Source organism: Synchiropus splendidus, chromosome 7, assembly GCF_027744825.2.
Source record: "Synchiropus splendidus isolate RoL2022-P1 chromosome 7, RoL_Sspl_1.0, whole genome shotgun sequence".
In the NCBI taxonomy this organism is placed as follows: domain Eukaryota; kingdom Metazoa; phylum Chordata; class Actinopteri; order Syngnathiformes; family Callionymidae; genus Synchiropus; species Synchiropus splendidus.
The window spans coordinates 10,595,044-10,739,222 of record NC_071340.1 but is presented as its reverse complement, the minus strand read 5'-3'; the positions used below and the strand labels follow the sequence as shown (position 1 = coordinate 10,739,222).

The following is a 144,179-nucleotide window of genomic DNA, read 5'->3' as shown; positions in this document are numbered from 1 at the left end:
GCGGATTAACGATCCTCCAACAGAATTTATGGCGACGCTCCTGTGGGGACCGTCTTTGTGCAGGCAGCAGGAAAATTCAATCAGAGCCGCGAGGAAAAGGAACAAGTCGAATGAAACGCCACTTTGCTTCCATTTCCATGTTTACCGCTGGTATTTTACCGCTGGAAACAAAGAGAGAGGCAGCCGGTGAAGAAGCTAGCTCGTTGTTAGTAGTAGTAGTGGGGTTTTTCATTTTTAAAGTGGGTGGAAATGTTTGTGGAAACGTTGTATTTTGAGGAGATGAAATGTAATCGTGCAATAAGTGATGGCGTCCAAGTGAAACAGGCGCTGTATCTTGGCAACATGGATGAATAGAGGAGACCCCGGGATTGGCTTTTGCGAGGCAGCATCGACTCATTACGCGTCCTCAGAACAACAAACATGTGATTTGCTGATCATTAAGGCTGTTATTCAAGGTAGCCTGAATAATGGAACACATTGTTAGTGGATTCATTCACAGCCAAACACCTACCTTCATTTGAAAACACAATTAATTTGAATTTCTTTTGTTGTCACCAACGCAGTTCACGAAACACCGTCTTTTCCGACATGATGAGAAAGCAAGCTATTATCAATATCAGCACTTTCTGTTTTTAAAATAATGTCCTCGTTGAGGAATCGTGATCAAAGGCACTTTTCCATCAACTCAAGTTATGTATTCATTCCCGATCCTCTGTCAGTCTGCAACAGCCATTTTAATGCAGAAGGACGGAAATGAAAACCTTGCAGTGGTTGCCACGACTTTTGTTTTTTGGAGCTATTTTAATATTTTAAATGTCGGAGACAAATACATGTGTGGCCCTCTCGCACAGGGAAGCGTTACGGGCACATTTTTAGTTCACATGGTTTGGTGTCAGTCAAAATTTATTCATAATAAAACACAGATCAAAGGAAAAGCCACTTACTGGTCCCAAGCTTCATGGATGCAGCACAAGAGGCGGATAGGTGTGGCTCACCATGGGAGATCAAGCTGAAATGGAGGAGGCCGACCTCATAAAAACGGACAGTTTTGTTACAAGAGGGGTGTAAACCATAGTAGAGCTCCGATAATATTGCGTATATTCTACTTCTAGCTATTTCTTCTGTCTCTAAATCGGTCGATTACATGGTGTTATTTGACGCATATTCCTGTATTTATATAGAAATATTTCTGCAGCGTCATTTTTAAAGGTCATGGTGTATATATGAACTTCATTGTGACCCATGCTGACAGTGGCTATCACCCGCCTGGTCAATGCCTGCTTTGGTAACTGCAACATGCAAAACTGTGATGTCGCCCACTTCTGAGGTAAGGCACCATAAGACACCTGATTGGAGAAAAAAGTGTCCTCTTGGTTGGTTGGAACAAAGACCTGCACCCACTGTGGCCCTTTGAGGTACAACTAATGATAACTTTCAAATAAATATCATGTAATATTTATGATACCATGAGAAAAAAAGGGCAATTATGGAAACAGGATTCTTCCTCAGATGTCAGAGTTCTAGTATCTCAGTTGAAGCACGAGTGAGTAGAGGAAAAAATACGTATCATCTGTTATGTGATCAATGTGAGCTGAGCTAAAAGGCAAAGATCTCTAGTAGATCAGGTAAATGAGTCTCTGTAGCAGGTAGTCAAGAATCAATATGACTTCCTACTGTAATGTTCAGGGTTTACCAGTCTAGTAGGCGTCTTCCAGAGTCTCAGTCTAAGTATTGTTTACAGTATCCCTGCACCAAAAATCTATTTTTTTGATAAAATATGTGTTTAAATTGGGCTATTCTTCTGTACTGAGTTTTATTTGAAGCCAAATGTAAAAATGACATGTAAAATTGTCAAACCTCTGTGATCTTATTGAGGAATCGCCACATTTTCATAAAATCAAACGTTGACCCACAGAAGCACCGTATGGTTCTCATGATGCAGCACGTGGAAGAATCTTTTATTCTTTTGAATTTATGAGCTGCTCACAGTGGAGCTTGGGTATCATACACTCAATATTTTATCCCCGACATGTGTCTCATGGTTGCTTCAAGTTGGAGTCGTTTGAAACAGACATGAGGCGTGCAGCAAAGTATTCCACATTATATTCATTCATCAAGCCAGTGTTTGCTGGTTTTCTTCCCTGGTCTCAGTGCTGGGGCTTATTTTCCCATGAAGCTCGCCGTGCGTCCAGAAAGGGACTGGATTTCATTGTCATCGTCTTCTAAAGCCAGGCTTTCACCGAGCTTGCTGTTTTCAAGGCATTGCTGCCATGTTTCGTTTGTCAGGAGACAATTGATTAAAGATGTGTTGATGCTTTCAGACATCACGGGGTGAAAAGACACAATAGCTGTGGCGTCATTAATGGAATACGAGCGCATGTTCCAAAATAACCCCGGTTGGAATGCTGAGATGGTTTGACTGCACTGGTGTTTGTCCCATAATATTTTGACCATTGCAAGCCGGTCCTGTAATGGAATCTGGTAGGGAAAGAAAGTCGGGATTTTTTTTTTTTTTTTTGAGTGACAAGCCTGTGAGTGTGTGTGTTTCTATCTACTTGAAGTCTCTACACTACAATAGACATCTGTTCGTGTATTAATGCCACCAGGGACATTATCTGCATTGATAGCAATCTCATTGGAACATCTGTCATGACAAGAAAAGCAGCCCCAAACTCAATAACGCTGTTGTCTTATACCCTCGAGAACGGATCAGCGCCATTGTTTGCCGAGATCCGAAGGGAAGTTTCTGATGTCTTAATTTGATTACTGTACTACTTTCTTGAGCGTAAACACGGAACCGGCAGCTGTCAAACCATCCTCTGAAACTTTGTGGAATTTATTTACTTTCCTTTTTTTGATAGTGCTGTAATAAATATTAATTCTGAGGGATTATTCAACTGTAAACGGCAAGACTCTCTGGTACTCCCAGAGACTTATCAAGTCAGAGTTTAGATCTTTCCAGGACAGTCGAAGTGGACCACAAAAAAAAAGACTTGCTCTTATCGACATGGGCTGCCAAAGCCTTACTCTACTCAACCCATGAAAGATGAGGCCTTGGTTGGTGGGTTGTTGAGACTGAGATTTGAGGTCATCACCAGTGAGCATGCAGATAAAAAGTACGCGTCTACTTTGAGGATGTCGATGGTGGTCCTTACAGCCTGAAAGAAGTTTGCGAGAGTGGTTCGAGACATGTATGAGACAGTGGTTCCTTTCTCATTTTCTGTGGTGATGGACAGACTGCTATGTGGATTGGATGCTTAATGCTGGTAACCATGACCTTTTACTTTTGAGGTGCTGAATTCATTATTTGGGTTCAGGGTGCTCCCTGCATCTTGCTGGGACACACTTGTCCCTTGTAAATGAGGTTCCCCAGGAATGATCCTTTTTACTGTTTGTTATTGAATCATTACATGATGTGTAAATGAGGAATAAACCAACATTCAATTCAGTCATTCATTACCATAATGGTGAGTTTTACATCAAGTGTTGACCTACTAGCCACAGAGATACTGCATGCACGAGCATAGCGATATAACAACAGTACAGCCATCTGGGTGGACAGAAGATGGCAAGAACGTCTGCAAAAGAAAAAAACACATTTTGCAGATTTAAACCACAGTGAGTACGATATGATCAATAACATCTGCAGCTTCATATGGAATTCCACTCTCATTTCATCAATAACATTCATAGTTTTAGCTAGACAAGGACATTACGTATCGCCAAAACAACTTCCTGCACAAAGGCAACGTTGACACAAAAGTTGACGCTACACTTGTTTTTTTTCTTCTTTTTTTTAATCCCAAATAGCAAAGAAGAACAAAACCTCTTGGTCCTTAAAGGTTAAAGTAAATAGTACTTGTAATGAGAACCCAGTGACGTCTCAATAATGGACAGCAAAACAAATAAGCAAATATTATTGTCCTGGAATTGTTTAAACAAAATACTGTTCCTATGAAGAATAAGAACATGCTGGAGTGTTGTGCATGGAAAGCAGCTGATGATGAACTTCCATCACCTTTGGAAGGTACTACAAGTCACCTGAGAGTTTGTCAGTCAAGTGTATATACACCCGAGTGCAACTGAATAAGGAATGCATGAGTGTGTTGCTTGAATGTGGAGATGTGCATGAGCGCACCACTGCCTGTATACCTCTGTGTGTTTGGATGTTTGTCTGCTGAGGGAGCTGGAGAAAGAGACAGGAGGAGAGAGGAGGTAAACTAGCGCTGCATGACGAGTATATGGGTGGCACGCAACATGGATATTCAGCATCCAGGAAGGCGATGAGGGCTTGCAAACATCTCCCTATGGAAGTTAACCCTGGGCATCCTAATACACTGTTTGGTTTGCTGCAGCCAAAACAGCAGCTGAAGATCACGCGCACTGGGTGTGTCCTTGCAAGGAATATAAATATAAACACATGGAGGAGCACTGGCACTAGGGACACTGACACTGAGTATCGGTGTACGGAGGAGAGTTTTGTGTTCCGTAATGCATAAAGTTGAAACTCAGTCTCAACTAGAATACACACGCAGAGTGGTTGAGGTGACTAGAGCTGAGGTTCTGTTCGCTACAAACACGTTTCACTGTCAAATTCTAATCACGCACTTGTTTTTTTTCTCACATCGCAAATACCATAAAGAGAACAAACGTCAACGCTGAGGAAGAAATACTGGATATGTGCATGATGCCTGGTGGAAACAGCAATCCCAGGAGTCAAGTTGATATGAATAGAAACTATGCGGTTGTTCTCTCTTGGCTCGGGATGCCGTTTGCTTTGTTTATTTTCCTGGGCCTAAGTTAAGACTTGAGTGACATATTTAATACATATCCTATGACGGTTCGTGCACATGAAAGAAAATAAGTCGAAAAAAAAAACAGATCACGATAAAAACATGCTGACATGTAGTTATCTAGAGAAATTAAGCATCTGATATCTGCCAGTTCACTCACAAGACATGACAGTGGGAGGGAAAGAAATGATTGATGTGAAGATGAAATGGCTCTTTCTGGGACTTCAGAGTGGCAATATTGGAAATAAATCGAGGGTGAAGCAGAGTGAGGACACAAAGCGCGCTCTGCTGTCTGAGAGAAAGAATCAGATGTAAACATTTTTTAAACAATTGACATCTTTTTGTGAAATGTAAAACTGAAATTTCCCTGGGAAAGGAGTCTTATCTTGAGGTAAAGCACTTTGATTTCTCCGCTCAAATACATTTCCAAACCCAGAACAACAGAAACATCCATTCATTCCAGTGATTCCCAAATGTGAAGGGGCGCTGGAGTGAATCCCAGCTACTCTGGGAGATGGGCAGGGGACACCCAGAACAGGTCACTGGTGCAACGTCGCATGTTTTTTGACTGTGAGGAAATCCATAGAGTCAAGAAGATTTATTGAACATTTGATAAGGAGAGGCCCACATGTGCTGCAGGGGCTGGTTCTTCATACTCTGTGCCACTTTCTGAGCATATCCGTCCTAGCAGTGACCCTTTAAGATTGTCATCGGATCGCTCTGTAAAAGTAGCTGGAAGATCAGGACCAGAAATCATTTGGTAAGCAGTTCTGGCATCTCAAGGCTTTATTTGGAAGTGAAATCATTATTTTGAAAAGTTGCATAGCCGGTGCGATAAAATAGACCCAAGCCAGAAGGCTAAGCTCCTTATTTTGGGCTCCAATATGAGTTCTCACCCTCAGCTGTGGCTGTGAACTTTGGGTCACACCAGAAGGAATTAGACTCTCAGGAGCTGCAGACTGTTGTCAGCATGTGAATGAGTTGTTTGGGCGGATGAGGAGTAATGTTGACATGTTAACACTGAAACATCTCTGGACCACTGAGATGTTGCTGAAGTGACCCCTGAGAGAGAAGCCTGGAACAGCTCTTTGCAACCCTTTATCTGATTGGATTCAGTGGGAGGGAGTTAGAAATGATCAAAACTGTGCGACAAACATGCAGCTCTGCCAAAGCAGGGAGGGAATCCTTGAAAAATAAATGGAAATCTTACACTTTTAATGCGCCATTGCCGACTCAAGGAGAGAACATATAGAGCTACAGAACAAGGACGCTGACCGGATTTTGTCTGACTGGCAAGGGCTGGTCCTCAGGGTTAGTTTAGGACAGTGTGGGTGAGATAGCTCCGACAGATCTGTTACTTAAGTGTCATGAAATCATTCACTTCTTCAGGAAGGTGTTCCAGATGAGTTCATTTCCCAAAAGCTTGGGAGACTTTCACTGGCACTCATCTGACTTCACTTGATTATTCGCCGACAATATCCCGTCATTCGTCACCTATGCAGTCACACAGGGAATTTAACACCCTCGCCTCTCCGTTTCTGATGATTCAGAAAGTGTAACTTTTTTAAACTCAGTGCCTGCAGATCGTCTTGTGATCCCTGTCTTCGGTGTAAGTTTCAAATGAAACTCAAAGCAAGTGTAAATCTTGGTCTAAATTCCTCCCAAGGACCAATTCATCCACATGAGCATTATTTCAACCTGTTGGGCGGATCTATCTCTTTTGACACACCGCTTGTGTCCAGACGAGTCTCGGGACACGGTAAGGCGAGTGGCACTACTTATGCCGGTCAATGATATCATTATTGAGCGGAGAAAATAGCTCTGTCAATGCACTCTCTCAGATTAGCTCCGCTCATCAATGACAGTATGGACTATCGACTGGAGGCATCGGAGCGCGAGTTTGGACCATTTGGACCATAAATGAGGAAAGGTGTCTGGGGCTCATTGATCTGTCCCTGCTCTGCTCCTCGGATGCTGTAAGAGAACAACAGACATGAGCAAACCAAACAACAATGAGGGTGAAACCCAGCTTCAGGTCTGAAAGAATGTTTTCTGTTCTGCAGTTTCCAGTTCCAAATGCCTCACTCTTCATCTGATCACCATCTCCTCAAAGAACATTCCGTGCCTTCAGCTGTCTGTGGAGTCTGGGAAGTCAAGAACTAATGATTTTAAACTCTTTCACTTTCTCCGGGTTTGATGAATGAGTCTTTGCAAAAGAGTGCTGATAGCAAAAATGACGTGCTTCCATGTGTGTGTCTGTCTGTCTAAGTGCTTGTGCATGCATGTGTGGTATGTTTACTTTTTGTTTCTATCAAATTCATTACAGTTTTGTTGTATTTTTTACATTTATTTTATGAAACCCATCTGAAATTGATTATGAAGAAGTTCAAGACAAAGTGTGATCTGTGCCACATGCCACATTTATCCAACATGAAAATGACAACATAAAAACACTCATCGTCTTGCGCTAAATTCCGATTCCTTTTATGCTTTTATGAATGATTTCCTTGAATTTTTTTATTTAAATGACGCTCTTTTAAAAAAAAATGGTACTTCTACTACGAAGTACTGTCTTGCAGATTGGTTCACTCAAAACATATTTTAATCTATTATTATGATTATTATTCATTGTTGCAGTAGTATTAATATTATCATTATTGGATTGTGTTCGACAAATGCTTTTACACCATGCTATAGTACATATTGTTTTTGTAAAATAAGATCATTTACGCAGGTATTTATTGATTTAAATGATATACCCGTAGTTACACTGTACATTAAATAAAACAGTCACATTTTTCTGCCCACATTTATTGATATAAAAATACAAATAACATTGCTTTTTGATATCTCCGTTTGCCTTATTTCTTCATTTTTATGACTGATTTAAATAAAGGATCTCATTTTTTCAAATGGTATTATTCAGCCAGAGTGAAGTTACTGGCAGAAGAGGCAGTGGAACCAGATGAGTTGAAGTATTGGATCAGGATCTGGCGTGGCGAGTGATGGACAGATATAAAAGAGGTGAAGAGGAGAGTGCAGGCAGGTTGGAATTTACTTTGACTTATATAGAGCTTTCCATGTTAATCCACAACACAAAGTCACCTATTCACCTGTCTCTACTGCCAAGAGCAGTCCAGGGTTAATGCCTTGCTCAGGGACACAATTACCCAAATACATCAGCAGCTAAAGGCTCAAGCTCTTGGTCACAAGCTGACCACTCTACCATCAGAGCTGTCTCACCCCCAGTGTCAAAGTTGTTCTGTGACAGAGAAGGAAGAAAGGGCAGCTCTACTGTAGTGATTCTTAACCATAGCCCTATGGTTAAGAATCACTGCAGTAGAGCTGCCCTTTCTTCCTCGGGGCCCATGGCTTTTATTATTTTACGCCACGAGACGCTCAGTTTTAATACATTAGCCACGTATGGTGGTGGTAGTGTGCCACTGAATTGACTTGACAGCTGCAAATCTGTGATAGTTAACAGCAATGGAGAAGTTTTTGAAAAGAAGAAATGATAAAGAAAGTGATGTTGACACCCCCCAACAGTAAAAACTGTTCATGAAAGCGCTCGTTGCTGTTGAAGCAGTTTTGAAAATGAATTAGAATATTTTATGTGATACTTTCATTTACACTTTATGTATATGTTCTTTGGAGTTAAAATAAAATATTATTTTTATTTTATGATATTTACTCATGGTTTCATCACATTTATTTTGTTCAGTTCTTCCAATTCTCTCAACACACATCATGTATTTTTCTTCTTTTTCTTTCTTAAATTTGATGAACATGACTTGCACCTGGTTCTGTGCTGGTTGAACTTTTCCAATATATTTGCAATGGTTTCATGTCATTTCACAAGGTTTTGGTTTGTTTACGTGTAAGTAGATTAATATGGTTGTTGACCGGACCCATTTGTTCTGGGAAAGGTGGGATCAAAAAGGTTAAGAACCCCTGCTCTATAGGACAGTGGTGAGACCAGCCATGGTGTTTAGGTTGGAGACAGTAGCGCTGACACAAAGACTAGAAGCAGAGTTAGGCGAGTCACAGAGTTGAACATTGAATAACTAGAAAGAACTAAGCCCAGACTTGTGGACAAGTAAGATAGGAAACACAACGAATGTAAGAAATGGCACAAAAGATTAAGAGGATAGGTGCGACGAGAGAGGATGATCAAGTGAAGATGGAGGAAAATGGCTGGGAAATAGACCTGGACTTAGACTTAGACTTTCTTTATTGTCATTGCACAAAAACATATCACTGTATTATGGCAACGAAATTTCGGTCGGAGGCTTCCGGTTTCCAAAAACAAAAACTACATGTCCAAAATAAATAAATATCAGATAAATACTAACAAAAAAAAGCACCTACAAAGACAGTTAAGGATGTGTAGAATTTAAAAAGTTCTGTTGATCCAGTATCAAGTTTGTTGGCACATCCAAAACCGTTACAGTGCCAGTCTGGATAATGGTGATGAGTCAAATGTCCGTTGTTGCTTCAGCGCTCAGGGAAAAGAGGAAGTTGGATTTGGACATGAACGCAGCTCTAATCACGGCAAAGCCTTAAATAAACAGCGTGGCTAATTCAGCTGGCACTGGTTCAACTGCTGCATACATCTAGTTAAAAACTGCACTTAATGTATAAAAAAGCAAAAGTTCCCTCTGGGCTGACGACGTCCATTTGGACCTGATTAGACGTTTTTGTCAATAATCCCAACAGTCTCCCACTATATTCAGTGTTTTACTTCCCGATCTGTCTCGGATTTAAACCACCTTTACTGCGTCGGTTTCACAGCGCGATCCGACTTGGCTTCCGCGCCCCTGCTCCGCAGCTTGAGTGCTACATCTGCTTAGTTGAGTTTTAAAATATTTATTGTTGCATTAAATATGTGCTTATGATATTTACAAAAAGGCTGCGATATTTCTTCTCCCCTGGCGTAAAATCAATGACTTCTAAATAAACCTGAGTGGCGTCTCAGCTCTGGCGGCGGCTCGCACAGGTCCGTGAGTGTTTAAAAGGCCTGATGGAGAGTCATTCATCTGGCTGTTTCAGACAACCACCGACATGCTGATGTGAAATAGCATCTCAATCGCTTGTTATTGACTGTTACAGTGCTTTAGCGTTTATTTTCAGAAGTGAAACTCGAGTTTGGATGTTCGCCAGACTGCTATTAGCCTTCTGGATGTTGAGTGTGTTTTTGCGCTGGTGTGTTCATCAAAAAAAAGGAGGGGGAGCAAAAACATAAATGTGTAATCTTTCTGCTTGACTACAGTCCAGCCGGCGGTCCGGTGCCCTCGACAGGCTGGACAGACCTGACTGGATCCGTTGAAGATATTATTAATGGCCAAGGCGACACCCATGCGTGCACACACACACGCACACACTTTTGTAATGCATAACTCAGTAGTAAGCCTCTTTCTGTGTTCTGTCACAAGAGATGAGGAGCAGAAAGCAGAACCGGGTGACTTTCTAATCCAAGCCGTATTTGTACTCCACCCTACTGATTCCTGCACTCCTAGCCCTCTTTCCATTTCTTCATGATTCCTCCTTACCCGTCCTTTTTATTCACATATCTGATCTTATCGGGCCTCAGAAACCGACTCGATTTCTCATCTCGCGTTTCATGCTCTGTTTTTTCATCGACTTGTCCTTCTCTCCTCCACATTCTATTCCATACCGTCGGTGATTGTCCTCTCATTTCCTTTAGTCTCATACCTTTCTCTGACATTCACTTTCCATCTGCTCAAGCTCATGACATGATAACAGCAAGCCAAAACAATTTTAAGGGAAGGTACAAAGAAGGTGGAAGCCCCACACAAAGTGGCTCCATTCATGCAACTCAATGGCACAACCCTCAACCTTTCCTCAGTTTCTCATTGTCAGACGTTTACCTTGGAGTGTTGTTCTCTCTTTTAAAAAACTTCCAGTCGTTTTGATCGGAGAAATGTTTGAGGTATTAGCGTTTCTCTAAAGGTTATTTTCCTTATTTCAGTGAGAAAATCTTTTGGCTTCCAAACATTTACAGCCAGTGTGAAAGGAAAAGTGCTTGACAGGGAGCCACAGGCAGTCAGTTGAGTCAGCACCCTGAGTTTTCCTGATCTGTCGATCTCATTCCTCGCTCAGTTACTTATCATAACAAGGCAGAATAGTATGATCTAGAAAAGAACTCTGAGAGTGCAGACCTCATTTCTTTTTAATTATACGCCCAGTTTTAATGTCCATTCTTGACAGCTCTTGAGATTGTTTTGCAGCTGCATTCACCAGGTGTTGGAGCATTCCGAGTCATAAAGGTAAAAGGGAACAATGTAGGATGAACCACAACAAATGGAAGTATGGAAGTTGTTTCATTGATTTGACTGTATGTTATATAACACAGTCATGCTTTTTACACTTGTTTTGAATGCGGCTCCGGCTCTCGTCCTCTTGACAGATCGCAGCTGTGAATCCATCAACAGTGCCCGGGATCCTACACCACCATATAGTAATAATGTTTGGTTTGATGCTGAAAACCACTGAAATGGGTTCAGAACGTTTTGTGGTGACGTGGATGTTTTGGAATGGAAACGGCAAAGGATCTGTTGACTATTGAGACTATTTTATGCTTGACTTGTTATAATTAAACACCGTTTCTCCCTTAAGTCCTGGACATGAGGCCACTGCAGCTTCATTAGCTCATGTGTCAGCTGAGTTAATATGACAGGAAAGTTTCTCAATTCATCAAGCAAAACTATTGCAGCCAAATGAAATGGGAAAATGCCATTAACAAACCCGCTACTATTTCCAGTACCAAGCCAATGCATGTTTTTATGTGATATGATTTTCCCTTGGCTGCCAGTGCGTTCTGCCTAATGAACTTATAAATGTTTTGGCATTTCTTGCGCAATATCCCCTATGATATTCACTGGACCTTGAAATTCTGCTTAAATTTGAGCAATTATTAACAAAGTATTCTTTCCAAACAACTGCAGCTATTCATGGTTGTTTTTTTTGTGTAAAACAACGCCGGGACAAATGAAAGAAGGATTTCTTCTCATTACTTTCTACTTGTGTGCCAGTCGGTTTGTCAGCCGCACCACCAACTCCCACAAAACTGCAGGACCATTTGCCGACATGGACCGAAGAAGCATGACTCTGCAGTGACTCCTGCTCTGCTCTCATGCTACTATTAACCTTGAAAGCTTCTGAGCAAAATGCAATCTGCTTCTTTTGAATATTAGATGATTGAAAGAGGATTTTTGAAATATCGAATGAAGATATTATACATTTTCATCTGAATCATCTCCTTTGACATCAATATGACACAGCAAGCTCTTTCAATACAAAGTTTTTCAGCGCTGGAGCCTCATGGCAGGAGGGTTGGGGGTTTGACTCATGCCAAATATATAAAAAAGAAAAAAACATGTATTCAATTGAAGATTGATTTTCACTGGTTACCTCCAGGTACTTTGGCTACTTCCTCCCACAAAAACATCAGACAAACAATCATAACCTCTCATTGTTTCCTTATGTGTGACGTCTCTGTACTTGGTATGTATAGCCAACACATCCTTACGCCCATGGCATATTATCTTGACGTCGGGAAAGTAGATTTTTTTTCATGCTATGGTGAAGCCAAAGCATTGAATGTTGACGCATTCAGCTTTCAGTGGCAGCACTGTTCCGCCTTCCGCTGCATATCCTGACGCCATGTGTATTATGTTGTCTAAAACAAAGACAGAGGTTAGGATTAGAGTTAACCATTTAGTTCTACTTATTATAACTGGTAAAGCCCTCAAATGACCGTGACCTTTTACTCACTGTAACTCCCAATTGCCTCCCTGAAGATGCACGCTCCACTGGCGTCAATCCAGTGCACTTGCAAATGTCAATATATTACTCCTTGAGAGTGACAATGGGTTGGGACAGCACCATATGTGATCATGAGCTTGACTGATGGTGCCGAAAAGTCAAGCTCATGATCACATATACCGAGTGGCATGGTGTTGTGTTGCATGAGCGGAACCATATGGAACGCCACCCTGTTGCACAGACATATACCCTAAGCTTTAGATTTTTTTATTTTTACATCCCTTAGGATTGCAAAGTATTGTATTGTATGCATTAAACACACTACTCTCAGTAGGTCATGAAATGGACGTTCACTGGAAATGATCTAGTTTTTTTTTTTAATAAACATTAAGTTTGCAGTTTCAGGGCCTCAAGTTTTAAATTGACACATGCTTGGTCCCTGTATGTAGGTTATACAGTATGTTTACTTCATACTGCAACAGCATGAACAGTTCCCTAAGTTCCCTAACCCAAGCTGAGATGAATTATCAAACTGTTTAAAAAATGTCCTGATAAGAAGCAGAAACTTCCAACCTTCTTTTAATCAAATGACCTTGCTTTTATAGGAACTGAATTTATGATCCTCATATTCTGATAAACCACAATGATGGTGTACTTCATAGCTCACCTCTGCAAAGAACCCTTTCAGATGGTCCTTTAATGAAGGCAGTAAATACACTTGTGTTTTCCAATAAAAGAATAGACGTTTATAGTCAACACCCACTGGGTCGAGGCTTCTAAAGAAGTCTGAGAAGCCCAGATGATGTCGTGACATTTGGCTCTTCTTCTCAGCCACGTCTTTAAACTGAATAACTGTTCCACAAACTAGCAAGACTGTGACGCTGCGTACACTTGAAGTAATGTAAAGGGTATTGTTTGATGAGTGGCGGGGAGGGATATGAAGAAGAAAACCATGGGCTTTAAATGTTGCTGTGATACCTTCAAGGTCCTTAAAGCCTCCATTTATTTACTATAAAACACCCATATCAGTTGATAAATCATCCTGTAATGGTGATGGCTTTATAAAAGTCTGTGCAATAACATTACACCGCCGTGCCAAAGTTGCCGCCACATTAAATCTCCTTTCTTGTCTTTTCCACATCGCCACACACCGATGGGAACTCCCCTGCTGCCTTTCATGATGGACGTCCATCAAACACCTCCATTGTGAGTCCCACTGCAGTCATTTGTCACCGCCAAGTCAAAGAGCTTGTATTAGCGTGAAACAGCAATATGCATCGATGGCAAGAGACGCATTACTCTTTGTCCCTTATCATTTTTAATATCATACTTTATGTCTTATTGATTTTTCATCTTGCTCCCTCCATTACAGCGTGTCGTACACACTTAGCCTCCCAAATACCACACAGAGACAACTTGTGAGCTCAGCTAAAGCGGCCGAAAGCACATCTCACTCCGACACATCTGGGATGGTCTTTAGAAGCCTTTAATGCTTCTTTTCCCGATGTCCTCTCTTCACAAGCTCACAAACTGGATGGGTTGACAGGGAAGAACCATAAATGTTTAATGAAGATCATGTCATAAACATGGCAGTTGACACAAATGTTCTGTTTGCATGGGTATTTTATTGTGAGTGAGCCAGTAGGAGGCTTTTACACATCACTCTGGTTGAAGGGGTGAGTTTTTTTTCTAGTTCATTTCAATAAAAACACTCCTCCAGTCGTTGCCCTGGGCTGTAAAATTCCTGCTTCTGACACTCCTCATCTCTTTCCCGCAAAGTGTCTCCAAATTCTCTCTCCAAACGCACAACCTCATAACTAACACGCCTCTGTTGTTTCAATCTTGCCCATCTGGTTCCAAAATTTGATCCACTTATGATCCCATCGCAACTCAGGCTGTTTGGTTGAGTTTTATTGCGCTGTACCCTTCACAGTCACAGGAACATGAATCATTCTCCGTGTCGTGTCGTTGGGTTTAACCTCTGCTACTCTGTTCCAATGCTGTACGACTGGAAATAAGCTCAGACAGCGACAATCGAGGGTTGCCATATAGTTGCTAACATGTGCTTGGTTTGTCTGTGTGAAAAGTTCCGCCCGGTTAGGTGGATAAGTGAATGGATTCAAGTGAAAGGGTGAGTTAAGTCACTAGTTGCTTAGCCTCAAGAAAAGGTTACCTTTGTAGTTGGGCATCTTCAAGTTGGAATGTGACAGATTTTTGGAGGGAGGATTACAGAAAAATATTGTTTGCACGAGAGAGGGTGTAGTGTTTGGATGACAGGTGGTGAATAGTGAATAGTATCTTTCCACATTTCACACTTTAACCAGTCTTGTCCTGGTCTCACCTATCCTCCTTGTGTCCCCTCCTCTGCTGGTACATTTAACCGCCACTGTTATCAGTAATGTATTGCGCCCAGCTGCCCGCCATAGTTGTATTTCAGTGGATTTAAAAAAAGGAACAAGTAGGTGTTTCTCATTTTGGTGAGATGTCTTCTGTGAAGACCAGTACGTGGGTGACTTCTGGATTCACGGTGACAGTCATGGTGAGTTTGGGGTTGGTAGTGGTGACTTAGGTTGGTTCCAGTGAGGATGGTTACATGGGTCTGAGTGTTTAGTTATTGATATGGTGAGTGGATAGTCCACCATTTTGCTTTTACCATGAGGGGTTGCCATCAGCGTCCTCTATAATCTCATTCTTCTTCATGATCTTCATGTCGTCCATCACACACATGAACCTCAATGGGCTTACCACCCTTGCTCCATCCTCTTGAACCCACCAATGAGCATTAGCTCATTGGTGGGTTACCCTCTCACCACTCAGACGCCATGTTCACACCATCATAAAAAGACATCCAAACACTTCTTATTATCAGAGAAGAAACCACCCCCTCACTACAACCAACCATCCCAACCATCCCAGCCACTGGAATATGTTCAAATACCTACTAGCCCTCTAGTTAACACCAATCAACTGACTATCTCACTGAAGCCTTGAAACCACCGTCTCTCTAGAAGGCCCTAAAACCCAACTGAAGATCTCATCATTTTCCCTCTAGGAGCCATCCTTTCCCTGACTACCACCGTGATTGTGACGGTTGGTTGTGGGTGATTTCTTGTCTGAAACTGATCAGGGTCACCATGAGTGAGGTCTGTTCATTGGCGAGTTCAAGAGGATGGAGCGAGGGGTACAAGCCTAACTACAGAATGGTGAGTGGTCCACGATAGTTTCACTTTCACCTGAATGAGCTATTCCATGAGTGCGTTCTTGAACCTCCAAAACAGTCAGCTGGAGATTAGACTATAAGAAAGCCAGTTGATCAAAGGATCGAAAAGTCACCCATGAATGAGATGGTAATTCTCTGAAGTGGGTTAAAGCTCATATTCTACTTCGCCTTGATGGCGATTTCTGTCTTCTACAGTGAAATAAAATCTCCCCGGTGCCCTCAGATATTGCGCAGTTTTCCTTCCTCTTCTGTCAGATCTCTGGACCTCAGCTGAATCAAACTACTCGCAGCTCCCCCTGCTCTCAGATGTCGAGGTAGCTCATCCTCAGACTCCTCCTCCACTCTGAAGGAATCATGCATTTGTATTCATTTAACCTAATGAGACTTCGCCATTCATCTCCCAGTGCACTTGTGCATCTAAATCACGGCGCCATCCATAACACCCAGATCGGTTTTGAACGTCGAGCGAATCAAAAATGTCAAATTCGGCTGAAGAGCTGACGCCAGATCGAGTTCTTTTCTCTGGAAAAAAAAAAGTGTTTGAAGTGAATCCACGCTGGTTTAATGGATGAGTGAGAAGAAGGAGACAAGAAAGCGTGTTCTATACGTGGCACAGCAGTGTTGATAAATTCGAAGCGCCTCGGGCTACTTGCTTCTTAAACAGATGTTAATCACTGTATCAGATGAGAGGCAGAGCCTTATGAGGTTTCATATGAGGAGAGACACACATTCACATGCAGATGTGTTGAGTGACGCGGCGGGGTTGGTCGGCTAATAACTGGGGATGTGATGCAATCTCCGTCATTATTAGGACGTTGAAAGACATGAGATACTGAGCCACACACAAGCTCACATAGAGTAGCGCCTGACGGAACAAATTAGCTTGACGCACAACCAACTCATATGCTATTTCAAACATGAAAACCACTTGTGATGAAAAAAAATGAACAGTTTAAACGTATAAACTTATAGACGTTTTCCTGTGTAAGACATTGAAATAAAATCGTAGTAATCGAGTCGTATCACACAAGATGTTGCCCCTGACAACAGGACGCACAAAGCGGAGAAATGGAATTGCGATGAGTCGTGCGAGCTTCCCGTCAGCGGCGAGTCAGCCTCCTCCACTTGAACCTATCTTGATCATCCTCCCTTATCACACCTCTCCGCTTCATTTTCTCCATTATCCCATCGATGAACCTCATTAGCTGTCTTCCTCCTCTCAGTTCACCTTGCTGACTACCTTCTCTGATGAAGTATTTTCTGCGAGATTATTGGTCAGATTGTTGTTGTTTGTAGCAGTGGTGGGTGTGCTAGCTTATGTTTAGGGTTACAACTACGTCAACACATTATTTACGTGAAACCGGACTTGATAGCGTTAGCGCTGTTAGTAGTGTCTCATATTAGCTTGGCGCTAGCTAACGTCATCGCTTCTTCAGATGAAGGTTCTCAAGACAAGGACGCCCCTGTAGTCTTCATATTAGTCCACAGTGGGACCACAAGGAGCTCAAAACCAACCCTACTTTGACATACAACATGCGAACAAGTGAATCATGCATTGCAATAATCATAATAATAAACCTGATGGAGCAAATGAAACGAAGTCTGGAACGTGCCAAAGGGTTATTATTAAAGGGACGCAGTCAGAGCAAATTTGCTCGACAACACGAGCAGTTGAGATCTGTGACAAAACACACAATTGAAAGCATCAAACATATGGGCAGGAGTACATGGAACTGTGTACGTTTGGATGGAGGGAGGGATTGTTTTTGGCTAAGAAATAATGAACAAAACGGCTGCAGATGGAGGAGGCAGATGGTTTCATTTGTGATGGGCAGCCCAGGGCTGCCACGGTGCTTGATGGGTAATGGATATTACTCCACGGAGCCCAAAGAACTTCCTGAGGATTGTGGCATAATGTCAGTCACATGCTGATGAAGGACCGGTATTACATGTGATCCTTTAGTTGTCCAGATTACGATTCAGGGAGAGCCATTTGATTCTGTCCTCTTTTTTTTTACCTGAACTGGGCAGCCTTCATATTCATGGCTTCAAGTGACCGATAAAAGTACCTCAGTGTAACATGTTTTTACTGTGAGTATAGCAAAACATCGTCTTTGTTTAACTGAGTTTGTGCTACCTGTTTCACCTCAAACCTTAAAGCAACTACAGCACAAACTGTTGCTTCTTCTTCATGTTCATCATGGGATCAAGAATCATCATCGCATTCAAATATTATTTCTGGACTTACTCTTGTCAACCTGGCTGAATTCACCTTTATGTTGAATCAACTCATTTAAACCAAAACTGAATAGGGGGACCTTTCACCTCAGCACGGGGAAGGAAGTCATTATTTCCATTTGACCCCGAGAGAAAATTGTGGTCATCTGGAGACCAAAGACGGCTTCAGTGAGTGGATATGTAATGCAATGAGTGATTTTACTGTTCACTAATAAAGTGAAAGTGTGGTAGAAGTCTAAACATCCATTAGAACATACATTTGCTATAGTTTGACAAGTAACAACACCAGCTTTGTCGGCGGGACACTGCTAATATATGTGGCCTACAAGAGCACTGCATACAAAATCAAATTCAGTCGTAAGTTAGAGCAGACTTAAGATGATCGCCTCTCAAGCATGTTGACATCATTTCAGTGTTCCGAGTGTTGCCATTCAGCAGGTTGTTTTTGATGAATAAACACTGCAGTTGATACAATCAATGGAAGATAGGAAAGTGGATGCATGCTCTACACTTTTATATTGGTTTAATTCTGTCTGTACAGTTCATATGTTGGCCATGGTTGACCATGGTCCCAACACTGACTTTGGGAAAATGGGCTTTTGCGTCCTATGCTGACGCGAAGGCGGTTTTCAGCGTTCAGCAGCATGTTGTGATGCCTCAGGATTTCAATTGTCCCGTGCGCTCGGTATACCCCAACAGTGCGTCACAAAAAAAAAAGAATAAAAAAAAGACAGAGGTTTTGGTTAGGTAAGTTATGGGACACGGCGCCTTTCATTCAAATTATAATAATGTCTCAATTTCTATTTTATGCTTCTTATGGCCAAGCATTTCACGGTGGCTTGGACTTGGACCGTCAGTAAGGAGGAGAGCCACGTAAAGGGTCATAAATGGCTACTGACATGAATCATAACTCAGTGATGAGAGATGCTTTGCACAATGCTACAACAGGAAGGAAAACATTCTTATTCCATTAAAATGCTGTCAACATGAAATGCTGAGATTGTCATTATAGGACGCACAACCGCACTTTCCCAACCTCAATATAATACTCCATGGTAGTGACTTTGATCCATCTTTTGGTATTTTCTCCAGATTTCGTGTCTTGGCTACGTTTGTGTGTGTCCCTGTTTGGTGACACACTCTTACTGTCAGTCTTTCATTTTCAGTCTGACTACTTTAGTGTGTTAGTAAACTGTATTTTTATTATTTTATTTTGTATTTTATTTACAGTATTTCTTATTCATTGTTCAAGTTTTTTCACTGCACACGCTTGGGATGCGTCCCTCTCTGACCATAACACTATATTTATTATCTGATAACTAGATAAAAGACATATATTAATTTATAAAGATAAATTATATAGATATGAATTTGTTAACTATAGACTATTTTAAGTGACAAGTCATACTTCTGTTTAATGAATTCAGAAGTGAAGTGTTGATAGAGTTTTGCCCCTTTCATGGTTATGTTAGACTCCCATTACATAAAAGCTTGTAACAATATATTAATAAATGCTGTCGTGACAATGTAACACTGAAATGAATTTACTGCAATTCAATTTTACCTAGACTACCTGTTGCAGTATGTTGTGCGATGTGTGACACGAATGGTGCTGGAGCTTTACGGTGGTGCACCATTGATACTTGACATGGCTGAGCAAAAATAATAGTGTTTGATGAGCCACAGAACAAGACAAACCCAGATGTTGGGCAGGTGCGAGTTGACAGATTATTCTGAATGAATTATGATATTTCAGGCAAAAACGGAGAGAAGCCCACAAAAGGAAGACATATAAACTCTATCTAAGAGCGATTTGTCCCAAGATGGGTTTGAAACCAGGCAACAGCAGAAAACACAACATCACACACACTGCATCTGAACTTGAGAGAATTCCACGTGGGCTTTTTGTTGTCTGAGTTTCTCGCTGTGAGGCACCAATGTCAAGAACCAATTAAATCCACCAACAAATATAAAGCGTGTCACTGTTTCCATGTGAATCATTCAAAGGCCTATTTTTATTTTTCCTGATGTAACGCTGAGAAAGTTTGGGCCACACCGTCGAAAACGGCCGATTATAATTCTGCCCAAACTGCAATTTGACGTTTGTGTGGGTTAAGAGTGATGGGAAAACTGCAACAATAACAGGAAACATAAGGAAATAACTGTACATGCCGGTGTGGGCCAAGACAAACAAGCAGGATTAGCACGCTGAGATAGACAGATAAATGGGAACACTGAGCAGACAGATGTGGACGAGATAAGGTCAGACGGATTAAATTGTCAAGGAAAAGTCAGGAAAGTTTGAGTGAGGAAATTGAATCAGAATGTCAATTGAACGGATTTTAACATCAGAATACCTAAATCCTTTAAACTGAAGGCGGAAATATGCAGCCCTGAGCGCAAGATGTCACCAAACTAATTCATCTCCTCGGTAAATGCCAGCAGAGGCCAAGAGGAAAAACTGAGGATGATTGTGCCGCCGGAGTGAGGTTATCGTCCTCCGCGTATCGGGGGATCGAAAAGCCACATCTGTTGGCCATTCACCCGCCGCATGTGTTCTAATCATGACATTCAGAGTCATTACCATTACGGAGCTTTGTGAACGTGTGAAGGGAAGACAGCCGGGTACCATTTTTTAACACTGCGCTCCGCATTCCACAAGTTGAAAGAGTGGAGAGTGACAGATCTTTGGAAGTGTCACCCAAAAAAATGTCTCATGATGCCCAGATAATCGGAAACAGAGGGAGGGAATGTCAATGGTGGAGTCTTTCTTAGTGTGCGTGACTGTGTGTCTGTCCGGATGAGATGTGCGGATTACATGTTGTAGAGCAAAGAGGAGGGCCAATAAATCAATACATGTTGTGTGAAAGACAAAGAACTAGAAGAATCTCTGGCAGCACTTCTGATATTAAGCTTTTGTTTGATTCAGTAATACAAAATATAAACCTGATACTTTTTGTCAAATATTATGAAAAACAATTACTGAAACAAAAGAAGCTAGAGGCCCTGAACTTTTTATTTTCTGCTCAAGGTTAGTGGATAATAAACCTTTGGTCCTTCTATTTTATCGGTTATTGGGCAGAATTTAAGTTAAATCAGCTGCTGACTCGGCAGCTTTTTGGACTCTTTTTTTTAGCAGTGCCAATCCCGTTTATTGGCGATTGAGTCATTGGCGTTTTTCCTTTGATCTTCCTGATGGCGCGGTCATCTCTTGAGGGCATCTTCCTTTTCCCAGAACTGACCCCTTTTATCTTCTTAAAAGACTAAATGATTTGCATATTTTAGTCTGAGTGACACTTATAAAGATGTTTTTCAGATTTTAAAGCCAATTCTTCATGTGCTATTTTTTCTATGCTCCTGTAACTGTAAATTCCACCTTTGTGAGATCAGTAAAGTCTATCTTATCTTATGTAAGAAAAATATCAAATGTTTCCTGCTGGATTTAGTGATTTTTGTTTGGAGCACTTTTTCACAACTGTGTTCTGGTGTCTAAACACAATCACTTAAACACTTTGTTAAGACAAGAGAAGACAAGACAAGATTGATTTTATTGATCTCACAAAGGATGTACAAGTTATGTACATCACACAATATCAGCTACACAGTGTTAACTACACAGTAGAGTTGTGCAGTCTGACGGCAGCGGGGATGAAGAACCTGTGGTAGCACTCCTTCCTGTACTGAGGGTGTCTCAGTGGTCGACTGAAGGAGCTGCTCTGCTCCTCTATTGCATTTCATTTTTTTTTTAACTTTTGTTAACTATATAACATTATGTGTATAAGAAGTTTAAAAAGCAATAACTGTAATGGTTCAAGACGCAGGTCGGGACCCAAGTGCAGTGACCAGTAACTTACAGGAGGCAAGGTGCGATGCAAGGTACAATATTTAATAATTCTCAATAATAAAACCAGAACAGAAAGTGCCACTGAACCAGGAGAAACAAAGCAAAGTCTAAATGTCCATAATCCAGAATAAGAGTCCAACAGAAAGCGTCAACAAACCGGGGGAATCAAACAAACTTGAATCTGTAAACGGAGACAAAAACACAATGAACAAAAATAGTAACTCACAGAACAAACCAGGAAACACGCGGAAACACAGGAAAGAACATAATACTCAGAAAAAGTAATCAAGAAAAGAAAACAAGCACGTTGAGAAAGAACAAACGAGGAGAGCCAATTTACCATGGGAACAAGAGGAGACGATCTGGCACACGTTGCTGGAGTCCAGGTGTTTTTATACACAGGTGATCAGAGGAAAAATAAACAAAATAAAAGCGGATCATGACAATAGCGGCACTGAAATAACCAGCAAACTAAAATAAAAATAATATTAGCGGCTCACAATGGCACCAGAAGCCTTCACCCTTGGGTCAAGCAACAGTCAGAGTCATACTGTTTTACAAATCAGTAAATGGATTTGCAAAACTGGGTCCATTCAATACCTCTGGTTGTTGGAGCTTCATTCAATTACAGCGACTGTTTGTCTACCAATTAGTAAATGACTCTAAATGGGTGGGCAGTAAAGTGAAGTGAGCAGTTCATTTCTGCTTTGTCAAGTAACAAGGACAAACATGTTAGCATGATGCCATGTCACTGAACCAAGGGGCCAAAATCTTCAACACGGTCACAGGCCGTATCTATAACCGGCACCATCTTAACAAGAGATGCAGTAAGAGGCTAAATCTATTTCCATGCTCCTCCCTTTACGTAAAATTCTCTTTCTACAACATTGTTTCTTCTGTTTATTTCTAACTTTCTGTATATTCGATGGCATTGATAGTCTCTGTTCCTAAACTTACCACACCCACTGAAATCTTCACAGGTCTCTATGCCCACATGAAATAGATATGTGGTGACTAGTTTCCAGACAACCATCTCATGAGCCATGTTAAATGATTTGGACCCCAGGCGTAGAGTTTCACACTCTGTTCCTACTTCAACAAGACTTTAGTTTTCACATTTTGCGTCCAGCAATCATGAATGAATTCCAACACAAGACAAAATTCAACTTGAAAATACTATTGACACAAGGTTAACAGAACACAATCTCCCACTGACAGTATCCTTGAAAAAAAAAAATAATAATAATCTGGATCCAAATGCCAATTGGGAACAAATTGGGAGAAAATAGTCCTTTCTTCAAATGTTTAAAAATCCCTGATGATAACCTGGATCACTCCCATTTCACATATCCTCCGAAAATTTCTTACAAATCCATCGATAACCTTTCAAGTACTGCTGAAAACAGACAGAGGTCATTACACAACAAATACAGTAGATGAAAATCTGTCTCTCACAGTTAAGTAGAATGAGGAATTTTCATTTAAATCTTCTGAACATATTTTGCACCTGTGTTACATTACATGTCCGATTTCTGGGTATGAAAAAAAAAGCTTTCTTTTTCGCCCATGGACGACCTAGCCATTTGACTTAATCCATATTGACTGCTCTTCCATGACCTCACTCCTTCAGGTCCAGCACCGAGGATTTACTCCTAGACAGCCAATCTAAACAACCTGATTTAACTTATTTTCCTCCGTTGGACTGTGTTCTCCGGCGAGAGAGAGGAAGTTGGCAGGTAGATTTAAAGAATGTTGCCAGGCAGCCTTTGTTTACGTGATTACAGCCCCTCCATGATCAGTCTTTGACATGATAAATGGGTCAAAGATGTAAAGTCAGAGATAAAGCAAATCCCCAGTGGCTCCCTGGTTGCCTCACAGTCAGACCATAAAACCCTTTTTCACAACGGATCATTCATTCCCAACATGTGAGCTGTTGCAGCAATTACACAAATTCATCTGAACAGCGTTGTGCGCACAAAGAGATGAGGCCTTGTAAAGTCGACTATTCTCCCACAGAAAAAAAAGAATTGTGTTTGGACGGCAAAGGGGAAATCATTTCACAAACTCTTCCCTGCCTGCAGCCAGACGCTCATCAGAATCTGTTTGTGTGGGAAACTATTTCATGTGTACATTCTCGGGGTGTTTGTGTTGGACGGTATGTATAGCTTGTACCACCAGCTGAGTCAATTTCTATCTCTTTGCTTAATGAATGGCTTGCCGTTGGCAACATCGTGTGCCGCTCGGATCTGTCTGTCTTCTCCCGCGGCTTGTAGCGTGTACACAAATGCGTTCCTCCAACACAAATACACAACAACAGGTGAGCAGATGCTTCAATTATGGGGAATAAAAAAGCAAACCCAGGCTGAGAAATCCTCCTGCTGGCGCAGTGAGGAAAACAACGTGCTGTCTGTTAATGGCCTGCGCAACTGGGGCTATCCTTTATAGATGAAGGTTTTTAAATAAATAACAATGGTACAAACTCAAGGCTTAAAAGAGTGTAAATTAGCCACCAAGCCCTAACCTCCAGCTTTAGCCTTCAACTGTAACGTCAACGTAATTACGCCCATGTTGAAAGACAAAATTGATGTCCAGTAGATGATTTTTTGTGCCGAAAGATATGTAAATTCAAGGAGCATTTGATTTCATTTACTGATTAAATTTCACATGAAATAATATGGTTAGAAAATGAAAAGACAAATCAATAAAACTGTGGAAATGTGAACTGTTAGAAAAAGAAAAATCTAGTTGATATTTGCTTGAAAAAATATTAAATAATTGTTATTATTATTATATAAATGTAGAAATATTTGAGGGCCATCAGCCCAAATAAAATAAAAAAATAAAAACATACAAATGGAAAAAAAACAAGAATGAAAAAAATCTGTGTATATATTCATATTCTTAGATTTTTTTCAGTCTTGATTTGTTGGCTTATATATATATATATAGGGGTGGGATTTGATTACAAAAATCGAACCCCACCCCTAATATAACTAGATTCAAAAATGAATCTAGTTCTCAATCTCAATTAATCGCAGTTTAATGGTATCAGAGTATTTGCCACAAGAAGACATATTTTTCAATTTGAATGGATTTGGTATATTTTTGAAACTAATGATGGACCCATCCATACATTTAAACAACAAAATATTGTATATTTTTCAGCAGTTTGACAGTAGCACAATAAATCAGGATGGTGGCTATATTCAAGTTTTTATATCACCTTATTCAAACTAAAGCTCTTTTAACGTCTTGAAAATATTTGGATAAGAATTTCAACTTTATAAGAATTTCAAGTACATTCAGAGTAGTAGAAACCCTGGACATTGTGTAGTGAAAAACATCCCTGAACAAAAGCAACATCGTAAAGTCCCACCACTAACACCACTAATACACCACTATATATATATATATATATATATATATATATATATATATATATATATATATATATATATATATATATATATATATATATATATATGCTCAATGAGTTTAACTGAATCGCAGTATCTCATGTGCAGATCATTGCATCGTCAGAACGATGATACCAGTCACGTGTGCTTGGATCGTGCTCTGTGGCAACAGAAACATCAAGCTCACACTGGAGGCAACGTGGCTCAGGTTGGAAACTGTTACATCTAATGGCATTTCCTCGCGCTGAAATCACATCCCCTCCCGTTCTTCCTTCACGGCGACACTCCCTCATTGTCCAGCAGTTTGCAATTTTTTTTCATTTTTTTTTTTTAGCCTGGCAAAACAATGCCATGGCCATCCAGCCCTCCTTAATCTGTCCTCTCCTATTCATGCACAGCCCTGAGATACGGATGAAGCCCTTTTGGGGTATTCGTGCGATTTGCCCTTGAACCAGGCAAGCACACATCTGACTCACCATGACTACAGAATCCTTTTCCCATGCAGCGTTATTGAGATGCGAATGTTTAATTTATGATGGGAGACTTTCAAAGGGGATCTGTTGTCTAAGAATCAAGCTTTGTCCATATATCTCATATATGTATTGCCTCACTCTCTGCCTCTGCTTCTTATCCCCTTTATCTTAGTGTGCTAGACTCATAAAGGGGGAACATTCACACGCACACATTCCTCTGCTCTGTGGAAAGTACGTGAGAGACGAAGCGCTCACGGACTCACAAAGCACCAAGAGGAAGATCTTCAGCTGATTCTGATTAATTCCAGAGCAACAACATTGAACGTGACATCTCATTGTTTCAGACCAGCTTATCTGAAATATTGCTCTATCTCGTCGTCTGGTCTGGAACGAACGATAAATCTTTTCATGTGACCAGGTTTTGGAGGGGCCAGCAAGGATAACAGAGAATTCATGAAAAATAAAGTCATAACACAAATGTATCCAATGGAAATTAGTGCTGTTCCCATGATGAAAATATATCTCTTAATAAAAGTCGGCCAAAAGCATTAGAGAAAAGCTTACAGGTGAAGGATGAGCTCTATCTGTCATGCTGCTGAGGTGCAAAGTTGAGATCGATACCAGTGAATCTGTCAGAATTTAGTTCCAGAAAGGTGCTTAATGATTCATTTCCCCAATGTTAGGTACTCTACGAGATGGATTCACTTTTTTTTAACTGACTTGTTTCCTGACCTTTGTAAAAAACGTTCATAGACTTAGTCAGCCAAAAGGCTGTCAAGGCCCATTTACGCTGCCTTAACCTACAAAACTGTACCCGTATGTTTATAACAATGTTACAGCCACTGATCACCTGCTTTCATGTGTTCTTTTTGTTGGTATTGCTGCTCTGCAAAATATCCACCAGGGGGAGCAGCTCAGAGTCAAAAGTTTATCACAACAACAAACCCTCTCTCTTGCAAAAAAGACCAAAACAAAGACAGCATTGTTGGAGGTGGTGGTCAGTGATTCTGTTAAATGTATAGCAGGACTGGGAATGTCCACCATTGTTATTTTCTCATTGCAGCTACGTTTTGGGTAGTAAGAGCAACACTGCCCCTACGGTTTCTGGTGGTACTGCTCCATTTATCCTTAAGCTTAATGGAGAATGACAGACAAAATGAACAGAAGGCTCCGTCCATATCCAGATCCGTATGTAACGTTGAGCATGAATGTGCCTTAATACTGTCTGTGTGTATTTCAGTGATTCATGTGGCATCATAAAAACTGATAGGTAAAGAATTTTTCATATTATAATGATCCTACAATCGTACTTTATCACGGTACAGGTGAACGGCACTGGTGTGAGTGCACCCTAAAGCAAATGTGGGAGCAGGATGTATTCCTTTGATGTTTTAGTGATGCATAAACAACACGTAAACAATAACAGAAAAGCATCTGATGATGAATATTTTCCAGTGACTGTCTGTTCTGGTTCAACCAGTGTTTTTTCAGATGCATTCCATCGGACTGGTTCACAACAAAATTGCAACATGTATTTTCCCCTCCCAAAAAAAAGTCTTAGAGGAAAAATGACAAAATTAGAGTCCACCCTGTAGGTGACGTAATACTCTTCCAAAAGAAAAGGGAGATGGAGGAGTGGCACTTATGCTTATGCTGAGCATACTAACCACACAAGATTAACACACACGGCAAAAGAATTCACACATTAGTGGATGTTGGCTGGGACTCATGCTGGTCCAATGACATTGTGGCGAGGAGGTGCTATGATGAAGACGCCAGCGTTTTCATATCTATGCACTTTTGTATCAAAAGTGATGTCTGTGATGACGTGGACAGGCTCTTACTTGGTTCTTTGCTTGGCTCTTTGCTTTCACAAAAAGAGAGGGATGTCCCGGATATGTTGACAATCCATTACTGGGCACTTATAGAAAGACAGCCACCCACTCCATGGCACAATTTAGAGTTGACCTCTGCACAAGTTTGCACAGTCGAAGTGGCATAAGAAAATCGTTCAACCTGATGCCTCCCTGCTGTGAATAACATTGTACTATGCTCCATCTATAGCATTATTATCGTTGCTCTGGGTGGAAATGGTGAACTCTGTTTAGGTTTCATAAAACCTCCAAGTGTCTCAGGACCTGACATTTGTTGGTGTCGGTCAAAATCTGTCTCTCTGCCTTGTGTTCCTGCCTCAACTGCGTCAGGTGGGCTCATGTCACGCCTCAGGCGAGGAAGTGTGGGGGAGAAAAACCAGTGAGATATTGCCACAGGTGAGGAAGTGAACATCCTTCATGGGTGGTAGACAGCGAGCAGATCGAGGCTTGCTGAAGCACATTTATCTCGGATAAAGATTCATCCGCTGCCTTTCATCACGGTGTTTCTTTGACTTGTGGGGTTGACTGACATGTGGGCCGGTCTGTTTCTTTTCACCACCATTCAGACATGACACATGCAAGAAAAATGGGACATGTATGGCTTTTAACCCAACATATATTTAGTGTAATGCTTGTTTCGTTCCTGCCTTCAGGCTTGCAAAAATCTATGGGGCTCTTTCTTGCTCGAACTTGCTGGCAACACAAGGAGCCTGTGAGAGGATATGCATCATCTGGACTTCGACAATGTTATGCTTCATGGTCTTTTAAATTGTTAGTGTCGTTTTTCTTCAGGATCACAAGAAAGGGGAGTCATAGAAGTAATTTAATGAGGTCTGTCTGAGACATTATCTTGTCGTCTGGATTCCTCAATGAAAATGATTAATATTCCATGGCCTTACAATGCAAGGGGAAGACAATCCATCAAAAAACAACAACTTATATTCCGCACTAAAAACGTTTCTTACACAGCGGTTTTACTGGTAGAGCCTAACTAAAGGCAAGCGAATCGATGAGTACTTCAAAGACATTTTAGGGGTAAAAGTCATTCAGAAAAAAAAAGGCAAGTACATTGAAAAAAAAAAAACAATTTCAACTATTGATTGATGCACTGGCACCCATCAGTGCAGAGGAAGACGTTTGATCAGTGACTTTTGACAAATGGTTCTGTGGTGTACTAAATACTGTTTCACCACAAAACTGCTGACCCGTCACTCTTTCTGTCCCTATGCCAATCGAAAATGAAGATGCGCACCTCCCCATCTTTCCAATGCCTCTGTCATGTCCGCACTGTGTTTGACTGTTTTGTCCTTGTCTATTCCGTGTTGTCTCATGCTTTTATTTTGGTTACTTCCAATTTTTCCTGTGTTTCGTCCCTCCATCTTTTCGAGCGGCACAGCTGGCGTGCATTTGATCATCAAGCCTCCCGCGACGCCAGCTTGTGCCGCCAGATGGTTGCTTCGCGTTCCTTCACGGTAAACTCGTCCAAGACTTAAACTCTCTCGTTCCATTCCCTAAAATTTTCTAAATCCTGTGCACGCTCGAATTCCATTTCAGCCGCTTCCTTAGTTCCTTAGTTTCTGTTTCTCTCCTCTCCTTCGCTATTCTACCCGCGTGTGAGCATTTTGCAAGTCTCACTTTTCATTTCTCATTGACGTAGTTATACCCTCGTGTGTGTGTTTTTGTTTATTGGGCATCGTGAGCTTACCTCCGAGTGCGTTTGTGTTCTCCTTGTTATTTAGGCTTGATTTGAATTCGCCTTCTTTCTGTTTCAGATTCTTCCCCACTCCCTATATGTAGTTCCCGATCCACATTCTGGTTCCGGCGCCTTTTGTTCTCATTACGTGTTTGTCTGTATATTATCTCGTCTTTATTGATCAAATTCTTAAATTCCTCTCGTCTCCTTCTGTCGACCAGCACACCTTGCACCTGGGTCCAAACCTCAGTAGCCATGACAGACTCTCAGCGACTTCTTTTGGTGAAAAAAGACTAGCGACAAATTTAGCAACTTTTTTGCCGTCGCTGTTTCAGCAAAAATTACGTTGAGGCCCTCATCCATCGAAAAGCACTTGTAGCGGTCAGTTTCACACTCAAGTCTGTAAGACCCCTATGCAGTCACAGGCGCTGTGTAAGGCACAGCTCCACATACAGCCAGTAAATTCTAGTGACATCAAGGGACTGCCAATAGTGATCTTCCATCCTGAGGATTTGGCAACGTTGCCCTCAAAACTCTTCAGTATTACTACTACGAGCCCAAAATACCCCCTAATTTGAATATGAATGGATGGAAAATAAAAGCAGATAGTTTGAAAAATCCTATTTCTCTGTTCAAATAGTATTAAGAAAGTTTAACCTCGCCTCCTGAGAAATGGGCTCCAGGGAACAAGCTACTATTTTTGAGCTGTACGTCTAAGTTGACTCTCTTCGAAGTAAACGTTGAAAACACTCAAAAAGCAGGTTAGATTATATGACAGTGACACCTCTCCAAAATGGATGGAGGTGGCGATGACTGAGTCAAGATAGCACTAATCTAACCTTTCCTTTCAGTCTCATCTCTCCCGCTGTAGGTGGTGCTCTGAATGCATGTCACATGGGGAGAACAAGTCTAACAATACCAACAAGCTCATCAGCGCATTATCAGTCACAGTGCTGAGCATCCTCTTTTGCACTTTCATGCCAGTCGCCCCACAGAGATGGTCTTGTTTGATGTTGCAAGGTAAGAAGACAAAGCACAGAAGAGTCGTGCTGCATTCTCTCCTGCGTCCCTGCAGGGTTTGTAATTACTGCTGCAGGAGTTGGCAGACGCAGCTACACTTGAATCATCTATATGAACTACTCTCATATACTTAAGTGTCGAGTGTCAGGTGAGAAAAACAAACAAATATTCAAGTGACACTTGAGTGTTTCATTAGACCTGGCTTTAGTGCTCAACTGCAAACCATTCATTGTGGGTGTGATATTTTTCCCATGAAAAATGTAATGTTTTTGTCAATTTTCTTGTAATGCAGTTATTGGATATTTGAAAAAATATTTCCCCCCCCACTTTTGACTTGTCCCATTTAAAATAAATTTGGATTCTATTTGGAACTATTAATCTTTATGTTTTTGTATTCAATTTCTGAAAGGAAATGTATTTTCTAGCCACAACAGACTCCTTTCCCTCTGAGTTTCGAGTCCTTCCTTCGCCCCCCCCATCTGATACAGCTCTTTCTTCATGCTAAAACATCCCAGTGGAGCTCAGACCTGCGTGGCCCCTCTGTCAGCGAATGTCAGTGCAAATTATGAAGAGCACTGTGTTCCCTAATAAGTAAACGCTGGGGCTGTTGGTTCTTTTTGTCGAGGTCTTGCAGCCTGTTCCACGACCCCCGAGCTCCATGGGGGTGCCATGTGAGGATAATAGTTACAATATCCGTAGCTATGGTGAAACATAGTGCTGACAGGTGGGTATTAGCCCAAGATGGGGGTTTCTTTGGATGTGAAATGTACGTGTGGAGCTTTATGAAGGCGCTGTTGAAGGGGTTAGTTTGCTTTGTTGGCTAGTTACAGTCGATAAAAATACAAGCTAGATAAGTCTATAAACAATATCTAAAATATTTGAACGTGACAACACAAACTATGGAAAGGCGATTGTTGCTGTGTTGAAACTATGGTTAGTGTGCGCTTCAGTTGGATGATGTTAGACCAGTCCGACTGTTTCCAGGCCTCGGATTGAAAAATATAATTCTCACTCAGTTTGAATCTTTTATTTGAAATCAGCAATAGGAGAGTGACACTGGCAGTTGGCAGGTGTACTAACAGAGAGAAAAAACTTCTTCATGTCAGGCTTCCAATTCAGAACAATCCATGCCTATTGATAGACCTAAGACAGGATTGTTTTTAGAATTAAATTTTGCTTGCTAACTTTGTACATCCAGTCAGCTGTATTTTACATTTCATCTCTGGCATACATTTTTCTACCTTTAAGCTCTGCCAGGATGAAGATAACGTTCCATTTGAACTTGAGTGATTTCTTGTCCATGTAGTCGACAAAATAATAAACAAAACAATAGAAAGAGAGAGACCTCCACATGCTTTTGTTTTGTTTAAATGGGCTACATTAGCTTTTTTCAGTATTTTGATTTTTCTCAGCATTTGAAACATTCTTGATAGCCATGAGATCAATTGGGCAGCAGGTGGCAGTAGCATGAGCCAGAGTAGAAGTTAATGCTGCTGCTCCGTCTGCAACACAGACGAACAACCCCCACCGACACGTATGCTGATGCAGAAGTTCAGCCTTTCACGTGGCATGTTGACGCATGGTCTGAAATAAAAGAGTGGGGCTTGGATGAGAATGTGTTTTGTAACTTCTGCGTCTATGAGCAGATGACAGATTTTCCTTCGTTTGAGCTGCCTGGTGAAGCACACATGGGAGGACTGTTTTTTGTGATTGTTTTTATTTTGTCACATGAAGATGAAAACTGAAAACGATAATCCCACCATGGCACACCGCACTCACATAGATTCTGTCCCAGCACAGATGGAGAAGCCGGTCCTCCAAGTCAGAAATCGAAGAAATTGAGTGACTACACGTGAGTTTTACTTCTGATGTTATGTTTTACGCTAGTGTTATTGTCATGACTGTCAAAACTTTCCCCTTTTCAAGTCAGAAGCGATCAGCTGTCCCCAAACGTGAAGATTTTTGCCATCAATATTAAGCATGTTTTCGGTGGCGATTATAGGAACAAAATTCACTCTCAACACACCCGAGACTTACGGAGCGAATAACCTATGTGTTAATATCAGGAGGTGTTTACCATCCTTGGTTGGGAAGGAGCAAAAGAGGGTTAAAAATAGCCAGATTATTGTTATGTATGTGGCCCCCAAAAGTCGCCAGGTAATGCCACTGATCCAACAGAGAGCGTTACACATCAACATACAATGTGAAGGCTGAGTCAACATCGGCCACACAACTTAACGGTCATCAATATATTTCGCCTCAGGGGTCAGAATGTGTTGCCTTGTACCATTATCAACATCACCTGACAATGTCACTGAAAGCTGTCTGCCTAGAAGACAGACAGAACCAATCGATCACATGTTGCCGGAATAAAATGATAAAGAATACTAAAGCTTGAAACATGCCTGTCTACGATGCAGGCATAACAAATAGGTTGTCAAAAATGCCACTGGGCTGTCGGCGGTTCTCTCCGGGGCAGTTGCATTACTGAGTATTCCTGGTGGGAGAAAATGATCTTAATTTGATCAGCGTCATAAGTCTCTTGCAAGCTTCATTCTCAGCTTATGTTTTATGTGGCGCATTACAAATGGGCTGATTAGAGAACTTACCATAATGGCGGCAGAATTATCAGGCTTAGCACACACTAATGCCATTGTAGGCTCATCGGTGAAGTAAACCCGGGCTCTTTAACGGCGGCCTCTCCCACAGAGCCACGAGAGGAGTGCGATCGAGAAAGTACATTTTTGAAAGGCGTATCAACTGCTTGGTTGAAATGACACTCTGATGCTGCCGCTTTGCTTTGAACAAGTCTGGCTGTTGGCTTTGTCCCGGGCCCATCAGTCTATATTTCCTTTTGATGGAAGAGCCATAAAGGGACAGTGGAACATCAATTTCTTCCCGGGACTTCAAAGATGGACTTGAGGTCCCACAGAGCTGGTTGCAGTTCAACACTGTAACCAGGAACATCAAAGGCTTTTTTTTTTTTACATTCATAACTATAATGAAATGTGGAGAGTACAGAAGAGGATTCAATAGTTCACTTTGCTCTCTCCTCCCTGCTTTTTGTCATGACTCTTTGGAAGTATTTTTAATAGTCCGCTTGAAAATTCAAGTCCTCAAGTAAGAGTCCTGCAGACAATGGGCCCATATTATCTGGACCACTGATGCTTTGTCTTTAATGTTGTTTCCTTGCATCTAAGCTCAATTCTTTTATAATGATGACTGCAGAATTTCTGCAGAGAGTCAGAAGTGCTCCAGCCTACATCGGCCATTGTTCCTCAATTAGTTTACAAGATGCTTTGCATTACTTAATAATAACACAGGAATACTTAAGGGTTACTCCAGAAAGAGGCTCATGAGCAACTTGCCGACATTTCTTTGGAACATTTGGAAGCGTTTACTAAACTATAACCACAAATTCCACTCAGCCAATCTAGGGTCCTATCTTAAACTGTACAAAGGGCAGGGTTTGACGCTGGTGGTTGAAAAGAGATTCTTCCTCTGGGTGTCGAGATTCAGATGTCAGAGTGCTTTGGCATTACCACAGAAGAGACTTCAACCTGACCTTGGTTAAGTACCATGGACAAAAGTTGCCATTCTTCTCATACAAAACAACACGTTCTCACGCCCAAGGCGTCTAATGTAGACTGTCACAGTTTTCACTCAGTGATGACTGTGAGCTTTAATCTCTACTATGACTTAGATGTCAATTGATATACATAACACCAAGTCCGGAATCATGCCATCCCATGACGCCATAACCCCATCCTCTGGTTGCAGAGGGTGTCCACAAGTATGTAGTTCAAATCAAAGCTTAAAACTGAACCTATTGCTCTTTAAACAGATACCGTATTTTCACGACTATAAGGCGCATATTAACGTCTTAGATTTTTTCCAAAATGTGTGGCCCCCCCTTGCGTCCAGTGCGCCCAATCTGTGTGCGGACGTGTTAGAGACCACCATGAGGCGGACGTGTTTGAGAACAGGGAGCGTTAAAGGGGGACTTGTGGGCGTGGACTGGGCGTGTATTGTGTATAAAACAACAGGTATGTGCTTAATGCAGAACATTGCTGTCTTAACAAACGTGAAAATGGCACAGAGACACGCATATGAAGCTCAGTTTAAGCTGAAGGCTATCAACTACGCCGAGGAACATGGGAATCGAGCCGCCGCGAGAGAATTTAAAATTAACGAGTCGATGGTTCGCAAGTGGAGGAAGCTGGAGAACGAGCTGCGACAGGTGAAGAAGACGCAGCTGAGTTTCCGCGGACACAAGCCAAGGTGGCCACAATTGGAGGAAAAACTCGAGCAATGGATCGTCGAGCAAAGAGCGAGCGGGAGGAGCATTTCGACGGTCACCATTCGACTCAGAGCGGTAAAGCTAGCGGAGGAAATGAAAATCGAACATTTCCGAGGAGGTCCGTCTTGGTGCTTCCGGTTCATGAAACGGTGCCACTTTTCCATCCGGACGAGGACTACGGTAGCGCAGCAATGCCCGGCGGATTATTGTGAAAAGCTGGCAAACTTCCGATCCTTCTGCAGCCGACACATCGCAGACAAGGGCATCCAGCCGAGTAACATCACCAACATGGACGAGGTGCCGCTCACTTTCGACATCCCAGTGAGTCACACGGTGGAGAAGAAGGGAACGAGCACGGTAGCGATACGCACAACGGGGTACGAAAAGGCTTCGTTTACCGTTGTGCTCGGCTGCCACGGTAACGGACAGAAACTGCCGCCGATGGTTATTTTCAAGCGGAAAACTTTGCCTAAACAGACGTTTCAGCAGGCGTCATTATTAAGGCAAACGAAAAGGGCTGGATGGACGAGGACATGATGAAGGAGTGGCTGAGGCAGGTGTATGTGAGGAGACCGGGTGGTTTTTTCCACACATCGCCGTCACTGCTGGTTTGTGACTCGATGCATGCCCATATCACCGCCGATGTGAAGAGACAAGTGAAGCAGATGAACGCGACGCTTGCTGTGATTCCGGGAGGTTTAACAAAGGAACTCCAGCCGCTGGACATCGGCGTGAACCGGCCGTTCAAAGTGAGGCTGCGGAGAGGAGCAGTGGATGACCGAAGGAGACCACAGCTTCACGAAGGGTGGAAGGCAGCGCCGGGCGAGTTACGCCACAGTGTGTGAATGGATTGTGGCTGCTTGGGCTAACGTGTCTGCTGGCACGGTGGTTCGAGCTTTCGCTAAAACCAGCATCATTTCCGGGGAGCCTCAGGACACAGACAGTGACTCTGACAGTGAGGAACGTGAACCTGCTGTGTGTGATTTAGCGCAGCTGTTCGATTCCGACACAGAGGATGAGGACTTTGATGGATTTTAATGACTACCTGAGGTAGTATTGTTGTAATTAATACCTTACTAGTACTTAAATAAAGCACAACCAAACTCAGTTTTGCTCCCGATCTATTTTTAAATACGCACGCTTGTTTGTGTGTGTGTGTTGTTGTCAGGCGGTAGTAGTACGTAGTAGTGGATGTGTATATAAAACCCGCGCCTTATCCTCGCGAGCGCCTTATCTGTGTGTTAAATACAGAAATGGCACACATAACTGTGCCGCATACGGTACATCCTTAACTTATACCAGAAGAGTAGTATTAGTGTCCTTTGATGCTAGTCCAGAAACCCATGATAATGACAGACGATGACCAGATTTAAGCAGTCACGTTCGCACATCTCTGAAAATGACAAGTTAGGAGTGAGCCACGCTTTGGCGTCAGTTGGCAGCAGGGGTCGGTTGTGGGACTCATCTGCTCTTTGGTTTTATTGCTTGTCCTCAATTTCGACCCTTCTCATCCTGGACATGGACTGTTTGTTCCTCTTCCCTCCGGCAGGAGGCTACGGTCCATCCAGACCAGAACCTCCCGTCACAGGAACAGCTTCTTTCCCTCGGCCGTCAGACTGTAGAATTCGTGAACAGCCTTGTTATTTTATTTAATTTTTTTTGTCAGCACTTTATTCCAAAACACTTTCCTAGTTGGTGGGCTCCCCACTGACCATGGCAATAAATTCGATTCTGTTTCTGATTCTGATTCTGAGAAAAAAGGCTGCCTTGTTTTCTTGACATTTTTGACACTGTACTCTACAAAACAGGAAATTGAACTAAAATTGAGGGGCTAAAACAAGTTGGTAAAATTGGGTGACGCAGCCGCTACTGTAGGTGTAGCTGGGAAAGGCAGATAGTCACCAAAGGGGTATCCATCCATCGATGGTCACTGCACTATTTCGAAGGATTATCGTCCGCACTAATGACCCACTGATGTTGTATATTTTCGCACACGAGCACATGAACTTTGTTATTATGTAACTTGGACCATTCAGGTCAGAACTGAGGAACCCACCCAGAAATTCACAACTCGCAACTCATGTCAGGTCAAACTAGACAATCGGCAGTCAGTCTTGGTCAGAGGCGCCATCAGATACTTGATAGTTGAACTGCTATCAAACGTGTGATAAAGACAAGATCCTGCATCACCCTGCTAGTCTTGTGGCACTGCCAACAATCGGTACTTGGATTAAAAGGCCTTGGCGGTGCCTGTTGCAACCTTTATTCCTCTTTGAATGGGAAGCCCTTGTCCTTAAATCCCTCTGTCTGCCACAGTGATGGCGTACTAATGGCAACATGAGTCCCCATCCTGTGTCCATCATTTGGATTCAGAGCGGGTCCTGTCCCAGCAGATACATCCGATTAGTCCATTCAATCGATTTGCGCTGGCTCGTCATGACTCCCTCAACCCAAGGTGTCTCTTCCATGACATGCTGTCTCCCTGTGATTTAGTTTGCCAACGCTCTAAGTGCATTGAGTGTGACAATAAAATCTTTAATCTAATATGCATCCTAAAGAGGGGAGGAGGTGGGGAGAGGGAAAAAAGGAGAGAGAGAGAAGGGCGGTAATATTCCTGATGAGCTCAGATGTAATGAGAGGGGTTTGTGTGGAGGATAAAAACAAGACTGGCTACAGCTACAAGTCAGGGTTTGCCTTCTGTAGCCAGAAGGATAAGGCTGTGATGCTATATACCGCGGGCTGTGGAGTACTTGGGTCTGTAGGAATTTAGAAATGTCCATGAAATCATCACATCTCCTCTCAGCAGGAATAAAATCATTTTTTCATTTTCATCACTTGTCTTCATCAGCTGCCTGAGTACAATAGTGTACAGTAAAGTCACATGGTTAAAAGCCATCGGAATTGGTTTAGCAGTATTCATGTGACTGCTTGGAAAGGTAGTAGTCGCTGCGACAGCATGGGACAGCAGCAAAGCCTGAGTGCAGACGAACACAGTGAGTCATCGGCTTCATCCTGACTTGGACCCAGAAAGCTTAACAGCTTTCATTTGCGCTGCCTTGGGCACATTATGGGCATCACTGGGAGGGACATGATATCACAGACCGCAGTCCAAGAAGGAGCTGAGGCAGTGCTGTCACTGCTGGCGCAGGCGCATCAGCCAGATGGACGGTGGAAGAGTACCAAAGGACATCCTTGATGTCACACTGTGATCTGGCAAAGTACCTACTGGCTGACCTCCACTTTGTTTTGACGGCACCTGTAAACAAGAATCGATCATCTTCATCCGCGTCACCTGAAGAGATGCAGCACAGCGCTGAACCTAGAAACTCTGCTTTCCCATGGAACTCAAGGAACCCAACGACATCAGGACAGCATCATATGCCCATCGCCTGCTCACAGCTTGGTCTGCATGACCTCCATGCTGAAGGAATTCCATCTGAAACTTCATTAGTTGTGAGTGGAAAACATACTGTAGTCAAAGTCAGAATCTTTGTGCATCAAAGCTTTGCGCATCAAAAAGAAAGACAACCAAGATAAAGCACCACAGTCAGCTGGTCGCGTATGATCATGCGCTTCACTGACAGTGTGCACTTGTTGGCCCTGTGATCAAAGAGCGTAACATCTAAATGAAGTAGGAGAGGAAATATTTGACTCCATTAAAACACCTATACGTCAACATGCAACACCAGAAGGCTGACTGGTGCGTCAACATTGGACAAAAAGTTGACTGACTTGATGACAGTCGATATGTGACTCCTTAGGATTGAGAATAGTAACCTGAAGATCTGGTTGTTGCACCGACTTGAGGACAGTGGATTTGCATGTAACCACATTTTTTTGTTTTTAGCTAGGTAATGCTACTTTCTACTGTGTATTGAAAATGTGCGCAAAACTGCACAAGGATTAATTAAAGATGTTGTTGGACTATAATTATTGTACATTATTATTATTATACAAAATAATTTATTTACTCAATATTTTTACATAATTTTTACAACAGATGCACTGATAACATTTTTTTTTACCCAAAATGAGATGTGCAAGTACTTGCATTTCACTACTCACAGATACGATGTTTGGTACATGAGTAATTTCACATAGTTACTTTAAGTATATATAATTTTTTCCATATATGTATATCATTATGTTGTTTTTCTGGTCCATTTTCACTGTAGTACAAAGCCAAATTTTACAGTATTGTAATAAACTGACATTTAAAAACTGCGTGCTGCTGTAAAGTGATATTGCTTTCATGGTGTCACCCAATGAGTTCGAGTACTCAAGCCTGGTATTGGACCGATACCTATATCGGTATTGGTGCATCTCTAACCAGGTTTTGGGACTGTAACTGACTTTCTGCTGACAATGTGTTTCTCAAGATACTGATGAACACATTGCTCTGTTGTTTTCTGGAAACATTATTAATAGAATGAAGAATAGATGAGTCTGTTTTGGTGGAGTTCCGATCTCCCACTTCCATTTGTTTGAGAGAGGAGCTGCTGCTTAAGCTCCATAATCCTCACGAAGTTCAGGAATGCTCCTGCCACCTACAGTCCAGTTTATCATACTGCGAGCAACAATATTTCATCAGTGTCTACTTCGCTAGCTACTTATTTAGATACAATAAATGTTGTTTTTCCCAGTCAACTATAAGTTAAAGATTCATCGATAACTTTGCTATACCATATTCTGAATTTAACAATGGACTGATGTACATGGACGTAAGGTCAAAGGACCTTCAGTCAATATCAACATCTTGGTCTATTATTTACTGTGAAATATGTCTCACATTGTGTTTTCTATCATTTATATTGAAAATATAAAAATTTCCAAGAATATTTTGTCATAATCTGACAACAATGAAACCCCCACGCATAGTTTTTTTTTTTTTTCTTCTGTTAAATTGACTCAAGTGGGATCACATTTGTACACTGTACATGGGATGAATAGAACACTCATCTAACAGAGGTGATTCATGTTCACTATGTACCACAGTCACTCTTAAGAAAATCTAATTATTGTCTTGAGACGCATTCACAGTTTTGTATTGTCACTCACATCAAACCCGTGTATTCTTTATTAGCAGTCGTACAAAAGACTGGATTTTGCTTTTCATCTCCGTAATTGCCCGTTGGCATGCCTGACCTGCCGTGTTGACACTCCGCCACATTCTCACATTTTTTAATGAGTCCGTGTTACGATGCAGGCTCCAATTGTTCTGTTGGCAAAAGAACAATAGCTCTGGAGTAGGTATGAGCGGCGCAGCCAGCCAGCCAGTCAGTCAGCCTTCCCATCTCAACTCGCCGTGACCCTGGCTGTGCGAGTGTACACATTAGTGCCTTGTGAGAAAAAGGAAAAATCTTCGGCTCCAAGCCAGTCACTTGTCATTTTTGGACCCAAGCGCGTCCATATATCACGCCGACACGACCAGTTATGCTGCATTAAAATGACATTAACAAGAATCATGACCAAAATAGAATCAGAAGATAAACCCTTGAAGGTTGGTTGTTTTTGGCATGAACTCCATAATTAAATCAGACTGAATTGTTTAAAAGCCAGGGCTTTTTTTGGTATATTAATGGTCCTCTAATGGGTCTGGAAATGAAATGCCCTAAGCACGTTTTCATGGCCATTTGGCTGCGGTGGCGAGCAGTCTATTTGTGATGTGACTCCATTTTGACTCTCCCCAAACATATCCATATTGTGTTGGGCAACACAAGTGTGTGTCAGTGTTGCCTTGTTGCAGAACATGATTCATTGTTCATTGACTCATCTGTATAATCCTTATTTTACCCAACAATGCGTTGGGTGTTTGGGCGTGTGTGCTATTATTTAAAGTGAAACCAACACAAATGTGGGACCTCGGGGTTCTCTCCTGTTCGCTCCTTCCTGGTTGTCATAAGGTTGTGGAGCCCCTGACAGGTCAGATTTGGATTTACACTATCCAGCAGCAGCGTCTCTTTTCATGGCCAAAGGGGAAATAAGAATACCCAACACAGATCAGCACAAACTGTCCTGAATTATGGACTGGGTGAAATTTTGTGGAGCCTTTGCGCTCAATTAACATGGCCAGTGCGTATATAAGGCGGGGTTTTGTTGGTGCTCTGGACGGGGCTCTAAAGGTGCACCTTAGCAGTGCCACGGTTTTTAACAGAACTTCACAACCAGAACAGAGTAAGCACCTGGCTCACATGTTGTCACTCCCGAGTGAATAAAGAAACTGCTAAGAAGATACTTTTTTTCCAACCCACCTTCTCTCTTAAGCGACGATATAGCTCCCTTGCTGAGCTCATAAACAGCATCCTCCTACCATCCTTATGATTATTATTATTATTGTTGTTGTTGTTATTATTATTGTTATTATTAATAATAATGATAACAATAATAATAATAATAATAGTGAACCGACATTGTCATCATTCCATTTGACAAACAACAATTCAATTTGAGTCATTTCCGCTCCTCCCTCAGGAGCATGTGGCGAGAGTCATAACAGTAAATAGCCCCTCATGAGAAGTAATCAACGCTGGACACACTGATAGAGATGGCGGGTCAAGTCGAGAAGGGAAGGCAAATGTTCTGTTTCTATGGCAGGGAAAATGAAAGCAGCCAGGGGTCCACTCCTCGTGTACCAGTCAGTCAAATAAGCTTGTTATTGAGTCTTGTTTTTACTGCGTCCGAGAGTGTGTCTTACAAGGGGAGATGGAGAGAAAAGAGAGTGATGAAACGCAGCAGGGGAGGAATGCAGTCATGGCTGTAAAGTGGGTGTGAAAACAGCCATGTTCGCTGACCTCCACGCTGACCTTTCCACCCCTCCTCCCCTGGTAGCTGATAGTGTGTTTGTGTGGGTAAGTGTGTGCAGCGATAGTTGTTAGTGAACGTTTAAACCAGTCAGACAGTGGGGGTCAAGAGGATTATCTTAAAATATGGGCTGGCCTCTCACCCCATCCTTCTTTCATCCATCGCCAGTGGCTCAGTGCTCTTTCCCTCTACCTGTAGTGCACAGAGACAGTCTGATGATTTACCTCAATAAAGAGAACAAAGAGTTCATTTTAGAACTTAATATTTCAATGGTTAGCGATGTTAAAATGATAAATGAAGCTCTGAACTGACTAAATTAATTCTAAATGAATAACTATTTTTCAAAGTTCTACCCAATTATAACCTTTTTAAGACAAAATTTTAATTATTTAATATCTTTTCTTTTTATTTTTCTCTTTTAATAATGCCTTTTTTGATGAAATCATCTGGTCAGAAATTTAGTGATTCATTTTTCCTCCCCTTTTGTAATCGGTACTAATGTTATTTATTTACAATATAACTGAAGTACTAATGTAACTGCAGATGTCTTATTTTAGGAAGGATGTAGGGGAAGACTTTGCTTGTCTAAGTGATGATCAGAGCTCGCAAACATTTGCTGTGTTGAGAAAAACTTCCAACAATACTTCTGAGTGGATACTTTACCCAGATGTTTGTGTGAGTCTTTTTTTGTGTCTTGTGTACAGTGAAGATGTCAACTTAAAGGGTAGAAAAGATGCACAATAATTCCATTTTGAACTGGTGATTTTCTTTTCATCGATCCAAAGAATTCAAAGTCATTTTTCAAAGTTTTGTATTAATGATTCCCTGGCCCCATAAAAACGCCATTTATACAAACAGGTGAGCACATTGGGCACTGTTTTACATCCTCATCATTCATACCACAGTTATGCCGTCCCCTCCTGAATTTAGGTCTGCTGTTCATTTTCTAAAGTTTCCATAAATCTCCCTGGTGCGCACTCGTCTGATTAAGGCGACGACAGGCAGTTCCGCAGGCGCACTCCGCCATGAATTTGTCGCTCGGCGGAGCCATCCATTCTGCCCGGTCACCGCTGCAGGGGGCGTCTGGCTGCTGGAGAGCAGCCTGGAATCCCCTGTTTGTCACCCAAAAAGGAGAGAGAGCCTCCACGCCTCGCTATTTGAACGCAGATGAAAGATGTGTGTGGAAGTCTGAAAGCTTTCCAAGTGTGCAGTGGTCAGTACCTAACAACAGCAAGCTCACTCATTGAGAATCTGATCAATTTTGGACACTGCCACCTTCCGATATATAATCTGAGCGCTAATATTATTGGTCGACAGCCAAAAAGTTGTGCTGTATTTTAACAATTACACTGTGTCCCTCAGCTAACTCTCAACAGCATTCAGCTGAGCCGATCCATAAAACCCACCTCAAACATGAGGACAAAGCAGTAGCTTCTTAGCTCAACAGCCCCTGGTCCAACCTCATTTTCACCTGTTTTGAAGGTGTTTGTGACCTGGGGCTCGATTCGTACCGAGTGAAGGAGACGTCTCTGTAAGTCATATTGTGTGAGACAGTGTCATGATGATCAAAATAGGTTCACCACTCTTTTTTTCTCAGACACAGGTCGTACTTCTGAGACCAAGAGTTGAGCTGCAGGGGTCAAGAAAGTGTGTTGAGTTGTCCTATTTATTTCAGTCTCAGAGGCAACAAGACAAGTGGAGCAACAACGGATTTCAACGGTAATCTGGCTCAGGTATGTATCACAGTGCCTCAGTTAGATGAAACTGCTGCAACACATGATCGGCTGTGACTCATAGGTTTCACAACCGAAGCAAACTGACACACTCTAATTTAGAAGTCTCACTAGTGATCCGAGTATGATATATACTGACTGTCTTCCCTGTCTGTCCGGTGTCGCCCCCCTGTCCCCCTCCAGTTTTACCTCACGGTAATTGAATTAACTCGGTTTTTTTTGCCCCCCTTTGAACGTGGGCGGGGTTTGTGTTTGTCCGAGCGACGCCCATTCAAATCATCTCAAGCCAATGGGACTGTACCCCGCGTCTCCGTAACCAAACCCACTCTGCTCAGTCCGGAGCTGCTCGCCTGTGCTCCCCGTTCGCTCCCCCGAGGGGTCCCGCTGTTTCCAAGTCAGATCCAGCAGACGACTTCACAGGACCCACATGGGTGTTCAGCTTCCTGCGCACGTCGCCATGGTTCCTTTATGAGGAGGACGCGGCGGGACATAAAGAGAGGCGCACGAGGAAGAGCGACACCGAGAAGGACTACTCCCCACCTCGGCTGTGACACCTCCGCCGAGAAGGGACGTTGTGATTCCGCTCGCCCCATCTCCGTTGCTTCTGCGCAATTTCTCTGCGGCTCAGTGATTGTTTTTGCCTGTAAAAGTTCCACGAAGAGCATGGACATCTGACGGTTACGCATCTGTGGACGTCCACTGAGAGAGGACTGCTGCGCTGCGCTGTCGGTGCTCTGATGGACCTTTGGCTCGCCACCTTTTTTTCTGTTCACTGATTCATCCGTTCAACACTCGCCGAGCAAGTGACCCGCAACTTCCCGGACAGTCGTTCTGAATGTGTGGCGCATCGACCCAGCATCCTCCAGCCCGCGGCCACATGTGAAGGGCAGCCGGCGGCACCTGTCCCGGTTCGAGCGCCCGAGTCCAACTCCAGCAAACCGAACGCCACCGAAGAGGAATACGAAGTTGGTTTGCTTTTGACCGTAGTGATGCTGCAAGTGGAAATGGTCCTGTTCGTCTGCCTGGTGCTGTGGATGTGTGTTTTTAGCCAGGAGCCCAGTTCCAAAGTGGTGGCGGACCGCTACGCCGTCTTCTGGAACCGAACCAACACCAAGTAAGAAGCCGCTTACCCGGCGGATCCGGTTGAAATTGTACTATTCCGTCTGCTTATTGACTGCGCAATATCACTCCTCGTCCTTCATCCGTTACCGAACCACTGTGCGTGGCTCCGCGTAAGAGACGAATGTCGAACCGTGTGCTCGAAATTTGACCTCACGAATGAACCCAAAAGCACAGGACTCACTCAACCCATATACACATTTATTTCTGGTCTTTTCTATTTTCTTTCTTGCTTTTTTTCTTTTAAAATAATCTCTCCGCTCATGTCTTAACTTGAAATACATGTCTTTGGAGTAAACTGTGAAACTGCAGTTTTGAACTAATAACTCACTCAAATGTTTGAAGAGGAATTAGTAATGTTCACTCTATAATAACATTTAATACAGAACCATTTCGGAATGAAACTGTTGCCACAAATGCGTAAATACACGCGTATATAATACTCACTACGTGGTTTTCAAGACATTCACTTTTATTTTTTTTTATTTTTTTACAACACACAAAACAAATGTTCTAAGGTTAAAATGACATTGTAAATAAACAGCAGAACTTAAGAAGAAAAAAAAAGCTGTAGATTTATTTTTACATTTCATAAGAAGGTCTGGACATGAGGAGTTAAAATGCAAACCTATCATAAAGTGTATTTAATTGTTTACCTAGGGAACACATAACTTTACAAAGACAAAGTCAACAGCAACCTTTGTGCTCAGTCAAGCATGTCTTAATATTGTATCACACTTGAAATAGCAATAACTTCCTGAGAGCAAAGATTAGGATCAGGATTTGCGCATGTCCACAGTCTTAAAAAAAAACAACAAACACCTGTAAGTTTAATTTTCTGGAGTATATATATATATATATATATATATATATATATATATATATATATATATACAGTGTGTTGAATTTCTCTTGACAATTGGAATTCTTTGGAACTCTTTTTGTGAGTGCGTTGGTATCAGATGGGACAGCAGAGAAGTTTGGAAACTTTCTGAACTGATCCCGCCAAACTTGGTGTTCAGCGCTCATGTTTGCGGAGGCTCTGGTTTTCACTAAAACTTTCCTAGCGAGTCAGACTGAGCAGCTTTGTCCTGGACTTTCATACGTCCAAACACTGTTTTAGCAACGATCTCTCACTCAACTGCCAACGCCACTTAGCATTAGCCGAGTCAAACTCTGACCTTGTTCTGCTGCACCAACCCATTAATAGAACTCAGTCAAGTCGCCGTGTTTAGATTTAAATTTGGGGAGTTAAGATCTGTGGCAGTTATTGGTGAGGGGCGCGACACGGGGCTGTTAATTTAGCGTAGATCCCCGGCTGGTGTGTCGTAGACCGTGACTGTCGTGATCTCAAACCGCTTTGTTTATTTACAGACCTAACAGTGGCAAATATCATTTCCAAGTCAGTCTCGCTGTTGATAGATTTTTTGTTTTTTTTTTTTCGAAGAGAAAGTTTTGACTAGACTGCTCGCTGGCTTGATATTTTCCAGATGTACCGACAAGTTAGTGTGCTAAGATAATTCAGGAAAGCAATACTGTTCATTTCCAGCTGCTGGTATTGACACAGAACTTTCTATTCTTTCTTATATTGCTCTTTGTGTTTGTTTCAGCGGTTGGCCTGAGGAGAAAACGAAACAGGTTTTTTCAGTAGTGCTACATATTCCAGTGACTCTCAGCACAGGCAGTGTGACTCTCACCCCTGCAGGGTTCAGGCGAGTCGCCAGGAAAGGGCAACATAACAGTTGAGGGAGTGATAGATAGCAACCAGGTCCTAATGATGACTCATTTAATTGATATTGAGTTTCTTTCGTGGCTCATGACAGCAGAGACGCTGGTGTGGCACTTTTCAAAGTGGCAGCGGTGAATCCGCCTTTGTCTCGGCGGCTCCCCGTCACAGCTCAGGCACGACTGCCGCACGAGTTTACAGTGTCAACGCCCCGTGAACAGAAAAAATAAACAACCAGGAGTCTTCAATTTTACGACTTTGTGGAGTCAAATCAACTCCAAACATGATTGGAATCATTTTTTTCACCCAAGTCCTTCTCATTTCCCTGTTCTGAATTTTAGCACTTTTCTGAGCAGGACTTTCTTAAAACGCAGCCTCGACTCCACAGAAAACACATAGTCACTCCAGATGAAAATATGTTTTTTTCATTTTTTTTCCCCCAACTACTGATACTTCAGATGACAAATATCAAATTCACACCAGAGAGTAAAAATGTAGTGTTTTTTACTGCTCTTTTGAAGATTTTTTTAAAATTTATTTATTAAAAGCTCACTCAGGCTTTCTTAAAAATACTTAAACATAAAAGTGTAGGCAAAATAGCATTTGCTTGGAGAATTAAAAAATACGTTTTAATGCCCAGAAAAGGCTCAATGACTAACAAAGGAATAACAATAGTTGTATTTTATTTTATTATTAATTTCATTTTAGTTTTTGACTTTTCAGCAGTGAAATACGAATATAGACAACATCTGTTTTTTTCCATGAACATTGAAGTCAGTTTTTAAGTGAAAGTTATCAACACTAATAATTTTTATTTCTGAATGTGAAAACATGAAAAAAAATGCTGAGCTGAATTGCAGGCTCTAAAAAGTTGTTTTTATGAATGATGAAATATTGAGACCATACAACTTATAGTTTTCAATCTATTAAATGTGTATATTTTTGGAGAGGACTTCAAACAATGCTTCATTACACATGAATGCATTGAAAAAAATAAAATGTCTGCGAAAAAATCTGTGCCTGTTATAGTATGTATTAAATGTTGAAAGGCACCTAAAACAATGTCAAGTGGTCAACCTCATTCCTCAGCCTTTACATTTTGAAAGACACTTTTTAATGAGTAATTAATAATAGTGTTGGTCTTTTCCCTGATATAAGGTTTCCCTCAATTTTTTCTCAGAAAACTGAAGAACAAACAAAGGTGCTGCGGCATTCTCATACATGTTCTCGACATTTTCCTAAGACAACATGTTGGGAAAATACCCAAATGATTTCTCATTGATGAGCTTTGAAATTCAAGTTCAAAGCTGTAAATATTGACTATTCTCACCTGCAAAAAAGATATTTTGGCAAGGGTGAATTGTAAAATTTTTGCATTTATGTTTTGATTAAAAAAGGATTTACATTACATTTTTTATAATGAAATAAATGTACTTTTTTCTGCCTATTTGGTGAGGCAAAGATGGATTGAGTAAAACTGGAATATTTATCTTTTTATTTAGTAAAAAAAGGTTACTTATGTGACGTGTTAGAGAAAGTTCATAACTGTTAAGCGTTGGTCGGAGGATCTATTCTTGATAATATTTATTTAAAACATGCATTTTTTTCTCTGCCCCATCCTGCGCTCCGTCCTTCTCCCCCGACTGGCTCCGGCTTTCCTCCCTCCCTCTCTCTGTGCCGCTCTCTCTCGCTTCCCCGGTCTCGCCGACTATAACTCTTTGACCGGCACAGAAAATGAATGAATACAATTTGATATTTTGGGAGTCCCTCCATGATTTATGGTGCAGAAAAGCCTGACAGAGGGTTCTCAGTCTCAGTGGTCAGACATGTATATGTGGGCACATGTTGATGACAATAGCAAAACCCTTTTAAAGCAAGGACTTCAAGACTTCTGAATTCCCCCAACCTTGCTTCATTGCCATTTTATGAACTCATTTACAGTCCAAATGCCAAATTCTAACTTGAGGTAAAAAAAAAAATCTCTGTCGTTTATCTGAGCTGTTGCTTTCATTGGAGTTCGTGCCAGATTAAAAAGGAGCCCCGGTGTCAGAGAGGGTTGCTTTCCTCTCCTCATCATAGATAAAAGAGGAATTACACCTTTCACCCCTCCACCTCTCATTACCTGTCGCAGACCGGTTGTACGTGAATAATCGTCCTGTCACAGCACGAGTTTGCTCCGTGCTACCGTCTGCCGTGAAAATGATATGTCACCTAGCGTGTTTTTAGGGATCAAATTAAAGGAACCTGGATATTTTTTCATTAAAGCTGAAGCCGCCTCTGATTGCTTGAGGGTGTCGTTTCTGACCTCCTGCACTTTATCATTTTTTTACTGACTTGCCGGAGGCAGAGTTTCACTCACTCCGCCACTCTCTCCACGTCTTTCTGTCGAAGGGCGGATTCATTTTAGTAACTGACCTGCCTTTTTTTTTCAGGCGGGAAATACCGTAATTGTTGTGAGAGTGTTGAAATATGTCCCGGGTTTGAGAGCTATGATGTGACTTTAAAAAAAAAAAATGTGTCAGGTCCAGGATAAACTTGTATAAGTTTCAGCAAGTCCGTGGCTCAGGTATTCCCCTGCCACTCCTCGAAAGTCAGACAAACCCAGAGCTAAAGTTCAGTTTGTTTTCCTGCTCCGTAACGCGACCCAAAAGTCAGCGTGCGGTGAGATAAAGGTAAATTACCGCCTGGGATAAAAAAAAAAAAAAAATCAAATTTAACATTCGTCAATCGAGATTCTAAAAACGTAACTGCTTGTTTTTCATTATGCTAATAGAGCATTGTGAATGAGAAAAATTTTATACGTATTTCCCAAAAAGATTCCATTTTTTTTCACTGTACATTTTCATGTGAGGTTAAAAAGTAGCACCCTAGCTACCACCAATTAACACTGTAAATACTGAAATTATATAAAATAAAGTTTTAAATATGTGTATCTGCTTGGATGCGTCAAGTCACAATGGTAAAATATTGTTCCTTTAACACACATATGTTGAAAAAAATTCAAACAAACAGAGCTCAAATATTCATTTGTCGGCCTTTTAGCACAATATCGGTAATGACAGTACGAAGAAGGTCGCGTAATGGACCGTAATGACAGTTTTATCAGTGCTTCTCCTGGAGTGTTTAAATTTACCCTGTATCATAAACGTCCGTAGTAATGTAAAACGGGATGTCGGATCCCGTCAACGGTTGTGGCAGCGTAACAACAGTTTTTATGTATTTTTTTAAAGAGAAAGAAAAGCTTGAAATCTTATTGCTAAGAAACATTTCGCAGCCGCCTTTACTTATTTCTAGATTTAAGTTTAACCAGATCACCCTTTTCTTATATGTCGCCACCTTCTGTTCAGGATTGGTACGATAGTTATTGTCATGTTGCAAACCAAGAGCATTCCAAAATACAAGCGTGTTTTCCATCAACTTTCTTTTTTTTCCTTTAAAATAATTGTACGCAAACCAGTGATGTTATCGTATTGTACTGAAATAAGCGAACTTAAAAAAAAAAAAAATCTGCTCTCCTAATGAGTTCTCCCTTTCTCAGGGCTCGGCACGCACTTCCTGTTTAATTTAGTTTTTTCTCTATTAAGTAGAAAATGAGCGCAGCAGGCAGCAGTCAATGGTCAGTCAATGTGCTTGGCACAGCAGCTGCTCCTCGCCGTGCAGGGGAGAAGGGAGAGGGGCGCGCTGGCCGTGACCCTGTTGGAGGTGCCGCGTCGTGGACAGAAGACGCTCTGTTGTCGGGGGAAGAACGGCAGTCGCGGACATGTAATCCTGCTGAAGTGTACGACGTGGGTTGAAAAAGCAGGTGTTAAATATTCACAGGGATTTCTTTTTCTCTATTCTTTGTGAGTATCCGTGAAGTCAAACTTAAAAATTACTTTTTATAAAGTCTATATTTATCCCATCAATTACTGTGCAAGAGAAATCTTGATTTGTATCGATGCCTTTTTTTCAGTTTCGTGCTCATTGTGCTTCACTTGATATGCAAGTTTTTGTGTCGTAAAAGTCGTCATGAGTGGCTCTGGCTCAAGGACAGATGGGATTATTTGTTGCTCAAAATGTTATTTCTATTTTTTTTTTAGCGAAGAATGCGACTGTATTCTGTCGACAAGTCCGTGTTTAAACTCATGAAAGTTCAAATCACCAAGCACAATATTTACCAGTCCTCTCGCTCTTTCTCAGCTGGATGATCAGAAACAAATCAAAATGATTTTACACCCACCACATGCATGCCACTAACAAAAATAATGCCTTCCTCCATTTTTTCCCCAGCTGCCCAATTTCTATGTGTTTGTTTATACGCGGGTAGATTTTCTTCTCTGCTCGGCTCTCACAGTCTCAGTTTCGTTCAAAAAATATCAGCGTTGTGGGAAGTTTTTATTTCACGGGCCAAATTGTTTCTGCAGCTTTTGACTTGCAGGATTCTATTTTGACTACAGGGGTAGATTTCATGCGAGAAAATGTTTTCAGAATAAGATGAAAAGACGTTCCCGTTTCTTACAGTCAATCTGAACTCCAAATCTGGAGCAGTAGATTTGCTCAATCTAAGGTGCTCCTTCTTGGCTGCAAATGGCGCTACCGTATCGTTCTTCATTTCATTGACTCTCCACTGTAAGATGGAGGCTTGGAAGCAGCTGTTACTGTAGTAACGCCCGGTTGATCTATCATCCCTGTCCAGTGAGGGGTGCTGCAGAGTGGGACCAGTCTGCTCTCGCTCAGACATTCAAATCTACGTTTGATTTAAACTGGATGTTCCTGCTTCGGCTGATGTGACCTCATTCGCCGTCAGAAGTATATTGTGTTTACAGGAACGAGTGCAAGAGTTATTTTTCTCTGTCAGTTGTTGGAAAATGTGACACAATTGAGACTGTTCGACACATTTTCCACAGATAGTTCCTTTCATGGAAGGCTGGACTCCCTGGGACCTGGGCTTTTCCTTATTTAACTTGGGGTGTGCTGGGATGTTTTTCTAGCTGGGCAGCGGTGTGGAGAATAGATCCCTGAGGAGAACACATCTTCACCGCACGTCTTGTGTGAATAAAGACCTAATTGACAGGCCTGAGCCTTGTAAATGACTCGTGACGTCATTTTCTTTTATTTTTCTCACAAAGGGAATGCGAGCGATCTTTGGCGTCCTTCCCTGGCACACATCTTCAAGGGTTAGAGAAAAATATTTTGATAAAAATTTGAATTAATTCAGCTGTCAGACTTATTAACCACAAAATTTTCTAGTCCGAGTTTCTGTCAGTTTTTTAGAAATTGCCAAAAATGGACAGATAAAATAAACTCAAATAAATTAGATGCTATTTGAACAACCTACACTTTTTTTACACTTTTTTTTCAGCCACTGGTTTACATCAGAAGCTTCAAAGTCACAGTCAAAGTCGAATGTTGCTGCAGTATGAGAAACATAGATGAGCTTCTCATTGTGGCAATGTGTTTGGGCTAATGGAAAGATTTACATGTTTAGGGGATCAGACCCAGAACATGAACCTAAATAAGGTCTTGGTGTTACTGAGCCTTTGTAGTGGAAGTGACAACATATTCATTTTTTTGTTCTAAATATCTGGTCCTTGTGAAGTCAGGAAAGCTGTTTCCCACCACCTGCAGACTCTCAACCTTCCAAATGTCGAAGAGGTGCTCCTTCCAACATTTCTAAACAGTCAGGAATTCCCCGACTGTGGTGGCCAAAATTTGTCGCTTTAATTTTTAGCATCCTTTTAGTGTCACAAATGGAGATGCTATTGATTTATCCGTGTCTTTTTAGGAGTAAAGCATGAATTGTTGTGAATCGCATTTCCACTTTCTTCTGGCTGAGCTTGTTTAGTTACCAGGGCTTGGAAAAATAATCGATTTTCAAATATATTGTTATTTAAAAAAAAAAAGAGCAATATTGAATGTCGATATTTCTGAACAGAATTGATGTCATATCCATTTCCTGGTGCCACTTGGCGAGAGAGGCAAGACAAATGGGAAGTGTGGGCTGACAAAAGCCTCTTTTCTGAGTGTTTTACGGCGGTTGCGAGAGAATTGACAGCCCTGTGCTAACGTGTTAGCGCTCTTCGCTCAGTATAGCTCTGGAGGATTGATTGAATGACACTATCTATGTGATCAATGGTTGTCCTGGGATGTAAAACAGGGAAGTAGTTGGATATTAGTTATTTAATCGAGTGTCTCCGTCCTGCTGCATCTGCACATTGGTCTGTGATAACGCAAGGCTCTCAATCACCAAAACAATTTATCCGCGCAAAATATTACCGTCAGAACCTTTTTATTATGTATTTTTAAATAAATAATAAATAACACTGTGTGACCTGTCGGTGGAAAATAAATACTACTCTTGGTTACTCTCTCCCAGCACGTGGTGGTGCAAGTCAAAGGCAGCCATTGTTGCTGCTCTCTGTCTACTCTACATAGGCAACACAGAAAAGCATTGACTTCAAACGTCACAGCAATATCGGAGTCAGTGTGAAGACGAGTAAAAGGGAAGTCACCGGTGTTGTATCTGGACAGCTCGGTTTGAGTCGACGCCAGACACAAGGAGAGGTCGCAGCCTGGGGTGACACAGCAAAAAAAAAAAAAGGTGTCACTCTCCTTCATTTCCACTGGCTTCTCTGTCCTCCCATCCATCTGTCCTTGCCATGATTTAAAGATGCATGTCAGTCTCTCTAGAGGTTGGCCAGTCCTGGTGGTTCTCCGTGGGGGGAAGACACAGAGGTCCTTCCCCAGCGGAGGTGTCGTCTTTGCGGTCTGGGTTTAGTGACAGAGGGGCTATTTTCTACAGAGACAGGATTAAGCCTGCTCAGGTTCAGACCCCTGCTTTGTCTCTTCTGACACTGAAGACTCCCACACACAGTGGGCCGTGTTTATGTGGGGGTGGTGGAATCATCTTGGGCTCTATCCACAGTCTGCATTGTGCCCTTGAAATTGCATTTCACAACAGACTTTGTGCATGAAATTTCCCAAAGGGTTGATACCAAAAACACAGTCAAAGGTAGATTTTTGGAAAATATCTCAGATTTTTCTTAACTCCTTAACTTTCTGACAGCAACTCTTGGGTTGAGGTTTGCCTTGATTCTTGGATTGAATATCTTGTTATTCCAAACCTTTAAATCATTGACTCTGGCATCTTCCAAAAAGCAACTCTTTAAAGTGTTTAAGAAATTCAATAATGTGTTTTCGAAAGTGCTCAGTTAAAAATACTGTTATGATGTAGGGTCAAATAATCGTGTCAGACGTCTTGTTTCACAGCCATACGTGATGTTATTTATCCATATGGAGAAGTGTGAACGTGTCTGCATGCTTATCCTGAGGCAACCTCGCCTTTAAGGTACTATTTAGTCAAGGGGGCGCCGCGGGGTTTACTGTGTGAGAGCAGCATTATTCTTGACCCAATTCTCCTGGCTCGCCCCTCTGAGGGCTGCTTGATAGTTTTTGCATTTTGTGAAATTGCATTGTGCGCATGTGGTTCCTGGAGGAAACTGAGCTGACTGTACTTTTTCTCGAGGCAGAAAAAAAAAAGATTGATTTTCAGAACGTGTGATAAATCCCATCTTCACCGTCTCATGTGGGCCCAGCTCCTACTCCACTGGTTGACTCTGAGCATTATCCCGCATAACCAAGTATGACACCCCAAAGAACACTGGATATACAGGCGAGGGCACACACACACACACACACACACACACACTGACACACATCGGACCTACAGGGGCACTTCATTATGTCTTTGGTGAGGTTCAAGTTCCAGAAGTGGCGGAGTATTTTCTGCTTATTTATTTTCTTCCTTGAAATCAGCGAGCCTTGGAGTGCAGGAGCCTTTGAACTGTGGCCTATCCCATGACTGCAGCCCTGGGTATTAACCCTGAGCCACTGAGAGGCTTAAAAAGCCATCAGCTCATTGTCCAGAGACACAAAAAAAAACCCCTTCCTTTAAAATCCCCCCTTCATCCCTCTCTTCTCTTTCCTCCTTCCCTCCTTTCTGAAGAATGCTTGGAGCTGGCCTCCGCTGGCATTCATATTAATCAGTTTTAAGGGTCTAATGAGATAAGTGAGACTTAGGGGGAGTCCCCAAAGTGGCCTAAGCCCTCCAGATAAACAGAGGTGGTGAGTGCTGCCGGTGGCCACATCCTTACAAGTGTGTTTTTTCCCCTCACACGTTCAACAGACACAAACTTTTTAATGACCTTAATCTCAGCGTGACACCAAAACCTAACCAAAACAAAACCCAGATAATTCATGGACAAAATTAATTTTAGACCAATTTACCAGGGAATTATAACCCCTTGTCTCCCCTTTGTTTCGGGGCTTAATGTTGTTTTTTACTGGTAACTTTCGACACGTTGTGGTTCACGAACTGGAGATGCCATTACTATTAGTGACTCACTTTACTATACCGCTGTGTCAAGGACAGACAAACTCAATTTAATACATAAAATACATTCACCTTCATACATAAAGAAAATACAAAAATGAATAAATAAATAATGATTTAATTCACTTTTTCTTTTTAACAGCGCCACTTTTTCAATTTGCATTGCCTTCTTGCCTTGCTCTCTTTTTAAGATAAAAGTGATGTAAAAGTGGAAACATTTCAAAACAGAGTTGATGAGTAATGGATTCACACTGTATTTCATATTTGTGTGTAATTTATAATTGAATTAAAATTGTTTATTGGACATAAAACCTTTTCTAACAACACTGGTGTTTCGTAGATGGTCAGCCACCTTATATTCAGTAATTTAAATCTAATTCAACATTTGAGTTTTACTTTTAAATTCACAGCTAAATAAACTTTAAAAAATATATATAATTATTTTAAATGCATATAACTTATCTGCATCTGTGTCATTCATCTGAAGCAACCTTCAAATCCACCACAATTGTGTGTCAATGTTATTCAATCGCTCTTGTAATCTGCTCCGTGGTCGTCGACAAATAGACTCGGTTAAGTGTGGATTTTAGGGGTTTAAAAGATCCATCCATTCATGTGATGCACTAGACAAACACCAAGTCAATAATAACCTGCTTTGACCTAATCCCCATCCCGCCATGTAGTCGAGGAATATAGGCCACTTGGGTTCCTCCCGCTTATTTTTAAGTCTTTGTTCTATATTATCCCCTCTTGCCTCTCCAGTCTGCTGGATTATCAGATCCATAACTGAACTTGGCTGAGGGGTCCTGCTGAGGTGACCCCATGCAACCACCCTCATTAACAGGGCCAGTGTTGTTTTTTTCTCTACTGCTCTCTGGTCTTTTTTTTTTTTTTTTTTTTTTTGCGAGAGCTTGTGCTGGAAATAATCCTAGCGTGTCCCCTGAAAACAGTTTATAATTCTGTGAGACAAAAGTACACATTTTTACACGAGGTCTTAGGCGGTGCGAACAAGTCCTCTTAGATTTCAGCTTCACCTGCTGTTGGGCTCCTCTGGGCCGCCGGACTCGGCGACCGGACACATTCCAGCCAGGATTAAACCCCACATCGCAAACGGAAGCACAAATAAGTGGGATGGCGGGGGATTTTTTTTTTTCTCTTTCTGTTTTTCACCCTAAAAGTATTTGGCTCAGCTGCTCGCTGAATTGTTTGACTTGGAGACCTTCTGTGGCATAGCGCTATGGTAATGGGAGCAAAATCCTTCTGTGAATAACCGTGGCTCTCTATGAGCGCATTAAAATTAAAACAGCATGATTTAAAAACAGATTGCAAACCAAATATTTGACAACTGTTTAATGAACAACAATAAAGGCTAATGTTTTCTTGTCCTACCTGAATCTCAAGTAACTCAACTCATTTTGAAATGTTTATTCATCCATTCATCAAACAATTTAGTGGCTGATGAATAAAACAAGGGTTTTGCTTAAAGTCAGCATGAATAATTCCACTATATATTTCAAGCAAGTCTATTCTGAGCACATAGTTTCTATTAGGCTTCTGCAACTGTCATCTATTCCACAGCCATTTGACGTCCCGTATGCAATGTAATTGTTTCATCACTTCTTTTCTCATTCTCTGTGCGTGTAGAGAGCTGCCACGAGGTAATGTATTCTATATGTTCAATTTATTATGCCAGAGTACATGGAAGACATTAAACATTGATTTGTGTTTGTGATGTCCCTGTCAACCTCTGTTCCTATACATAAGAAATGAGGTCAAGGTGGAGGTCAGGGTTTGCAAAGGTGACTCAAAGGTGGCGTGCTCGTCTCATCGCTCATGACCTTGGTTAAATTATTCATTGCAGTCTTGTATGGCTGCATGCTGGTGGGAGATGTGCAATGAGTGATAACGCTGTGCAAAATGGCAATTACAGAAATGTATTTACGCTTAATATGATGTATGGTTTATCTCCGTTTCACCCAGGGAAGACCAGACTCCATCAGGTCAGTCATAATCCGGAAATTTGATTAAGATGGTAGTCATCAATATGGGTAACTACCAAAGTGGTACATGGAAAATAAAGTGTTCTTAATAGCTGCTGTTTATTTGCTTCATGGAGAGAAGTTGGCAAAAGCTTTTCCCAGCTACCTAGGGACCACCACACAGTATAGATTATGGATGCCAATGTAAATTCCTAGTTCAAAATGTGTAAATAAAATGCACTTCTGATGAGTAAGGGCCTCAGAAGAATGCTAGATTCCGTTTTCAAGCTTGAGTTTTCTCATAAAAATGGACAATATTCACAATCACTGGTGATGCATTCATGGCAACTGAGGAACATGAAGTGACCTGCCATGTTAATAATGCAGAGCCACGACCCTTTCCACTGTCCTTCCCACCTCTGTGTCCTCTCAGGAATTACAAGAGACGTCCGTATATTCAGCCCCGGTCAGATTGTACATTAGCGGCAAAGCCTCCTCGCCTGTATCACTAGTCAGAAGAACATGGCACAAAGATGGCTGAATTATTCACACTCATAATCGGCCTTTATGTCCCGCTGCCAAGCCTGGCCCCTCTGTTATTCTAGTGCATAATTGATATTGCTCAGAAGTGGAAAAGTTAGAATAGCAGAAGTAATGCGAAGCGAAAGTGTAGTCAGGCAGTAAAGACGGGGAAAGGGGGGGGGGGGGGGGGGGGGGGGGGGGGGGGGGGGGGGCATTGATGGGGTAGTGAAGGGGGATGGATGGATTGTGGTGGGCCCCTATAGGACTTTTACACTGAGATTGTGTTAGCCTTTATGGGGCTTAGACCTAGCTAGCGTGAGGATCGCGTGTGTAGGTCCGCCAGACAAGTCTGAAGGGGGAGAGAAGTGGGGGATAAAAGTGGGATAAGGGGGGATGAAAGCAGGTTGGAGGGAGAGGAGATGGAGATCCAGAGTAACAAGGCCTGACGCTTAGCCGGCCCAGAATGCGGTCTGCCTCTCCCCTGAAGTGACTGTGGAGCTCCACCGTGGGCAAATACATTATTAAGTCAAAATTCAATTGTAACACAAAATAGAACTAAAAAACTGAATCGTACTTTTAACTCAGCTCCCGTGTTTCACGCGCAGGTGGCTGTTAAGATCACTGTGGTTCCAATACAGCGGGTCCTTTTGCTATCTGCAGGCTCAGGCCAATCGTGAAATCACGCTGCAAGCACGGTGATCGATAAGCGGCAACCTCCAAAGACTAGAACTGATTGCGCTCATTCCTTCCCTAAAGAGAAGGGTAGGAAATTGAGCCGCACGATCTGAAAGCAGAAGACCTCCTGGTTGGGTCCAGCACCCAGCGATTGCGCCCTCATCTGCTCTTTAGCTGGAAGGCAACAGGGATCTGCTCCAACTCATTGGCAGCCTGACCTGTATTTGTGTTGGCCGAGCTGTTGTCAATAATGTAGCCTGGCTTGGGGTGAAAGAGATTTTCTCTATGACTTGATAATATTTTCAGGTGGTTTTATTGGAGTCATTTTATCCTCACCATACCGAGGTAGTGCTGCCTTCAACATGATGGTATGCTCAGTAATTTTGCTCATCTTCGTCGTGAAACTTCAAACACCTTTTCATCCCAGTTAGAAAGTCTCCGGTGGAATTGTTAACATGGCTTCAGGTGTAGTCTGTTTAGCACCTTTGTGACCCTTAACAAAGCCTCACTAACTGCTGCCTTTTGTGTTCCATCACAAAGCTTTTTTAGCTCCTAATAACACCGCAGCACCGCCGGTGTCGAGGGAAACCTGAGATAAGGTCCACATCAGAGAGTCGGTGGGAACTGTTTAATCCGCTTCTCGAAACCAAACCAACACACAACAAGCAGGGATCATGTTTGGCAAAGTGGCCCGCTTTGATGGAGGTATCGGATGGTGCGAGGAGGCGGAATGGAGATGACGGAAAAAGGAAAAGCAGCTGAAAGCTGGTTGTCTGTTAAAGCTGCGAAAGAAAACATCTGGACTTCTAAAGAAGTTTTGCACGGTGTGTGGTGATGGCCACGTGGCCACTGCTTTGTCGTGTTATTAAATGATACTAACATGTAATACATCCAAAAGAGTTCACATCAGCTGTCAGTGTTGGTGTGATACCACCCAATACAAAATTTCATTTGACTTCTCCGTTTATCTTGATCTTTCCTGTCACGTATTTCGTCCGTCAGACAGTTTCACTTTCTAATCGCAGCCTAATGGAAAGTATGGTCCACCACAGCTGCTACAATAAGCCTATAAACTCTTCAAGGGGAAACGTTAGGAGCGATATGTCTCTGAAACTCATAAAGCCAATTTACGAGTGCACTTAGGTCTGCACACCTACCGGAGCCATTCAATAAAGATGCATGCAGAGATTGCACCAAACTGGCCGAAATTACCGACATTTAAAAGTCATAAATGAGGATCGATACGCAACAGCGGGACAATTAATCTCTGACTTACACTGTTACTTCTCAAATGGACTCCACTTATTTTTAGCTAAAATATCTGCGCTTACAAGCTTTACATTGATCTGACTTTATTGTCTGCTTTGCTACTGCTCTTCAATCACTTGTCCTTTTATCTTTGGGCAATAGGTACTTTGCACTGACTTCATTAGACATTTTTCCTACCAACAAATTCGTAAACGTAAATAAGCTCAAGGGAGCCGCAAGTACGGACAGTGACTTGTAAAGTTGAAGAGAAACCAGTGAGAGAGCAGCCTCGGAACCGATGCGGGCACCTCTGTTGGCGCTGGCTGCTGAGCTGGAGACAAACCAGAAGATGCCTGAATATAAATGACAATGAACCTAAAAAAAAGGTTGGGGATGAGGGAACTGAAACGCATATCAAACTCATGGCCCTGGGGCCAAATCCGGTATGCCAAGCCATTTTATGTGGCCCAGAAGCATGAAATGCAAACGCCGTTTTTGAAAAGGGTATTTGAGAAAAAGGGAAAATATGCTGTCTAGACTTTAGGAATGTTTGTTACACACCAGGGGTCTTGAACCTGTTCTGCATTAGGTGCAGGTTTTTGTACCAGCCAAGAACCTTTTCACCAATCAGGTGTCTGAAGAATCAGTCGATAGAAATTTTCAGCTGACACCTGATGGGTTAAACAGTGTGTTCTTGATAGGTTGGAACAAAGACCCTGATACAGGCTGTTCATTGAATATGCGTTTTGGCCTGTAACTCTGTCTTCAGTGTTTTGGCCTGCTGAGAAAATGAGTACTACAACCCTGGCTTACTTTACTGGGAGGGATCAAGCAAACTAGTCCTACAAGTACAAATATATTTTTGCTTGTCCAGTGAGAATCCTACTCAATGATCATAATAACATTAAAATAGCATGTAATAACAATGCAATTGTGCAGAAGACAGGGATTTTCTTTGGATGATAACAGTGAGTAAAAGAGTCATTCTGTCGAGGTGGAGTGGCCAGTATAGCTGAGCTCATAGGCTTATTTACAGCTTGGCTCAGCATGCTGATGTTGGAACGCTATCATTGCTAGCAGGTATAGATTCGATCCCTCTCTGCCTCGCTGTGAAGTTAATTGAGGGAATCCTCCTCCCACTGTGGCAATGGACTCTCTCAGACCTGCATGTAGACGACATATCCAAGTCTCATCCCCGCGGTCTGTTTCTGACTGGACTTGGTTGAGCCGATAAATCTTGCCCCGGTGACATTTTGCATGCTGAAACAGACCCTCCCCACAATGGCACATGCCACCAATTGCCTCTAATGTGATATCATTAATATGATCTAACGGGCTACTCCGGGTCACTAATCGGATCGTACAGCTGTCAAATGCGTTATTGGCGTTGGCTAACAGTAATTGCCTAGCTAACGCTTTGTTTTTGCATATTTGAGCAATCATTGTATGTCACTGAGTGTTAAGAGGAGTGAAGCCGGTGGAATAAATGTGGAGACGTCTAATCCAAAATGGCAGTGTCTGGCATTTAAGTGAGATGTAATGCAATGTCTGACCGGTTATTTATCAGCGTTTTATGTAAAACAGAAAACTAATTAAATGTCACCGCAAACCGACATCAACCAAACGCGGGTGCGGAAATACATTTTGATAAATGTGCTGTCTTGCTTTTCTCTTGATTTATGTCTCCCTTCCTCAATGTTTCTGCCTTTTCAAAGTTGAACATGAAATGTTGTGCATTCAGTCAGCAACCTCTCTTCATGTATCATCTTCCTGTGTGTTCCTGCTGTGCTGTAATCACTTTTTCCACAGAGCACATTTAAATCAACTCTAAATTATTAAAAAACACAACCAAAAATGAAAGCAAAACAACAGCTCATTGGACACTAATCTTGGCCTCGGTCAGAGTGACCTCTCAGAAGCCAGACTTGGCGACGGGATCTGCCCCAGGGCATCACACAACTCTTGGGACCCGTCACACGTCCACCCTGAAATACAGTCCTTCATTTGATCTCTTAGTTAAATTGAAAGTTTTTATTGGGAAAATTTAATTCCCCTTCTGTTCTTTTTATGTGCAATATTCCAGCATTTCACTGACCAATAATGATTTTCCTGCCCACTGTTTATACACTGCAGCCCGGGAGAGATTTAATGTGTAGCTGCTGCTGGGTAGCAAGCTTTAATTGGAAGGTCATGGGGACATGTTTCAGAGTAGCAGGAGATCATCCATGTACTGCAGATTTAAAGGTTATCCAAACTCTCCCGCTGACATAAAGTTGTAGTTTCCTTGTTATTATATTAGCCATCTGGATAGAGATTATTGCGCCACTAACAGAAGACGTCAAGACAGCTATGATTCTTGTTTTATGTGGTCAAATGGAAAAAAGTTTAAAAGAAAAAAAAAGTTCTTTTATGTGAATTACTTTGTGAAACCTTTAGCACATCATTCAACTAAGTTCACTGATCATCTTCTTACTTCTACAATTCAGACCATATATATATATGTGATGCGGTGAAATAGGGTCGAGGGATTTTTCCTACCATCCTGGAGTCACTGGGGAACAGCTGCCTCTTCTACTGTATGACATGCCAGGATTTAACCACAGCGTAGGCTCGTCTGCAAAGCTGAGACGTCTGGATGCTACGCGTAACTCGGGGGCTCCATATCTGCATTTCGTGCCACATTTTGTGTCGATTGCCAGGCCTCCTCTCACGCTTGCCTGGACTTGTGTCGTTGATGGGGATGGGGTAGAAGTGAAAAGGCCATTTGGGGGGAGGAATGAGAAAGAGGAGGAGGGTGGCGGCTGGTAGGTAAGCGGTCGATGTCTGGCTTATGACTTGAATGTAGGCTGCAGTAGACCGGGTCATGTGGTGGACCCACAATGCACAGCTCCCTGGATGATTCTTGGCACGCTATGTTTTGACCTCGACACACAGGCACCCCAGCAGATTGTGGATGTTGTGATGCTTCAGTGCTTTTCCACCCACACTTGGAAGCAAAACAATTATTGACAACGGTGGTAAAGGTGAAGGTTCTGCAGACAAAGAAGCGGGATACGCTGACCACACGGGCGGGCACATGGAGCCGAAGCAGATATGTTTCGTCCACAGCACATTCCCTCTCCTTTCCCTTGTTTTTGTTTAGCATTTGTGCTTAGGAAATTGATTTTCTCATCTGTTGTCCCCCTATTTCCTTTTATTGAAGCCCCTCTGCCACGGTCTACTCAGTGCTGCCAGAATCAATACAGTATCTGCATGTCGTCCACACCACAATAATAGCGGCTCATGGTGGAATCGCAGTGGGGGGTTAAAGATGGCGTCCATCATCCTTTTTACTCATGTATATGTTCAAGCTAATGCAGGACCTCAGTGACATTAAAGACAATCACCTCCTTTTTTAGAACGCAATAGAGAAAGTCGTAAAAGTACAATGCGTAAGAGGTTGACTCAAACCACAAAACCTCTTTTCTGTCCTCGTATCACTTCCTCTCTGCCTGTTATTTGACTGTATTCAGCGATTCTGTCCAGCAGCATCAAGCTTTGTCAGGCTTGGTGCGGCGCTCCCATGCTGGGGTTGCTGTTTCCTCCAGCTCCCCTCTCTGATGACAAATGACCTGTGTCTCCACATCAGACACTGGGAGCCGTTGTGGGGGTCGGGTGAGAGGGAGTTTAATAGTTTAAAGTGCCCCGATATAAGGACTGAATTTAAACAAGGTGGAGGTGGAGAGGGGTCTGTTAACCGCAAGGAAGTCAAATGCATATTACAAAAGGCTTATATGATGAAAGCCAGCGGGGGTGGGGGAGTCTAGATCATGGGCCAGTAGGACCTGTTCTTGAACGCAGTAAAATAGTAGTGGATTTTCCTTTATGCCCCTTAAAACGGCTATGTAATGAAAGAACGAAACCACGGAGAACAACGTGGCACACATGCCTCACCAACGTGGCATAATGATCTCACAAAATACAGAGTTAAGGGTTTGGCAAATGTATATAAGAGAGTTGTACGCAGAACAACTACATGAACAAGGGGAGCTTAATATGTCGGTGACAATGAGATTGAGCTCTTAACACACACAAAGTTGAGGTTTGATCATGCAGACAAAGACAAAAACCAAATCTACCCACTCTGAGACTGAATGAAAATGCTGGTCTTGTGTGGACGAAAGGACTCTCTGTCTCAGATACGACTTCCTTTGCATGGATCGGACCTTAATGTTACAGCTAAACTGGCATAGATAAAAGTGACAGTTGGAGTTAAGAGTTAAGGATCCACAGTACTTTCGAGAGGATGGAATAGTGCTGTGATTTGAGACTGTTGTTCCAGCGTGACAGCACACAGCGTTCCTCTGATTCACCGTTTGTCACAGGATGTCGGCCCAGGGGTGGGCGCTGATTCACACTTTCACAGGTTTCTCCAAGACTTTCAAATAGAAAGGGCTAATTCTTCCCCCTCGCCATTGTTCTCCTAGGTAGCCAGTAGTTTTTGCAGAGTGACACAGATTCACCGTAAACATTTGCTCACCCTTGGCTCCTGTTTGGCTGTACCTTCCTCACCACTCACTCTGTCAATGCTTGATCTTGCTGATTCAGACAGTTGTGACAGCAGCATCAGCACCCGGAGTCTTCGTCAGGCAGACACCGTGGACGGCCACGTAGGCAGTCTGTGTGTGTCTTTTTGAGGAAATGTGTAGTCATGGGATGCCTCATTTCATTTGCTTTCTCTTGTGCTGAACCAAAATAAACTGTAAATGCAGTAGCATCTCAATAGACGTGGCAGAGACGGGTCAATGTACGCCAGGCGTCCAGTTGGCAGGGCTGTTAGTTCGACTAGCTCCGTTTCTCTGGATGAAAGTGAAACGTGCATTTTCACAAGTCACTTAAGGCAGACTCCTAAAATGTAACTCGGGAGGAATAAGGATTAGCTGGCCTTGTCGGATATTAATGAGGGGTTTGAGGAAGCAAATGCAGTCGGGGTAAATTTCATTCACTGCACTGTGGCGATCGTGCTACAAATGAAGGGATATAATTTGGGAAAATGATTGAAAATTGTACTGTATGTTCTTAAAATACATATGTTAATCTGATATGGGATTCCTTGTTTGACTCGACCTTGCTCTCCGCATTAAGTGGTGGCATTCCAGCATTTATTTCACCTGTTAAAGAATATTCAAGTAAATTTAGTCTTCTAAATTGTTGTTCCTGTTTCACCTTCTGGAAACTATTATACATTTCTGCTACCCAGGCGTGGAAATGATGCTGCTCATACTCAACTTATATGAGTATTTTTTAAAAACTATAACCTGTATTTGACATCCCAAGCCTTGTCACACCTCTCTCAGTGCACATCTGCCTTTCGAGTGGCGTCCAAAAAAAAAAAAGCCCACCCTGCAAACAAGTGCACGATTGGTTCTCATTCTGTTATTTGCCGAGATTATTGCTCTCACCACAAGCAAACCGCACCAGAGGTTTGTTTGGAATCCATCTGAGACCATCTCATTCAGATGGTCAAAGGGTTTGTTTTTGTCCACACCGGAATGTGATTGGTGTTTTGATAACTGCCCAAACGAATTGTACATGAGGTTAACCCACAGAGGGTTTCGATTAGAACAGTCCAAATAGCTTTTAAGACTCCACTGAGGTGCTGTCAGATAAATACAACATTTCAGTGCGCTAACATCCAATCATTTAAATTGTTCTCATTTAAAAGGTCCGTCTCATTTGCTTATCTCACCAGACACAGAAACAATGCCGTCCTTCCGGCTTCACCAATCTCATTGGTGTGCGGTTGAGTTGAGCCAGCTAGTTTTCTGGTAGTTGAGCGTGTGTCAATGGGGTCCTCAACTCCTGCTGTGTTAGAAGAGGTTGGGAGGCGGGTGGTCCTCAGTAGATTAGACACCATCTGTTGCCTGGCATTTGACAACAAACAGCCTTCTTGCATTTACATGTCTTCACAAACACAAGTATCAGTTGCTCCCTTGATCTTAGTAACCTTCCAGTTTCAGTACATTCTCTATGTATGTGGCCCTTCTCTTCCCTCCCTCCTGTACTCTCCTTGTGTAGGCTGAGTGGGTGGGTCTTGGTATGGAAGACATTAAAGATGTGCCCCTCTCCTGCTGGGACCAATCGTCTATGAAACAGACACATTAGTGGAAGCTAAGTGAACAGTATTGCCGCTGTGCATGTACAATGGTCCTCGATGCTGAGATATAACATTTTGTTTAACACACCAGACCCCTCACACAGATGCACAATGTCGTGTGTGTGCACCACCACATCTTTCTGCTGCAAACTATTTTCTTTTTAGTCCCACATTCAATGGTCTCATGAGTAAGTACATTCAGTGCTATTATTTCTTCATGTGTTTAGAGGTCTGTTTAGGTTGTCAAGCGTCACTATTGGTGCTATTCTTTCAATAGAAAAAATGTCCTACGAGTCATGTGCAATATATTGCTGTAGACCCCAATTTAAAAATGCTTTTGAGCCCTGTCATTTTTGTGTCAAACATCACACGTTGCTCCTAAATGAGCCCGCGGGCCATTTAGTCGCCGCTGTTGGTGCGACTTGTGTGTCATCTCTGTTTCATTCTCCTCCTGGGGCACAATGTTTTGTGGCCAAGCTAAAGGTCAGAGATGACTTCATGGGGAAAGGGTCAGTCGTCAGTGCCACCTTTCAATCTCTTCCTCTCTCAATCTTTCCATCTTTCTTTCATGTATTTCAGCTCCCTCTCTCATGTGTGGCTCTTGGTATGTGGACTTATTAAATTTTCCTCCAGGTGGGTGACGAAGAAGACAGGGCGGGATCAGGGGAGTCATCCCCTCTTTGCCGCTTTCATCTGTCTCCTCTCTTTCATTCCCACCAGGCGACCCTGGTTGTGGGTTCCTCGTGACGGAAAGGCATCCCGTGAACCTCTGGCCTCTCCTGGCATTGTCCTCCATGATGCCTCCCTGATTCAATCTAGAGGTCACATAGTGGAAAGGAGATAAAAAGAGATGTCCCGCGTTCACCTTTCACATATTAAACTGAGACCACACTCTCTTTCAAGCTTTAAGGCGACCAGCAGGGCAGAGGATCCAATTATGTTTCCGTGGGTCCTCTTTGTTTTAAATCAATATGTTTTTGAGAACCTCATCTTTTGTCTTTCAGATGAAGTGCAGACGTACACACACAATTTATGACAAACTTGAAAACGTATGGGAATGGCAATGCTGACACAGCATCTTCTTTTACCTATTATACTTACCTATTATGGCGGTTTTCTCTGTCGGTCTCGACCATCCTTGTGTAGAAATTCTGTGTCTGCGCAGTCCAAGACCGAGACAAGACCGATTGCATTTGAGAGCGAGACAGATCTTGAGTACTACAAGACTAATGGCAACATCAGTACACCCTCCTAAACATACCCAGCCAACAATCTGCATTCACAACTATATAACACAGAAAACTAAAAACAAAAAAATAGTTATCCCTTATATAATATGGAATCCATCCAGAACATTGCGCAGGTTGAGTAAAATAAATAAAAAAATCTGGGCACGCAAACATGCACTGATGCAACATGGTTTTTGATGCCTGAAGCCAGACGGAGCGTCACAAGCTCAATGCTTTCGATGGGACTGAGAGGTTCATGTATAGTGGACTAACATGAAATTTGCGTCTTGAATTGCATTTTTTTGTCGCAATGTGACCCAAAAGCAATGTTAATCTTGTCAGTTCAAGTTGTGCTCCAACATTTGTGACCACAGGGTATTTTCCCCAGTGACAGTTCATTTAGAGCTTCCTGTTTTTGTGCTCTACCTTGACTGGGGTAAAAAATATTGCGTGTTCGAAGAGAGATGCCAACTTCCTTTCATCCATCCAGTAAAGCTGACCCTCTCCACTTCACCCCACTGATTATGCCTGACAGTTGCTCCTTCTCATCGTCGGAGATGACAGAGTGTTGCTGCTCTACTCACGCAGGCTCATCGTTCAACCACGGTTGGCCCAAATCGAGCAGCAAGATTTGGTAGCAGGGAGGAAATCCTTCTAGGCTCTTTTCCTATATTAAACTCATTTTTCAGCGGGTGGATAGGCGAGTTGTGTGGCATCTGAATGATAGTATCAAATTATGTGAGGGGGATGCCTATTGACTTTTTGGGTTCAATCTCCTTTTGAAACAAAATAGAAGCCTTTCTTCGTCTGCTCTTGATGATTTACATGACATTTAAAAAAAAAATTCATGATCAGTATTATTCTGTCCTATTTGTAATTCGTGACACGCATGGAGGGAAAAAAAATCTCACACCCACACAATACAGCATTAACCAGGATTAGTGTAATTTTGTTTTGAGAGGATGTGTTGTGCATGACAGCGTTAACAACACAAGGTGTCATTTAATACCAGTAAACTGAATGAATTCGCTCAACTTCCTCATTTCGACATTGGTATATTTACTGCTGCTTGGATTCCAGCTCGCTGTTCTTTTGCATTCCACGCTTCTCTAATGGATTATTTAATTTTAGTCTTCCAGAATGCTAGCAATTTGTGAGAAAATTAGTCCATTTCTTCTCTGTAATTACAGGCATGTGTGGATAGACGGAGCGTGTTTGAATCACCCGCATGTGCCCATTACTGGTTTCATTGTAGCTTGCTGGAGCTTGCTCCGCAGACTGGTTTGCCAAGAAACTCTGACCTCATTCGAAAGACAGTTTACTTGATGCAGCATTAGTTATATACACAAACACAAAGAGGTTTCAGAAGCCGCAATGATGCTAAATGAATGTCTTAAAGCTGTTGCGCTCTGGAGGAGAGATCTTCAATACTGACTAGGCGTTCTAGGGACTCCACTTGTGCTATAAGTTGGGGAGGAAAAATGTCAGTGTTTTCACCAGGGAATGTGGGGGTTGATAGGATGGCGAAGGGGTAAACCGGTGTAGGTCTTATTCTAATCTACCTTCAATCTGCTGTGGCGTGAAGAAATGCTGCGTGGTTGGAGGTTTAGGTCAAGTCCCAAATGAAAACCCACAGCATTCCGCCAGTCCTAATGGCGTGTCGTGTTCGTGCCTTCTTCAGCTAGTAAATGTGTGTGCATGCACATGTGTGTCCATACATTTTCACACGTCCGCCATATCAACTGAGGTTTCCTCCGTGTTACGTAGCAAGGGGGCATTGGTGTCTCGGGGGGCTCTGCGTTTACGCTAAGTCCCTCGTAAAAGATCGTGATCGTGGACGATTGTGTGAGAACGTGTTTATGTATGTCTGGATGAGGCGCCGACAGGGCTCTCTCAGGGTGGGTTTTAATTCCAAATGGACGTGTGGGGAAGGCGAAAGTAAAAAGTGCGTGTGTGTGTGTGTAGTGGGGGTCCATGCCACCCCGGTGTAAAATGGTTATTGTAGCGTAATGAGCGTGGTGACCTAAGTCAAAGCTTATATTGAAGAGTTTGACCTTTTCAGTTGGTGGGAGAGGAAGTTTGCCCCCAATATCCAACTGCAAGTTTTTTGTTTTTGTTTTTTTTTTTAAGCAATGACATGCCACACTGAAATACACACACACACAAGCTGGGTTTCCATCACCCTTCACAAATCCCCCAAATCTAAATAGCACAGTCAAAAACTGAAACACCTGTGTGTCTCCAGACCTTGGCAAACTTTGACAGAAACACATTGCCACCATACTTTTGACATTTTTTAAATAAAAGTTTAGAGTCTCTTCAATCTCCCAACGAAAACTTTGACAGGAACCTGTGACTGGGAACTGAAAACTGGTGCCAAATGGGATTTCAAACAGTCAAAAAATTACATTTTAAAAAGACATCATAGGTGAGTATTTCATGTTCTTTTATAACTCTACAGTGTTTGAGGCGGTCTTCCAGAGACGTCTTTGCATTTAGAGGCATAGAATATATGCTCACATTTAAGGTGCACATCTGCGGTGGATGAAATGATCGTGATCTCGAATTGGAATTAGTTTCCATTGTTAAAATAACCCTCATGCTATCACTCGCCAGCGTATTGCTCATCTGTGCAAAAATACTTTTCAACAACTGTCAACTGAAGATCCTGTCATGATTTCAAACCCGCTGCTGTTAAAGGTAAAAAAAAGTTGGATCTCAGCTCACCATTGTCTTGATGGAGGGAAGGACTATCTTGTTCACCTGCTTTCAACCGCCTTCTCATTTGCATTTGGGAGTCCTGCCAAGTCATACCTACTGCTCAAGGGGAAAAGATGGGTCCACTGATAACACAGAAAAGACTTTACTCTTCCAAGCCTCTGTATTTCCTCTCATTTATTCTTCTTTTTTCATCTGCTTTCATAACCTCTTCTATGCTCTTTCTGTTGCGCTCACCTCCTAAATTCCCCCAGTGGTATTAAATTTGTGCTCATCCCTCCAGCGCTGCCTCTCCCAGTTCTCCATTTCCCCAAGGAAACATGCAAAGCGCAGAGCCCCAGGTAGCAAACCTTGCTGCTGATGTGGGAGTCCTCTCAGGGATTCCTGAGCTCTTGAGACGCTGTAGTTGTTCCACAAGGTCTTGTTTTAACAAAGACTGGAACCTTCAACAGATGGGCAGAAAAAAAACTCACTTTTTAACTGAGATCAGTCACATAAATATTTTGTTGGAATGTGGAGATTAACGCATTTCATCTTCGGTCTCTGTTTGGTTTGGCTTATAATTGATCACAGTGGTTTCAGTCTGTCTTGGCTCTGTAGAAGAGAAAGATGACGTCCCATGCCGAGAACAAAGCGGGGTAGTCGCCCACCCCCGATCTTTGGTAGCAGTATTGCTCATGTGGCGTCTTCGCTCGCAGGTGGTTTCCTGTCACCCAACACTTGCTTACTGATTGTTTGATAGTGTTCTCGCTATAACACATGTGCGGCTGTGCCTTCGTGGCTTTAGGTTTTTAAAGCCTTACGCTGTATAAACGGCAGGGGTTTAACGGTGCACACACTCGGACCGGACCATTTAGGTTCAGGACCTTGGTGAGTATGGAGAACAAAAGAGCTTTAATGTGTCTTCCCACACGGTCTGCAATGCAGAAGCACAGGGGCGGTCTGTTGCGTCTATATGTTTGCAACCACAGAGAGAAAATAACCTATTGAATTATTTACATAGTCATATTGCCTTTTATTCAGTGTAAAATGTTGTATGCTATTTAAAAAAGACACCTATTGATTCTGCAGTTCAGCGGAAAAGAGAGAGAAAATATATGAATAAAAAATGAACCTGTCCCTTGCCCCACTGAAAATGTAGCAAACCAAAGATTTATAACTGAGAACCACAGTAATCCAGCATCTTTGTGTACCGTTAAACCCTCAAATAAACACAGGATTGTCAAGTTAAATCTATATGCAAGACAAACAGATTGCAATGACTGAGTGAATCTGCAGCCCTGCTTATACAGCAAACCCTGAAAATGTTTACGTCTTCCTTTCTGGCGCGCTTATTACGGCTCAGTCACATCAGTCATTCTCCGATGGGCAGAGGAGCAGTACAGCGCATGCTAATTGTTTGCTGCTTAATATGCAACATCAATCAGCAGTAATTATGACATTGTTTCAGCTCTCAGCATCATTTAAGCAAATGGGACTTAGGGAGAGTTAGAGATGGATCGAAAAACAAAGTCCTGGATGGTAAGCAGAGCCCGGCATAAATGTGGGTGAATAAATGCAGCGTGTAAATAGCTTTACTCTGATCTGTGGAATTATGTTACAATGAACTGATTCTCATCTGAGCATTCTTTAGCCTTTTTTTTGCGGTTCGAAAATCTTGAAAAAAAAACGCTACTCTCTCAGTAGTTCTGAGTAAATGCATTAGGTATCTGTCGGGTCACGTATTTGAGTTCTCATGAGAATTGTTCCCCAACCTTCCCTGGCCGTGTCCACTCCCACTCCCCTTGTCAAACAGCACCTGCAGCGTCAGGCAGGTAAACACAGTGTTTGAACGATCCCATTCAGCCACAGTGCTGGTGTTAGTAGGACCTTTTTGGATTGTTGACTGGTAGTTGTAAAGCAAATGTTATTTAGTTTGATATTTCAAATTAGCTGACGGTAAAAAAACCCATTAAAGTCATAGTATAGTCTCCACTGTGAAGTTGCAGGTGAAGGACCTCTGAATATATGAGTGAATGTACAATATTTTTTTTGTGAAAGGTGCCCTTTTTTCTGTATGGAACACCAGCCCCCCAAAATGTCCCTGTATCTGAGTGTATGTCTTTCAATTTAATACTAAGATTAAAGGTAGTCATGTCAACACTGAAGTCAATTAGACACATTTTGAAGCTTATGCTTTCTTTAAATTGTCAAAATTTGAACACAAAAACCACCTCAATTACATATGAAATTCCGCCTCCTTCACCCAAAATAGCACAACCAATCATCTTCAATTTCACCTGTTACAACACGCCAAACTATGTTTTCCGACATTGTTATTCTTGTGCAATCTGTGGTGTGGGTTAGTCATTTTTGGCGCGAGGGAAACCACACAGCCACTAAGAAAGTTCTGGACTGCTGTGCGTGACCCCCTGGTCGTTGCCAAGTGCCCGGGATAGGGCCTCTCTGGCTTGCACGACTTTTTAATGGACTCCTAGACAGTCCACTTCTATTGTACGCGGAGAACATTCCCAGTGAATGCTGCAAATTAATCACATTTAGACATACATTGGCTGCCACTTTCCTGAACAAGTGGCCTCTTGCTTAGGTGCAACTAGAAGGAGTGGAGGGGTCAGACAAGCACTAAGAGAAGATCAGGGTAGTCTTTAACCTTCATCCGAAGGCAGAACATGTCTGTCATTTTGTATTCTTCCGTGGCCTGTTTTCCTCCTGCTGGCATTCTTCTTTGCATTTGTCTGGGCATCTTTTGTGTGAACGTGTGCATGTAAGGCCAGAGACCTGAAGCAGTCTAGCTCTTTTGTCGTGGCAAAGGTCAGCTTGTAGTGCCAGCTGGAGAGAGGCCTGTGAGGCCTACTGGGTAGACACAAAGAAATGAGAGGGATAAAGAGCCATTGAATATAGGAGCAGATCAAATGAAGCTGGATCGGAAGATGCCAAGTTCATGTAATGTTACATATATAAGGTGGTGAAACAATAGGTACAAAAGGTCATAATTTATAACAGTGCAGAGTGAACGTGGGAATCAAAGGAGGCTGTGAGCTTATTGATTATGCACAGAGAAAGAGAGAGGGGGAAGTAGTAAGAGGGGACCCCGCAGCTCGCCTTGGCCCCTGATCTGTATGCATCCCGCTGTGGTGATGATAGTGGGGGCAGAAGAGGGCCATTGTTCCTCTTGAATCTTCCTCTTCTCTGCAAAGAGGGATGGATAGAATAGAGGATGAGAAGAAGGCAAGAAACAGAAAGGGGATGAGGCGAAGAGTGTGACCCTTGACCCGTCCTGACCCACAGACACCAGGCACAGCCGTGGCCTTTGTCTGAGCACCAAGCCCTGTGCGACCTTCTCCATGTAAAATCGCAACCCAAGAATCTCTCCACCCCCCTCTGGCCCATTCGAATGTGACAAGGTCAGGGTTCAAACACTGTCGGAGGTTCGGGGCAGTCAGACAGAACTGGGAAGCAGCGTATTGCCTTTGTTATTGTTTGCGAACACTAGTGTTTGTTTGGTTGAGTGTACATGTTTTTGGTCGTAGCTGTAAAATCATCAGTGGGAGTCAGATTTGGTTTTAAAACCGTCTATTTAACACACATCTTCAGGGCGTTTAGAATCCCTTTGAGTAAGCAATTTTACACTCTTCTCTTACTGCAACTCAGGACTACATTCAGTGCTCATTTAAACGTTGTCTTTCATCGTTGCCATATCTTCATTCACGTCCATGGAAAAACCCACATGCTACAGCGAAATCACAGGAGCCTGACTGTTTCCATGTGTTAGCTTTTATTGCTGGTTTCCTGCACTACTAATGTGGATTTTATCAACTCAGCATGTCATTGTCTTTTTTTGTGAGAAAAACAGCGTCTCTTCACCAAGCGACAGATTTCCCCATGGCTTTGTACTTTTATACGGTTACTGCTTAATCCGTGTGCGATATAAACACATAAACACTGGTTTTCTTTTGGAAGAAAACACATACCTCATTCACACTGCGGAATAATAAGCCTTTGGGGTGATATAAATCACCGCAAAATCACATGCATGTGCTGTGTGTAAATGAAATTCATTGACATTGCTGGTGAGTAGTGCATGTAATAATACTACAGTATATTTCCCTCTATATTTTTGGGCTTATTGGGAATGGGGGAGTCAGTGCCCACAGCTGGTATAACTTTCTGACTGATGCTAACAGACAGCAGTGGAGCATTTAAAGCCACAGAAAATGGAAGGGAATGAGGGCCTGAGAGAGAGTGAGAAGAGCTAAATGTGGAAAACATGAGGATGCTGGCAGAAAAGAAGCCAGTCGAGAACTCGGGGATCAAGAAAGGCACAGTTTGACATGGCTCTGTCAAACCAGTGTAATTACTAAACACCCCAAATTACATACCCTCATTTAGTTGTACCCTATCATTTACCACTATCCACATGGTGCTCTTTTTTACTCCTCCTCTCCTGTGCTCGCTCATGCTCCATCTTGTGTTCCCTTTCAAGCGTCTTTAACTCTCCTCATCAAGGCTGCTTCAGAAGCCGCTCCTGTAAATCTCCAATCCCGTTCCCAGGCGTTCCCAGTGAAAGGTGACACATGCACATGGAAACTCTTGCTCACACTTCCACACACACACCAGACTCTTCGGTGTTCATTTCACTGTGTTGAAAAGATGTACGATGGTGATCTTTAGCACCTACACCAGCAGTGACTGAGGAATTCGGTAAACAACAAGGTGCCGTCCTTGAATAGCAACCAGCATCATTTGTCAAACGCCTTTGGAAAGAAACGCTTTCTGCACATGTTCAGATTCACAGGAGGTCCATGGCCTTGTTGTGACCACATTTTTGACACAAGCCTATTGAGAGTGAGACATCATTCAGCTCATTGTATGTGTACAGATTGTTCATGACATTGCAGATGTGTATTGAGATTGTGAATGTGTGATTGTGAATCTAAATACAAGGTTTTTGTGCCATCAACAATATGTTGGTTGTTATCATAAAATCAATTAAAATCTCTCATGTTATTTAAAAAAAATGTAAATTCCGGACTGGAGAGCGCACCCAAATGTGAGTCACACCCACTGAGTTTAAGAAGGAAAATAGATCTTCTTCGTACATAGTTGCACTGGGCTATAAGCCGCAGGTGCAGTGGTGCTGTCTGCACCGTAGAAAGGTCAGTGGTGCACCCGACTTAAAAAATGTAAGAGGATCACTTCTAAACTAGTTTTGAAAATGGGGTCCAACATCGCGACTGACTCATGAAACAAAGTCGGCAATGTTCTGAACTTGAATTGGCATTAAAGCGCTCAAAATGCGCCGTTTTAGGCCGCATGTCCGAAGTTCCGACCCCACAGCCGGTCTCAGCTGCTTCTTCTCTTCTCTGTTTTCAAGCAGTTGTAAACAGTGCATTTTGAGTGCTTTAGTATATAAACTGCCTGTGATTTCATTGGTTTGATGTGAAGAGGCTCAATATTTTTGGCAGCATCACACTGTGTATTCTGTAAAAATCCATAAATAACGTCATTGTGTAAGATGCAGGGTTCAGACCACAAGAAAAAGCTTGCGGCGTGTAAAAATTACTGTAATAAACATTTTAATCTTGTAAACACGTTTTGACAGTACTCATAAAATGTACCGGACACAGAAAGTCTTGATGTGTTTTTGCTAAATCCTTTTATGATTCTGATTATTTCACAATGCAAAGACTTGAGTGAAAGACCAGTTAGCAACACCCGACTTTGTCTTTTCACATATGCTACTTCAATATTTGTCCATATTTTGCACAGTGTTTGTGGTTAAGGTGGGATTCCTCCTCTAATGCGCTGAGAGAGTGCTGCTCCGCTTGCTAGTTTGCTTATATTGGCACTATAAGTGGCGCAAATACCAGACAGGCAGCAGAACCTCTGCCACAGTCTAAATACCAGAATCAAGTCTCGGGATCCGGTCTCCCTGGGCCTCACCCGCAACACTCTCCCTGGTTTTAGTTTGGCTTGCCATATGCACATTTTGACAGCGTTTTGAAATTTGAGATACGTTTTTAAAATTTTCTTTTTTGCTAAACTGAGACCATCTTGATGAGACTCTCGGGGCTTTAGTGCCGTATCTTTGCTGTGGCACCACACTGATGATGTCATAAAAGAACTGCAGCCACCCTCGATCACAGGTGACATTTTCACAGCTGCTGGGACACTGAGTGTGCTCAGGACCTCACATAAAGAAAGAGGTGCCATTACCGGTCCTGTAGCTCTTCAGAAACATTCTCAACGGACGGCGGGCCAAAGCGAGAGGATCACCTTCTCGTTGCTTTATCCACAATGAGGCACATTCTGGGTTTTAAGGGTCGACAAAGTGTGTGCTCAGTCGGTGATAATCTCGAGGCGTTGTCCCTGATTTATTGTCCCATCAATGGCCACGAAAACCATCAGCAGAGTGATGCAGATGAGTGGAGAGGTATGGAGATGAAAAACGACAAGCGCAATGAAGAAGTGAAAGGAGACAGGGCAGTGATCAATAGGAGAGAGTGGTGTCCATTTGGGTAATGGACAGAAGATCATAAGTGGACGGGGTCAGGAGCAGATTCATTATCCACTCCATCCTAATCTACGTCTTGTTGCCATCTGTCCGCTTCTGCGTCGAGGCGGTACATGAACGTGTTTCTCCGTGTCAGTATGTATCTGAGCCCGCTGCACATGATGCAGTAAGGACAGGTTGCGTCTCACCTCCATTATCTCGTCCATCGGCTCTATTTGTTCTTATCTCCGCCTTGTTAGGTGAATTAGAAGTGAAGGGGACGCAGTGAGAAGCTGACACAACCCGAGAAAGAGCATTGACATGGTAGTCAGTCGGCACCACAAAATAATCGCTCAACTTATCAGTGTGTCCAGCTTGATAACGCTGCTTGATGCGTTACAGATTTCTCTTCTTTGAAAACCTTTCCCTAATAAAATAATACTTTTGTTGATTTATGTTTTTGTTGTGTAGGACAGAACAATATATAATTCTACTCCATGGTGTTGCTATTTTTTGATTTACAAATCGAGTCAACTGTCTATACAAATTTAATTTGTACTGTAGCGTTTGCACAAATGACAATATTACATCATACGTTAAAATAATAAGTGTCACAACTCTGTGGGAAAACTGAGAAATGAAGGTGCAAAGCACATTGCACCAGCATAACATTGAGTCACAGATGATGGCCATTGTTTTGTATGGATCCAAGACGGTGTGTTGCTGCAAGAGATTGCCACAGAAAAGGCATGGAAAAATGGACTACGTATTTGACCGTAGAACTATCACACTACAACTCTGTAGATCACGTGACCATATGTGCTCTGAATATGAGAAATGGTTCAGCCCTAGTGTAGTTTAATCTAATCCAGGCACTCATTCTGTGTGGCCCACTAGAAACTAAATCCAATTCTTAACCAAAATCAACTCTTCCAAAAACTGCAACATTGAGGTGGAATGGAGGAGTTTTGATGGGATGTGGAAAGCTAGTTGCATATTAATGTTTTTAGGTGTGTGTCTTTTATTTATATTTGTGGGATAAACATACTCTTTTTTAAGCAAATAATATAATTAAATAGCCTCAATTTAAAGCAAAAAAAAGTCTTTTTTTTCAACCCCTGGTGTGGCTTGGTTCGCCACCCCTGACTTAAATGGATAATTTCCTGTTTACTACTCCAAAGCACATTGTATCAGCTGCTCACATGACGTTACTTTTTGGTTTCCTTCAGCCGGTTTCTCGTCTGTTGTTTATGTAAATGTCTGTGAAACACTTTCTTGCGTGGTACAATTATAGCTCTAAAGACTCCACGTGCTTTTTGTGTCCTACGTGCACATGAATGGCTGAGTTCACAGATTTCCTCTTACACATGCGTTTTGTCCAAGCAGCAGTCTTCACCTGTTGGGAAGATGCAGGTTAAGTTTCTCATTCACCTCCGACAACTCCCATCTCCCTGCAGCACACACAATCTGATCCCACCTTTATGAGAGAGGCTTTGAAGTATATTTGCATTGTCACTGTCTGCCAGCTGCTCTATTTTCCTTCATTGTCTGCCTTCCTCTTTCTCTCTCTCTCACCCTCTATAAATTCCACAAGCTTCTCTCACTGTGCAGTTCCCAGATTCTTCTTACCTTTTCCACATCTCGCTCTCGATCTCAATCCCCCTGTTTGTCCCTTACTCTTACTTCTTCTGCCTGTGACACAAAATTGGACCTAAATGGAAGAACTTGCGGCGCTGTCAACACTGTGATCATGTTCCGGCATTGTTCAGCTTCACTAGTGGTTCCCAAACCTTTGGGGGGGTTGGAGTGGATTAATACTGAGAGAACTGATAAGTGAAACAAATGGTGGTCAACGTTTGTCAGGCTGAGAACTGGAGGTCATCAGTTTTTCAACTGGCGACGCATCATTTTTAATTACATGCTGAGACATCAGAGCTGGCTGAGAGGTGCACGAGAATAAAAAGACAGCTGCCGTATTTCTATCCAGAGGAATGTCGCTAATGCTTTATGAAAGTGAGATAGTTATTGTGCTCCTCTTGTGGATGGTAGTTTTATCACCCCACCCCACCTGTTTTTGACAGGCATCCTTGAGCAACAAGAAGCAGCTTCTTTCAAACACCTTTCGCATCTTCGTCTTCCAGCATTTCCCACCCAGAGTTGCAAGTTACCCTCCTCCCCCTTGACTTATCTTGACCATCCTCAGTTCACACCCATCCACATTATGTCATCTATCCATGCTGAAAGCCAGCGGATGACCTTTAGAAGTAATAAAAAGGACATTGTTTGGACAAGAATCTAAATATATCCTGTTGAAAATGGAGCCTTTGGTGACAACAACAAAAAGCAAAAAGGCTCTCTCCTCAGGACTTGTGGGAAGCCACTACTGATTTCACAGATCAGCAAATCTGATGGCGACTACGTGAAAGTTAGGTGCACCTGGTTTTACTGTTGTTTCCCAGAAACCGTCCACACACACATTCTCTGTCTAGATTATGATAAATGTGCGGGTGTGTGATGCCTGCAAGCTGTCATTAGGAAACCATTAGGAACTTGCAGGGGACGGACAGAACGGAACAGTACATGGGAGGAAGCATGCCACTGAGATCATCTTGGATCAAGCGCACATCCTCCTCTTCCTCACTCATCCTTCCTCCAGGCTGAAGGTGCGAACCGAATGGCCGCTCCTCCTCCCCTTTACAGCCCCTGGTGCTTCTGTCAGACAGAAAATATACAAGGAGGAGGCGCTGTAGACGGCTGGAGGGGAGGCTGAGGATTTAAACCTGGCAGAACAAATAAACGCTAATATTGCACGGGAATAGCTGGAAAGGGAAAGTAACGGCTAAATAGGAAGAAAATACGTGCTGGCATACAAATGGGACCCATTTATTTTTCTTTTGTGAATGCAAGGAAGCTCAGTATTAATCTTTTTACATATCCTTCTGTTATTTCCTTTCTCTATTTTTCCACTGGTCTTTGTGAGATAAACAACATCTGAAACCCGAATCACAGTGAGATCAGAGTGAGAAAGAATAAGGAAGAAAAACAGGAGGGAGGGAGGTAAATAAATGCTTGTGAATAGCTGCTTGGCGCGTAGACACAAAGTCTCCTAGCAACCAGCACCAACTTTACTTCCGTGCAACATGTCGATTTAATAGAAAGGGAGCATGATTTATCACGTATAGACCACCTGGGCTGTCGGAGACGTAACACCTGAGGTGAGAGAGTATGACACTGTTATATAATGCAAGAGGGTTGACCCGAAACTAGGATTAGAACACTCCCTATGAGAAAGGAGTTAGGCTTGTCTCGGGTTGATGAGTAGACTGAAGCTGCAAAGGAATGTAGAAGAGCAGATCTATAGAGACAAGTGCACATGGCTTTGGGAATATCAGCAGCAGAGTTGTACGAGATATGAATTACCAATATATCGTTAAATCAAACTGGTGTCAAGACTATGCTTTTACACCATCCTTTATATCAAATATCGCTCAGTTCCTCATGTAGTTCAGAGGCGAAGGAGATGAAAAGTAAGCAATCGCTTCTAGTGAGCAAGGAAGATGAAAATAAATTGCTCCGCCTGTCTGCAGCCTTCTCTCAGTGGCATATGCTGGAGTTTACATTCTCTGTGTGTACTTCCACACGTGTTGAGTTCCACTTTGTGTTACAGCAGCCGTTTCTCCAACACAAAGTGTGAGTGAAGCAACTCATGTGGGACACCAGATCAGAGGAAACCCATCTGTGTATATGAGTAAGCTTATGCATAATCGCTTTGTGTGGTTTAGTATTCAACACGTCATGCACGAGGGAATAGTGTCGGGAGCACAATGGATTACAGGCTCTGGAGTAAACAGTAGTTTTTATACGCAGATTACGGTTTTCAGAAGAATCCGAAATTACACGGCCAAATCCAGCTCACGATAAATAACACTTTATATCAATGACAGCTCTGCACGTTGTTCGACATGTCAAACGTTGGGAGCGCAATTTGTGTGGAAGCGACAGGAAGAGACAGAGTGAGATCAAAGTGGGAGAGATTAATCTGATTATATCTCCAAGTTTTGCTGGTGCCACCCTCAAGATAATTATCACCCAGGCAGACAGACGGTGAGGGCAACAAGTGACTTCACAGATGGAGCTCTGGTGGGCGACTGTCAGCGGTGGCCAGCATCTCCCTTGTTTATTTTCAATTAAATGGATGAATGAAACCATTGTTTGAGACGATAAATGACAATCAACAAGGCTTCCAAATTGAAATGTGCAACGTTGTCGTTGTTTTTTTGGCTCGAAAAGTGATGGAATCCATGCCATTTTTCCATAATGGATGTGAACAATTCATCCCCAAAATGAATCGCTGTGTCGACGAAGCGATGCATCGACATGGGACAGTGAATATAAGCCAAATATCGACTCTCGGAAGCAATGATAAATTTCCCCCCAGCATGGTGTTATATTTGAATTGCTTGCTTATTTGAAAACCAAAGTGACTGTGAGTTCCCAATATTTCTTGCTTTACATCAAGGGTGTCGAACTGGTCCTCAAAGGGCTGCAGTGGGTGCAGGTTTTGGTTCCATTGGATCAAGAGGAGACCTTCTCACCAGTCAGGTGTCTGAAGGCTGTAAACAGATCATTGTCAGTCTGGGGCTGTCTGTTTCAGCTGACACCTGGTTGGATAACCTATATGTGCTTCCAGGGTTGGAGCATAAACCCACAGTACCCACTGCAGCATCAGTTTGGCAACCTGCTTTAAATGATTGACTGTACTTGAGAGACTAGCTCAGGATCGGAGACTGGTTTTTCACCGTATTTTAGGTGCAATAAAATAAAGCACCGATCTCCACCAATAAAATGCCCCACCATTTTGTCATGCCCAATATTTCTGCCCTACAATTTGTTACCTTCTAAAATGGATTGATCGCAATAAGCGTAATTGGACAGTGGGTGGCAGCAGCGAGTGAAAGCGCGAGACCCCTTAACACTGAATTTACAATTCTTTCAAAAGGTTTGTGGCTAGAGAACCATTGCATTCATTTCCGGGGAAAAAAAGTATAGTGTAGTATAGTGTCACTCCGCTAAAGATTCCTCTTTGCAGAGGAACTAAATGTTCTCCAGACTTCTTGTTTTCCCCTCCAATTACTCCTCCTCACAGCACGGCAGCCTAATAAACACTCATGCCCCACTGTTCACCCAACACTGCCACACACATTGTTGTGGTCAGCGCAGATGTAGGTGCTGCGGATAATTCACACGTCCCATGTTAAATTTGGGAAGCTGCTGCTGCTGGTGTTTTAAGCACCTACTCCGCCGAAGAGGAATGAAGATGAGAGAAGAGTGCATTCCTGAGTAATAGCCTGCCAGCTCTGATTCCTGTTTACCGTAAACACCCTCATGCCAATCATTATGTTGCATCTTTCTTCTCAGCGTGGTGACTTTAAACCAGCCCCAGGCAAGTTTGGGATGTTGGTTGCAGCTTGTACTCACATGCAGGGTCATTTGTTAAAGCATGCAGCTGGGCCAGGCTTGGAAGAAACATAGGTATGACTCTTTCTCTCAGCTTGTTTTTTTTTTTTTTTTTTAAACCCTGAGAAGGGATGAAGTAGCATGTGGTAGGTTCCTCCGATACATATGAGGGTCATAAATCTCTATTTACCTGTCTTGCTGTGTACCAAAGTGCCTGTGTGGCAAACAGCTGGTCTCCGAGTTTGTATTTGGATACTGTTGATTTGTCAAGAGACTGTTACCTGACAGGTAGTGTGAGTGCGCCAGAGGGCAAGGCAAATAAACCAGCCATTGTTTGAGGTGTATGTTCAGGTGTGTGGCTCAACATAAAAATGCAAAGATGAAGTCAGACGGCGATTGTGGTCACACATTGGGACACATCCGAGTTCGTGAAAGACATTTTAATTTTTATTTTAGCTCATTCGCTGCTACTTATTGTGCCCCATGAGAAGTTGTTGTCACCGTCACACCACCATTTTCTATTTAAATTACACAAAAAAATTGGACTTACTTAATACATTTAAGTGTGTGAAGTGTGTTTTTTAAGAAAGGTGAAAGATCTGTTTTGTTTGCTTTTCCGATCTCATTTTTATATTGCTTTCCTTGAAGCGTCTGAATAGCATACTCCCTGTAATGAGAAGTGTCAATAAATATTGATGGAGAACACACTTTTCACACAGCTGCTGTCTTGTTGTGGATTGCAGGTGTAATAATATGACCCTAGTTACTGTCAAGTTCGACTTGGTTGAGAACCTGAAAGGCTGTCTGCAATAAGGCAGAGTTTGTGAGGTTTTGTCAGCCTTTAGAATCTCCTACAATGGCATCATCATTATCATTGTATCTCTTGTCAACCTGTGATTTACAGCTGTGTTTGAAAGCAACATGTGGCCCAATAGCTACGCGGCTGCTCTCATGAGAATTGATGATGTGGGGATGGAAACATTTCCTGGCTGTAGTTCGACAAAGAGCCAAAAATGAGCGCGGGCACTTGGGATATTTGTTTATTTATTTCCTCCCGTATGGTGTATTTTCCGCAATGCCACACTGACTCGGCTCAATGAGGCATGCAGGGAACGCTCCATCAACTATCTGAGGATGGATGGGTATTTCTGCCACAGGAGCGGCTCAATAAAACTCCCAACATTGAAGTTGGCCCCTTTTGGAGGTGGACCAATGCTTTTTTTAAACCTTGTTTTTCAAGCTTGTGCCAAAGCCAGCCAAGAACAGCCACGTGCGCAACTGCTTCATGCATAAAACTCATCTTTGGTTGTCAGATACCGCCGGCCCAGTTTGATTCAAATTTAGGATTATGAGTCAAATTCCTCTGAGTGATTAATACAATTGCACATTTCTGCTCCCAATTCAGTTTAAAGACCTAATAAAGCATTTATTCGCACACTGTAGGGTACTTTTAATAGTGAGACGGTGGCAGATCACGACAAGAGCTGAAAAAAAAATGAAATCCAGAAGGGTCCTAAAAGAATACTGGCTGCAAAATAAGAAGTGTGAGCAGTCTTGTAAAGCAACACATTAGAAGTAACATACTGGTGGAGACATGAGCCTTCCACGTTGATAAATGTTGATGCCTAAGGTTTCAGTTGGGTGATGTTTGCCCTCCTCCTACCGTAGGTGTCATTTCAAAATGCCATCGAGCACAGGTGCCGATTCTGTGTGGCGTTTGGGGCAGTTTTGTGTCTTTGTGTTTTTATGTCAGTGAAATACCCGAGTCAGATACCTACTGACCTGAGCAAAAATCACCACTCCTGTCATAGACGTCACTTTGCCGGACTGTCCAACACTTCCCAAAAAAATGTCAAGGGTAAGGGCCGAGCCATGGAGTGAGGCTCCGCAAGATTCCTGTTTTAAAACATAATTGATGTCACTTATATATAGTACGCATGAAGTACTGCATAAACCGCGTAACAGCTCAAGTAAGGCAACAAAACCCAGCCATTCAGTTTAAACATTGCAGGAGGGGAAACATTTGATCCAATTGAAACGCCTTTATGTGTCTACACTGGACGCACTTGATGATGCTTAGGAGCGACAAACGCAGTGAAAGTATATCAGTGTGACCTATACGTACTGAACCAGGAATAAAAGAAATGTTTCTCCGAAATGATGTTGTGGTTATTAATTTGACTTTGGACTCAAGCCGAAGCTGCGATGTGTCAGCAGGTGAAATGAGTCTATTCCCAACCAGAGCATTGTCTTTAAATCACTAACTTCATTTAAGCACAAGACCCTCACCTTTTATTCTCTCTCCAGTAATAGAGTAAAAACTCTGATCTTTTTTTTTTTTCCTTTCTAGAAAGCAACGTGCTGGCAATGACAGCGTGCTTCTCAAAACACAGCTTTCCTGTGTAGCGCCTCAACAATTCCCAAAGGCCTGAAACAAATTAGTCTGCGCCCAATCACTATCTGATATGATGAGAACTTGCTCCAGTTTACTGAGAAATGCCTCATGGAAATAAAAATGGAAAACAGTTGAAGGCATTATCTCCGGAGATGCAGTTTAACCTCTTTGTGAAAGCGGATTCTGCTTTGATCTGCTACTGTATCTCTTGTTGAAATGTATGTCTGGGCGTGAGTATTTGTTAGTGGCTCTGTGTGTGTGTGTGTGTGTGTGTGTGTGTGCGCGTGTCGGAACAGGGGGTCATATGAGATTCAGCGTGTCCATAAGTGTGTCTAATGAACAGTAATTTCATTTAAAAAGCAGTTAGAGGGGCGGCGCAATCAGGCATCCCATTTGAAAACTATCCCCTCAGGTCACAGGTCGCACTCACGCGCCCACATTAAACCGTAGTGGATAAATGTCTTCTGGCTTCTATCCAATTATTGCTTTTTTCACTAACAGGCTAAATCACATTCTCATTAGCACAGCCTTCTTCTCATTGGACACAATGGCTGAGATGTTGGATATTGGAAGGTGTTGCTCTGCCAGCGCTCGCACCGTTGCGTGCCCCCCACCCCGGGGGGCCAGGTACAGGTCTGCGGTAATTACTTTTGTTGCAGCAGGAAGGAACGTTGTTGGGAAATGAAAGAGACGATCAGAGTCAGTCCAACAATAGGAAAAGGCTCACATATGAATATGGCTTTTCCACTTCCAATGACTGAAAATAAATCTGGCGTGTTTGTCCATTTTCAGTGGTTGTGCTACACAAAGAGACGAGCATTAAGTGCCTGCATGTGCCATTATCTCTTTCACCGCCTCCTTTGATAAGTTGAACGCTAACTGTTTAGAATTCAGAGCTGGCGCTCCAACCTCGCCCAAATTTTCCATCGCCAATCCCGGAGTGGAATGTCAATGTCACTGATTTTCATTCTGAACCAAGCTCCAGTCTCTTTACTCTACGATGCGACTTGTTTGTGGAGGCTTTTGAAATTTTGCTTTTTTTTCCCCCGCAGCCTGTTGAGCTAAGCTTTAATTGCAGTGAGGGAGTGGGAAAGAAGAAAACCAGTGTTTCCCTCAATGTGCGCAAGTGTCTGTGGACATGTGTCACACATCTTCAAACGTTCTTCAGACAGTTTTTGGTGTGACTTAGTGGGAATTGGGATTTGAACAAAAACATTCCTGCATAATGCATCACCATACAAAAGTCTCTCACACAAACGTCCGCATGCATTTAAGGCACAAGCAGGTCAAAGGGAGTTTGCATTTGAGTTTGGGTCGGTTCTGTTCTGATCCCAGATTGTTCGGAGACTTAAGTCGGCTTTCTTCTTCAACGGTTCAATGGTGTTGTTATTCAGTGGCATTGGATAATGTGTGCTTGTTTGTAAGAAGGAACCGTTTTTTTATGTGCTTTTGTAATGAGCCTTTGACACGTCTTGGTGTTGAAAAATACAGTAATGTACCGTCACTCAAGAGTCGACTAATAAAAGTCCTCTATCTTCCTAAGAAAACGTGAAAGCGCACATGGTTGGTTTGAAGGTATCCAGTGATGCTTGTGCACCCCATCATCATTCTTAAAGTTTCCTTTGCTTTTCACATCCACATTTGCATTCCACATATTTTTTCTGTATTCAAAGGACATGTATGTAAATTTTCCCAAGCTGAACCCGCTTTCACCTCAGCAAATTGCATTCAGAAAGGGACTCCCACACCCCGCTAACCGCGGTGTGAAGTATGAATAGAAGACTACAAAGTGCGATACAGTGGTTGACCGCAATGTAGCACAAAAGTTCTGCTATGATTCAAGGCCCCAGGGGATGAAAGGAATTAACAAAAAATGTAGTGTTGCGACGAAGTAGATCCCGAATGGCTGTCTAATGAGAACATGGAATGAGGGGATGCGTAATGGTTCAAAGCTTAAACTTAGCGTTGTTCACTTTAAGACTATTTTTATTTCATAACACTATTTATGAGCTGTAAATGGGGACTGTATTTTTTTGCTCTTTTATATGAAGGCAAAGCTGATGAAAATGCAAGCAGCCATGTTTCCAGTCAACACAGATTAAGTAAGACTAAACATCCGTCTGTCACGCTCCAGTTCCGTACTTCCGACCTGCTAATAGCGAATGTGTGATATCCTCAACTGATCTGACAAACGCTTTCCTGTCTCACAACTGACCTTGTCCTGAAAATGTGACCAGAGAACTATTGCAGAACATTTGCGGTGTTAAATATCCAGTTCATGGTGTAGTTCATTTTGGCATGTTGAGATTAATATATTTAAAGGAACATTGTTGGTGGTTGTCTGTTTACAGGTGTATCTCCAAGGTTTTTATCAGGGTTTGTCTCTGCTGAGGTGGTTTCCCCTCCACTGAAGGTGAGAGACCTCGTGTATCAGACTTCACTATTGACAACAAGTGGAAATCTCAGTAGAGGGAGAGAAGCCTGGTGGATACGTGTGATGGACTGGCAGTCCAGGACGCATCTTGGACCACATAACTAGGACCTTCTCCAGGACTCACTTTATTAACAAATTAAATGGAAGAAAAATAATGAACTGAAACACACAAACAAGTAAACAGTATTTGTTCTTAGTGAATTATCTCCTGACATGGAGAGAGGACGACTCACTCTTTGGCTCGGTGTTTATTTCTCCATGTCCCCGCTCTCGTCTCCCTCAGTTCTGTGTGGGTGTCCTCACTGTCAAAGCCAGCTCGCCACATCTGTGCTCTGTTTGAAAGTACACTGTTATTTCGGCAATTAGGCCTAAAAACAAATAGAAAACCTTTTGGTTTACACTTGCCAGTCTCCATATTATCAATGCCAAGTCACACATGTGCTCCGCTCGCAGTACACACACACACGTAATGGTATAATGACGGCCGCTGTTTATGTTTGCCATCCATTTTACAAGGCCAATTAGCTGAAATGGAGAGCAGGTCGGTGAAACCTCAGCGAGGGCAGAAAAGCTTTGGCTTTAAAGGAGGCAGACAGAAGCTTAGTGCTGCTCTGTGGGTGTACGGGACTGCTGCGCTTGAACTAGTTTGTGTATTCCTCAGCAGCCACTGATCCTGTTGTGCAGGCGGCCACCACTGTGGTGCTCCACAGACCTTTGCAGAGCGCCGTGAAGTTTCATCAGCTTCGCTATCCCGCATCAATCGTGGCAGATTAACTGACAGCTCTGCTGCCCACTCTGCTCCGCTGCCGGGCTGCTGGTCCTGACAGGTAAATGGGAGCTTGAAAAATAATATAGTCTGTAAACACCGATCGCTTCTTGGACTAGTAGGCTGCGACTTTTACTTTTAATTGACTCAAACTTGACTTTTTTAGTTCAGACGCGACGTGTTTATTTTATACTACAGTTCCTGGCGTATGGCTGTCGTCTCAAATGTCTGACTGCTCTTCTTTTCCTCCATTTTCTGCCCACTCACAGCTTCCAACTGTTCTCTTATGTGCTGTTCCTGGCGGCTGTGCGAATGTGTACCGATGTTCTTTAGCCTCGTGGTGTATACATTTCACTGATTGTCGTGTTTCTCAGTGGTGGCTCGCTGCCCGCTGGGCTCAGTGTCTGGCTGATCAAATGCTCAGCAGCGTTTCATCGCTGGATGATATCAGCTCCAGATTACCATGCACCGCTGAACAATTCAGTCCCGCCTACTGACGTCTGGCAGGCTGATGGATGGAGTGACAGCTGTAGTCGACAGTTCAGGCCGTTTCAGCCTGTCTTTGTCTTACATCTAAAAGGGTTTCTTCCTCTATTAACGCTTACAATTGTCATGTAGAATGATAATGGAACTCTTGCTTGTCTTTCACTTTCACTATTCATGTCTTCATATGTCATGATGACTTTTGTTTTCTAGTAAGTTGGAACTTTTGAGGCAAAATACAAACACAACATGCATCAAACTGTGTATAATTGTTGTGTATATAAGTCACACACACAGTGAAATTTAAATTTTCTCCAACTGTTGCTTAATGAAGACGTGTAAGTGCTCTTCAATTCAATTTAAATCCCACTTGGCCTGTCTCTCATACAGTCGTGAATATATAAACAAGTGTAAAAAGTAATGATGGGCTTATGGGGCTTCATGAAACTCCTCATTTTCAGAACACACTAGATGGCGCTTTCTGCTCTAAAATCTTTGGATTTTAAGAACCAATTCAATGAAACCTCAGATCATTATTAAACCATCACCTGAGCACTGAAACTGAGGACATTGTTTCATGAAGCTTCATCAGCCCGTCACAAGTACAAAGACAATTAAAGTTTTCCGAGGTAAAGCCACAATGAAGCTCTATCCTTATGGATGCAAAAACTGCTTTGTTCCCCTTGAGGCCCCATAAAACTGGTTTGTGTCGGGCAGATCTTACTTAATATTGGGCATGTGTCAAACTCAAACAAACCCAGGCCACAGCTCATATTTTCTGGCCCTTCATCACTGTTTGGGTGGAACTTAGATTCAAGTGCACTTATTGTTTAGATTTCTCAGCCGGTGGACTGACAACTCAAAGAGGGTTCAACAAATGAGAATTTTGTTTCGCCTGCAACACAGATTGTGTTTGGAAATTCGTCGCCTAGTATAATTGAATTTGACACCCCTGGAAGTCATCCTCACCCACCTCACCACCTCCCCTGTGACACCTGTCCTGTTCATAACATTCACCTAATCTATGAACCTCATTGTTTACTATCCTCGTCTTTGTTTTTCCTGATACTTGCATTTAACATTCCACTTATTCAAACGATCTGCCAGAGAGGGGCCACACACAAAACGATAAAGGGCTTCCCTTCTTCCCCTTCCTGACCGAGGATAGTAAACACTGACTTGGACTCCGATGTGGACTGGAACGTAGCCAATCCCGTAGGTTTGCGACGAGGATTCAAGGAAGAGTTTTGGACATAAAAAATGTCTCTCCATTCTGCAGCCACGCTCATCGGTTAGTCAGACTTTAGTCCTGCGAGTGTGTTCCTGTGGATGTGTTCCTGTCATCGAGTCATAATGACATTTCTTTTGGGTTTTTCACATTATATAATCAGCACGATGTTCTGCTAGTTCTGATGGTTCCACTTCCACGTGTGATTTCTGGGTCGTCTCCATCAGTGGTGGGTGGCAAAATCTTGGTGTGTGTCAATATGAGCTCATTGGGACTCAAACAGATTTTTTTTATCCTCATGTGGGGGTTGAAAAAGATTTTGAAAAACATTATTTGTGTGACCCCTTTAACTTTGTGCCCTTGAGCTGTCCTTGTGTGAAAGCAAATTCACTTTTTGGGTGTTTCCTGAAAACGATTTCAGATCTGCTAAATATTGTTAATGCCAGGACTCTATTTAAACCCCTCCAAATATACCTTCACTTCATGGTGAGACATCTGAGGTAGACATTTGGATATGAGACAGCACCTGGCACTTAAGCGAGCCCGAGCAGAGGCAGTCTTGGAGCTCCTCTGGATGCAGTGTGGAGTGATGTGGATGACAGCCACCGTGAGGGAACTGTCACCCGTCTGCCTGCCAGCACTCATCCTGACAGTGAAATGTTTAAGCTTGTAGCAGATGGTGAAATGTCAGCTCCTCACTAAAAGCTGAATGCGCGCTGACCAGCGTTACGAGAGAGGAAGCGCATGTACACAAACCTCATTGTGGAGCTGCAACTCACCTGTTGAATGTGCTGCCTGTTGTGTCTGGAGTGCGGCGGACCACGCAGGGTAAAGATATGTGACAGCAGCGGCGTGCAAGTGTGTGTGCTTAAACTCCTATTCGTGATTAATGGACTGTGAAGGGATTACGCTGATTCAGTTCATATCGGGGACAGTGATACATTCCTTACACAGGTGTGTGTGAGTGGCTCGCTCTCTGTGTCTTCGCCCTTGAATAGCCGTTTTCCGCTGGAAGCAGGGTAAACGTTCTTTTGTCCTTTGTGCCGAAGGTAAACATTTCAGTAATCCCATCCTCTATGCTTGTCTAAACTACACATCAAGCCGCAAGAGATGAGCAAAGAGGAACAGCATTTTCAGCGTTGGCTAATTGAATGTGAAAAGATATTAGAGAGATGAGAGAGGTAGCTATTGTCTGGTTTATTTAAGTTATGGACAGCAGTCACAGTACACTTCTGTGGACTGTGATTTGAAAATTCTTTCTTGAGGATGTTCAATCCCTTAACTTCAGACTTTTGAAACATGGGTCGGTGTTTAGATTTCCAGTGGGGCCACTTCATTTACTAAAATGAGGGGCCCTCACACAATTAGAAAACAGTGTCATTTTAATGTATTTTTGTTGTTATTGGAATGGAATGGAATAGCCTTTATTCCATTTTCATTATATATATATGTATATATATATATATATATATATATATATATATATATATATATATATATATATATATATATATATATATATATATATATATATATATATATATATATATATATATATAATATATAATTTTTTTTTTTTTCATTTTGTTTGTGTTGTTATTGTCAAATAAATTTCAAATAATGGGGAAAGAAATTGAAGTAAGAAGATATTGTACAATATATTTTGCTGTTTAATATGGTCAAAATGTGAAATCGACTTAAAACATTAAAGATGCACAAAAGTATTTTTATTTAAATAGATAAACATAATTTCAGTTGCATTTTGTGTTAGCTACACTGCATAGATACATTAATATTGAATGTGAAAATAATAAAATGTAAATCATGATTATTGAACAGCTTATAATGGTTGGATAAATACAGACTGAGGGCCATGATTTACCTGGGTCTGGTTAATGTTCTTGTTAAATGAGGTCCAAAAGTAAATGATTTAGTTCATAAATATCAATGGGCATGGATAGAAAATGTTAAGATTAAGCTTGAACTTTTTAACCCCCAAAATGCAAAAGAGATCAGGTGATAAGTTGATGGTTTCCTGCTGTTAAACTCAGGTTTTTGGCTGAATATTGTTTTGTTTTTCACAACTTTCTCAGCTGATGAATAGTTGGAAAATGCTTGGTGGCTATTGACTGATGGCTAATAGAGATCATTCTACTTTTGGCTCTCGAGCATATTCTGATGGATAACCGGAGAACCCTTGCGTCCTCATGATCAGGTTCCTGGTTACGGAACGACCCGCCATATGTCTTTGCAAATGAGTTCTTAATTTAATGAAGCCGGTGATGTAAACTGTCATTACTGTCAACATTAAAGACTGTCCCTTCCTGCCAGATGGCATCAGGTCATAGGTCCAAGCATTTGTCCAAGTTACTCTTCCACGTCTTCCACACAGCTAGCCATTCCTAGCTAGTATTTGAACAATATTAGCAATTTTGAGCTGATGCATCGGACATGAGTTTGGGAGGAAGCCAGCGCGGCGACAGAGCTTGTTCCGCCACGGAGAAAAAGAAGGGCATGGATAAAAATGTCAGACTTGTTTGTTAATAATTGGGCCGTCTACGAAGGAGCTGTGAGCTCGGGAAGGTAATTATATTCCCGCCACTGACAGTGAAGTCTGGCAGCCGCGCAGACTTTTTGCTTGCTCATCAGCTAAATGTGTGCACGGATCGCGTCTTCATGAATCAAATGCAATTTTCATCTTGTTTCTTGTCATATTCCGGTCCGTCCAGAGGAGGTTCACGTGTACGATTGCTAACACTCGAACAGCAACAGCTTCCTCTGTGGATTTAGGAAAGAAAAACTGAGTTATATTTTGGCTCATGGAGACAAGAAGCAGCTGAAATAAGCAGGGTTGTGACAAATTAAATTCAAACTGGAGCAGATGTGAGGCGTTAGACAGGAATACAAAAGCAGAAAGGAGGATCAGAATCCTAGCTCTGACAGCTCCTTGACATTGTGGAATCACCTTAATTCTCTCAGCGCAGTTAGGAATAACCGTAACACAATATCATTTATGAACAACTGTGTTTGGCGAGTGCATCTGCTTGTTTCGGAGCCAGGTTTCCCTTGACTGCTTTTCTTTTACTGTCAGATCAATTGCCTTCTCCTTTCTAGAAGAAGGTATTTCTCCTCACTTGGAGTTATAGGTTGAATGACAACAACAGATTCGTCTTTATAGATCAAGAAACCGATGATTTTTGAAAATGAAGACGGACCATTGCTGAGTTAGGAAGATTTTTTGGGCCAACAAATGACATGATATCGGGGTCCTCCTGCTCTCACAAAAGTACCATTTTAAATGGGAACCTCCTTCCTTTTGATTCTGTTAAACTGACTCTGCATGTATTGTATTCTGAACCTATATGGACCTGTATTCATTTCTTCACATGAGCCCATTGAAGTATTAAATATAAGTGCAACATTTCATAAATGTAATTTTTCTACTTTGTTGAAGGCACTTGGTGTGGTCCCATCTTTCCGAGCCAGGAAGCATGGAATAGAAGCAGCTGAAACACAAGTCAGGGAGGGAAGGACGGAGCAAGAGGAAGGGAATGCTACAACCACTTGTGAAGTGCTGCTCCATTACTGGTGTTTCTAAAGTCTTATATCACGGGGAAAGGACATCAGCATTTTTAAGTTGGTCCCGGTGTCTTTATAGAGTTATTAAACCGGGTAGTGTTTTATGAGCTGTCAGCAAATTACTATTCTCACAAAAAGGAGATTAATGGATGTCAAAGAGGCACGAGGTAAAAGCCTTTTTGGAAGTTCCATCTTGGATATTGAGTGGAAAATTGAAGAGCAGCGGTCGCGCTGACCTCTTGTCTTTCAGATCTCAATCCAAATTAAGAGTTGCAAGTGATTTTCACAATGACAGAGACTCGTGTTTTTTGTACTTGGTGTTTGGTGTAGCTCACAGTGAAATTGATTTCTGTTGGCAATTTTTGCAGTTCTTCTAAGTAGCTATTAAAATGAAGGAAGAAGTCGAAATGAAACCAAAAAGATTCTGAACTCAATCCCTTAACTTAGCTTCCTGAAGTGGAACGATAGCCTGTGCACACTTAAAGTCAAAGAAACGCAGTTTCCCCATTGATATGAAATGTCTTCTGCATATTTTGATTTGAATGGTACGTAATAAAATTTGATAAAAGTTGAGAGTTGAATCATATAAAATAAGTAAATGTGAATGTTGAATTGCATCTGTGTTTAGCTTTATCTATTTTTATTATTATTATATATATATATTTTTTTTTTTTTCAAAAGTTCAGGTTACATCAAGAACATTATTAAGATGGAAAAGCAATGCCTTTGCCAACTGTTGGGACCACAGTTCTGGTCATTGTCCCGGTCACCTGAACCCCGCACATAGTTTTGTTCTGGTCCTCTGATGAATTTCACTCAGACTTTGTTCGACCATTGCAGCTACTGTAGCTCGCAGGTTGGCTCAGACCACAGCCTAGCTGTTCCTCTATATAAATAAATGAGGCTTGGCTTCAACCGCTGTTGACAGCCTTGCGGTCCTGAGTTTATGGCTGATCAGTGTGTACTAAAGCGAAATTTAAAAAAATGTAAACAAAGCCTCTCCGTTGGTGGCGAGCCTTTTTGACTTTTCATTTGTCGTAAACTGTCATTCTCCTGCTGCTGGTCTCTATCCCACAGCTGACTTCCTTTTCCACTCCCTGCTTTAATTCTATTCATGAGAGCTCCGCACTCCATCATCCTGTCTCCCTATATCTCTTTCTGCGCTTCATTTTCTCCACACCGTTCTGCGCTGGAGTGGGAAAAGCCTGAGTGAGGGGGAAATAAATGGGAAGAGAGGGAGTGATGGGCAGATTAGGTGACAGTGATAAGCGATCGATCTGAAGGCCAAATAGCTCCGCGAACAAAGACCCCCACTACCTTTCTTACCTCTCACCGTTCTCTCCCTCCCCCCTTTTTCTTTCCCTCAAACCTTTGTTCCATTCCAGACCAGCAAGGGTTCATTAAGGGCCCACTTTGTGTTTGTTAAGGTGTGTGTGTACACACACTTTCGTCTGTCACTTTGGTTGAACGGACTCAAGGGATGACTCCTTGAGGTTCCCCTAAATAGCTGCCTGGGTTCTGGTCGCACATTTTGCACCCCCGCGTCTGAAAATATGCCCACTGTTGCACATTCGCCAGTAATGACGGTCTCCATCGATCAAGTGGCGCTCTCCGTGGTGCTCGTCTTCAGCTGCTCTTGGCCGGAGGGCTGTTATTGTTGTTCGCCTGATTAGGATAGAAGCTCTTAAATGGCTGATGTTTTATGCAGGACCACGCTCATTCTCAGAAGTGCATGTGTGCCAGTTTATGATGCGCGTGAAGAGTCTGTTGGCTGCCAGTTTTACTCACTCATGTTGACAACACAGCCAATTTCTTTCAAAGTACTTTTCATTATTTTAAATGCAGATGAAAGCAGCGGTATGAGGAGTATAAATGTCTCCAGTGTTAAGGCCACTTTTGGTCTCTAATGTTGGGTCATTACGGTGCTTCATCTCACCCGTCTTCACTGTAAAAGACTCCCATTGCTTTTATATGTAAATACATTTATTCATTGGTGTAGTTTTCCTTTTCATTTGCTTTTCAGTCATGCAGTTTAGATCTTTGACTTTTCTTCTTCTTGAAATTAACATGTGATTTTACAAATAAAATCTTTCATTAATAATAATAATAACAATTATTATTATTATTTTGCCTATAGTAGTCGTTTATTGTGCCATATGGAAAAACCTTACAATTTCAGTATTCAATTTACTTCTTTCTTCACTTGCATATGTATAATTTATTTATTTAAGTTTTTAAAAATTATGTTTAGCTCTTACAATTTTGGCGTTAGCAAACAATGAAAAATGTATGCTACTGAAATCATATGTTGAAAAAAAATACAAATATGACTGAATTATCATGCCGTCACAGAGAACACTGTCGAAGAAAATAAAAAATTAAACATTGAGGAAGCGAAAAAAAAATCCCAGGTTTTTGTTTATGCGTTCATGCTATAGCACAGGTTTTGTGAAAGGATTGAAGGCTATTTAACAGATGATATATATTGTATTGGTCATATATACTCCATGGATTAGTAAATTTACAATATATTGTTAGTAGTAAGTGTAAGATGAAGGCTTTAAACAAAAATGCAACGCTCCGGCAGAATAAAATCGGTGGGCGCTGTTAAACCAGTCCAGAGTTTGATTTAATTCTACAAACGTGTTTCATAGGAAGTTAACAGGGTAATAGATGCATGCAGAACACTTTTTTGCCCTCTGGTTCGTTGGTTTAGATTAGGACCAACCAAGTGTGACAGGAAGCATATGGAAATATCCCTCACAGCCATTTGCACTGGCTCCCAAAGTCCCGTCACCTCATGTCTTCCATCACAAACCGCGCAACAGACGGCTTCCTCTAAATAAACTTCTGAAGCCTTCCTCCGCTGTTGACTCTGATGCACACAATTCACCGTTCTCTAGGAAAATGCATTGAGTCTCAGCTAATGAATTATGAAAGCGACGTCTAAGAGACAATTTGCTCAGCCACTCAGCGAGCTTCCACGTTTCTGGTATATTTTGTGCAACAGTGATTGTTTCTGGTTTCACTTTGATCCGCTGTCATCTGTCAAATTTGCTTAAATGAGATGTGCGAGTGCTCTCTGTAGTTTAGCAGATGCTTGGCTGTCTCTGTCTCCCTGGCTCATCAGTTGGCCTGTCATACAAGCCCAGCAGCATGGAATCCCCAGCTCCAAAAACTGATATTAAAACCCAGCTCATACGGCACGCTGATGTGCCGAGCTACAGAGATGGTCAATTAGATAGCAACATCTGACTTTCATTGGCATGTTTCTCCTGCTGTCTTGAACTGAATGCCTCTCGAGTTTATAATCATATTGCTTTTGCTCAAATGTCTTATATGCTTTTGAAATACGACGGTTGATCTTGCCAGGAAAGAGTGATCAAGATCTGTCTTACGTTCACTCCCAGAGAAAATATTTTTCCACGTAACCGACACCAAAGGTCAGCAGGATTTCGGAGACTTTTCGGGTTTTTCTTTGTGCTTTCATAACAAAAAATGGAACGCCATGAAGCCTATGGAGTTATTTAAAAACTTTAATGTCACACCTCAAGTAACTAATGTCAGTTTATCAAGTCATGGTCATTTTACTGTTGAATGAAAGCATAGGTTACCCAATGTAACCACCTTTCTCCGAGGTGTGCGCCGCTTCCCTATTGGATTAAAGTCTCTCAGGAGGCAGAGCACACAAAAGGAGTTTTTCTTCATGCTGTGAACGGTTGGAATCATCTATCAGTTATTAAATTTCATTGATGCGACCGATAGAGCAAAATAGGGGAAGAATACGTATTCAAGCTTGTTTTAAAGCTAATAAAAAGGATGGCATCATTAGCCATTAAAACCACATCTTATAAACATTATCATTCATTTACACACAGCTCCTCTTGCAAATACGAATTCTGTTCTCTGTAGGATTTTGTAAAATAAGTTCAGCCGTTGATCCTGTCAGTGACATCTGCTGGTCTCAAAGATTAAGCCATGAAAATCTAAATATGCAGCGAAAATTGCCAACGGCTGTTTCGCAGGTGCTAAAATGAATCATTTCTCGTTTTTTGCTTTGACTTCTACGCTTATTTTCAGTTGGCTTTTTAGGTAAGAAATGTTATATTGAAATACAAACCCTGTGACCTAAGTGAAAGCAACACATTATTACGCCTATAAAATGACCAAGGATGCAAAAGGTAAACTGGGAAGGGATTCATGTAAACCTAAAAAGTTTGCGATGAGGGTGTCGGTTCAGCAGCTGTGTGGTTTCAGACACTGCATCCCAAGTGGAGAAAGTGTGAGTCAGGATTAGTGATGATTTGTGTTTGAATTGATTCCAAACACCTGTGGAACGCTTCAGCCGGCGACCACCTCCGACTTTATATGGACCATCTCCTCGTACGCTTGAATAATGGCTCAACTGGGACAGCTCACCCAGGCATCTCTCTGGTGTGTGTGTGTGAGTGTTCATGTATACGTCCGTGTTGAAGGGCCCCTGCTGTGCCCTGATGGGGATATCAATACCAGGCGCTCTCCGCTTTCAACGCAGCGGGCCAAAAGTCTGAAGTGGGAGCTGCAAGAGGAGTGTAAGAGTAGCTGTCGATCACTTAAAAAATACATGATCATTTCTTTGGCTGCTTCCAGTGCATACGAAGATCGGCGCTTCAAAAACATTCTTTTGAGTCCACCAGATTCTCTGGCAGTGAGACCAAAAAAAGATGTTTTTAATGCTTAGACTTATCCATCAGAAACTATTGAAATGACAAAATACTTGTTGTGGTATATGTTCATTAGACATTTTTACCAAACGATAGTAGCTTTAGCTGCAGTGTTCATTGATTTACGTGCCTAGGCGGTGCTGTACACAGCCAGACATGCGGTCAATGTGGAGCAGCCCTGCCAGCACGGGTCAGCGGATGAGATGACGGAGACAGCTGGGGGGGTTGAGGGTGAGTGAGGGGGCATGAACAGGGGGGTTAATGTTCAAGGATGGATGTACTGAAGGACAGAAGGCATCCTGCAACTGCTCTAACTTTAGACCACACATGTCGCCAAAACTCCAAAAAGCTGTCCACGGCGTGTCACCACTCGCTTCCATAAAAAAACCCTTTGTAAGTGTGCGACGATGTTGGTGCGCTCACGTACTCGGGGAGCATTTCTCTGTTTGCCCGACCCAACAAGATTGCATAAACAAACGGCACAAAGGAGCCCGAATCATCTGTTAGTATAACAAATCCAATCTCTGTGTTGATTTTTCATTTTCTCTCCAGAAGCTTATTGTTTCAATTTCCTGCTCCACGAGGCGGGTGCAAGAGTTCGTGAACTCACGGTTGGGAGTGTGAAGAGAATGTAACCAGTTCCCACCGTGACATGACCTGCAGACCTCGTCTCAGTGCCAAACCCGTCCGTCCTCTGAGAAAACTCAATTATGCCAATTAGATGGAACGGAGATGTGGTTTCGTTTTGGGGGAATTAGAAAAGGCTCTTGTGAGGGAAGTTATCAGAGCAATGGCGAGTCTGTGGGAAAGACGTGAGCGTTTCAAGTGGCATTTTTGTGAAAGAGTAATGATCAATAGGATCACCAGGAACTCTCAACGCAGGGTGTATTTGTTTGCTCAGAATGTTTGCTACTACTTCAATAACATATTTGGATTTATAGACTGGAGATCTGAAATAAATGGAGAGCACAGACTCAGAAACTGACTTGGCATTACCGCACAAACAACCTGTCATTGTCGCTCTCTCACATACGATCATGACAAGTTTTGTCTGGTGATGTCCTGTTTCCGAAGGACGGCTGTGATAATAGCTCTTTGAGGACAAAAAGCTGAATCAAGTATGTACAGCAATTTAACCGTCAATAGCCACCAGTGTGCAGACACGTTATACAGTTAACCTACATGCACGCACGCTGTCGCCTGTGGCGTGCTGGGAAGCAGAGCAGAAGGATGTAAAGCGGCTTGTCTGTCTTGACACGAAGCTTTGTTAAACTGACAGAGTTCCTGTTGTGTCAAAGTGGGCTGATACGGGATCAAACAGTGACTGCTCTCAATTGTCAGGGTTTGACAGTGTCGCACAAAAGGAAACACATTCAGACCTCATGGGACCAGCACAAGATCCAGTTGAATATAGATCTTCAAAAAACATTTGTTCTCTGAAATCTTCTTTTAAGACACTCGACAACAAGCAAAGATAAGTGGCTCCATAATGTAGTATCAGTAGTTTGATATGAGATTTATTCACATAGTTTGTGGTCATTTATATTGTGTGAAAAAGCTCTTTGAGTTAGAACGATAATGGCACTTCATGACCGGAGATGTTTACAGTCGACGGGCCCAGTGGGTGATGTAAGGTCACCGCGTTCCACTGAGACTCCAGTTGGATTTTAAAGCGCCTGCAGCAGTCATATCGACAAAAGGGTCCATGTCGCAAAGCTCCGCTCTCACTTACACCGAAGTTCCGCCTGGGATGAACTTCTATTGTGGTAATCACCTTAGAAAAAAAACAAAACCCGCGCACATCTGCTTTGTAAATCAGGCCCTTCGCGAGCATTTGTTCTTTCTCTGCCGATGTATTCCTGACTTATTGAATATATTTATACTGAATCAAGATGTTTCCCATTCAAGCGGAGATGTCTGTCTGCATTTCAATGTTTCACAAGGTCTCCACACAATACACACACAGTTATAATGAGAGGGATACAAGGATAACAGCGAACTGGCCGTGAACCAGACAACTCAACCATTGTGGGATGGCTGGACGTCCGCAGCTGCATGTCGTATGTATGATTTAAGATTTGCGAGCATGTCGGAGGGCCTGAAAAATGAGCATGTCTTTGTCTTTATTATCAGGTGACCTCTGCCGCCCTACGTAATGCAGGCGCTGCCCACAATAAGACACATAGTCCAAGTACCAGACGTACCACTTAACCCCCTGCCAGGGACCTTGACAGCTACTCCATGGGAGACTGACCCCAAAGGTCCCGCAAAATGCTTGGTTCATACCAAATACACGCACACACACACACACACACAAACGAGTGGCAATAATGCACAGACATATGTACAGGATGTCGGCGCTGAAGGGACGTATGGATTTTAACTAAGCGTGCGGAATTAGCAATGAGGCCCATGTGTTAGCCCTACACGGACAAAAGTACTGTTGATCCCTCTGGTATTAAAGCCACGGCCCTGTCCTCTCTGCCTTGTTATGTCTTTCCGACAGCGTATATCCCCCTCTGACACATGCACAAGTGAAATAACAATCTCTGAATACAGGCTCCCTCATGCTATTCAGAAAGTTATTCATAAATATAGCGCTGACTCTTTTTGGTTCGGACGAAAACTGTTTTTATAGAATCACTAGTCAGCTAGTTAGTCTTCAGCTAGAAATGAGACCTTGAATGTTGTTTGACTTTGGCTTCAGATTGGTTGGTATCCGAGGCTGCGTTTACACGGTGAAAGCGACTGGATACGACAAGATTCACACCTAGTGAAACCACGTTGACGCAGCGATGGTGCTGGTCATCGCCTCAGCCGGAAGTGGGCTATGCTTTTATAATAACTCGAAAACCGTGAAAGACCCTATTGTATCGTATGCACTGTGGTAGTTAGACGGAGTGATCTCGAAAAACAATCCGCTGCCATGCCGCAAAAACAAAAAAAAAAAAACTTTTGTGAGCTGCCGTGGTTGAGTCAACTTTGAAACATAAACAATATGTCACAGCTCCATCACAGACTTTCCGCCTCCATCAAAACGCTTCCAGTGCTTCTTGGACTTGGCAACCTGAAGCCGCAGGTAAAAAGGCTAGCGCCTCATAGTTCAATAACGCAATGCAGCTTATGTTTGTTCGTAATGAAGCACAAGTGGAATTTGAAGCAACACATTTATTCAATTAAAGCCAGCCAAACGGATAATTTGAAGCCAAATCAGAGCAAGTTTCTCCAAGTAAAAGCCTCACTTTGCTCAAAAGGTTCAGCAACATGCTATTATTTCCATTACTTAGCCAGCATTGGAGCATCCAGGTAGACGAACATCACGTACCACATTGTCCTCAGCCTTATTAAAGCGGCTTCTGTCATTTCTCCATCAGCATTTGCTCTCAAAATGCACCACTCTCCTTTCACACACCCAGGATATTACATCCTCCTGTTTTCTACTGCCACATCAACACCATTTCTTGTCTCCCACATCTCCTGCTCAATAGCAGTCACAACACGCCGACGCCACTGAATCCTGCCTGTTCTTTAAAGTCATGATTGAACTTGAAAGTTGTTATTTGACTGCAGAGAACAGAGGCGAGCAGCCTCTCTAATCTGATTGTGATTGGAAGGGCAGCTTTTCACATCAAAGTATTTATTCAACTTTTTTTTTTTTTTTTACAAATGTGATGGTGAAAGCTGCCGGGGAGGATTTAAATTTTTTTGTAATTGATGTGCAGACTCTGACTGGGATCTAGTTTGGCCTCTCCTGTTAGTTCAGATCCTAGTGAAGAAAGCAAGCAAGAGAACACAGCAGCATCGCAGAATATTGTTAGTCTCATGACTCAGATGCCCACAAACATTAAAAGTGGAGAAGGCAGAAAGTTTGCTATACAACGCACCCAGATGTACCTGTGTAATGCTCTTACATAACTAAAGTGATGTGTTTCTTTGTAATGTTGCCTCACTTGCATTGCTCTGGGAGGGAGACATTACGGTCAGCATAGGTTGAAGGATAAAATCACTAGTTATGAGGCCATGGTTGTTTTCGTGTAATGAAGTGTAATACAGTGTAATAAAGTGTAATAAAGTGAAGTGATGGAAGTTTTGGGGACCCCACAGTGGGGTGAGTCAGTGGCGTCTGTCGACAGCAATCTGGTCTGAACGGTCCTCACACAGGGTCCTGCATCTGGTCGCTCATGTGGGCGGTCCTACCATGGTGCTTCCCAGAACTGCTCATCCCAAGTGTTCTCTGGCATCCATGAAACGTCTAAAATGTGCTTAATAGATGAATAAAAAAGGTGAACAACATTACTATTTGCAAATGTCAGCTGCCTTGTTGGTTCTGTTGCGCTATTGTGTGGAGGAAATGAATATGAGTGGTCTGAAAGTGCCCCCTTTATGAGTAGACGGCAGGTATCTCTACTCTGCCCGAGCTCAGTTGTTCGACAGAGACAAAGAGGGAAGGTGCGCCGAGTGTTTTTCAACCATCTTTACGGTTCCTTTTAGCTCTACAGCACCAAAGAGAAATAACTGACACACAAATAACTCAAGAAATCAGCTGGCATGTCAAGGCTAATGACAGATGACCACATGGAATGGGTTACATGACATTCCTCAGCTGAGAAATGTAACATGAAAGTCAAGCCGCGACGACACCTTCGATACACATCACACTGTTAGTGTTTTGTGAAGTGCGAGGAGGGCATGAAAGTGGTGACATTATAACATCCTTTTACGGCTCCATGGCAACCTAGCTTGAAGGTCACCGTGTGTTTGTGTCCGTGTTTACCAGGCACATATGGGACCTCGCTGTGGGTCACCATTTGTGTTGATGTGCGGGTCTGTGTTCTTCTTGGAGATCAGTAGGCTAGCTCTCTCTTCCCAGTTCCTGGACCAACGGTGTTTTATGTCTGTCTTTCATCACGCCTTGTCATTCAGCTGTCTGTATTTCCCAGCCTCGTGTTTATTCCTCTTTATGAATTTTCTAACATGTCTCTCTTCATTGACATAAAGGCAATAGTCGCCGCAGTGGATTAGAGTTTGAAGCCGTTCAAAGGGTAGATATAATTGTATAAATCATTTTTGTTTTTCATAAAAATGGAGTACGTTTTCAGATCAGTGGGTTGAAATAACCTTTTGCTGGGGAAATTTGAGTGGAACAAAATTGCAGGTGTTAAGAAGAACCTTGGGGTTTCCCCTGCCAGCGAGGCTCACTACGAGTAGCTCTTTTTTTCAGCCCACTTAGGTATTATTTGGAACACATTAAATGACCCCTTTTGCCAAAATTAAGGAGTGTCCTTAATCCCGATTAGGTGGACACCAAACTAATCCACTATAAGTCAATTAGCGATTTGACCAATTTAGATCAACTCCCACGGCGTTAGTGCTTTTTAACAAAACCTTTACTGCCTTCTTTTATCGTTTGGTTTAATCCCCTTAACTTACACTGCGGACACACTCCTGGGGACACCTTTGTAGCGGTTGTCGTATAAATCGCCATTTTAGGTCAAATGAGGGAATTCAAACCTCCTCCTTCGTCCACTTCGCATGATCATCTGGGACGTGATGTTTAAAGCTAGCAAATACAAGCAAGAAGGTGGAATGCTCGCCTGTTTACACTTGTTTATGCCTGACATTCAGAGATGCAGTATCATTCACCAATAAAGGCAGTGTTTATTAAAGCTGCCGGCATATATTTACAACTGGCTTCGTATTCAAATCGTGGTTCAGGTAACTGCATAAACAAGACCTCTCTTCTTGTGCTTGGTTTCCAGCAAATATCCTACGACTTTGACGTCATAACCCATTTTAAATATCACCGATATTTATTAGGTTGCTGTAATATTTAAACCACCCAGGACTGGTCTGTCTTTTTTTTTTGCATTAAGAGGGCTCTGCAACATTTCACAGCTCTCACTCTCTCGGCTGCCAAATACCTTGTCGCCATAAAACAATAGCCTATGATAAATGGCAAACACGTCTGCCACTCAATGATGTATGACTATTAATTGACACTAACTGTGCGGCTGCGGGCTTGCGTCTACAGATGTGCAGCCACCTACACGCGTTCTGGTAAACATGTCAGGGCGTACAGTATTTACAAAGGGATTGGAGTGGGTTCCGGGCCCGCAATAATTCAGGAAAATGGCCCCGGGGCTTGACAGGATGTTGGGGGATGTGTCATTTCTCCCTGACTCCCATGGTGACAAGCGACATAAAGAAATCCTTTTACACACTGAGAGACTCACATATTCAGTGATTCAATCGCATCCATAGTCCACACACAGCCATAAGGAAGGAGCCCAGAGGAAGTAACTGTGTCCTCGCTTTTTGAATCTTCTCTGCAGTGTTCTGACGGAGACTACATCAAACACTCTCTATCTCACCATTTCACTCAGCACCAAGAGCCGTACAAGAACTTGTCTGTCGCTGCTCTTAATTCATTGTCTCCCTGGGGCAAAATGAGCACTGACAGACATAAATGGCAGAAATGAATATCGTAAGATCACAGTCATGGGTGGTGGCGGAGGGTCGAGGGGGGGGGGTCGGCAGCGGGTGGTGACAAGAGAAGATGGAGGGATGAAAGAACGGTAGAGAAAGGAGAAGTGCAGGTGAAAGGGCCAATGAAACGAGATGTGAGAAGGAGAGATAAAGGAATGCATGGCTAGGTTTTTCTCTGCTGACAGTCGAGATATTATACTGCTCCGACCACCTGCTCCGAGCACGTACGCCAGCAGATGGACACAGTAAAATGCACCGTGACCTCGACGGCTAAGGAATCACATATGTGTTCGTCCATTAAAGCAGACACTGTGTCTACGTGTGCCTGCTATTAAAGTATCCCTGCATACAAACACAGAGATACGCACCGGGATTCCATAGTGTCCCCGGGGCAGCAGCGGTGATACCCTATAAGTCTGATGTATCCGTGTCTTCCTAACAAACCCGCCCCGGAGCTGTAAGCCTATCAGCCAGTTAGCCACACAAGAATGTGGCTGTCAACTTGTGGAGCAAGCTACACACACATGCTCAACCCCTTACGTCACTGCTCTCTTATACATGTCGGCCAGGCTCACTTTGCCTAACACCTCCGCCAGGAAATGGTGCTAATACATCGTGATATGCAGTTTGTGTGTTTGCAGTTGGGATGTACTATACGACCATGATAGTCATTGTCTTCCTCTCCTCCGTTTTTTGTGCGTCTCCAAACCACCAGGGTTCCATTTCTTTCGGAAGTACGCAACATCTAAGTAGCCCAGTTTCTAAAAATGTAAATGGAAACTCCTGAATTAAGGAAAGCAATTTTGCTTAAATTTTTTTAGATGTATCCATGTTAAAATGCAGCACTTCTTTGCCGCAATAATAGAGCTTGGCGTTGCTATTTCTTCCACAATCCTTTAAAAAATCCCGTTCAATCGTAGTCTTTTGAAACTGTCTAGGCTAGTGTTGTTGATGTAGCAACTCAGATATCACAAATATTGCTTGTAGATGGTTAAAAAAACCTACTGCACTCCTCCAAACCGCCCACCAAGCTAAGGTCCTCCACACAAGCCGCCCCTCCGTGAACTGTGCGGTGAGAATTTATTATCAATACTTTATGTGAAATGAGATAACACCGTCATCTTGTTGATATCCTGTTTGAAATGTTTCTACTTCTGTGTAGTGCTTTGTTAGAAATGTCATCATGTTGCCTTTAGCCGGGTTCTGGTTTAAGTCAACCCCCCTGATTTTTGACATTTCATCCGTGTGAGTGGACCTGGAGCCAACACTATGGTCAAGGTTGCGGCGTGATTGTCAGTCTAGTGTGTTGTGAGCTGTAATATAAGCATCCTAGAAGGTGGTATTTTCATGTCTTGCCAGTGCCTCTGACGAAAAAAAAAAAAGACAAACGCCCTCCATTATAAAACAAGAGCTCTCGGGCGGTGGGCTGCCGAGGAATCAAAAGTGTACAGTCAAGAGGGGATTGTGGCGTGGAGGTATTTAATACAGTCATGCATTCTTCACTCTCATCCTCTCCAGTCTTTTTGCTTCAGAGAATAACCAGTAGAATGAATCTTTCCAGTGAAATGTCTCTCATTTCCTCCTCTTTGTTTCCAAATCATTCAAGCGTAATGAGATAACTGCAGGAACATTGTCTAGAAGTGTCTATAGCGTCTTGAATAGAAATCTGAATGTGACCAAAGTTCAGTTGGAGTTCACCTCTCGCAACATACTGAACAAAAAATCAACTCACAACAAGACATACAAAAAAGTGAGGGCAAACAGAAGATGGTCTGCGGTTTTGTGAGTACGTGTGTGATGATGCGGAATTGAAAAATGTGTGTGAATGACTTCAGGGAGAAGCAAAATGATATGAAAAAGGAGAGGGAGGCCGAGTTGTAGTCAGAACCATGACCTTTTACAGAGACGGGGGAAGGTGCTTCGACACACATGCAGATGTCAGCAGTGGATTACGAACATGCCGGAGTCTTGACAGTTCTCGTCAACGTAGGGGCGGCTTGTTTCATCAAAACCTATTATTTGCCCTCCAGCCCTCGGGGTCGTCAAGAATTCAACAGCCTCCATCTCGTCTTTAAGGACCTCTTTGGGTCAGCGTGTCTGCAAATATCTCCCTTTTCATCTGTTTATTGAAAAGCTTCCTTCAAACCAGAATCCACTTCACGGCATGAATGTCTTAAAGGTCGAAATCCTTCCATATTATCTTGGTTTTGGGTAGCAGGGGCATCGGTGTTTGCAAAAACTCTCTCTTCTGGGAATGAGTAAGACATTCCCTGGCCGTGCCCGAGGGCTTCCTCACTTGCCCTCACCAGGGAAGAGTCCTTTTGACTGGATACCATGTCCAATCTTTTGGTTTGTTCTACTGCTTCTTGAAGGACGGTGCACTGTGGCATCCTTTTTTTCAACTAAGCCATAAAACAAATTTGTTCCTGCCCATATTGGTCCTTCTGAACTTGCCTCAGTCCTGCAGTGCTATCACCATTGTATTGTAGTTACTACAATTGTTGTTGTTGTTTTTTGGGTGGGGTGTATTTGTAGATGTTTATTTGGTAAATTATATTGTAGATCGGGAAACTGCTACCAAGAGTTTAATGTATGCAAAGATTTTTCAAAGTAGTATTGATATAGACATCTTCTTTCTTTTTGGGGTTGCGGGGTCAGGGTTGATGGCAGTTACCTAAATGCACCTTGTACTTTTTTTTTACTGTCCTCTCTTTCATATAATCTTCATCTCATCTTGAAGTTTTGAAGTGATGAGTTTGTTTCAGCTTTTAGTTTTGATTGTTATTGTTAGATGGAGGAAGATGATCCGCTGTGGCGACCCCTGAAGGGAGAAGCCGAAAGAAAAAGAAGAAGATTGTTAAACCTAATATTCGAGAATATTAAATGATGATGTACATGCGTATTGATTCATCAATTCTTGTTCAGTTTAACGTCTTCCACCACAGATTCAATGAGAACTTTTGTTTGATCGGCACATTGGGCTTCTTGAACACTGGAGAATAAGTGTTGTTGAACGTCATGTTTATTTTTTAAGTTATCTCTTCAGAATGACTTGGGAATCCATGAATATTTACTCAATATAACTCATTAATCCTCTGCTGCTTGGCTGACTCTCACCCTTGAAAGATGCTCCTCCAGTGAGAGAAGCAGCAACAGCACTGAAAAGTTCTTCGTTCTGTTCAATCTCACTTATTCACCTTGTTACTGGAGCAGCTCCCTGGCTGCTCCGGAGCTCCGGCTTCCCTCTATTTTAATGTCTTTTTCTCTCGCTCAGGTGGGCTATCTCCGTTGGCCTTCCTTGCTCTCTGTCTGTAGCCACTGGTGCACAGTGGGAGAAGTGGCAGATGGAAGTTCATTGGGCGGAGTTGGTGCAAAGGGAGCGAGAGCTGTGTGTGTGTTTGTCTCTGTGAGTTTGTGCTGGAGCGTATGCACAGCAATGCCACTGGGCTGTGTAATTGAAATGGAAATGAGCCAATCAGGATCCGCAGTGGTGTGCCACCTTACCCAGCATTCACTTTGCTGTTCTGGCTCAATCCCACTCGCATTTTGTGTAACTGTATTTGCGAGTGTCTCTCTGTATCAGCTGACAATACGAGACAGCGGGAGCACAAAAGCTGAGGGAGGCAGCGAGAAAATGCCACCGCTTTCTCACACGTCATTGTTCGGCTAATTCTCATGCTGATGGGTTGTGTCCCAAGGTGATGGGGAACTGGGGCGTAACAAAGATGGGTCTCACAGGTAGAGGGACTCACACTCTGTACTCCCGCAAAAAAAAAAAAAAAAAAACGTATTTACTTACTTTTAAGTCCTGAGCCACGAAAGAATTTCTTCATCCACGTCATGCATCAAAAGTTTTCTCCAATATTTTCTTCATAATACATTTCTCTTCACTCATTTTTCAGCATAGAATTACCCATTGTTACGCGGTTTCATTATTTTTAATGTAATAAAGAAACTTTTTTTACCTCATATCTCAAGGCAATGCATATTTCACTCCTCACGCCGGCCAACATTTGTATTTTTGTGTTGCACCGGCTACACAGACCGATGTATATTTGAGAATACATCACTCATGTGGTGACTTCCTTTTCCTGTGGAAAACCATTGACTGTTTATGGAACAGCAGCCGCCGATTTAAGCCTCCATCGCTATAAACAACACAACCGCCGCATCCAAAACACCCACATTGCTCTCTTGATAACAGGGTTTGTATGAGGACAACCTTTCTCAACACAAGAAGTTTGTTTCAAGGCAGACAGGTGATTCAACTTGCCAACTTGTTGGTGCCTTTGATGTTAACCAAGTGTATGCTTTGCCCCTTACCTGAATTATTCTGGAGCCATATTTGTAATTCACTCCATTTCCAATGAATGGGGTGTCATTTTCACCCCTCCAGGAACCCGGGGGATGATGCCCAAAAATGGTGTTACTTTTTTTCAAAAAACCAAGTGGCAGAAAATGTTCTGTAACAATATTTAGTTTCATCCATCTGCATTAAAGAGGACTGATTTAAATTCACGCCAAGAAACTCTCCCCAGTATGATGCCTTGCTAGCTCCTTTATTCCCTCATCTTCGTCAGGAGCCGGGTCCTTTGCTCTCTGTCGGTGCCTGTTTCTCACCCCCGCCGTCTCCCTCGCTTGGTGCCATTAGCAGCTTCTGGCCGTCGAACTGCTGCGCCTTTGCCAGTGTGCCAGGGAGCATGCTGGACTGATAACACCCACCTGATGTCTGCGCAGGCCTATGTGTGTGGACATGTTCGCTGGGGATCTGTTAAAGTGTGTGTGCGTGTGTGTTGCGCGGTACAAATGCCCGTCCTGTCCCTTTTTATGTGCTCACTCACCCAAACATCCCCTGCTTCATTTGCAGTCAGGGCCATAGGCCGCTATTCTAACTGCTGAGGCACGGAGAGGAGGGCAGCTGAAACATCACACACAGAAGAAACAATACGCTCTCTACTATTTAGAAGAGAAGTTTTTGTAATGCGGTGGCCACTGAGTCGATGACATTTAGAGCCATAAAAGAGATGCGTGCCTTTTCCAGGACCTCTAAAGAGAACGTTACTGACAAGCTAGTTGACACCCCCCATGTTGATCTACAAGGGTAAACATTTTATGCTATGTCTTCGCATAACACACATAAATACACAACTCGCAGCGAGCTGGTTCACACTTCCAAGATAATGAGAAGTGGCTCCGGCTAAATTTGCCACTTGATTGTTGCATTAATCATCCAATTACGCCAACACGAGGCCGGTGACAAGCAAGGCGCGGCTGCCATGCCGCTCAAATTGGAAGCAGAGAACTGCGGTCTGAATTGCCATTTTTAAGTTTGATGGGATGCAAATCCAATTTGGATTTCTCATCTTTCTGAGACACGTACGTCTTCTTTTTTGGGTTGAGAAGGATATACCATTCCGAAGCGCACTCTTCAAATTCTTCTGCGAGTATTTTTGGAGTCTTGTGTTACGTAAAAAGTTTGGTCAAAATTGTTGTCAGGTCGCGCACTTCCAGCACTTAAAACTGTGTGTCAATTATAACCTTCCACCACCTGGTATCTGGGTGAACTGTGGCCGACACAAGCAGCTGCCGGCTGTAATTTTGAGGTTGGCATTGTCAGAGTGTGAGTTCCGAGCTAAAGGCAAACAAGTTTACTCACTTGTTTTTTTTTGTTTTGCCCCCTGTGACCCTGAAGTCACATCAGTACGGGCTCATATTTGGAGTTTTAGGGCTTGTAAAAATGTCCACTTTCGGGTGCTTCAGAGAATGTGTATTGTAGATGAGATTGTGCGTGACAAGAGTGTGGTGTTCTGGCAAATTTGCCTATGCATTGGAGTTCCCTGACCCTGTGTGGCCTGTTCTAGATCATTGCAGCTGTAAAGACGCCTCACTGCACAGCTCTCAACGCCGGTCCAGCTCTGTATTTTTCCCATTATGACATTTACTGTCTGGATCCTTCTGTGTGTCCCAAGATCATTCTGACAGAGAAAGGAAAATCTCCCCTATAAAGCGATTACAAAAAACAAAAAAAAAGTTTTGGTACAGACCGGGGCATGTGTTAGTAAATCAATGATGCAATGATAGATTTATAGAACGACTCACCCTCCTGAATTTATTGAAGTCAGAGGACAAAAGTTTGAGTGGTTGTAAATTTTGCCTCGTACCGTCGGGGTGTTGAAAGATGTTTATGAAATCAATGTGTTAAAAATACAGCAATTTGAAGGACAGTACATGCAGTGGTACACAGAGCGGCACTCGGCAGGATGGATTTATGTGTAAGCAATTTGGAAGCAAGTCTTAAATGCAATTCCTTTTTTTTTGTTTTATGTAGAGAGACATGTGGGCTAAAGTGTGTTCTGTGTTCTTCCAGGTTCCATCGCGGGGACTACCACATCGACGTCTGCATAAACGACTACCTAGACGTTTACTGTCCGCACTATGAAGACTCAGTGCCTGAGGAGCGGACGGAGCGCTACGTCCTCTACATGGTCAACTACGATGGCTACAGCACGTGCGACCACACAGCCAAGGGATTCAAACGGTGGGAGTGCAACCGGCCACACTCCCCCAACGGCCCGCTCAAGTTCTCAGAGAAGTTTCAGCTCTTCACTCCTTTCTCTCTGGGCTTTGAGTTCAGACCGGGCAGAGAGTACTACTACATCTGTGAGTAATGGGACACACATTTTCATGATAAGGATGTGGAAAACTCTCTGTGTTTGCAATGAAAGCATCTTTATCCTTAATTTGGTTTCTGTCTGGACACATGATAGTTGGGTAAATCTGAGCTGAGCCACAAGAGCTTCTCCCATGTTTTCACAACTTTCCATCAGCATTAAGGGAGACATTACTCTGATCCAAGTAGATGCTTTCACACTTTGCTCTAAGCCAAACATTTTCCCACTCAAACCACCTTCCCTAAAAAGGCGAAGGAATTCACAGGGATGAATAATTCCAACTGTGCAGCAGGGAAGGTATCGTGTTATAGTTTAGTGCTAAGTTTTGGTCAGTATTCAAATAAAAAAGAGCACAGCCGCATGTACAGTAATCTGACATATCCCAGCATCCCTTAGTGTCATTGCTCCCCTCCGTCTCACTTTCTGGAACATCACTGAACGGGGTAGTTGAGTCATGCCCTCAGCACTAAAAGCAGCCATTTATGCGCTAAATTGGCAACGTCTTCTGAAGCAGTTAACCCCACAGTCACCCAAGACTACTTTATACTTGTCATGTATTCGGAACTACTCTCTTGCACCACTTCACTTTGTCAGAAAGTCAGAAAACAGAGCTTTGGCAACGGGTTGGGCTTTAGACTAGAAAAGACTTTTGCCCCCTCTGCAGTTATGTGTGGAGGATTACGTTTTTTTAAATCTATCTTTGTGTACTTTGAACCTTTATTTTTTACTTTTCTTTTTTCATTTATCCTCGTCGTTTATCTGAGGTCAGGGTGCGAGGGTGGTAGTACACGGTAAGAAGGCCTTACTTGTAATATCTCGCTTTGTAATACAGAGGCAGTTTGAAACCAAGTATGAGATAGATAGATAGATAGATAGATAGATAGATAGATAGATAGATAGACTCAAGCGTCTGAGGTCGGAGTGGTCACATTTTTACACCCCACACTCTTTCCTTAAATGTCCTCCTAACTCAAAGTGAGTAGTTCATTTTTCCAGGTGAAATCCTTGGTCTTGTACTTGAATGAGCCGATCCTTATCTCATCCTCCTGAAAGTTGCCTACCAATATTTTATCCTGGAAGGTCAAGGCCTAACAGTCCTGAGTCATTGAGCTTGATGACAAAGCTCTCCACAAGGTGGCGATGCCTTGAAACACAGGACAGGAAGTTTAGGAAGCAAACCGTTCAGCCCCGCCCTGGATCCGAAACACATCAACCTGCTGCTGTGACAGTTTTTATAAATAAAAAGAGCCTGTGTCTCGGCTACAAGATGGAGGTTAGTGAGGGGTTATAAAATTCATTCGCACTCTTGAATGGCTCCTGCTAACATTTTATTTCCATTTCTGTTGAGAGATGTTTGTCCTAAGGGCTGGATTAAATTACACTGTGACCGACACCCTCTCCATGGATCACATCCATTCCGCGGCAGTATGCCATATTGGTTGAGTTGCCGGCGGCTTCATTGGTTATTGAATGATTCTAGCGAATAGCATCTCCAGCTAGTGCAGCGGATATTAAAGTCATCCACCATGAAGCGGTCTGACATGCGATTTTCACCATGCCATTGTGTCCATCTGGAGTGGCTGTAAAAAGCGAGCTGATGGGGATGACACGCTCATTTCAGGGAGGGAGTTTGGAGCCTCAGGTGATCGGGTTTAGGAAGAGGTGGTCACGTGACTGGCAGCAGCGCCGCCCTCGCCGTTGAACTTCCTTCTGCCGTCGTCATGTGTTTCACAGGGCACAAGCAGTTGAGGTTGCGTCTCACTTTCATTCATTAACCTTTAGGAACCCGGAATGAAGCGCTTAAAAAGTCAGGATAAAGTCCAAATTGAATCACCACACCGCTTGTTGCTAAAGCTTTATTACAGTCATTATGCCAGGCTTTGCATTTTTGGCTCGGCAAGCTGTTATTATAAATAAACAGCGGAGGTGGTAAAATTCACAGCGACAGCTCTGACTTGCTTTAAATCTGGAAAAGGCTGAAAATTGTCTCTAATCTTGTTTGTACACTGCTAGGCAGATCTAGTGGCTCGGTTTGTGCTGATCCGTCTCAAGGTTTATCTTTATTTACAGGCCAGTTTGGAAGGGATTCACTTTTTCAGTGGTGCTTGTTGAAACACGACTTTTATATATTCAGGTGTCATTTCAAGATACTTTGCATCTCCAATGGGAACGCTGCTAAAGGCAGCCACTTCATCCTCAACCCACAACTTCTTCTATTACTACTTAATAGCATGACACAAACCGGCAGACACGAGTTCACTGTGAGCACAAATCACTTTTCTCAACACAGCCCGCAAATAACTTTGTCTAGTTTGGGAAACCAAGTGTCCAGTTTCAGGCTGACGCTCTCTGGAGATCAAATAAAGGGTTATTTAGATACGCTGGCAACTTATTTGCATATAGAGTACATGATTTATTCACAGGACATTCTCCCCTGCTGTTACTTCTGTCGGCAAAACACACTGATTCACTCCTTTAGCTGTGACTTTCAAGCAATAAATGTGACTTTAAATAGTTCAAACAAAAATGTGGTTTAATGAGCTAAGATGGCGATGGCTGCCCTTGATGTGAAACGTTGAGGAGGATTTGTCTTGGTAAATTTCAGTGTTTTTTTAGGTGCCAGAAATGAGCGTACCAGAGGACAGTGCAAGTTTGGCGACAATGTCCGAAAGGTTTAGCTACGCGGAGAAGAGCGACACGTTGGACACTGTTTTCCGTTTGGTGGTAGACTACCAACGTGCTTGGTAACTTTAAGCTAGCTAGGTAGATTTAAGAACGTAATAACCACTCTCATGCCAAGTTAATGAATCATGGTAGTACTTCATTGACTTTTTAAATAAATGCTACACACGTAACATCCGACTTACGACCAGGATCAGTTCCAACCAACCGGTCATAAGTTGACGTGAGGGTTATAGCTACTACTGTAGTGGCAGATCGCTGTGTGAGAGTGAGATGCTGGGATACTGTGCTTCGTACGCGTCGCCAGACATTAAATAAACGTAAGTCGAGCAGGTCGTAAGTCGGATGTTACGTCTATGTGTTTGAAGGTGGGAAAAAATAACATTAAACTGTGAAATTTAGCTCTAAAGTCATTTATATTTTTGACTCTTCTTCTAATATGTTGTGTATTTTATTATCCTGGTCTAGACTTCAGTACAAAGCACGACTGGACTGATATTTATTATGTTTAATGGGCCTCTATTCATCCAGCTGACACAACCAGCTGAAGCTGCTTCAGTGTTTTTGTTAACTATAAATTTCAGTTAACTCGAACCATTATTAGTGACTGATTATATTTTCAAAATTCAGCTGTTATGTGCCTTCAACCTGAAACCACATGTACATGCATGTGAGAGGGATATGAGATCTGCCGCATGAAGTCAGTCTTTGACCTTGTAGCCCATTTGCCTACAGTAGATATGAGCGTGTGTGCAGTGTGGTGAAGCTAAGAGAGAAAATTGTATGCATCATTAGCCACTGATGCGGGCTATACCGCTCACCTGCACTCGACAGAAATGTCAATGTGCCCCGAGGCAGAGGTCACTTGCCACCGATCCTCGAGGCGGGGGTTGGAATTAGTTACCTTCCGTGAGTGTATGTGCATCATCTGGGGACAACCACTTCCCCCCTGGGTCTGGAGGTTCAGGGACTGATAGTACTCCTTGCTCAGATCTTGTCTTTGTCTGGCCTTAGAAAATTCACATTTTTTCAGTCCAGCGTGAACCAAAAAAATCCTTGTGATTTTCCTTTATCAGAAATGAAAATGTAAAGTAGCATACTGTCTACGGCGTGTCCTCATATTCTGGCCTCCCAATCTCTGTCTCCACATGCACTGAACCTTTGATATACAAGTAACATCCGACTTACGACCGGGATTGGTTCCTACCAACCAGTCGTCAGTCAGATTGGACATAAGTCTAATGCCATTCAAAATAGCAGACGTGAGGATTATAGCTACTACTGTGGTGGTAGATGGCTGTGTGAGAGTGAGATGCTGGGATACTGTGTTGCCGTAACTGTCGAACGCGATGCTGGGCTGTTACGTGCTGCGGTGCCATACATTGAATAAAAAAAAAGCATTTGCTGACTGTGATGGTAAGTACTGGTGGACGTAAGTCGAGCAGGTCGTAAGTCGGATATTACTTTTGCTTGTTTCCCATCTCGTCTCTCCCAATGAAGCCCTTCAACGCTGACTCTTCTAACTCCGTTTTCTGTGTCAGAGCCACTGTCTAAACCACACTTCTCGGCTGAATTAGGAAATACATTTTTCAGATGTTTGCAGACCCCACAATCTGGCGCCTAGAATCTGAAAAGGCCAGCAATCTCATACTGGTGGCAGCACAATGCATGAAATAACTGATCAGGTGTGTGTTTCTTCTAAGCTGGGCGATGCGAGGGCAATAGGAAAATCACCACAGTGCGACCGAGTAGGTGGGGTTCTGGACTTGGTTGGACTTGTTTGCTTTATTGCGTCTCTCAGAAATCTGTTTCACTGTTGTTGCTCGAGTTGTTTTGGTGAACTATACAAATGTGAAAGAGTTATTTACCTAGTTTTTCAACCGTAGAAATAGGGAAGCATTTTTTTGAAGCTTTAATTATCAAGTCATGTTGCAAAACCAAACTAAGAAATCCGAGTGAAAAAGCTCTCCAAATAGGTCCTGACTGGTTTACCAACACACAAAGCAGGAGATTGGCCATAAATCCAGTGATGCACACTGAAGCAGTTCTACAGTAAAGCAACAGCAGGAAAAATGGCATTAATAGAAAAATGAAATAGAGGCAAGAGGCGGTGGTGTTTTGTCGGCGCTGAGGGAGGCGTGCTAATAATGATTAAATGCTAGTGCTGTTCTGGTGATGAAGGAGACCTGCGTACGGACACCCTCATAACTCAGTCTTTTCATCCATTCACATAAAAAAAAAAAAAAATCCACCCTGTCATCAGTATGCAGGAGTGATCCGACACCAGTGGAGTAATGTGATTGAAAACACACATGCCCTCATTTACTTCATGCATGGAGACGAATAAACTCAGGTCCAGGAATAGCCACCCGGACTCACGCTGTCTTGAATTCATTATTATAATACAGACAGATGATAGACATTCCGCCCCCTCCCTCGTCTGTGTCATTGCTTTTTCCCTCTGCTCTTGCTGCAAACATTTGGCTAACAAACGGGCTCATGTTGTGTCGCTGTCGAAGACAATACATATCAAAACTTTGAGGAAATTCATAAATAAAAGTTGCTTCCATCTATCCGTTTATCCTTCCTAATAACAGAGGCTCGACATTTTCATTCTCCTTTGAAATTTTTTTTTCAGAATTTTCGTGGGGTGTCATTGGTGTTGTTGGTATAATACATCAACATCTAGAATATTATTATTATACTATGTGGAGCAAAGGAACCACTGTCTCCTGATGTGATGCATTGATTTAAAAAGTTAGCAACTTCCAAATTTGAGTTACCAAGCTAGCTGACAGGCGCTTATGAGCTTCACATTAGAATTCAGGTGTGTTCAATGTCTGGCATCAGGCCCATTTGAGGTCTTAGGGCTGATTTAATACCTCTGTTGTCAAATGTTTTGATATTTTTAACCATAAGATAAACACAATTCCTAAATAAAACACTCAAGGTTGTGCTGCTATCTCTCTGTTCAATTTTAAATTTTGAAAACTAACATGCCGTTTTTAGTGTTCAGCCTTGTAAGGAGAGAGCACAATGAGGGGAAGGATACACCATTAGGTTTGCTCACATTCAAAGATACCAGCTAACAGAAGCAAGTCGTTCCAATGGAGTAGACACCCACAGACTTTGCCCCTTCCTGGGAATGGATGGCAAGTGTCTGAGCGTCCTGTCTGTCATAACATTATCCTGTGGTATGGTACAAGGTCCCAATAATGGGCTGCAAAAACAGTCTGGGCTGACTACTGTATTTGTTAAAGGTAGGTTAAGGCAATATTTATGAGCTCATGGATCAGAATGTAGCCTATAAAGTTGCAAGCCAACTGAAAATCAAGGAAGCAAAGTCCTAGCTTTTAATCCTGTGGTGTAAATCTCCCTCCCATCCATCCCCATCCTCAACTGGTCCAAGCAGAGTTCATGACTTTTCATTTTTATCGTTGTAGGATTTTTGCTTTGAAAAACATCCAAGACCTCCAGCATGGCACCCACCGCTAGTTGCGATTTCTCTTCTTCTTTTGATCCTGTGTGATGTCTCGCCCTGCACGGATGCAGGCATCCCATTTAATGGGTGGCTTACAGAGTACACAGTATGTTACCCATTCATGTGGGCTACTAGGCTCCTCCTGCGCCAACTGGTTGGACCCTTCTATAAGGGCCGCCTAGTTGCTTCAAGATTCTATGACCATCCCCTTTCATGGGTCAACAGTTGGTATCAGGATCAGGATGGCAGGGGTGGTGTTCAAAGCTGCCTGGCTGTTATGAGTTTGGGATTAGTAGTGATACATGCTACCTCATGTAGCCATTTGTTTCACTCAGTGTTTTTGGTATACACTGCCTGGCCAAAAAAAAAAAGTTGCCACCTGGATCCTGGATCTGGGGTTGCTGCAGTTGGTCAGGTCTAGGTTCAGCAACATGATGTGCTCAAAGAATGAGGTCAGCTGACCACCTGAATATACTGAATGACCAGGTTATTCCATCAATGGATTTTTTCTTCCCTGATGGCACGGGCATATTCCAAGATGTCAATGCCAGGATTCATCGGGCTCAAACTGTGAAAGACTGGTTCAGGGAGCGTGAGACATCATTTTCACACGTGGATTGGCCACCACTGAGTCCAGATCTTAACCCCATTGAGAATCTATGGGAGGTGCTGGAGAAGGCTTTGACAGCGGTCAGACTCTACCATCATCAATGTGAGATCTTGGTGAGATTTCTGGCTTGAATGATGACCTTCGAGATGGGGTGAGACAGAGTCTTGATAAGTGTGTGACTCTGGCTTGCAGTGCAGAGAGGACCAGCCGAGGCTTGTCACACCCTATCTAGCTAGGATCAGCTGTGGTCACGTACAAGCGGCCAAAACAATTGTTGGACATCCACATTTAGATCAGTTGGTTAAATGGAGCATTCGGTGTCTGTAGAACTGTTGGAAATTTTAGGACGTCATCCCTATTTTCCTGGAAGAGTGTTTTTCTTTAGCAGTCTCTGGCCTGCACGACGCCCTCAAACCTTCATTTACAAGCCTCCACATGCATTTTGCCACTCATTGACTGGAGCTTCTCCCTAGATAAATATGAGGTGTGGTTTACATCAGACTCTAGATTGTGTTATTAATCTGTGGTTGAATTGATGGAGCTCCTTTTCCCTTCCCACATATCTTAAAGCTCCAAATTTGTTTGGTCACAGGCTCATTGTCATGCTTGACAGAGAGTGAGCAGAAGCCCAGATGTCCAAATATATCCATTATGTAATTCTGTGTCACATGTAATGAAACTTTATTATCCTCAGAGATTTATTATTCCGTGGCTCCTTAAAAAAAAAAAAAAAAAGTTCCGTGTACTGCTCATAAATCAAGAGATGAATCACTTGAAGAAACCCAAGTTCCCATACTTTCAATCACTCACATGGTAATTTGCTGGAGCATCATTATGTGATGTTTCCACAGAATTTGGTGCTTGATGTACTGGCATAATAATGTGGGGAAATAATGTCATCACTCGATGATACTGACGGCCGATAGTTGGAGGAAGCTACCGCGTTGTGAATGAACCATTATTGATTCCCGCCTCCGTCCCTCACCATCGCTCTGGCTGTGTCTTCTCTTCTCACTTGCCTCAGCGCTGTTGACCTCGCCACCTCCGGGAATGTGGCGCATGGAAGGAGTTTGCTTCACTCCAGTGAAAGATGTCCAGCTATCAAAGGGGTTGGGGGGGTAGTTTATGTTCCCACTTCTGTCTGAATCCCAGTTGCTCCATCTCCCTCATTCCCTCCCATTGTGTGCTCACTGAAGTAGCAGCTGGTTAATGAGCCTCTCCGGCTGATATTCCTTTCCATCTTCTTGGCGAAACACACACTTGCGGATACACAATGTTGACCTGCTGTCTTTGAGAGGAAGCCACTGAGTTTCTGGTGTCAGTGAAAGGACACTTAGAAGGACGTTTAAAGATCAGTCATGCCAGTGCTGGAGAGAACCTCATCTGTGCTGAAGTTCAAGTCGAATAAGTCAGCAGAACCATTGTAAGTCACTTTGAATGACAACTGAAGGGACCGTGCCTCAGCCTATAACAGCAAGAAGGTTTCTTGTTTGAGTCAAGTTTGACGCAACACTGGCTTCGCGGCTAAGCTGAATTTTGTCTGTGGTGGGCAGTCTGTGGTGGCCCTCCTTTTTAGCCGGGATCAGGTTCAGTCTCATGCGGCATCGTAAAAATGGGAAGGAAAGTTAGTGATGGGGACGTGATGCATCAGGCTTTTAGCTAGGAGGGCGTCTGGGCGTCTGCAAAACATTAAAAAATGGACGCCAGTGTCTCGACCGTAGTTTGACCGCTAGATGCCGCCACGTGCCACCACCATACCAGCGTAATCTGGTGGCTAAGATACGGCCAAGAATTGGATGTCTAGACACCCAGACGCCCTTCTAGCTAAAAGCCTGATGTACGTTAGCTATCAAACAGTCTGTGACATTTCGCACATGCTACCGTCAAGTTCTTCACACACACACACACACAGTTGTTTTTGAATGATTCAATATTTAATTTAAAGTTATTTGTGTTGGTCACACAAAAGCGTAGCCACCATTTTGCAACAGTGGTTTGTTCGACAAGAGTTGTTAGTAGTAAGAGCTTGACCTCCCAAGGACGGCGTTAGGTAACGTCACAACCCTCAAAACCTCCTCATCTGCCTTGTTATTGGAGGAAACACAACATCAGCAAAAATCGAGTGCCTTGCAGACAAAGGAACTTTCCAATCAATGTCCGAGGAAAGGGCTTCACATTTTCCAGCCACTCATACGAGGGAACTTTTGTTCATGACCGGTAGGTTGTGAACATCAAAGTGATTCATGTTAAAAAAAATGAATCAATACATTGTCAAGAAGAAGGTTAAAGGACACTGAAGTGTCTGGATGATCTGTCTGTCCCTGACGGAATCCCACTGAAGCTTCCTAAATCCTCGGTATGTGGAGAGTTTGTCCTTATTTTTACTGTACTGTTTCCACACCTTGGGACGGAAGGACAAGCGCTAATGAATGCCAGCAGTGAATTCCAAGCACGCAGCAAAAGAAAAGTCGTCTGCCTGCGAGCTGTCTAATTAGCCAGATGAAAATGTGTGACGCGTAAGGCATAAAAGGTATTGAAATAACAATTTGTGAAGCATATTCATACTTTTGGTCGCCCTGGGCACAGATTTAAGTAAACTCAGACTCCAGGACTTTGCCATTCCGTAAATATGACTCTGTTTGCCCTGTGTTTGCCACATGACTGAGTCAAATTGGATGGCAGTAGCGCTGGTTTTTCCCCTGAGGTTACAGGAACCTCAGTTCATACTGGCCCTGCTCTGTCAGAATAGCTGGGACAGTTACAATATATAATATATATATATATATATATATATATATATATATATATATATATATATATATATATATATATATATATATATATATATATATATATATATATATATATATATATATATATATATATAGATTAGAGATAGATTGTTTAATCTTATTTAATAGTATAAGTATTTTTCTATATTATTTATTTATTGTATTCATTTTTTATTAGCTTTCTCACTCAGTGATTTTTTTCTCCATCTTAAAATATAGTGCATTTAATTAGGATATGAGATGATATTATTATGCAATATTTTGAATAAAAATATCAAAAACAACTTTAGGACTCCTTTTTCCCAATTTTTCTTTCTAATGATTTTTGTTTCCCGATGACTTTGCCAGAAAATCACTATTTGCATTATTAACTGTATGCAATTAAAACACATTAATAATAATAATAATAATAACAATAATAAGAAGACACTAAAAAGAACATTCAGACACATTTTTTTCAAATATATATATATATATATATATATATATATATATATATAGCAGAGGATGTATCTCTTTAGTTCAGACCTGGGCATAGAGTGGCCTTTTATTGTTATTATTATTATTATCATTATTATTATTATTATAATAATAATAAACCATTTTCTAATCTTAAATCTTAGAGATAGATTGTTTAATCTTATTTGATAGTATAAGTATTTTTCTATATTATTTATTTATTGTATTCATTTTTTTATTAGCTTTCTCATTCAGTGATTTTTTTCTCCATCTTAAAATATAGTGCATTTAATTAGGATATGAGATGATATTATTATGCAATATTTTGAATAAAAATATCAAAACTCTTTTTTCCCAATTTTTCTTTCTAATGATTTTTGTTTCCCGATGACTTTGCCAGAAAATCACTATTTGCATTATTAACTGTATGCAATTAAACCACATTAATAATAATAATAATAACAATAATAAGAAGACGCTAAAAAGAACATTCAGACACATTTTTTTCAAATTATTATATATATATATATATATATATATATATATATATATATATATATATATATATATATATATATATATATATATATATATATATATATATATATATATATATATATATATATATCTTTGAATGATATATTTTATGAATGAATTAAATCTCTTTCATTTTGATTTGTCTCCTGTGAATGCTGACCAAAATAAGTCAGGTTTTGAATTTGTAATTTTGAAGCCAACTCATGAAGTAGTGTGGGACTCTTTTATCCTGATTTTTTTTTGCAGCAGTGTGAAGTGTGTAGTCGAGTTTCTTTGTCTGTTTCCTCCACTGCTTTTAAGTAACATATTGACTTTAATAAACAAACAGAGCCTCTTACTAATTGTAAGTCAGTAACAACAAATTTGATGTATACAGACATTATCTGTTTAACTATCCCGCTGAACTTGCGGTCCCAGAAGCGGTCGGCGTCATCTCCCTTTGTGCCAAATCAAAATGTTGAGCTGGTGCTTGAAAGGCAAAAGGAAATGTGTTTTCCAGATAACATTACAGTTGCAGTAAACCTTGGCTTGGGCTGTGATTGAAACAATAGTGCAGCAAAGCCGCGTTGAGCCCACCTGTTTGTTCTGCCGTAATTGGATTCTGCTTGGTTCCATTTGCCTTAATGCTGATGCATAATGCAGCGTACTACAGGGGACTTGCCATTACCAGCTGGGGGACAAGGCCTGGAGATGTAACCTGACCTTACACCCCCCCAACCCCAACCCCGGCCCATCCCTGGCACATCTTTTCAAAGCAGCCACATGCTCAGACTGGATGGATTGATGGTCCAGTCGTGGGCCTGATGGGAACCAGAATAGCAGGTGTTGATGTTGCCGCCTGCAAGAACAATAAGCCGGCTCTCTGCACGCATTAATCCAAAATACACAGCCTCGCTGGCATGGACAGTTTGGGCCAGGACTCCTCATCAAACGCCCAGTATTAGGTGCTTTAACCAAGAAGGGGATGGGGATCCAGAACTTAATCTCTCCTTTGTAGGCAAGAATGTACAGCGGCAGATCTCGGTCTTCGGCAGTTTAATGAAATCAAGTGTTCGCCTCAGTGAAGCACGATCCTTCTTCTTTTCCCACATTAGTGGAGGGAAAAATGTGCCGGCACCCGCTGACTTCATGTAGTCGATTCAAAACCTTTAAACACTTACACCTGCAAAAATATCTTCGGCTGCATCACGAAAAACCCAGTGTGTGTTAACGCTTTAGTTTAACGCTAATACAGCGTCAGCGGGTGCCACCGCAAATCCAGTCAGTCTCCTTCATCTTCACCTTCATCTTCTTCACGTCCTTTGCCACTGCACATGTTTGCCTTCTCCTTTCATCTCCAGCTCTCTTGGCTCAACCACCTATCGCTTCTCTCCATGCCTCCCACCCATCTGCCCACCTCAACTTTGTCTCTCAACGTCTCTTTTCTGTACTCATTTCTGATCTTGACCTTTCAACCCCCTGCGATGAGAAGCCACAGTATCTTAAAACTTTAAAACTGCTTAAAACCGTGTGTATGTGTTCCCAGGTTGATAGTTTCTTCTAGCTTCTGATCAAACTGTATCAACTGCCTCTTAACAATCCATATGAGGCAACTTGTGATATAGAAGCAACGGCATAATGTTTCTAACACGCCAGTGAGCGGAGACATTAGCGCAGCTCTATTCACTGTCATCATGACATAAAGTCCCTCCTGCTCCTTGGCATTTTCATCGGGACCATACTTCTCTCATGATCAGCTGCTCTTGCTAAGTGGCCTGTGTCGATGGCTGTGACTCAACTCTGCCCACCACGGTGATGAAGAGGAGACATCTGGAGGTGGTGTGTGTGGACTTGCATGTGTATATTCAAAGAGTGGACAGTGAAAATACATTTATAAAAAGTGCAACAGGTACAGCAATAGCGTCTAACCACTGATGAATTTGTCACCGGTAGTGTCGAGCGTGTGGGCATAGTGTTTCAGCAGTGAGCCGTAGAACAGTATTTTTCAGCTACAATATATAGCAAGTGCTATTTGTCCCCAGCTGAATTTGCAGTTGTTACTTCAAGGACACTAGGTATCCATTCAAACGCCATTCAAAGTATTTTTCGCGTGTCGTCACTTGTATTAACTGTCGTCATAGCACGACTCCAGATGTCCCATTTTGATTTTTTTTTTTTTTTTTGAGAGTGAGTTTATTTGTTTTGTGTGTAGGCAGTGGGCGCTCAAGCCTTGTCATTTCAATTCATTATTCTCCGTAAATGAAGGGGCAAGTGTTTCCCCTGATTTCAGAATTCAATTCAAGGTTCTCCTTAAGATTATTTCCCAAAGGAGGCGTATGTCTGACAGCAGTGCATTGGGAGTGATGTCCCAATATGGGGGTTCCGTATGTCCCTGAAGCGCTGGGCAGAACCTTGCTATTCTAAATGAATGACAACGGGCAAAAGAAGTAAATCGGGAATCGAACGCAACATAATACAAGCACAATGTCTCCACATGGAGATCATAAAAATGCACTGTACATGAACATAAAACTCTCCCGATATACATGAAACCGTCATCTATGTGCAAATATGAATGGAGTCATGGGGGGCAGGTCACATGCGCTGCGATATCTCAGATTGAACATTTTTATAGCTAAGCGGTGCAGAAGCGCCTATTGTGCCGTCCTCTATTATCCAGATCACATTCATGGTGAAGCTACAACAAGAGCTGAAACCCTGGCTGCACAGCTGAGAGAGACCGAGGGCGAGAATTTGATGAGCTGTTGAGAAAAATGAAAGTGTATTCATTTGTGGGAATCTCAGGTTAAATCAGCACAAGAGAGCGTGCTGGATTTAATGGATTGCTACTTATCCTTTCCTTTTTCTAGAGGTGCGTGATAACCTCAATGGCGGTCCTTTTTCACAGGCTGGGTTTAGGAGGACGAGAAACACAGCAGATGGAATTAAAGAAAATTCTATGTATAAGTGCCGCATTCATTGTATGAGCCTTTGATGAGTGCATACGGCCTCGGTGACAGATGAGAAGAGAGGGTGACACAGCTGGGAGAGGGGAAGAGGAAGGAGGGGTTTGCTTAAGGTTCACTAGAGAGGAGTTGACAGATCCCAAATGGTCGCCTTTGGAAAGGCTCAGCTTCATTGCATCAGCTGTGGAATGATCCAGTGAGCACATAAAACGATGCCCAGAAGACAGCTTTAACCAACGAAATGGGCTTTCTGGAGCCGTGGCTCGACCCCGGAATGAAAACTATGTTTACAGGGAAGGACATTAATGTCGTACAAGTGAGGAAAAATAGCGCTATCAACGTTTAATCACCTAGCATGAGCTGCTGACAAAAGTCGACAAACAGAATTTCAAACTGCTTTGCTTTGATGGATGGCTGCAGTGAGCACTCGCTGGCCCCTACTGACGTGTGCTTGACCCTGTTCGGGGTCTACAGGAGAAAACACCTGGTGCCTCGCCGCAAAACACCATTAGTGGTCAGACGGACACACATGCGCACACTTACACCATTAGTCTACAAAGTACACCCTAGGTTAGCTGGCGAGGACACCTGTATTTCAGGCATCAGAGGGACCTTTCGAACTGCTTTGAGGAGCTAAGAATATCTCTCTTGTACCTGAGGATTATCAACTGGAATATATTATTGGACAGTCCTCTAAATGGAACTACACTGGGTTGCTGTTTACTTGCTCCTAGCAAGCCCTGAATGTGCGGTTTTTCACTGACACACTTAGTGGAATCAGTTTGAGTAAAAAAATAAATAAATAAAAAACAGCATCAGCAACATCCCGAACAAGGATTTCTTATTAAAGGGGCGATCCCAAACCTCTTTTTAAAACAAGCCTAAAATGGGTTGTATTTTCCGCACTTCTTCACTGTCAAGTGAAAGGCAGTATAAGTTGATATAAAGGCTTCACTTCTATATGAATGATTCATGCAATATAATTTATATTTCTAGCATGTGACAAAAAAGCCATGGCGGCTTCTCGTCTGTCTTGTCTGACCACTGCGCAAAGCCTCCTCCAGCACATCCTGAAGATTCTCAATGGGGTTTAGATTCCGGACTCTGAGGTTGCCATCCATGTGTGAAGATCGTGTCTCATGCTCCACTCATTCCCGGTTTGTTCTCTCGGAATAGGCCATTCTAGAAGGCAAAAAAAAAAAAACTGCATGATGGATTAAACTTGTTTTTCATATGAGCGACTCTTCAATGTGCCATGCACTGAAGTCAGACATAAAATAATTGGTTCTGTGGAGTCTTTCTGATCCGCCGTAGCACCAGAACAAGCATCACTGCTTTCTACCTGGTGGCTTTTCGGAGAACTTGCTTTAGACTCAAGGCGCCTCGGGCCAAGATTGCATCTGCACTCGAGGGACTCCTCGTGGGACCTGTGTAGTCGGAAGGAAGTCTGGCCCTCCCTGATGCAACTGTTACCCCAGCGAGCGATAAGCAGTTAAAGACGGATCATTGGCAGAGAACAACTGTGTGTCTGCGGCAGATGTAAAACCAGAAATGGATTTAACTTACTGCAAAACCTCTAAATCCGCACCGTGACCACGTAATATCTCATTTAGCTACCGATACATGAAGTATTTCAAAATGGCTTCAACTCATTTGAACCCTTTTTTTGCTCATCTGTGTCAGACCTGCACATGTCTGTCTTAAATTATTGGGATTAAGCTGCTTCCTGTTGTCGAGTCAAACTTTAAACCATTAAATGTGAGTAGAGTACTTGAGGGATTTCCACGATCTGTAAATAATTCCAGGCTATAATTCCACGCGGACCGTGACTAACCCGACAAATCCATTCAAGTAATAACATTGACTCTTTTTTTTTTTTTTTTTGTGAATGTGTGTGTGTGTGTCGAGTCAGAGAGAAGGCAGACTATATTCATTATGCATGTGCTGTGTCTTGTGCGTGTGATTTAGAATTAAGTCTAATATGAAAGCCCTCTTTGACTTAATCTGTTGCATGTCTTTCAGCCTCCACCGTTGCAGAGAACGGGAAGAAAACGTGCCTGAAGCTCAAAGTTTTCGTCCGACCATCAAGTGAGTACAACGCAGGGCTTTGTCAAAGAGCTTTTTTGGAGAAGACATTTGGAGACAAAATCAAAACAGTTTCCCTCTCTGGTTACCTTCCCAGTCACCTTGCTGCTCACTCTCCAACATTTCTGAGCAAATGTTTTCAGTAAAAACACGAGGAGACTGAAACATGATTGCATCAAGTGAATTCCTTGAATCCCATCTGAATGTTGCCATGAGCTTTGTTGCTTGAAATGTTTGATATCGGGGCTGAGTTTGGGGAAGGGGCTTCAAATGTCACTAACCTATTTGGCGTAAACCTCTAATGATATTTCACTCTCTCTATTCTCTGTTATAGACAGCTGCGTGAGAACTATAGGCGTACATGATCGTGTTTTTGACGTAAACGACAAAGTAGACAATACATTAGAACCACGAGGTTAGTATGGCTTCTGCTTTTTTTAATCTTTTCAGTAGATTTGTCTTGTTTTTTTTGTCTTTTTAAGCTGTTTGATCTCTGCCTGGTGCTTCTGTTATATCTCCAAGTTTCATCATGCTGCTGTCGCTGCTCTCTGCCTGCTCTGAACTGCTGTTTGTTGTTCATTCATTCACTGCATGAAATAAAACACGCACTCATGTTGAATAATATTCTAAATGTTAAAGGTGTTCGAGTCACTTTAATGGTAGTTTATGGGCAACAGCAAATCTGGGACAAACAGTGTAAAGAGCAAGAGCACATCAGCCAGTTATTCATCCTCACTTTAGAACGTTTATTAGTTTGGGATGTAATATATACTAAATCTTATTAATGGGTAATTGCTGCTTCTCATGTAGTTGGACCGTATACTATCACTAGTATTTACAGTACAACATCAGTAATTCAAATGTTGTTTACAATCAGTTACAGTAGTTACATTCCCGTTCAGGGCAGAATATTCTTTGCATAATATGCTAATAAACACTTTCTAATAGTTAATAACTGGAGAATATGTGACTGATGTGCATGTTAATAAGTGGTTTATAACTGGGTGACTTACCTTCCTGGATATAAAGTGACAAAAGCTGCGATGAAAAGGATTTAAAAACAAATAAATAAATGAAAAGCTACCAAAAAAAGCATTTTGTGGAAATAATAGGTTCGATAAGTTAAAAAAGAGAAATGTTTCTGTGGATGTGGGTAGTACTAAATCTGTATTTTTGTCTCATGTTAAATTCATGTCATAAAAGCCTAAAATGTCTGCATATCTCTTGACTGTAATATACTGTATGTTGAGGAAATTTATTGAGCAAAGAAACCCCTGCTAAAATTAAAAATTTGTTAAGAACTCCTACATTAAAGCAAGTACTCTACATGAAAGAAATCTGTATGATATTTTTCACCATGCTCTACAATGGTTAATATTTAGATTACCAATTTAATACCGAACAAAATAATAATAATTATATATATATATATATATATATATATACACTAGACACTACATTCGACAAATAATATGCATATAATATTATTACATGTAATACAAATTACTATCAGTAATAAGTCATATATACGAAGCTCAGTAGAAGCTATGGAACTTGGGGGAAAAATACAGTCCTGTAAAATAAATAAATAAATAAACAATAATAATCATGAGGATGTTAGATCTGCTGTATTGGTGCAGGTTCTAATTCACTCCAGTCTCAGTGTGAGTGAATTGATGCATGTATTTGTTGAATACTACTACTGCATAAGCTCAGTTGAAACAAACACACATATTGCTTGCTTTCATGGAGACACCTAAAAATACAAACATTGGCTCAACATCCACCTTCCCTGACTCACGTCTGTGGTGCAGCAATACTTGTTTAATGCACCCGATTCACATCGCAGACATTTACATTTTCTTTTTTTTTTTTTTTTTAGGGTTGAATGACTTTTTAAAATAACCACATAACCGCACAGAAGCCTGCTGTGAGAATGCATGTAGGCATTTGCATAGTAATTAAAGCCATTTAATTGATACTGTCAGTCCAAGCCGTCTTCTCATTGTGACTGAGGCACATCAACAGCATCTCCTCCTCATGTCTGATGGTATCTGGCCGTCACCACTGCATGCTTCTGCTGCCTGGTTTCTTTATTGTGAAGGATTGAAATTTAAATACTCATTCATCAGCCGTCTCACTTCGATGCATACAAATGTGCATGTTTTTATCCGGCGCCTGCACGCCTCCGCTGTGATCACCAACGTCGCCGCTCTCGGATAGCGAACCCAGATTCATGTTTTTGACTATGACATATGAATATTTACAGCAACTGAAGTTCATATGGCAACTCAGAAGTCTGTATCTATCAAATGTGAGCATTTGAAAAACATTTTAGCAAATATACTTCAACAGTTCATATTTATCACTTCTTGGTTTTGAGTCTGTGAAAAACTAACGTGGCGTTTGTGTTTCCTTGACGTCTCAGACGACACAAGCCATGAGCCAGCCGAGCCTTCCCGAAGCGACGAGACAAACGCTGCGCCGCACCTTCAGAAAACCAGTCTGCTGGCGTCGCTGCTCTGCCTAGCAGCGCTCTTCACTTTATAGCGCCTCCACATGCCCTGGAGACCAAACTACACCTAGCGTGGCCTGAATCTGCCCAAGATTGTCGGGGTGGGGAGGGGGGCGGGGTTTGGATGGAGCTGGTTTTGCTTGATTTGGGCGTCCGAGCAGGCTTCTCAAGGAACCCTCTTTTTGTGTTTCACACAGAGAAACAAGAAACATATTTAAGTGGTCTTTCTCCATCTTCGAGTGAAGAAGTTGATTGTGGGTGAGAGGATTCCACTTTCAACACAGATGCCAAATCCCGTTTTTTGACACTTGCGTGTTTCGGTTTTTCCATTCGTTTCTTATTTATGTATCTGCAGCACTGATGTTCGGCCACATACACAACTGACATGCAGACGTTCTTAGGAAGTGTTCAGTAGCAACGCAGCTTAGGCAGACAGCGAGAATCATAGGGGATAGACATGACTGTACATATTTGAAATGCATCCCGAGACCCCCTGTTGAAACCCCTCATGGTTGGAGTCACTTCTAGTGCAGTTACGGAGCTGATGAAGGTGAGCTGGCGCTTAAAAGGCTACGATTACGCCGATAAAGACGTGTGGGTAACATGCTTCTGTCTGGCAGAACAGCACGTTTAAGATGTGAACCTCAGAGAAACAACAACAAACCGCTGAATTTATCCAAATAATTCAAAAATATTTTCATCACTTCAATTTGAAGGTACAAGGTGTGTAATGAATAATAACAAAATAAATCCATTTTACTGCTTCAAATACACTTTTAGGATTATTTTTATAAGCCTCATCTTTGCCATATTTTCTTGTTCACACAAAGCACTTGTTTGTTGTAGGCACTTTGATTGTAGCACTTTAGTAATGCGTACAAAAAACACTGTGTACACAGCTGGTGCAGTCAAACTACCATTAGCTTTTCTTCAGGTGCTCACTTCTGCTTCTGTACTTTCTTAAAGTAAATATATTCCATGCAAAACAAAAGAAGGAAATGTTACCCCATGATCTTCTAAGCCAAAAAAAGGGGACCCAGAATTGAAGGGGTCCCAGTTAACACAGTGTTTTGCAAAATTCAAACTATATTTTTGGAGTTTGTTACGATAATTATTTTAACTGCATGATGGCTATTGAAGTAAAAGTGCGTGGAGCTTTCAGAGTGATGTTGCCATTGTTTATTTGTCTCACCCCTGGTGTGTTAAGACTAATAAACGTTCATCTTGCAATTAACAGACTGCAGTTGTGGAACATTTACTGAGTGAAAAATCAATCCCATCAGCCACAAACAATGTGAACTGAGTGTTTCTGCTCAGCTCTTTACTGTTAAACAACAGGTTTTATATTAGTGGGGAGTCAATGTTGTATTTGTGTCCTCTGCGCTGTACACAGGCCTGGCGATACCGGTCGGGAAAAATTGCTTCCTTGAAGCACCAGTATGACAAACGTGGCACAATTGTCTCAGAAAGTGAGGAGCTCAGATCCTGGTCCACCTTCAGCTGCTAGAGTTACCGGTTTAAGTGACTCCTTTAATGAGGTTCAAAGTGACAGGCATGTGGACCCCATGTTGGGGCGAGGGGAGTTTTCCTTGAATTAAAAATAGATGGTGAAAGGCTTGGGGGGTCTCGGGAAGGGAGGGATGGGGTGTAGGTTTCCGCCGTGGGTTTTTTTTTTTTTTTTTTAAACACCAATGACCTTGCAGTTTGAGGTAGTGAAGGAGAAGAATTAAAAGTGGAGGATTAGAGTGCCTAGCAAAACACTTTTCAGCAGTCTCGAAGGCATGGTGTTTTTGTTTTGAAGTTGTGGCTGCCTTTCCCCACCCACAGAGACCGCCTTTGCCTTTTTGACATTTACTTTTAATGACAGAAATCCGGGGGTAATAATTTGGGAGAGCATTTTGAGGGGTACTAGTTTTCAGCCAAACAGCACAGGGATTTAAAAAAAATAAAAAATAGAAAAACAGACGCTTGTCGGCAGATTAACATTTGACTTTTATCCAAAACCAGCTATTGTTCTCCTATCGCAGCGATTATTATTGTTCCACACACACCTGGGAGATGAGGATCAACTTATATATGAACTGGATACTGTGTATCCTGAGGTAGTCCACCATAAAACATGTCAGTGGTAGGTTAGTATCTGTTTTGTACCTGGAGGACAAGAAAGAAAGATACATCATTGTTGTATAATTATTATTACTGTTATGATGATGATGCCTATTATTATTATTATTATTATTAGGAGAAATTCTTGATGTACATAGTGTTTGATATTAAAGTATTCATTTGGTTCTTATGTCTTTTCTAAAAAAAAACATACAACTATGGTATTATCTCTGGGTTTTACTGTGTGTATTGTTCTGGAACATTGTGTACATGATCCTCAATACATGAAGGGGGAACGGTCCGCGTGTCGTTTGTGTAACATTTAGAATCAAAACATCAAGTTATTTGTTGAAACAAATTCATCGGATACATTTATGGGTCGGGAAAGTGTTTTTAAAATTCAGCTGGAGTACAGGCAGCAGCACACGGTGGTCAGTGCTTTGGGAAAAGGAAGGAGCCCCTTATGTGTTGTGAACAGAATTGTGCGGATTTTGCAACTACTTGGAAGGTACATAAGAGGCGGCATCTCTGAAGAACGAGTCACTTTGAACGCATCATTTTCCTGTGTTTCTCTCTGGGTGTCGGAAACTGGTGGGATAGTCAAGCAACAGCTTGGCCACAAGTTTATTTAGACAGAGGAGAATCTACGGAGAAAGTGAATGACTGATCCGAAAAAAAATGTTTGTGTTGTTAATTTATTTTGTGCATTTTTTTTTTTTACTGATTCGGAGTCACAATCAAAATTGAACTAGATTTTTGATTCTAAATGAAAGAGCGACTAAAGCGCGGGCGGGAAAATGTGGGTGCTATACACACAAACACACACACACACGTGTACAGAGGACTGGACTTCAGCCGACGACTGGCTCACGTGTCTCATGTTTCAGCTCTCCATCTCTTCACGAACGGACCCTGCTACAGAAGGAACTGCTTTACAGACAACAAACTTTTCTACTTGGCCTTCAGTGTCTGGGAGCATGTTGGTCAGAGTGAACTGCAAATGGAGGAATTTCATGATGTGGCATGCGCATGAACTTGATGAACATGTTGGGGGAAAAAAAAAAAAAAAAATCGAGAAAAAAAAGTTTTCTTTTGCTGTTATTTTCTTTATGACGTGTTAGATTTGAGCATCATGTTGTGTGTTTTCACCTCCAACGAACGCACGTAGTGACGGATTAACAAATGTACATAAAGCATTTCAGTGTGGGCCATTTTGTATCACAAACTTTAGTTTTAATCCTGTGTAGTCGCTGACTGTTCATCCTCTATCAGACATCGGTCATGTATAAATCACTGTGTGGAGTTTTTTTTTTGTTTGTTTTTTTTTTTAACTGAGTTTGGAAATCGAGACCTTTTCGTTTCTGTGTGTGTGTGTGTGTGTCTTGTTTGCAGTTGCCACAGTGAATGGGAAGTGGCAACCCTCTTTGGCAGCCAGGAGTGTTTCCCATGCCTTAGCCCTTCAGCCTCTGCGCTGGCAGCCTTGTCTGTGTACAAGACGCTCTCTGCCATTGTGCTTTTACACGGAGCGGCTGCTGGCGTCAAACAGACTACAACAGGGCCCTTCACTTTCTCTCCTTTTTTTAGCAAACGCTGAATCATTTGTCCCTGCGGTAGACGTTTGGCACAGTTCAAGGATTAGTGCACCCCTTTTTATCCACAAATCCAATACTGGATTGTTAGTAGGGCGAAGCTTATCATCGATCCATGTTCTGCCTCTCGTCATCGGCCCTCTAGTTTGTGATAAGCCTTGTTCATTCCTGTCCTTTCCCATTCTCCTTGTGCTCGACACCTGCTGCCCACATTCATTTCTCAACCTTCGCTCCCGCTCTGTCATCAGTGGGGCATTGTTTCCAACCTGCTTTTTTACACTATATAGAAGAAAAACACAAAAACAACCTGTATTTGTATATACACGTCTGAGCATCTATGAGTACTTCAATAAAATGGATTCATTGCTTTGACTATCGTGACACGGTTTTGTGCTTGATTTGTATGGGACTGTGGACCAAGGTTATTATAGGTTATTACACAGTTCTAAACAAAACTAGAGTTGTAAATTGTTTCCATTCACTAAAATAAAAAATGTAACAATAGTTTTTCAAAAGAAACGTTGCATTGTCTGCAACATATTACAATACAATAAACATATTAAAATGATAGTTGTCTTTGTAAATTTATTTCATAAAGAAGCATTTTGCGATCATTCAAATTCTAATTAAAATGTATTTCGGCTTGACTCGGTTTTAAAAGTGTCAGTTAATACATCTTTTAAATGGTGTTTTTTTGTGACCTATTTCAATCGCCAAAATTGTTATTGACGTACTGTGAACACCCCATATTGAGGAAATAAATAAATAAAACCTAAAACAGCAAAATCAATCGAAACTAATCTGAAACTAATTAAAACTAACTGAATTTGAAAAATCAAATTTAAAATAAAACAAATTAAACTTTTCTGATGATGTATTGAAAGGATGAAAGAGTTAAAAATTCATTGGGATGATCTTAAAAAAAGTGATACCCAAGTCGAGGTCAAGACTAAAGTAAGAATTCAACAGCAGAGTGCTTGTCAGTCGGTGGGGAAAAAAAATCTCACTTCAAACATGAATGAAAGATCAAGAAAAAATTGCAAAAAACAAACATATAATGCACATCAGGATTTCAAACATGAAACTATGCATTTCCAGTGACTTCATAATATCACATAATGATATGATATATACGGTTTAGTTGCAGTTGCATGTACAGCACTTTAAAAGCTGAATTTTCTGGCAAATTTACATTGATAAACCAAGGAAATAAACTGACTGTTTAGGTTCGACACCTGCGGCGCACGTACCTTTGATGTTTTATTAATTTCTGTGCCACTCTCACAGTTGTAAAACGCATGGCTCACCATCCATCAAGATCAGAAAAAGGCCCCCGCGCTTCTCTCGGGCACTAATGAGGACACCTAATAACCTTCTGCTGGACCCCATCAGTGCCATTTAGCTTCACCCTCCATTATCTCTGGTAATGAGAGAGCCGGCAGCCCTGCGGACCACAGCCGCCAGAAAAGCCCCCTGATAAGACAACTTGACTCCACAGATTTCTGGACGATCAGTGCAATTGAACTTAACAGCCCAAAAGTGCTGTTCCTCACATTTGAAGCTGAAATAAATTAGTTCAACTGGTGATAGGGGGTTTGGGGGTCACTCGAAGAGTCGGGCCTCTGGTTCTGTGGAGTCGAAAATGGAGGATTTGCATTTTTTTTTTGTCAGTAAAACCAAAACTGGAGAGACTCATTGAATGCAGTGGCTGTGTGTCACCATCACACTGGCAGTGATAAGTTATATTTGTGGCCAAAGCAGAGCAAAACTGCCTCTGTGCCTCAAACAGCCCCTCTGACCCATTCAGACAAGGAAAAGAGGGTAAGGTCACGGTAAGTGTTTAACAATCTCAGCTAAAGTTTGCAGCTTCTTCCTTTGACAGCTTCGCATCTGCCTTAGCGCCGTCGGATTCTGCCGCGACGTCATGCATACGTTAATTCAATAATATTTTCACACACAAATAAATCATAAATGACACAACAAATGTGGTCAAAACTCACATCACTGTTTATCATTTAAATGGAGGTACAGCACATTGTGTGATCCAGGGTAAGTGGACCAGAAAATAACTTTGATCTCCTCATAGACTTCCATTCATTCTTTTTTTTTTTCAATTTTGGACCAACCAGAAGGGGCGGAGACTTAGCTTCCCTATAGGTTTAGGTGCTCTATACACCTGAAGACACCCCCCTCCTCCCCCGCTATATAACTTGATCGAATATCATCCCCTTCTCCAACTATTCACTTGACACTAGATTCATCATTGAAATAGTACTGGTTTTTTTTTCTTCGTTCATAGCCTTTTTATTGGCTATATATATAATATATAATAAAGTCTCACAAGAGTTTTGAAAGTTTTCTTACCTTTTACTCATCACTTTTTCAAAAGAACAGTTTTTGATGTCTAGTGAAAATGTATTTTTACAGCATAAATCAACATCTTATATCTCACTAGAACTCACGCTTGTCTTTATTCCAGCATTGTTGAACAGCCTTTTTTTTTTTTTAAACCTCAGGATCTGTGTGTGTGTGTGTCTATAAGAGTCGATGAAGACAAATCACTGCTCCCAGTGGTTAAATGGGAGGTAATGAGAGCTTTATGTGAAGATCTTTCCCAGGTGTGCTATTAAGTCATGAACATAAGTCTGTGACCTGCAGCGAGGAAGACGAGTCGCTGCAGCGCAGCTCAAAGCACCAAAGTGCTTTAAGTGGCTCCACGGATGTTTGCGTGATTCTGGCAGGAATCGACCTTCACCCTTGATCCGTTCTGATTTTGGAAGTTGAAGAGGAATGAGAAACTGAGTGCAGTCTTTTCATTCCCCACCAGCATCAGCTTGAGTGACAGCTCTGTCTTTAGTTAATCGCTCCAGTCACGTGAAAAGGTCATAAATCAGCCTATTGCACATCCCACTTTCTATAGATAATTTTGGGGGGTGTATGAAAGGATTGTGAGGTGCCTCCTCAAAGTCATATCTACTGAGGAACGCCAGAATCATCTGACTCATTATGGGGTCACCAGAGTTCAAGGTAAGAATCTACGGTTGATGCCGAGATCATCACGCGCTGAAACGCCTCGGGTTGGCCAGAATTGATGTTGAACTCCGGAACAAAACCTGGTTGTTTATTTCCTGCAGCTCATTTCTGTCCGGGGATTATTTGCTTCTACTTCGCTGCGCAATCAATACTCACTCAAAACACAATGTCTTTGTTGCCATTTTTTCGGTTGCAGCTCATTGTGAAGAGATTCTTTGAATGGATGTTAAACACAAGACGGCGCTCACCGATCTTCAGAGTTTATTGACAGCCACAGCGGAAACTACTGACCTGAATCCATTTGCATGGCGCGTGTGAAGGAGTATTGACGCTGTGATTAAAATGGAAGAAAACTGGAGAAATGATTTTTAATTGTTAGATTTGGAAATTCATTAGTAGGATAGTTACATAAGTTGAATAATGAAGAGCAAAGATGATGACCATCAGCAGGGGTGGGATGTCAGTCTAGATCCTGTAGCTGCTGCGGGGGTTAGGGTCACCAATGCTCTGGGGGGAGGGGATGTGTTGCCTCAAAATTGTTGAAATAAAGTAAAAGCAGCATGAATATGACCTTAGTAATTAGACAGTAGTAAAAGATCAACAGAATTTTGAGTTAAGGGCGAAATAAATTCAATAATCCAAAGAGATTATTCATGAATAAAGTCTCTTTTACAAGGGACTTTTTCACTGCTCCAATTCCAGGTGTGCTGCAGAATACAATGTGATGCTACCACTAAAACTTTCATGTTGAAGGAGAATAAATGAGATTGCTCTGATGGATGGGAAAGTGAAGTCGAAAAAACCTGGAGTCACAGAAATCACTTTTTCCTGCGCATTTCGTTCAGCTAAGAACTTCAAACTTGAAGTTCAGGCTGTGTACAGACTCAACTTAACTTTGATCAAATATTTCATCAAATATTAAGATGTGAAAACCTCTAGTTCATTAGATTTTCTTTCCCCTAATAGATTCCGACAAGTGTTGTTATGATAATGATTGAAAATTATACATGTGGTAAGCAATAAAAACAAGAGTCAAAGAGACTTACAAAAGAAAAACCAATACAAACAGATGGAACAGTGATACAATACCTGGAAAAATAGGTGTAGAAAAAGGGCTTTATTTATTTATTTATATATAATAATTATTATAATTATTATTATTATTGTTGTTGTTATTGTTATTATTATTATTGAAATGTTTATTTTGATACAATATTAAATGTCTTATTTTTTTGTGTATCAGTGAGCAGTGGAGAAAAATGGGACCATTGTGATATATACACGATTATGTCTCTCAGGGAAAAACAAAATGAGGTTTTCAGTAAGACTATAGAAAACCCAGTACGTCAGCGATGAAGACAACGTCAGGTGAGTCATACCTTGTTGGTGGTTGCCTGTCAACCAAAGCTGAACTTGAACTCAAATGTTGGAAATGGATGCCATCAGAAGACTGACAGCTAAAAGGAGAATAAGACAAAAAAAAAATGATGTGATATGAATATGAAAAAGCGTGTTCGGTTGATTATCTAGCATCAGGGAGTCAACCTCCCCCCATCTCTGCACTCAGTTCATGCCAGAAGCTTGAAGACAGTGTTCCAAGCCGGTCATTTTATTTTACGGATGCCTCTCACATCTTGACCTTCAGGGCTGAGAGATGACGGCTGCAGTCAATCCAGCGGAGGATTATGAGAGAGTGTGACACCAATACAGAATATCAACTCAAAGGAAGGTGACAGAGAGATCAGGTGCAGAGATAGAGCAGCGTGTGGAGTCACTTGAACGCTGTTATTTGATGGCCACATGTAGAACGTATATATCCTGAACGTTGTTTCCAGTTTTAGTCACAGATTTAAAATCGGAAAACAGTGTTGTCTTCCGACCTAAATCCATGTATGTGCTAGGAGGCTCTTCTTCATCATCATCCTCTGTGTCACTCACAGTGACGTGTGTTACTCATAAAAGTCAGATGGTACAATGAAAACTGAAGATGCTATTTGGTGCAAATCCAATTGGCTGGATAGCCACAATGTGGACCATTCCAATTTCACGCTCAGTTGATAAAGTGCAAGTGTAAGAATAGGAGGGTTGGAGGTTTCAATCCGCCCATGCTGTTTAGTTGCCTTGGGCAAGCCACCGTGCACATTTGGCCATATATGAATGTTTGTCGAAGGACTCATCTATTATTATTATTATTATTATTATTATTATTATTATTATTATTATTATTATTATTATTATTATTATTATTATTATTATTATTATTATTTTAGTAGTAGTCGTAGTAGTAGTAGTATGTGGCACAAGGCTCACATTTGGAGAAGATTAAATGTGTGTAACTTAATAATGTCTATGTCAAAGTTTTATATTTCAAGAAGAACGGTAACATTTACACTCTTGATCTTTTGGAAGATTGATCATAAGCCTCTTGTCAGAAGAACAACATGCTAAAATTGAAGAAAATTTGTGACATCCTCAAGATGAAAGCCTGTACTTTGAAGTGAGAAGGATCTGACCTGAATATGCTTCACAACTTGTGCTTTTTCTATTCCGTGTTTACCGCGATGCTGCTGCTCTTGTGTGAGTCTCAGGAATGTCTCGAGCAACGTTCTCCGCTTCGGCGGGCAACACAGTGGGAATGAAACAGCTCAGCGGGATGGTGCTCAGTTTTCACGCCATGATGAGACGTGCTACTCTAATAATTCACACATGCGGAAATGAAGACTTTTCGAATGGAGGTGCTATTTCACTGATCTTGTTATTTTCACACCGTTTGGTAGGTTTTTAATACGGCTTTTTTTTTTCCTTACAAAGGTGCAGAGGGTTGTTGGAACACACAGCTAAGCAAAGTGTCCGTTGCACTGAAACAATGAGTTACTTCCACCACTCCAACTCATAACAAAGTTAGTGATAAAATGTCTAAATCCTGACAACTTTCTTCAGCAGTGATTTGAACGTGAACACTGAGATGGCTCAAGAGAGCAGCCTCGGGTTACTTGCTTGCCTGAAGTCTCAGGGCATCCATCACACTGGCGTCTCAGATGTAAACAAATGAAATCCATATTGAAAATAGATAAGAAACTTTTTACTTTTTCTTTACTTTTAATCTTAATGCTGTTATGGAGTGAAATCAAATGCAGACTATGACATGGCGGTGGTTGGAAAATTGTGATTTTTTGTGAAAATAACGTTAAATAAAATAACAAAATACATTGCCCAGACGAAAGCGGATCAGCAATCCAGACATCACAAATGTTCGTTCATACACCTGCAGAGGATTATAGGCTTCATGACGCACCACTGGCTAAACATTGGACTGATGTACTTCATGGGGCGACTCCTTAACTGTGGATAACTATTATCTTGAAAGATGAAGAAGGGTGTTTGTTGGCTCATTTGCCATTTGTTCTGGCGGCTGCAGCAAGCAGCAACAGCGGGATCCATGCAGCACACAGAGAAGAGTTTCACGACTCAAACTAGTCATGCTCAGACAAGAAGTTAAATCCTTCGGAACTTTTTTCATCCATCTTCTAGTGCTGGAGTAAAATGAAACAAAAATCTTTGGATGAATTAAACTGAGAACTTTGTTGTCCACGACAAGAATTAGGGCAAACATATGAAATGATGGAGAAAGAGAACACCTTGGTGAACACGAGAATACTACAGGGGATGGGGAACTGAACCGTAAGACGCGATGCAAACCTTTGGCACAACAATCTGGAACCAAGGCGTAAGAATCAGGGGGCTTGGTTGCGGATTTGCTCCCTGTATGCCAGCAAAGCTGGAGGAGGGGCGACAAGCAGCACAGGAAACAGGAACAAAACAACTGGGGAACAACAAAATAAACGCTCGGAACACGGACAGGACACATACACTCTGCAAATTGTGGCCCATTTTCACACCATTTGTCACTTGTGACACTACATACACTTACATGGAGAAGCCAACAAACTTGTGGGGAAGAGAATTCACCCAGGAAATGTGATGTCACGTGAGGAGCTGGGAATTTCCCTGTTCTGAGGACGACTGAAACCCACCATGAGTCCAGCTTTATAGTGAAATGCCATTTTAAATACTCTTTATCGAACAAATACACATAGTCCAATGAGTTCAGGGAGGTGGCAAGTGGGCGGCTGCCGAATATCTATTGTGGCATTGAGTTACATTGTGCCAACCTACCAGTGAGTAGCACCCCTTACTCTGGTGATTTTTATTTTGTGAATGAACCTTCACGAGTTTTATTTTTATTTAAATCTTAAATCATGAACCTTTCACGATACTGGTCACTTTATATCAAAGGGAAATCTGTACTGTTAAATGTCGGTCTTTTGTAAAGCCCTATTAAACAGCGTATTTTGAAAACAGGAGGTTTTCCACTGAGTCACCTTGCCACCACAGACTCGTACCCTCACTGGTTATCTGTTTCTCTTCCCGGTAATGAATTTTGTCGAGTGTAAAAATGTACCGTGGTGGTCATCTTTCCTCCAAAGTGTGCAGTCTGAATTATCGTATTTCCTGCCAGCGCCTCTGAATGAATGAGGGGGAGAAGCGATGACAGGGTTATTACAGCGACACGTCGACACTAGATCACAGGAAAGTCTGTGCCCCCAGGTCATAAATTAGATTCTAATGATTTTGTCATCCTGTTAGAACAATAACTTTCAGTCGCAGCCTCGTTTTTAGGAGCCTCCACGTCTTTTGATTTATGCTTTTAATTTTTTTCATGGTAAAAACTAGTTTGACTCTGGCACCATTATGGGATTGATGGGATGAAATACTGTCACAATTCATTCTCCTTTTCAGTTTTAATTAGTTTACTTTAAATCCTCATCCATCATCGCTGCTGTAGAGGCAAAGAGCAGAGAGCGCTGAGACTTGGCACCAGGACAAAGTTTTACAGTTGCAGAGCAAATAAATGCCGGATGCATTATTCATGAAGATTGCCATAAGTTTAATTTGATTTCTCAAATCAAGGCATCCTCCTTTCTCCTTCGCAATTTCTTTGATACCTCGGCAAACGCATCTTTAAGAGGATGACAATGGTGGCTGTTCATATTTCACTCTCATCACTTCAGGGAGGTGCGAATCACTTAACTCTGTATCAGTTCAGTTAGGAACTCTAGTCTGACTTCCTTATAATATTCAAATCGCAAACACGAGTGTCATTCACGTCCTGTCTTCTTTGGTTTGTCGACCTGAAAATTGACACGGATATTGACATTAATATGAAACTGCAATAGTGAGAATTCCCTCTTGAACTTGAATTTTGCTGGTGTAGCTTACGGCGTTTATCAGCTTGGCACAGAGATAGTCATTTTGCTTAAAACAGTCTCACTCTCAGATGTTGGTTGAGGAGCTCAGTCATCCAGTAGAGACGCAGCTCTTCAGCAATAACAGCAGCCAGTTAAGGTGACTGGAGCGTCTTGTGGGGGGCCTTGTGGCCTCTCTTTCACATACGCAATTGTACCTGTCACCATTCACATGCTTCCATGCGTTCTTTAAGTTGCTGTTCGCCAATATATCCACCAGAGGAAGCAGCCCACAGTCAGAAGTTTATGACAACAAACAACTCTGGAAGAGGCATTGTTAATGTACTTCTTGCACAAGAGAGGAAACAGAGGCAGTGCTGTAGGAGGCGGTGGTCGGTGAGGCTGTTAAATATTTCACGACTGGACGACGGAGAAATTTCCACCATTGTTATGTATCTGTATCCCTATGGTTATATGAGCTTAAATGTACTTTTACTAGTCTTTTGTTTCAACACGCTGATCTGGATGGAGCCATTGTTGTATCAATATAAACCTAAAAAAAGTGCAGTAAAATGTGAAATATGCAGTTAAAACAATCTGAATTATTTGAAAAGTACTTCATGTGTAACAACAATGCATGAGTAGTTTCTGTGTCAGGAAACAATGAAACATATTCATTTATTCAATTGAATAGTTATTCCATACAATATATCTCCCACAAACAAAGCAGATTAATATTGAAGCATGATTAACCGTGTGGTCCTAAAAGGTGCATGTTAACATGCTGACAACGCAGACGTCGCTGTCCTGTTGCAGCAACTCTACATGGATCATGCCATGACTGGCACCGATGCTGACCTCTGACTTTTTGCTCCTGAGCCTGAATCCTCCTGTGAGTCACTCCTAAATGTCAGAGTGTCACAAGGTCAACCCTCCGACACATCAGTCAATGGCCGCTCGAGTATCAGCTGCCAAAAGGAAACACAGTTGGCTAAATAAACGCGTCAACCTGACTGATGACATCACCTTCTTCTTCATTCCGTGGCAAGTCAGCAGACCTACACCAGAGATGTCTTGAACATTGTGCCAGCTTCCAGTGTCCTATTTTAATTTATTGGCTCATCTTTACCTTATTTATGGGTTTATATATTCATTTATTGTTAATTTTCCACTGATGTTGGAAAATTTGTATTTATTTTTTGCCGACACAACACAACGTATTCAACACAATTGTGCCAAATCTGTGGATGATGCCATGATAGCTGAGGACCTACATAGTTCAGCTTGCATCCTACTTGCACACTTTCCTTTTCTATATGGTCAAATGCCATTATAGGGTTTATACACCTCTACTCTCCTTTGTCTACAGGTTTGTTATCCGGGCGTGTTATGCTTAGAGCTACATTAACTAAGACAGTTGTCATATCCGCACTTTAATCCCGTCTGTTTTTATTGTATTTCCTCCGCGTGCTTTACTTGTGCTTTTGCTTTGTTATTCTCCCTCGTTTCCGTTTCCTGTTTTTCCTCCACCTTGACAGGCATACGCAGCTGCCGGTCATTCCACTAATTCTCCTTCCACAGATATATTCTTCTTACATGTGCCGGATGGTAGCGAATTGTCTCCACTCAGGTACCTTTTTCAAGACTTCCGTGATCTTGCTTCTAATCCTGCTATTTCCAAATTCCTTGCGCGCTCGAATCCTCATTCAGCCGTAACTCTTCTCCCTCGCTCTTCCTCATTTCACTCTCGCCTCCTTCCTATTTCTATTCAATCTGCGTTGTGAGCAGTTTTATTAGTCTCACTTTTTAGTTAGATCAATCTGTGAAGTTTAACCCTTGTGTGCTTGTGTGTAGTCACCACCACCAACCGCTTTCAGTTTGTCTCCGCCGCGTTGTGCTTAACTCTGGGTCTGTGTTTTTCTGTTCTCCCATTTATAGTAGGTCGTTGATTGCTAATCCGCCTCTCTTTGTTTTCCAGATTTTCCCCCTTTCTCTGTGTGTTGTTCCCGGTCCGCGTTTTTGGTTCCCGGCGCCCTTAGTTATAGTTATTTGTCTGTCTGTGCATATTATTTGTAAACTCCCTCGATTAAATTGTATAATTTAATCTTGTCTCCGAGTCCTCTGTCAACCAACTCTAACTGCACTTGGGTCCGTCAGCCGCCATTAAGACAAGAATATCCATAAAACAGTTGTGAACAATAGGTTGTGGATTAGTTTAACGAAAGTGAGTCGAAATGGCTCTTTTAAAAGTTCTGGTTCAGTCTGCGTAAACTTTTCCTTCAACTAACGCTGATAGTGCCTTCTTACTTCTTCTGCTGATGGTTATAATGTTATTGCTGCTTTGACAACTTTTACCTCAACCCTCACTATTACAATCTCAACTGCCACGGATATTTGCTATTTATATAGCTAGCACTGCAACTATTGCTCACGTTTATGATATTGGTTCGACTACCACTCTCAGTACTCCCACAACTACCACTATTGATATGGCTAGCTTTTAAGCTGTGTCAAATTTCTCACCCAAACACTTGTTTTTGACCCTAACATTCGGTTTCACGTGTTCACGTGTATGTGTAATGTGTCCCAATACTCAAAAGACCGAGGGCACTCGACGTTCACCACTTGAAATGATCCCTTCAAACCGAGGGGGAGCCGGAGATGAGTCGAAACAAAGTGGGAATATGAAGTGTGGACAGATTTCTAGGAAACCAGAGTACTGTATTTAAAAACAATGTTGCATAGGACAACAGGGTCATTTAAGTGACAAGGACTACTCTTCCGTTTGTTTACTTTCTCTTGTATCACACGTTAGCGACCCAAATGTTCTACCGTGTCCGACAGCATGAACAAGTACAACAGTATGTTTTTATTTCTTCTTAACAAACAGTGAGCTAGCATCCAGGCTTACATTAACATTGTCATACCGCTAACAGATCTATCACCGCAACATAGCGGCGAATCCGGCCTTGGCTCTGCCCATTTCTTCTCTGTTGGTTCACCAAACCAAGTGAGATGATCAAGAGGTTGCATAAATGTTGGAGCTGGCATTTCCAAAACATCTCCAACAATCAATATGCAGGAAATGGAACTCAACAACTGCCAATGACACTTTGTCTTTACGTGTGGCGTCATGAAGTGCTGTCCCATTTCTTAGGGACGTCAATCATTTCCTTTTGTTGTCGGAGGGCACTTTATTGTGGAGGGCACTCAAAACCAAGTGCTAGTGTTAAGTACCAGTGTTAGGGTGGGACACAGCCTTATTGTACTGCGGACCCAAGGACGGACCCAAGTGCAGTTGGTACTGGTCGACAGTTGGTACTGGTCGACAGACACGTGACAACGAGATTAGATTTAACAATTGAATCGATAAATACAAATAAATAAATGCACAGACAAGTAACTCTGAACTAAGGACGCCGGGAACCAAAACGCGGACTGGGAACGGGGAAGAATCTGGAACACAAGAAAGGCGGATTAGAATTCACAAGCCTTAAAATTGGGAGAACAGAAAACACACTCGGAGTTAAGCTCGACAAGGTGGCAACTGAAAGTGCTCGGTGCTATTTTAACTAAAAAGTGAGAATTAAAACTGCTCACACACGGGTTGAATGGATGGTTGGGAAACAAACGAAGAAGTAGCGAGGAAGGACGTGAGAACAAAGAGTTGTGAATTTAGAAAGATCAAGGGTTTGTAGCAAGATCACGGAAGTCTTGTAAGAGGTACCTGAGTGGAGAGTCGAAGTCTACCATCTGGCACACGTAGCTGACGTCGGAAGGAATATATCCATGGAAGGATGGTGAGGAGATGAGCGCCAGCTGCGTATGCCTGTGAAGTTGGGTAGGAGGAGCGGAAACAGAAAACCACAGGGAGTAACGGAATAAAAGCATGAGGAAGGGACGTGGAGAAAATACAGACAATAGAAAAACAAAACAGGTTAAAGTGCGGACATGACAGCTCCTACTAATTCTACAGGTAAACATTGCTACTATTATAGGTGCGACTGCTCCTATTTCTGAAAAGAATCAAGTCACTAGTCGTCTCACTGATGCATTAATTTAGGTTGACTTTTACATTTAAATCCATCATTTAAATGTAAACAGACTCACATGCTCCCGGTTCGTCCTCTTTCTGACAGAAATAAAAGCTTGAGAAATGGTTCCCAAAAGGAAGGGGACATTTTCTGAAGGGCCTGTCGTGCTGTCAGGAGGTTTTAATTACCAGCTTTTCAAATGTGAACTCTGCAATCCTCCACATGCGTCAATTAAAACATCACCTTGCTGCATTATTCAGTTTGCTGAAGGCTCCACTCTCGTGGAGTGGATGGAGAAAAATGCACCACCTCAAGCAACTACCTCTCTGTCGCTGAGCCTCGCAGGAGGAAATTAACAAGTAACAAAGAGAGGACGAATGGGAAAGACGAGCGCGATCACAGAGAGAAAGTGGACAGATGAACATATGCTATCTGACAGGTGCAGTCGGCTCAGCTT

At 42.1% G+C, this 144,179-nt stretch overlaps 1 protein-coding gene across 3 annotated transcripts; it reads left to right on the top strand.

Moving 5' to 3' along the window:
• Positions 1-43,538: 43,538 nt before the first annotated feature.
• efna5b (ephrin-A5b) lies at positions 43,539-131,768 on the top strand. Of its 3 annotated transcripts, XM_053870085.1 has the most exons (6): positions 43,539-44,304; positions 109,305-109,597; positions 125,137-125,202; positions 125,534-125,614; positions 127,469-127,513; positions 127,628-131,768. In XM_053870085.1, exons 1-6 carry the CDS (start codon positions 44,180-44,182, stop codon positions 127,747-127,749), a joined length of 732 nt encoding a protein of 243 aa, XP_053726060.1. In that variant the 5' UTR covers positions 43,539-44,179; the 3' UTR covers positions 127,750-131,768. The 3 variants fall into 3 exon arrangements, with proteins under 3 accessions (XP_053726060.1, XP_053726061.1, XP_053726063.1); XM_053870086.1 differs by lacking the exon at positions 127,469-127,513; XM_053870088.1 differs by lacking the exons at positions 125,534-125,614; positions 127,469-127,513.
• The last annotated feature ends 12,411 nt before the right edge of the window (positions 131,769-144,179 follow it).

Excerpts from the sequence above, each read along its gene's own strand:
- efna5b (XM_053870085.1), top strand. The coding sequence starts at position 44,180 with ATGCTGCAAGTGGAAATGGTCCTGTTCGTCTGCCTGGTGCTGTGGATG. Across the intron at positions 125,615-127,468 it reads CAATACATTAGAACCACGAG|CAACTGAAGTTCATATGGCA; the intron begins GTTAGTATGGCT and ends GAATATTTACAG. Across the intron at positions 127,514-127,627 it reads GAAGTCTGTATCTATCAAAT|ACGACACAAGCCATGAGCCA; the intron begins GTGAGCATTTGA and ends TTGACGTCTCAG.